At 46.8% G+C, this 144,179-nt stretch overlaps 2 protein-coding genes and 1 pseudogene across 3 annotated transcripts; 1 reads left to right on the top strand and 2 right to left on the bottom strand.

The window, feature by feature from the left end:
* Positions 1-29,692: 29,692 nt before the first annotated feature.
* On the bottom strand, positions 29,693-36,420 carry LOC142074899 (endothelial cell-specific molecule 1-like). Of its 2 annotated transcripts, XM_075135864.1 has the most exons (3): positions 36,117-36,420; positions 31,909-32,064; positions 29,693-29,793 (listed from the first exon to the last, which is right to left on the bottom strand). In XM_075135864.1, the coding sequence occupies exons 1-3, from the start codon at positions 36,415-36,417 to the stop codon at positions 29,693-29,695; spliced, it is 558 nt and encodes a 185-aa protein (XP_074991965.1). In that variant the 5' UTR covers positions 36,418-36,420. The 2 variants fall into 2 exon arrangements, with proteins under 2 accessions (XP_074991965.1, XP_074991964.1); XM_075135863.1 differs by lacking the exon at positions 31,909-32,064 and having other exon boundaries at positions 36,117-36,417.
* Positions 36,421-56,646: 20,226 nt separating this feature from the next.
* Positions 56,647-117,169, bottom strand: LOC142074947 (granzyme A-like; annotated as a pseudogene).
* A 4,690-nt stretch (positions 117,170-121,859) lies between these two features.
* On the top strand, positions 121,860-129,731 carry LOC142074754 (putative glutathione peroxidase 8-B). Its single transcript, XM_075135622.1, has 2 exons — positions 121,860-122,066; positions 129,663-129,731. Exons 1-2 carry the CDS (start codon positions 121,860-121,862, stop codon positions 129,729-129,731), a joined length of 276 nt encoding a protein of 91 aa, XP_074991723.1.
* Positions 129,732-144,179: the final 14,448 nt, after the last annotated feature.

The raw sequence follows: 144,179 nt of genomic DNA, 5'->3' as shown, positions 1-144,179 counted from the left end.
ACCACCCCAGCCACGACCGAGGCACCCAGCACATGCACAGGGGTCACTAGCAGCTGCTACTTAAGGAGACAGGAAGGAATGCTTCAGCATTCAGAGGTCTCGCTGTATTAACACCTATATAATTGCTTGTCCTGGTTTTGGCTGGGATAATTTCCTTCCTAGTAGCTGGTATAGTGCTGTGTTTTGGATTTAGTATGAGAAGAATGTTGATAACACACTGATGTTTTAGTTGTTGCTAAGTAGTGCTTACAGTAGTCAAGGACTTTTCAGCTTCCCATGCTCTGCCAGGTGCACAAGAAGCTGGGAGGGAGCAGAGCCAGAACAGCTGACCCAACTGGCCAACAGGGTTTTCCATACAATATGACATCATGCTCAGTATATAAGCTGGGGGGAGTTGGCCAGGGAGCAGTGACCGCTGCTCAGGGACTGCCTGGGCATCAGTCAGTGGGTGGTGAGCAATTGTATTGTGCATCACTTATTTTGTATATTTCATCATCATCATCATCATCATCATCATCATCATCATCATCATCATCATTATTATTATTATTATTTCCCCTTCCTTTTCTCTTCTATTAAACTGTTCTTATCTCAACCCACGAGTTTTCTCACTTTTACTCTCCCGATTCTCTCCCGCATCCCACCGGAGGTGGGAGGAGTGAGCGAGCGGCTGTGTGGTGTTTAGCTGCCGGCTGGGGCTAAACCATGACATTGCTATATTCACCCATTCTGCAAAGATTAAGCCGCGCAGCTGGGTTATGCACTGAATAGTGCTGGTGCCTATTTTGGGAGAGCAAGTAAGCCAGAACATGTCAGTTTGTCAGCCCAAGTTCCTTTGGACAGTCACAAACCCCAATGGAAACCACATTAAGACCTGTCAAACTGGAGATTGTGGTGCCTGTCAAATTATGAGTCCAACTTGTAAAATTCCTATTTTCAGCAGACACAAAAAAAACAGGAAATATTTACCAACTTTGCAGGTGTCAGGAAATATTTTCAAAGCACTGCTGTGACCTGACAGTCCATTTAAATATATATCAAGCATGTACAGAGGTGATAATAAATATTTTTTCATTTAAAATGTATACTTTGGTGTGTTTGCTCTAATATGTATGTCCCAGCAGATCAGAGAGGCAAATTTATACTGTTAATCACACTACGGTGATTAGGCAGTGATATGTCTCACAATATTTGTGTGAATGTATTTATACAAGGAAATTGTACATTAAAGTACATTAAAGATGTTTTGCACAGTTGAAGATGATAATGCTGTTTGTCATTAAAAGTTGGTCTACACTGGAAATGTCATGGTTTAACCCTAGCCAGCAAATAAACACCACACAGCCACTCGCTCACTCCCCCCACCTCCGGTGGGATGAGGGAGAGAATCGGGAGAGTAAAAGTGAGAAAACTCGTGGGTTGAGATAAGAAATAAAATAGTAGTAGTAATAATAATAAAAATAATAATAAAAATAATAAAAGAATATACAAAGCAAGTGATGTACGATGCAATTGCTCACCACCTGCTGACCGACACCCAGCCAGTCCCCAAGCAGTGATAGCTGCCCTCTGGCCAATTCCCTCCAGTTTATATACTGAGCATGACGTCATATGGTATGGAATACCCCGTTGGTCAGTTTGGGTCAGCTGTCCTGGCTCTGCTCCCTCCCAGCTTCTTGTGCACCTGTGTCCTGGTTTTGGCTGGGATAGGGTTAAATTTCTTCCTAGTGCTGTGTTTTGGATTTAGTATGAGGAGAATGTTGATAACACACTGATGTTTTCAGTTGTTGCTAAGTGCCCTCCTAGTCCAAGGACAGCTCCCGTGCCTACTGACTGAGCTAGGTACACAAGATGGGAGGGAACATAATCAGGACAGCCAGCCCAGCTGGCTAATGGGGTATTCCATACCATGTGACGTCATGCTCAGTATATGAAGGGTAGGCATGATCCAGGAAGTACCGATCGCTACTTGGTTATTGGTCAGCGCGGGTGGTGAGCAATTGCATTGTGCATCACTCATTTTGTATATTCTATCATTATCATTATTATTTTCCCTTTTTTTTCCCTGTTCTATTAAACTGTCTTTATCTCAACCCACGAGTTTTTCCTCACTCTTACCCTTCCGATTCTCTCCCCGTCCCGCTGGGGGTGGGGGGAGTGAGTGAGCGGCTGCGTGGTATTTGGCTGCTTGCCAGGTTAAACCACGACAGTCCTTTTTGGCGCCCAACGTGGGGCTCGAAGGGTTGAGATAACGACACATCTGACCCGAACGGGTTAAAACAAATTTGTTATAAGCATTCATTATATCAGTTTAGTACTCGATGTTCACAATGTTGATTTATTTGCTCTCAGAGTTTTTGGATCTGTTCTTGCAGTTGTGGTATATAGCACCTTACTGGCTGTCTATACTGCTGATTATCAGTTTGTATGTGGGGTTGGTCATCTCTGGGAAATGGATTAAGGTCATTGCTTTGCTATACTGTGTGACCTGGCTTTATGTTATGATAAAATTATTGGTCACGAGCCTGTACTCAGCACTGCCATCATTCCTGTTCTTTGGGAGCTATCTTTTGGAAACTATTAATAATTACACTTCTTACGTCTTCACCTCAGAGGATGAATTTAGGGGGGAGACAGGATGGGACACTTTCTCCCACTTGTTCACCTTCCCCTCCATATCTTCAGAAACTCCTTTTTCTTCTATCCTCTTCATGAAGACGTCCACAATATTCCCTGAGAATTTTGAATATCCTTGGGATGTTCAAACAAGCATGTTCATATTGCTATGTCTTCTGAATGTGGTTCAGGCCTTGTTTAGAGTTAAACAACTATTCAGGAATACTGTCCAGAGATCAACCCCAGCAACAGACACGGTGACTACTCAAACCCCCATGACAGGCACTGTAGCTACTTCAACCCCCACGACAACCACTGTGGCTACTCAAACCCCTGCGACAGGCACCGTGGCTACTTCAACCCCCACAACAACCACTATGGCTACTCAGACCCCGGCAACAGTCACTACAGTTACTCCAACCCCCGCAACAGGCACTGCAGCTACTCAAACTCCGCCAACAGTCACTGCAGTTACTCCAACCAGTGCGACAAGCACTGCAGCCACTCAAACCCCGGCAACAGTCACTACAAATACTCCAACCCCCGCGACAGGCACTGCAGCTACCCAAACCCTCGCGACGGGTAATACAGCTGAACCAGAGGACCAACCCTTGCTGGTATCCGTCGCCCCTGTACAGAAGAAGAAATCTTTGAAGCGGAAGTCAGGTCGTGTAGAAAAGGATGATGGAAAACCAGGGCCATCACGAGGAGGGGAGGAGGAAGAGGAAGAACTCATAAACGAGACGGAAACCACCCGATCCTTATCCCTGAATGAGTTGCGAGATATGCGGAAAGATTTCGGCCGTCGTCCAGGCGAGCATATTGTTACCTGGCTGCTCCGATGCTGGGATAATGGGGCCAGTAGCCTGGAATTAGAGGGGAAGGAGGCCAAACAGCTGGGATCCCTTGCTAGGGAAGCGGGTATTGACAAAGCAATCGGAAAAGGGACACAGGTCCTCAGCCTCTGGAGGCGACTGCTGTCAGGCATAAAGGAAAGGTATCCCTTCAAGGAAGATGTTATATATCGCCTAGGCAAATGGACCACTATGGAGAGAGGTATCCAGTACCTGAGAGAACTAGGCGTGCTGGAGGTGGTTTATAGTGACCTGGATGACCCCCGAACACCCAAAGATCCAGATGACGTCCAGTGCACGGGACCCATGTGGCGGAAGTTGGTACGGAGCGCACCAGCATCGTATGCCAGTTCGTTGGCAGTACTGTGCTGGAAAGAGGAAGAAGCACCAACGGTGGATGAGGTGGTTAGCAGACTTCGGGATTTTGAAGAAACTATCTCCTCCTCCCTTGTCTCGGCTGTGGAGAAACTGTCCCGGGAGGTCCAGCAACTCAAAGAGGATATGTCCTATTCTCCACCTGTACGGACCAGTATCTCAGCCATTAGGAGTCAGCGTTTTTCTCCTCAAGAGAGAGGATATAGAAAGTACACACCACGGGGCACCCTGTGGTTTTACCTGCGTGACCACGGAGAGGACATGAGGCAGTGGGATGGAAAACCTACCTTCATCCTAGAGGCACGTGTACGTGAGTTGCAAGGAAAAACAATGACACAAGGGGGTTCTCCCAGGGAAAATGCTGCTCCAGTTGTCAGGAAAAACCTGTCTCACGACGGTCCAGTTTCCAGTGAACAGTTCCCCAGACAGAGTAGAAGGGCTGATCTTACTTTGGATTGTAATTGCAATGAAGAAATTCTTGACTCACGTTTGCAAGAAGTGAGAGATGGATACTATGACCAGAACTAGAGGGGCCCTGCCTCCAGCCAGGTGGAGGAAAGGGACAACCGGGTTTACTGGACTGTGTGGATTCGATGGCCTGGCACATCAGACCCACAGGAGTATAAGGCTCTCGTAGACACCGGTGCACAGTGTACCCTGATGCCATCAAACTATAAAGGGGCAGAACCCATTTGTATTTCTGCAGTGACAGGGGGATCCCAAGAGTTAACTGTGTTGGAGGCCGAAGTGAGCCTAACCGGGAATGAGTGGCAGAAGCACCCCATTGTGACTGGCCCAGAGGCTCCGTGCATCCTTGGCATAGACTACCTCAGGAGAGGGTATTTCAAGGACCCAAAAGGGTACCGGTGGGCTTTTGGTATAGCTGCCCTGGAGACGGAGGAAATTAAACAGCTGTCCACCTTGCCCGGTCTCTCACAGGATCCTTTTGTTGTGGGGTTGCTGAGGGTTGAAGAACAGCAGGTACCAATCGCTACCACAACAGTGCACCGGCGGCAATACCGCACCAACCGAGACTCTCTGATCCCCATCCATGAGCTGATTCGTTGACTGGACAGCCAAGGAGTGATCAGCAAGACTCGCTCACCCTTTAACAGTCCCATATGCCCAGTGCAAAAGTCCAATGGAGAGTGGAGACTAACAGTAGACTAACGTGGCCTGAACGAAGTCACGCCGCCACTGAGTGCTGCCGTGCCGGACATGCTAGAACTTCAATACGAACTGGAGTCAAAGGCAGCCAAGTGGTACGCCACAATTGACATTGCTAATGCCTTCTTCTCCATCCCTTTGGCGGCAGAGTGCAGGCCACAGTTTGCTTTCACTTGGAGGGGCGTCCAGTACACCTGGAACCGACTGCCCCAGGGGTGGAAACACAGCCCTACCATTTGCCATGGACTGATCCACACTGCTCTGGAACAGGGTGAGGCTCCAGAACACCTGCAATACATTTTTGACATCATCGTATGAGGCAACACAGAAGAAGAAGTTTTTGAGAAAGGGAAGAAAATAATTCAAATCCTTCTGAAATCTGGTTTTGCCATAAAACAAAGTAAGGTCAAGGGACCTGCACAGGAGATCCAGTTTTTAGGAATAAAATGGCAAGATGGACGTCGTCAGATCCCAACAGATGTGATCAACAAAATAACAGCCATATCCCCACCAACTAGCAAAAAGGAAACACAAGCTTTCTTAGGCGTTGTGGGTTTTTGGAGAATGCATATTCCAAATTACAGTCAGATCGTAAGCCCTCTCTATCACGTGACCAGGAAGAAGAACGACTTCAAATGGGGCCCTGAGCAACGACCAGCCTTTGAACAAATTAAACAGGAGATAGTTCATGCAGTAGCCCTTGGGCCAGTCCGGGCAGGACAAGATGTAAAGAATGTGCTCTACACCGCAGCCGGGGAGAATGGTCCTACCTGGAGCCTCTGGCAGAAAGCACCAGGGGAGACTCGAGGTCGACCCTTAGGGTTCTGGAGTCGGGGATACAGAGGATCCGAGGCCTGCTACACTCCAACTGAGAAGGAGATATTGGCAGCATATGAAGGGATTCGAGCTCCTTCGGAAGTGGTTGGTACTGAAGCACAGCTCCTCCTGGCACCCCGACTGCCGGTGCTGGGCTGGATGTTCAAGGGGAGGGTCCCCTCTACACATCACGCAACTGATGCTACGTGGAGTAAGTGGGTTGCACTGATCACACAACGGGCCCGAATAGGAAACCCCAGTCGCCCAGGAATCTTGGAGGTGATCACGAACTGGCCAGAAGGCAAAGATTTTGGCATATCCCCAGAGGAGGAGGTGATACGTGCTGAAGAAGCCCCACTGTATAATAAACTACCAGAAAACGAGAAGCAATATGCCCTGTTCACTGATGGGTCCTGTCGCCTTGTGGGAAAGCATCGGAGATGGAAAGCTGCTGTATGGAGTCCTATACGCCAAGTTGCAGAAACTGCTGAAGGAGAAGGTGAATCGAGCCAGTTTGCAGAGGTAAAAGCCATCCAGCTGGCCTTGGACATTGCTGAATGAGAAAAATGGCCAGTACTTTATCTCTATACTGACTCATGGATGGTGGCAAATGCCCTGTGGGGGTGGTTGCAGCAGTGGAAGCAGAACAACTGGCAGCGCAGAGGGAAAACCATCTGGGCTGCTGCATTGTGGCAAGATATTGCTGCCTGGGTAGAGAACCTGACTGTAAAAGTACGTCACGTAGATGCTCACGTGCCCAAGAGTCGGGCCACTGAGGAACATCAAAACAACCAGCAGGTGGACCAGGCTGCTAAGATTTAAGTGTCTCAGGTGGATCTGGACTGGCAACATAAAGGTGAATTATTTATAGCTCAGTGGGCCCATGACGCGTCAGGCCATCAAGGAAGAGATGCAACATATAGATGGGCTCGTGATCGAGGGGTGGACTTGACCATGGACACTATTGCACAGGTTATCCACAAATGTGAAACGTGCGCTGCAATCAAGCAAGCCAAGCGAGTAAAGCCTCTTTGGTATGGAGAACGATGGTTGAAATATAAATATGGGGAGGCCTGGCAGATTGATTATATCACACTCCCACAAACCCGACACGGTAAGCGCTATGTGCTCACCATGGTGGAAGCAACCAGCGGATGGCTGGAAACATACCCTGTGCCCCATGCCACTGCCCGGAACACCATCCTGGGCCTTGAAAAGAAAGTCCTGCGGCGACATGGCACCCCAGAAAGAATTGAGTCAGACAACGGGACTCACTTCCGAAACACTCTCATAGACACCTGGGCCAAAGAGCACGGCATTGAGTGGGTCTATCACATCCCCTACCATGCACCAGCCTCCGGGAAAATCGAACGATACAATGGACTGCTAAAGACTACGCTGAGAGCAATGGGTGGTGGGACATTCAAACATTGGGACACACATTTAGCAAAGGCCACCTGGTTAGTCAATACCAGGGGATCTGCCAATCGAGCTGGCCCTGCCCAATCAAGACTCTTACGTACTGTAGATGGAGATAAAGTCCCTGTCGTGCATATGAGAAATATGCTGGGGAAGACAGTCTGGGTTACTCCTGCCTCTGGCAAGGGAAAAGCCATCCGTGGGATTGCTTTTGCTCAAGGACCTGAGTACACTTGGTGGGTGATGCGAAAGGATGGGGAGGTCCGGTGTGTACCTCAAGGGGATTTGATTTTGGGTGAAAATAGCCAATGAACTGAATTTTGATGTCAACTGTTACATGATATTGTATATCATTATTTCTATGGTTGCTATCAATGGTATAGCAGTGAAAATCACCCAGATTAGTGAAGAATGAACTAACTCCGATGAAACCGAGCGAAGTGCAACGATGATAGAACTGGACGAGCGCAGCAGTACCGAAATGAGAACTGGCTTCAGGATGCAACGGCCCAACACCGCACACCATCTCTTCGGCCCTGAAAGACTGTTATAACAGACGGAGCCCAAAGTCATGGACTAAATGAACTCAGTGGACATTTTAGAGGGATAGTCCATAGACCGAGGGAATGATATCTGTGCGTGCATATATATATATGTGTGTATATATAAAGGAAGATAGTGGTGGTTAATTGAAATGTATTAAAAAAGGATGTGAGACCTAAGCACGACGTAAATGGTATGGAATAAGGGGTGGATACTGTCCTGGTTTTGGCTGGGATAGGGTTAAATTTCTTCCTAGTGCTGTGTTTTGGATTTAGTATGAGGAGAATGTTGATAACACACTGATGTTTTCAGTTGTTGCTAAGTGCCCTCCTAGTCCAAGGACAGCTCCCGTGCCTACTGACTGAGCTAGGTACACAAGATGGGAGGGAACATAATCAGGACAGCCAGCCCAGCTGGCTAATGGGGTATTCCATACCATGTGACGTCAGGCTCAGTATATGAAGGGTAGGCGTGATCCAGGAAGTACCGATCGCTACTTGGTTATCGGTCAGCGCGGGTGGTGAGCAATTGCATTGTGCATCACTCATTTTGTATATTTTATCATTATCATTATTATTTTCCCTTCTTTTTCCCTGTTCTATTAAACTGTCTTTATCTCAACCCACGAGTTTTTCCTCACTCTTACCCTTCCGATTCTCTCCCCGTCCCGCTGGGGGTGGGGGGAGTGAGTGAGCGGCTGCGTGGTATTTGGCTGCTTGCCAGATTAAACCACGACAACCTGGCAGAGCATGAGAAGCTGAAAAGTCCTTGACTAAACACTACTTAGCAACAACGAAAACATCAGTGTGTTATCAACATTCTTCTCATGCTAAATCCAAAACACAGCACTATACCAGCTACTGTCACTTGTACAGGAGGGCAGCAGAGACGACGCCTGTGTGCGCTGTGACCAGGTGGATGATCTGCTCAGCCTGGTGGCAGAGCTGAAGGAGGAAGTGGAGAGGTTAAGGAGTATCAGGGAGTGTGAGAGGGAGATAGATTGGTGGAGCCGCACGCTACCATCCCTGAGGCAAAGGCAGCAGATGGAGGCTCCACAAGAAGCAGAGGATCCCCTGCCCTCTTGCCACCAGGCAGAAGGAGGGGACCCAGGAGACCGGGGGGAATGGACACAGGTCCCTGCTCGGGGCGCCAGGCAACCCCCACCTGGCCTCCCTCACCTCAAACTTGCCAGTTGCCCTTACAGAACAGATATGGGGCTCTGGATCTTGAGGGCCAGACAAACGAGGACGAAGATGAAGGCCCATCCAGGGGGTTGCCCGAGGCGAGTCAGTCAGCCCCACGCATTACGACTGCCTCTGCTAAGAAAAAAAGGAGGGTAATTGTCATAGGTGATTCCCTTCTGAGGGGGACGGAGGGCCCAATATGCCGACCAGACCCATCCCACAGGGAAGTCTGCTGCCTCCCTGGGGCCCGGGTGAAGGACATTACTAGGAAGCTCCCTAGTCTCGTGCAGGCCTCCGATTACTACCTGCTACTGGTTATACAGGCTGGCAGCGAGGAGGTTGCAGAGAGAAGTCCCGAAGCGATCAAAAGGGACTTCAGGGCACTGGGGCGACTGGTGGGAGGATCGGGAGCACAGGTAGTGTTTTCCTCGATCCCTTTAGTGGCGGGGACGAATACTGAAGGGAACAGGAAAACTCATCGGATCAACACGTGGCTTAGGGGCTGGTGCCATCGGCAGAATTTTGGCTTCTTTGACCACGGGGAGGTTTACAGGGCACCGGGCCTGCTGGCGACGGACGGAGTTCAGCTGTCTCACAGGGGGAAAAGGATTCTTGCGTATGAGTTGGCGGGGCTCATCGAGAGGGCTTTAAACTAGGTTCGAAGGGGATAAAACCAGGCTCGCTAGAGAAGAGCCTAGGGGCGGCACGCCAATGTCGGGGGAGAAATCGGCAGCCCAGCTCAAGTGTATCTACACCAATGCACGCAGCATGGGCGGCAAACAGGAGGAGCTGGAAGCCATTGTGCAGCGGGGTAGCTATGATTTAGTCGCCATCACGGAAACATGGTGGGATGAGTCTCACGATTGGAGTGCTGCAATGGATGGCTATAAGCTCTTCAGAAGGGACAGGCGAGGAAGGAGAGGCGGTGGGGTAGCCCTGTATGTTAGGGAGTGCTTTGACTGTCTAGAGCTCAATGGTAGTGATGATGAGGTCGAGTGCTTGTGGGTAAGGATGAGGGGGAAGGCCAACAAGGCAGATATCCTGCTGGGAGTCTGTAATAGACCACCCAACCAGGACGAGGAGGCAGACGAAATATTCTACCAGAGGCTGGCAGAAGTCTCCCAGTCGCTAGCCCTTGTTCTCGTGGGGGACTTCAACTTTCCGGACGTCTGCTGGAAATACCACACGGCAGAGAGGAAACAGTCGAGGAGGTTCCTGGAGTGTGTGGAAGATAACTTCCTGATGCAGCTGGTAAGCGAGCCCACTAGGGGAGATGCCTCGCTTGACCTGCTGTTCACAAAAAGAGAAGGACTGGTGGGAGATGTGGTGGTCGGAGGCCGGCTTGGGCTTAGCGACCGTGAAATGGTAGAATTCTCCATACTTGGTGAAGTAAGGAGGGGGGCCAGCAAAACCGCTACCATGGACTTCCGGAGGGCGGACTTTGGCCTGCTCAGGACACTGGTCGAGAGGGTCCCTTGGGAGACAGTCCTGAAGGGCAAAGGGGTCCAGGAAGGCTGGACGTTCTTCAAGAAGGAAGTCTTAAAGGCGCAGGAGCGGGCTGTCCCCATGTGCCGCAAGAAGGACGGGCGGGGAAGACGACCGGCCTGGCTGAATGGGGAGCTCTGGCTGGGACTCAGGAAAAAAAGGAGAGTTTATCACCTTTGGAAGAAGGGGCAGGCAACTCGAGAAGAGTACAGGGATCTCGTTAGGTCGTGCAGAGAGGAAATTAGAAAGGCAAAAGCCCAGCTAGAACTCAACCTGGCCACTGTCGTGAGAGACAACAAAAAATGCTTTTACAAGTATATTAATGACAAAAGGAGAGCCAAGAAGAATCTCCATGCTCTATTGGATGTGGGGGGGAAACGTTGCTACCAAGGACGAGGATAAGGCTGAGGTACTTAACGCCTTCTTTGCCTCAGTCTTTAATAGTCAGAGCAGTTATCCTCAGGGTACTCAGCCCCCTGAGCTGGAAGACAGGGACAGCGAGCAGGATAAACCCCCCATAATCCAAGAGGGAGCAGTTAACGACCTGCTATGCCACCTGGACTTTCACAAGTTGTCATGGTTTAACCCCAGCCAGCAAAAATAAACGCCACGCAGCCGCTCGATCACCCCCCCTCCGGTGGGATGGGGAAGAGAATTGGGAGGGCACAAGTAGGAAAGCTCCCGGGTTGAGATAAAAACAGTTTAATAATTGAAATAAAACTAAGTAGAACAGTAATAATAACAGTGAGAACAACAACAATAACAGAATACACAAAGCAGGCAATGCACAACAGAACCGCCCACCGACCGCCGACCGCGTGTCACGAACGGGGGGCGAGCCCCCCCACACACCTGGTTTTTATACTGAGCATGATGTCACATGGTATAGAATACCCCATTGGCCAGCTGGGTCCACCACCCCGGCTGTGCTCCCCCCTCCCGGTGCAAGCATCACCCAGCAACAGCCAAAGCATCAATGGGCCATCAACGCTCCTTTCACACCGAACCCAAAACACAGCGCACCCCCCAGGCTACTGGGAAGAAAGTTAACCCTGTCCCAGCTGGAACCAGGACAATATCCACCCCTTATTCTATACCATCTACATCATGCCCAGGTCTCACATTTTCCCATACATTCCAATTAGTCACCGCTACTTTTCCCTGCCTTTTGATATATATACGCACACAGAGATATCATTCCCTTAGTCCATGGGCCATCCCTCTAAAACGTCCGTTGAGTTCATTTAGTCCATGACTTCGGGTTCCACCTGTCATAACAGTCTTGCAGGGCAGGAGAGATGGTGTGTGGTGTGGGACCCTTGCATGCAGAGGCCAGTTCTGGGCGCTCGTCTGGTTCTATCATTGTTGCACCTTGCTCAGTTTCATCGGCGTTCATCCTAAATTAATCTGGGTGATTCTTACTGTAATACTGTTAATATGGCATATGGTAACCATAAAAGTGATGACATATAGTACTATGTAATAACTAACATCGTACAATTCAGTTCATTGGCTATTTTCACCCAAAATTAAATCCCCCTGAGGTACACACCGGACTTCCCCATCCTTTCTCGTCACCCACCAAGTGCACCCAGGTCCCTGAGCAAAAGCAATCCCACGGATGGGTTTTCCCTTGCCAGAGGCAGGAGCAACCCAGACCGTCTTCCCCAGCATATTTCTCATATGCACGACAGGGACTTTATCCCCCTCTACAGCACGTAAGGGTTTGGATTGGGCAGGGCCAGCTCAAGTGACAGATCCCCTAGTGTTCACTAACCAGGTGGCCTTTGCTAAATGTGTGTCCCAATGCTTGAATGTCCCACCACCCATTGCCCTCAGTGTTGTCTTTAACAGCCCGTTGTATCGTTCAATTTTTCCGGAGGCTGGTGCATGGTAGGGGATGTGATAGACCCACTCAATGCCATGCTCTTTGGCCCAGGTGTCTATGAGGGCGTTTCGGAAGTGAGTCCCGTTGTCTGACTCAATTCTTTCTGGGGTGCCATGTCGCCACAGGATTTGCTTTTCAAGGCCCAGGATGGTGTTCCGGGCGGTGGCATGGGGCACAGGATATGTTTCCAGCCATCCTGTGGTTACTTCCACCATGGTGAGCACATAGAGCTTGCCCTGTCGGGTTTGTGGGAGTGTGATATAATCAATCTGCCAAGCCTCCCCATATTTATACTTCAACCATCGTCCTCCATACCAAAGAGGCTTTACTCGTTTGGCTTGCTTGATTGCAGCGCATGTTTCACATTCGTGGATAACCTGTGCAATAGCGTCCATGGTTAAGTCCACCCCTCGATCACGAGCCCATCTATATGTTGCATCTCTCCCTTGGTGGCCTGAAGTGTCATGGGCCCACCGAGCTATAAATAATTCACCTTTATGTTGCCAGTCCAGATCTACCTGAGCTACTTCGATCTTGGCAGCCTGATCCAGCTGCTGGTTGTTTTGGTGCTCTTCACTGGCCCGACTCTTGGGTACGTGAGCATCTACGTGACGTACTTTTACAGTCAGGTTCTCTACCTGGGCAGCAATATCTTGCCACAACGCAGCAGCCCAGATGGGTTTACCTCTGCGCTGCCAGTTGTTTTGCTTCCACTGCTGCAACCACCCCCACAGGGCATTTGCCACCATCCATGAGTCAGTATAGAGATAAAGCACTGGCCATTTTTCTCGTTCGGCAATGCCCAAGGCCAGCTGGATGGCTTTCACCTCTGCAAACTGACTCGATTCACCTTCTCCTTCAGCAGTTTCTGCAACTTGGCGTATGGGACTCCATACCGCAGCCTTCCATCTCCGATGTTTTCCCACAAGGCGACAGGACCCATCCGTGAACAGGGCATATTGCTTCTCGTTTTCTGGTAGTTTGTTATATGGTGGGGCCTCTTCAGCACGCATCACCTCCTCCTCTGGGGATATTCCAAAATCTTTGCCTTCTGGCCAGTTCGTGATCACCTCCAAGATTCCTGGGCGACTGGGGTTTCCTATTCGGGCCCGTTGTGTGATCAGCGCGACCCACTTACTCCACGTAGCATCAGTTGCATGATGTGTAGAGGGGACGCTCCCTTTGAACATCCAGCCCAGCACCGGCAGTCGGGGTGCCAGGAGGAGCTGTGCTTCAGTGCCAACCACTTCCGAAGCAGCTTGAACCCCTTCATATGCTGCCAATATCTCCTTCTCAGTTGGAGTGTAGCGGGCCTCGGATCCTCTGTATCCCCGACTCCAGAACCCTAAGGGTCGACCTCGAGTCTCCCCTGGTGCTTTCTGCCAGAGGCTCCAGGTAGGACCATTCTCCCCGGCTGCGGTGTAGAGCACATTCTTCACATCTTGTCCTGCCCGGACTGGCCCAAGGGCTACTGCCTGAACTATCTCCTGTTTAATTTGCTCAAATGCTTGTCGTTGCTCAGGGCCCCATCTGAAGTCGTTCTTCTTCCTGGTCACGTGATAGAGAGGGCTTACGATCTGACTGTAATTTGGAACATGCATTCTCCAAAAGCCCACAACGCCTAAGAAAGCTTGCGTTTCCTTTTTGTTAGTTGGTGGAGACATGGCTGTTATTTTATTGATCACATCTGTTGGGATCTGACGACGTCCATCTTGCCATTTTATTCCTAAAAACTGGATCTCCTGTGCAGGTCCCTTGACCTTACTTTGTTTTAAGGCAAAACCAGCCTTCAGAAGGATTTTGACTATTCTCTCCCCTTTCTTGAAAACTTCCTCTGCTGTGTTGCCCCACACAATGATGTCATCAATGTACTGCAGGTGTTCTGGAGCCTCACCCTGTTCCAGTGCGGTGTGGATCAGTCCATGGCAAATGGTAGGGCTGTGTTTCCACCCCTGGGGCAGTCGGTTCCAGGTGTACTGGACACCCCTCCAAGTGAAAGCAAACTGTGGCCTGCACTCTGCCGCCAAAGGGATGGAGAAGAATGCATTAGCGATATCAATGGTGGCGTACCACTTGGCTGCCTTTGACTCCAGTTCGTATTGAAGTTCCAGCATGTCCGGCACAGAAGCACTCAGTGGTGGCGTCACTTCGTTCAGGCCACGGTAGTCTACTGTTAGCCTCCACTCTCCATTGGACTTTCGCACTGGCCATATGGGACTGTTAAAGGGTGAGCGAGTCTTACTGATCACTCCTTGGCTCTCCAGTCGACGAATCAGCTCATGGATGGGGATCAAGGAGTCTCGGTTGGTGCGGTATTGCCGCCGGTGCACTGTTGTGGTAGCGATCGGCACCTGTTGTTCTTGGACCTTCAACAACCCCACAACAGAAGGGTCCTCTGACAGACCGGGCAAGGTGGACAGCTGTTTAATTTCCTCCGTCTCCAGGGCAGCTATACCAAAAGCCCACCGGTACCCTTTTGGGTCCTTGAAATACCCTCTCCTGAGGTAGTCTATGCCAAGGATGCACGGAGCTTCTGGGCCAGTCACAATGGGGTGCTTCTGCCACTCATTCCCGGTTAGACTTACTTCCGCCTCCAACACAGTTAACTCTTGGGATCCCCCTGTCACTGCAGAAATACAAATGGGTTCTGCCCCTTTATAGCCTGATGGCATCAGGGTGCACTGTGCACCGGTGTCTACGAGAGCCTTATACTCCTGTGGGTCTGATGTGCCAGGCCATCGAATCCACACAGTCCAGTAAACCCGGTTGTCCCTTTCCTCCACCTGGCTGGAGGCAGGGCCCCTCTCGTCCTGGTCATCATATTCGCTATCTACTTCTTGTAAGTATGAGTCAGAAGTCCCTTTGTTAAGGTCGGAAGTGGAATCAGCCCTTCTACTCTGTCTGGGGAACTCACTGGAGACTGGAGCAGCGGTTTTCCTGGAAGAACCCCCTTTTGTGGTTGTTTTCCCTTGCAACTCATGTACCCGTGCCTGTAGGACTGAGGTAGGTTTTCCATCCCACTTCCTCATGTCCTCTCCGTGGTCACGCAGGTAAAACCACAGGGTGCCCCGGGGTGTGTACCCACGATGTCTCCTCTCTTGAGCAGAGGGACGTTTGCTCCTAATGGCTGAGACGCTGGCCCGTGCAGGTGGGGAGCAGGACATATCCTCTTTGAGTTGCTGGACCTCCTGAGACAGTTTCTCCACAGCAGAGACACAGGCCCATAGGGAGGAAGAGAGGCTTTTTTCATATTGCCGGAGTTGGCCAGCCAGTTCATCCACTGTTTGTTCCTCTCCATCTCTCCAGGTCATTACTGCCAATGAGTTTGCATGTGACGCTGGTGCGCTCCGTACAAACTTCCGCCACATGGGTCGGGTGCATTTGATCTCATCTGGGTCTTTGGATAACTGCTCGTTGTTCAGGTCATCATAAATCACTTCCAGCACAGCTAATTCTCTCAGGTACTGGATACCTCTCTCCATGGTGGTCCACTTGCCTGGGTGGCATATAACATCTTCCTTGAAGGGATACCTTTCCTTCGCACCTGACAGGAGTCGCCTCCAGAGGCTGAGGACTTGTGCCCCTTGTCCAATTGCTTTGTCAATGCCCCCTTCCCTAGAAAGGGATCCCAGCTGCTTGGCTTCCCTACCCTCTAATTCCAGGCTACTGGCCCCGTTATCCCAGCATCGGAGCAGCCAGGTGACAATGTGCTCCCCTGGGCGACGGCTGAAGTCTTTTCGCATATCTCGCAGCTCACCCAGAGATAGGGATTGGGTGGTCACCATCTCATTTACGGGTTCTGCCTCCTCCTCCTCCTGTTCTCGTGATGGCCCTGGTTCATCTTCATCCCTTACTAGACGAGCTGATTTTCTTGTGCATTTTCTTTTTTGTATAGGGGCGACTGATACCGGCATGGGTTGGTTCTCTATCGCAGGGGGCGGAGTAGCTGCCGTGCCTGCCCTGGGGGGTGAGGGAGCCGCTGTGCTTGCCGTGGGGGGTGGGGTAGCCGCAGGGCCTGTTGCTTTGTCATCAGCTGCAGAGACGTTTCCTTCCCCTTGGGGGTTCTGAGTGGTGTTAAGCAGGGCTCGGTAGGCGTGGGCCAGGCCCCAGCACATTGTAGTAATTTGCGTCTCCCTAGAATGGCCAGGGTGACAGCATACTTCTTCCAAATATTCTACTAATTTTTCAGGGTTCTGCACTTGTTCAGGGGTAAAGTTCCAGAACACTGGGGGTGCCCATCGCCCTAGGCATTTGCCCATGCTATCCCACTCGCCCTGCCACTCATAACTATCCAACCTTGGGGCAGATCTCTGGATGACATTCTTAAATTGCTTACTAACCTTGGATAAAACCGCAACAATATTCCCAAGGAGTACCAAGAGATGTATCTTAACTACCCAGGGATGTTCAAGGTACTGGCAAGTTATTTTAACAAAGGAGATGAAGGTAGCGAGGGTGCCATTCTCTATTTCCTCCATAAAAAATCTCTCGGAGGAAAAGGTATAATTGCTAATGGTCTCCATGAGGTGGTACCCGAAATGCAGAAACGGCTTCATTACGAATCCCAAATACCAAATAACCCCCAATGCCAGCGTTTTAGTAACAAATCTCCCAGGCAAAACATCATTAATCACGGCAGAGCACAACAGACTACAAAACCCAACTCCAATTTTTAACAGGTACAGTAAAAACAAGAGCATGGTGCAGAACAAACGAATATGTTACCAGATATAAATTCCTTAATATGTTCTAAATAATCTGTCGTTATCTCAACCCTTCGTGCCCCACGTTGGGCGCCAAAAAGGACTGTCGTGGTTTAACCCCAGCCAGCAAAAATAAACGCCACGCAGCCGCTCGATCACCCCCCCCTCCGGTGGGATGGGGGAGAGAATCGGGAGGGCACAAGTAGGAAAGCTCCCGGGTTGAGATAAAAACAGTTTAATAATTGAAATAAAACTAAGTAGAACAGTAATAATAACAGTGAGAACAACAACAATAACAGAATACACAAAGCAGGCAATGCACAACAGAACCGCTCACCGACCACCGACCGCGTGTCACGAACGGGGGGCGAGCCCCCCCACACACCTGGTTTTTATACTGAGCATGATGTCACATGGTATAGAATACCCCATTGGCCAGCTGGGTCCACCACCCCGGCTGTGCTCCCCCCTCCCGGTGCAAGCATCACCCAGCAACAGCCAAAGAATCAATGGGCCATCAACGCTCCTTTCACACCGAACCCAAAACACAGCGCACCCCCCAGGCTACTGGGAAGAAAGTTAACCCTGTCCCAGCTGGAACCAGGACTCAAGTGTATGGGGCTGGATGGGATCCACCCGAGGGTACTGAGGGAGCTGGCGGAGGAGCTTGCCGGGCCACTCTCCATCATTTACCAGCAGTCCTAGTTAACTGTGGAGGTCCCGGACAACTGGAGGCTTGCCAATGTGACGCCCATCTACAAGAAGGGCTGGAAGGAGGATCCGGGGAACTACAGGCCGGTCAGCCTGACCTCGGTGCCAGGGAAGATTATGGAGAGGTTTGTTTTGAGGGCGCTCACGAGCCATGTGCGGGACAACCAGGGGATCAGGCCCAGCCAGCACGGGTTCATGGAAGGCAGGTCCTGCTTGACCAACCTGATCTCCTTCTATGACCAGGTGACCCGCCTAGTGGATGAGGGAAAGGCTGTGGATGTGGTCTACCTGGACTTCAGTAAAGCCTTTGACACTGTCTCCCACAGCATTCTCCTAGAGAAGCTGGCGGCTCACGACCTAGACAGGTACACTCTTCGCTGGGTAAAAAACTGGCTGGACGGCCGAGCCCGGAGAGTTGTGGTGAATGGAGTTAAATCCAGTTGGCGGCCGGTCACGAGTGGTGTTCCCCAGGGCTCAGTTTTGGGGCCGGTCCTGTTCAATATCTTTATCAATGATCTGGACGAGGGGATCGAGTGCTCCCTCATTAAGTTTGCAGACGACACCAAGTTGGGCGGGAGTGTTGATCTGCTGGAGGGTAGGAAGGCTCTGCAGAGGGACCTGGACAGGCTGGATCGATGGGCTGAGGCCAACTGTATGAGGTTCAACAAGGCCAAGTGCCGGGTCCTGCACTTCGGCCACAACAACCCCAGGCAACGCTACAGGCTTGGGGTAGAGTGGCTGGAAAGCTGCCAGGAGGAAAAGGACCTGGGGGTGCTGGTTGACAGCCGGCTGAACATGAGCCGGCAGTGTGCCCAGGTGGCCAAGAAGGCCAACGGCATCCTGGCCTGTATTAGAAATAGTGTGGCCAGCAGGAGCAGAGAGGTGATCGTGCCCCTGTACTCGGCACTGGTGAGGCCGCACCTCGAATACTGTGTTCAGTTTTGGGCCCCTCACTACAAGAAGGACATGGAGGTGCTGGAGCGTGTCCAGAGAAGGGCAACGAAGCTGGTGAAGGGCCTGGAGCACAAGTCTTATGAGGAGTGGCTGAGGGAACTGGGGTTGTTTAGCCTGGAGAAGGGGAGGCTGAGGGGAGACCTCATCGCGTTCTACAACTACCTGAAGGGAGGTTGTAGCGAGGTGGGTGTTGGTCTCTTCTGCCAAGTAACTAGCGATAGGACGAGAGGAAATGGCCTCAAGTTGCACCAAGGGAGGTTTAGACTGGACATTAGGAGAAATTTCTTTACTGAAAGAGTGGTCAGGCCTTGGAACAGGCTGCCCAGGGAAGTGGTTGAGTCACCATCCCTGGAAGTATTTAAAAGACGTGTAGATGAGGCCCTTAGGGACATGGTGTAGTGGGTATGGTGGTGTTGGGTTGACGGTTGTACTCGATGATCTTAGAGGACTTTTCCAACCTTAATGATTCTATGATTCTATGATTCTACTAGGAAGAAAATTAACTCTATCCCAGCCAAAACCAGGACAGTTATATATTTTTTGAATCATGGATGGAATATATCTGAATATATTTCAGGCTTTTCTCTTCCTCTGTGTAGTTCAGACATCACTCTAAAACATATGATGATTTATTGTTGGTACTGTAATGGTGTCTGCAACATCCTATAATACAGGCTGTAATAGAAACTATAATATTGCGTTACAGCATACTTCTTATCAGTGTCTTTGTACATTAAATATAAAATGAGAGGTAATGCATATATTACTAGCTTACTGTTTAGTAGTTGAGAAAATAAAGTCTACCTACTAGAAATGAGGCCTATTTGCCAAACATATCAGACTGGAAATAATATATGACCCCACTATAAACAAATCTAGAAATTAGATGGCAGGAGCACTTTGTGTGACAAACCATCTCGTAACTTTTACCCCAGGAGAGAAGAGCATCTGTAGCTAACTTCAGGCTTGTGTGGGAAGGAAAGGTCGGCTGAAAATAGAATGCCTGGAACACGGATGTCCTGGTTTTGGCTGGGATAGAGTTAAATTTCTTCCTAGTGCTGTGTTTTGGATTTAGTATGAGGAGAATGTTGATAACACACTGATGTTTTCAGTTGTTGCTAAGTACCCTGCTAGTCAAGGACAGCTCCCATGCCCTACCAACCGAGCTAGGTGCACAAGATGGGAGGGAACACAGTCAGGACAGCCAACCCAGCTGGCCAATGGGGTATTCCATACCATGTGACGTCATGCTCAGTATATGAAGGGTAGGCGTGATCCAGGAAGTACCGATCGCTACTTGGTTATCGGTTAGCACGGGTGGTGAGCAATTGCATTGTGCATCACTCATTTTGTATATTCTATCATTATTATTATTATTTTCCCTTTTCTGTTCTATTAAACTGTCTTTATCTCAGCCCATGAGTTTTTCTCACTCTTACCCTTCCGATTCTCTCCCCGTCCCACTGTGGTGGGGGGGGAGTGAGTGAGCGGCTGCGTGGTATTTGGCTGCCTGCCAGGTTGGAAAATAAAGAGGCTGGTTAAGAGCCCTTGGTTCCATGAACATCACTTCATCATTTGCATTATTTCTTCTAGCAGTGTAGTCCCATTGCCACTAGTAGCAACAGGTAGACGTTTCAAAGGATAATGGATAAAATTTGCTTTTATTATAATTTCATGCTGGAACCTATTCTGTGTGGAGCAATCTGTTGCCAGAGCAGCTGAGGAAATGCAAAAGCATTTTATAAATTTGATGGAAAACAGAAGAAAACATCCCAAAAAAGATTGCAGATGTCCCACTCCTTCGCCTTTCTCCTTACTTGCCAGGTGTGGATCCACAGGTTACTCCTATATGGTAAATCAAACAGTGCCAAGGAGTTGCAGTCACTGCCCCAGGACTAAATGGTCCCTGGCATGGCAGCGGCCTGGCCAGCAAGAGGACTCCCAAACCCTTCCTGTGCTCTGCTCAGGGGTTAGCCAGGGAGGGGCTGTCCCCAGTAGGCAACCTGGATGCAGCCACCTTGTTTTGGAGGTGAAGATGTTTGAATGGTATAGACACAAGCCATTCTGGACACGGGCCACCACTCAGCTTCAGCAACGGAGAATGGTCCCCAGCAAATTCACTTAAATATATGCAGCCATTGTAAAACCATTTCTATGGATTTGGGAGCAAAATTGTGCCTAGTCTGCATGCACCATGGCTATGCCATCACCAGCAGTCTTACTCTGTCATTAATGGATAGACACATGTCCTGGTTTCGGCTGGGACAGGGTTAAATTTCTTCCTAGTGCTGTGTTTTGGATTTAGTATGAGGAGAATGTTGATAACACACTGATGTTTTCAGTTGTTGCTAAGTGCCCTCCTAGTCCAAGGACAGCTCCCGTGCCTACTGACTGAGCTAGGTACACAAGATGGGAGGGAACATAATCAGGACAGCCAGCCCAGCTGGCTAATGGGGTATTCCATACCATGTGACGTCAGGCTCAGTATATGAAGGGTAGGCGTGATCCAGGAAGTACCGATCGCTACTTGGTTATCGGTCAGCGCGGGTGGTGAGCAATTGCATTGTGCATCACTCATTTTGTATATTTTATCATTATCATTATCATTATTATTTTCCCTTCTTTTTCCCTGTTCTATTAAACTGTCTTTATCTCAACCCACGAGTTTTTCTCACTCTTGCCCTTCCGATTCTCTCCCCGTCCCATTGGGGGGTGGGGGGAGTGAGTGAGCGGCTGTGTGGTATTTGGCTGCTTGCCAGGTTAAACCACGACAGTCCTTTTTGGCGCCCAACGTGGGGCTCGAAGGGTTGAGATAACGACACATCTGACCCGAACGGGTTAAAACAAATTTGTTATAAGCATTCATTATATCAGTTTAGTACTCGATGTTCACAATGTTGATTTATTTGCTCTCAGAGTTTTTGGATCTGTTCTTGCAGTTGTGGTATGTAGCACCTTACTGGCTGTCTATACTGCTGATTATCAGTTTGTATGTGGGGTTGGTCATCTCTGGGAAATGGATTAAGGTCATTGCTTTGCTATACTGTGTGACCTGGCTTTATGTTATGATAAAATTATTGGTCACGAGCCTGTACTCAGCACTGCCATCATTCCTGTTCTTCGGGAGCTATCTTTTGGAAACTATTAATAATTACACTTCTTACGTCTTCACCTCAGAGGATGAATTTAGGGGGGAGACAGGATGGGACACTTTCTCCCACTTGTTCACCTTCCCCTCCATATCTTCAGAAACTCCTTTTTCTTCTATCCTCTTCATGAAGACGTCCACAATATTCCCTGAGAATTTTGAATATCCTTGGGATGTTCAAACAAGCATGATCATATTGCTATGTCTTCTGAATGTGGTTCAGGCCTTGTTTAGAGTTAAGCAACTATTCAGGAATACTGTCCAGAGATCAACCCCAGCAACAGATACAGTGACTACTCAAACCCCCACGACAGGCACTGTAGCTCCTTCAACCCGCACGACAACCACTGTGGCTACTCAAACCCCTGTGACAGGCACCGTGGCTACTTCAACCCCCACAACAACCACTATGGCTACTCAGACCCCGGCAACAGTCACTACAGTTACTCCAACCCCCGCAACAGGCACTGCAGCCACTCAAACCCCGGCAACAGTCACTACAAATACTCCAACCCCTGCGACAGGCACTGCAGCTACCCAAACCCTCGCGACGGGTACTACAGCTGAACCAGAGGACCAACCGTCGCTGGTATCCGTCGCCCCTGTACAGAAGAAGAAATCTTTGAAGCAGAAGTCAGGTCGTGTAGAAAAGGATGATGGAAAACCAGGGCCATCACGAGGAGGGGAGGAGGAAGAGGAAGAACTCATAAACGAGACGGAAACCACCCGATCCTTATCCCTGAATGAGTTGCGAGATATGCGGAAAGATTTCGGCCGTTGTCCAGGCGAGCATATTGTTACCCGGCTGCTCCGATGCTGGGATAATGGGGCCAGTAGCCTGGAATTAGAGGGGAAGGAGGCCAAACAACTGGGATCCCTTGCTAGGGAAGCAGGTATTGACAAAGCAATTGGAAAAGGGACACAGGTCCTCAGCCTCTGGAGGCGACTGCTGTCAGGCGTAAAGGAAAGGTATCCCTTCAAGGAAGATGTTATATATCGCCTAGGCAAATGGACCACTATGGAGAGAGGTATCCAGTACCTGAGAGAACTAGGCGTGCTGGAGGTGGTTTATAGTGACCTGGATGACCCCCGAACACCCAAAGATCCAGATGACGTCCAGTGCACGCGACCCATGTGGCGGAAGTTGGTACGGAGCGCACCAGCATCGTATGCCAGTTCGTTGGCAGTACTGTGCTGGAAAGAGGAAGAAGCACCAACGGTGGATGAGGTGGTTAGCAGACTTTGGGATTTTGAAGAAACTATCTCCTCCTCCCTTGTCTCGGCTGTGGAGAAACTGTCCCGGGAGGTCCAGCAACTCAAAGAGGATATGTCTTATTCTCCACCTGTACGGACCAGTATCTCAGCCATTAGGAGTCAGCGTTTTTCTCCTCAAGAGAGAGGATATAGAAAGTACACACCACGGGGCACCCTGTGGTTTTACCTGCGTGACCACGGAGAGGACATGAGGCAGTGGGATGGAAAACCTACCTTCATCCTAGAGGCACGGGTACGTGAGTTGCAAGGAAAAACAATGACACAAGGGGGTTCTCCCAGGAAAAATGCTGCTCCAGTTGTCAGGAAAAACCTGTCTCACGACGGTCCAGTTTCCAGTGAACAGTTCCCCAGACAGAGTAGAAGGGCTGATCTTACTTTGGATTGTAATTGCAATGAAGAAATTCTTGACTCACGTTTGCAAGAAGTGAGAGATGGATACTATGACCAGAACTAGAGGGGCCCTGCCTCCAGCCAGGTGGAGGAAAGGGACAACCGGGTTTACTGGACTGTGTGGATTCGATGTCCTGGCACATCAGACCCACAGGAGTATAAGGCTCTCGTAGACACCGGTGCACAGTGCACCCTGATGCCATCAGGCTATAAAGGGGCAGAACCCATTTGTATTTCTGGAGTGACAGGGGGATCCCAAGAGTTAACTGTATTGGAGGCCGAAGTGAGCCTGACCGGGAATGAGTGGCAGAAGCACCCCATTGTGACTGGCCCAGAGGCTCCGTGCATCCTTGGCATAGACTACCTCAGGAGAGGGTATTTCAAGGACCCAAAAGGGTACCGGTGGGCTTTTGGTATAGCTGCCCTGGAGACGGAGGAAATTAAACAGCTGTCCACCTTGCCTGGTCTCTCACAGGATCCTTCTGTTGTGGGGTTGCTGAGGGTTGAAGAACAACAGGTACCAATCGCTACCACAACAGTGCACCGGCGGCAATACCGCACCAACCGAGACTCCCTGATCCCCATCCATGAGCTGATTCGTCGACTGGAGAGCCAAGGAGTGATCAGCAAGACTCGCTCACCCTTTCACAGTCCCATATGGCCAGTGCGAAAGTCCAATGGAGAGTGGAGGCTAACAGTAGACTACCGTGGCCTGAACGAAGTCACGCCGCCACTGAGTGCTGCCGTGCCGGACATGCTAGAACTTCAATACGAACTGGAGTCAAAGGCAGCCAAGTGGTACGCCACAATTGACATTGCTAATGCCTTCTTCTCCATCCCTTTGGCGGCAGAGTGCAGGCCACAGTTTCCTTTCACTTGGAGGGGCGTCCAGTACACCTGGAACCGACTGCCCCAGGGGTGGAAACACAGCCCTACCATTTGCCATGGACTGATCCACACCGCACTGGAACAGGGTGAGGCTCCAGAGCACCTGCAATACATTGATGACATCATCGTGTGGGGCAACACAGCAGAAGAAGTTTTTGAGAAAGGGAAGAAAATAATTCAAATCCTTCTGAAATCTGGTTTTGCCATAAAACAAAGTAAGGTCAAGGGACCTGCACAGGAGATCCAGTTTTTAGGAATAAAATGGCAAGATGGACGTCGTCAGATCCCAACAGATGTGATCAATAAAATAACAGCCATGTCTCCACCAACTAACAAAAAGGAAACGCAAGCTTTCTTAGGCGTTGTGGGTTTTTGGAGAATGCATATTCCAAATTACAGTCAGATCGTAAGCCCTCTCTATCACGTGACCAGGAAGAAGAACGACTTCAGATGGGGTCCTGAGCAACGACCAGCCTTTGAACAAATTAAACAGGAGATAGTTCATGCAGTAGCCCTTGGGCCAGTCCGGGCAGGACAAGATGTAAAGAATGTGCTCTACACCGCAGCCGGGGAGAATGGTCCTACCTGGAGCCTCTGGCAGAAAGCACCAGGGGAGACTCGAGGTCGACCCTTAGGGTTCTGGAGTCGGGGATACAGAGGATCCGAAGCCTGCTACACTCCAACTGAGAAGGAGATATTGGCAGCATATGAAGGGGTTCGAGCTCCTTCGGAAGTGGTTGGTACTGAAGCACAGCTCCTCCTGGCACCCCGACTGCCGGTGCTGGGCTGGATGTTCAAAGGGAGGGTCCCCTCTACACATCATGCAACTGATGCTACGTGGAGTAAGTGGGTCGCACTGATCACACAACGGGCCCGAATAGGAAACCCCAGTCGCCCAGGAATCTTGGAGGTGATCACGAACTGGCCAGAAGGCAAAGATTTTGACATATCCCCAGAGGAGGAGGTGATACGTGCTGAAGAAGCCCCACTGTATAATAAACTACCAGAAAACGAGAAGCAATATGCCCTGTTCACTGATGGGTCCTGTCGCCTTGTGGGAAAACATCGGAGATGGAAAGCTGCTGTATGGAGTCCTATACGCCATGTTGCAGAAACTGCTGAAGGAGAAGGTGAATCGAGTCAGTTTGCAGAGGTGAAAGCCATCCAGCTGGCCTTGGACATTGCTGAACGAGAAAAATGGCCAGTACTTTATCTCTATACTGACTCATGGATGGTGGCAAATGCCCTGTGGGGGTGGTTGCAGCAGTGGAAGCAGAACAACTGGCAGCGCAGAGGTAAACCCATCCGGGCTGCCGCGTTGTGGCAAGATATTGCTGCCCGGGTAGAGAACCTGACTGTAAAAGTACGTCACGTAGATGCTCACGTACCCAAGAGTCGGGCTACTGAGGAACATCAAAATAACGAGCAGGTGGACCAGGCTGCTAAGATTGAAGTGGCCCAGGTGGATTTGGACTGGCAACATAAGGGTGAACTATTTATAGCTCAGTGGGCCCATGACACGTCAGGCCATCAGGGAAGAGATGCAACATATAGATGGGCTCGTGATCGAGGGGTGGACTTAACCATGGACGCTATTGCACAGGTTATCCACGAGTGTGAAACGTGCGCTGCAATCAAACAAGCCAAGCGAGTAAAGCCTCTCTGGTATGGAGGACGATGGTTGAAATATAAATATGGGGAGGCCTGGCAGATTGATTATATCACACTCCCACAAACCCGACACGGTAAGCGCTATGTGCTCACCATGGTGGAAGCAACCACCGGCTGGCTAGAAACATACCCTGTGCCCCATGCCACTGCCCGGAACACCATCCTGGGCCTTGAAAAGCAAGTCCTATGGCGACATGGCACCCCAGAAAGAATTGAGTCAGACAAGGGGACTCACTTCCGAAACGCCCTCATAGACACCTGGGCCAAAGAGCATGGCATTGAGTGGGTCTATCACATCCCCTACCATGCACCAGCCTCCGGGAAAATCGAACGATACAATGGACTGCTAAAAACTACGCTGAGAGCAATGGGTGGTGGGACATTCAAACATTGGGACACGCATTTAGCAAAGGCCACCTGGTTAGTCAATACCAGGGGATCTGCCAATCGAGCTGGCCCTGCCCAATCAAGACTCTTACGTACTGTAGATGGAGATAAAGTCCCTGTCGTGCATATGAGAAATATGCTGGGGAAGACGGTCTGGGTTACTCCTGCCTCTGGCAAGGGAAAACCCATCCGTGGGATTGCTTTTGCTCAAGGACCTGGGTGCACTTGGTGGGTGATGCGAAAGGATGGGGAGGTCCAGTGTGTACCTCAAGGGGATTTGATTTTGGGTGAAAATAGCCAATGAACTGAATTTTGATGTCAACTGTTACATGATATTGTATGTCATTATTTCTATGATATAGCAGTGGTATAGCAGTGAAAATCACCCAGATTTGTGAAGAATGAACTAACTCCAATGAAACCGAGCGAAGTGCAACGATGATAGAACTGGACGAGCGCAGCAGTACCAAAATGAGAACTGGCTTCAGGATGCAACGGCCCAACACCGCACACCATCTCTTCGGCCCTGAAAGACTGTTATAACAGATGGAGCCGAAAGTCATGGACTAAATGAACTCAGTGGACATTTTAGAGGGATAGTCCATAGACCGAGGGAATGATATCTGTGCGTGCATATATATATATGTGTGTATATATAAAGAAAGATAGTGGTGGTTAATTGAAATGTATTAAAAAAGATGTGAGACCTAAGCACGACGTAAATGGTATGGAATAAGGGGTGGATACTGTCCTGGTTTCGGCTGGGACAGGGTTAAATTTCTTCCTAGTGCTGTGTTTTGGATTTAGTATGAGGAGAATGTTGATAACACACTGATGTTTTCAGTTGTTGCTAAGTGCCCTCCTAGTCCAAGGACAGCTCCCGTGCCTACTGACTGAGCTAGGTACACAAGATGGGAGGGAACATAATCAGGACAGCCAGCCCAGCTGGCTAATGGGGTATTCCATACCATGTGACGTCAGGCTCAGTATATGAAGGGTAGGCGTGATCCAGGAAGTACCGATCGCTACTTGGTTATCGGTCAGCGCGGGTGGTGAGCAATTGCATTGTGCATCACTCATTTTGTATATTTTATCATTATCATTATTATTTTCCCTTCTTTTTCCCTGTTCTATTAAACTGTCTTTATCTCAACCCACGAGTTTTTCTCACTCTTACCCTTCTGATTCTCTCCCCGTCCCGCTGGGGGTGGGGGGAGTGAGTGAGCGGCTGCGTGGTATTTGGCTGCCTGCCAGGTTAAACCACAACAACACAACAGACAGTGATGCTTTCAGTTGATTTTTTATTGAACAATAATAATCATATACTTTTTAAAACCAACCAGCTTATTAGATTTACATTCAAGAACTCATGTCATTTATTACACTGTTGCAAAATAGTAATAATGTATGCAAATATTTGCTACATTCTTTAAATAATTCTCTTCAGTCTGCTGAAGGACCGTGGGTTTGATCCTGCTTTCACTGAAATCAAGAAAAAATTACTTTTTATATCAGTAGATGAGAATCAATATGCTTGCTTGTAAATAGCCCAAGATAATATTGCTCCCTCTCAGACCTAAACATTCAATACAGGTTAAAATGTGGTATATGCTAGTTTGAGATTTATGTTTATGTTTCTCCAGTTATTGTGGCAAGAGAGCCTGCACTGCCATACTGACGTTTGGATGTCTACTGCTGTCATAGTCTTTTTTTCTAGAACAACGTTGTTCAGTGCTGACTTCCCAGGTGAAAGCAGCCTGCTTTCATGGACATTGGCTTTGGATCAGGATTTGGACTCTTTAAAGGTTTGGTGTTTCTGTTGTTCATAGTTTTAAAGTATGTTTTCAGATCCTGCACCAAACTTTGGCTGCGGTACTGTGTGCTCCTTCTTTCACTGAAGTCACTGTCAAAGCTCACATTGATTTCAAAGGAAATATCATTTCAAACCACATTTCCAATGAGAGTGCTCTGCATTACGAGGCAGTTCCTAAACTCATGCAATCCAGGTTCACTCTGATACAGCTACATCAATTTCCATTATCTGAGGATCTGGTTGTTTCCAAACATAATTAGCAAACCCATCTCAGTGTGGATTTTTATGTTACAAATATATAGTCTAGTCTGGACTGAATGAGGGGCTGCCAGTTCCTACAACACTTTAATGTATATGAGTTATTCTCCTGGCTGAAATGGGGCCACTTGCTCATACAAGTAAGAAACAAAGGACTGGGCACCCAAGTACTGCACTACCACTTACTGAGGGTCCATGTCTTCCCTACATTGGATCAGATGAACTCCCTGTGAGTTGCAGCTGGGCCGCAGCCAGAGATGAAGATGGAAAGTATGAAGGTCTGTTTGCTGGCCTCTGGCCTTGGACCTGCTCTTCCCCAAGAAATGCAGACATCACCTTAATGGCACCAAAGTAGCTGCTTGTTGTGGTTTAACCCCTTTATAGAAACATATGCATTTAAATACTGCTAAGCAGCTTCTTTCGTTTCAGGTCCTCCTCTACAAATCTGTATAATTTACCAAGCAGGTGTTTCTCTGTACAGAATTTAACTTTAGAAATCCGCCTTAATACATGTCTGCAGTGTCTCAGCTAAGTTATTCACAATGTATAAACTGAAATGCTGGGTGTTTTCTCACTGAAGAAAAGTGTATTTATCTCCAAGGAATTGTTACAAAACTTCCAAAAACCAGAAAATTACTAACGACTAACGTTGGTTTATTTAATTCACATCCTTGTGCTCCTACATTATTATTATTATTGTGATTCAGGGGTGTTGCTTTCTGTCCTGGGATTTGTTGATGTGCGTTTCTTCCACGTTGGCTCCACACCAATAGTTTCACTCACCCAAATTGTCCACTGAATTCAGTGAGAGCTTTCCCACCCTCAGGCTACAAGAGTCGGCCTCTGGCATTATTTAAATGAGGAGGGTTGAATCGTGTTGGTTTTTTTAATACTACTATACATTCAGGAATCCACAATACATTTCTCTGTTCAAATACTTATCAAAACAAATATCAAAAATCATATACACTGTACAGTCTATTTTTTAAGTAAACATTTTTCTCACGAAAAACAGAATCACAATTGGCCTTCAGTGGTTACATTTTCATATGCTATAGATCTACTTTGTTCTTAAAGAGTGTTGTTGCATATTCAATAATCTGTGAGAAATGCATTCATTTGAAAGTCTTATTAGTGTAAGTAAATATCAGCGAGGATTTAGCCATTTCATTACTGGAGAGCGAATAGCTTTCTCCTTAACGAATTCCTCTTTTACAGAATTGCCATCCCCTGATTCCATGTCATTCTCTGAAAATATACAAAAATAAAGGTGGATTTCATGAAAATGAAAGAATTAAAATATTCTCCTGCAGCAATGTCCCTGGTTTGGGGTACACTTAAAAAAAACCTTAGTTGACAATTCTTGCAGGAATCTCCCTGAATGCCTCCAGTTATCTAGTTGCAAAATTCCTGCCAAAATATGGCATAAGCCAGATGTGTTTTCTAATAGTTTAAGCATAAGGCAGGTGATCTGAGTTCAGTTTCCAGTTCTCGCTGTAACACTCCAGTGTGACATGGGACCAAGCAGCACATCCTCAATAGCTACAGCAGTAAATTAAACATGCCTGGAGCTATTTATTCTCTTACTGAGGCCAGCTGGTGTGCAATAGGCTGGTGCATGCTATTAAACTCTCTTACTCTCCAAAAAAAGGTAAAAGATATCCAGTTTTTCTATTGGAAATGGTCCCTGGCTGACACTAGTTCCTGAGCTGTGGCTGAGGTTGCTTGGCACGGCTAGCTGGCCTGGCACAAAGCACACCAGCTGCTGCCCTACTGTTTGACTGTAAAAGTGGTCAAATTGCAATACACAGGAACATGCTCTGGCACCATTAAATTTACTAGGATATATCTAGCCATAATGTCTTTATAAAATATACAGGCCAGAAACTCACCTGATTAAAATACAGAAGCATTCACAGCTGTTTTAATTCACTGAGGATCTGTCCTAGATTCTATAGCTACTTCTGAAGGCCACTATTAAAAGAAATCCTGTGTGACCATCCCATGCAGTACTACCCACAGTGTCCCTGGTCTACATCCAGTGATGAACCTCTGAGGACAGAAATCAGTGTGAAATCTTTGCATGGGTAAGAAATTCCATTTGTTTCTATGGGGTCAGGATCTCATCCTGGCTGGGATCAGACAAGCTGCTAAACATTGAGGTTGCAGAAGATTTGGGACTAAAGGCAGGGAGGAAGAGGAAAGGGGAGGAGGAACTGATGAAAATAGGCTACCTGGGAAGATTTGGAATATAGGCTAGATACAGAAAAAAGTAAAACAGGAATATTTTTTCATGTTATTTCAGCACTCTTGGTAATAAACAAAACCTGGAAAGGCAAAAGAGCACAATCACAGAGAAAAATCCCAAAGGATCAGGACTGATCCATCTTGCAAAGTTTTTTTTAAAGATCATTTTAAATGTGGTATGAGCATAAGCTGAAAAAGTTTGTTTCTGTCTAACTTTCTCTAAATGGAGAGTGGGAGAAAGATAACGCATGTATTAAGGCAACAAACTCTAGATAGCTTAGTATAACAGGAGAAAATCAAAATAAGGCAAACAAACTGCATCTGGAGGAGAAATAAAATTCAAAGACTTCTGGGTGAAACCCTAGAAAAGATCCCAGTAGGTCTAGGATTAAATCTCTGGTATTTATTTAAAATGTTTACATTTGTATTGATTTTCATTGGTGTTTAAATTTAGAGTAAACATTGTTCAGCCAAATATACCTCAGTATCATCAGGTGGAGAATCAAAAGGGGATGAAATTTTAATCCCAGCTTTAAAAACTTCAGTGATCTCTCCTTCCTGCCTCAAAACACTCCAGTTTCTCACACACTTTTTTTTTTTTAATTCTGGAAAGGTGTTACAGGCTTCAGACATAATCTTAAAGATAAGAACTTATTCCAGAGATACTGTGATAAATAACTAAAATAAAACATTTCATAAAACAGTTCACTGACATCTGAAGATGTATAAAGCTCTGTCTTCATGGAAAAAAGATGTTATTTTTACCATATATTAGCTAACAGTAGTAAATGCGACCTAGTGAAATACTATTCTACATGAAATAGTTAAATGCAAATCCTCCCATTGCACAGGTGACGTTGTACTGCTAGTCCATGCAACAGCTGCAAAGTATTTTGCCCATGTTAGGATTTCAAAATGTTTTTACCATGTGTCACAGCTCACCTAATTCCTTGCCTTAAGAGAGCTGCCAATGAGAAAAATAAATGTACCTTGCGCTGTTAGCTGTTTGCACAGCTCCACCAAAGTACACATCACTCATGCATAGCATACACAGCATACTAGTAGATCACTTACAAGGTGATTTCTGCTAAAATCAACTGCCCCACAAAGTCTTACCTGTGTATGAAATTATTTTTCGTCGATTTGGAGGCTTTGAAGCAGTCAGTTGAAAAAATGGGAACTTCAAACACTTGCCGGTTACTCTGTCACAGATGCCAGAGGGACAGTTGCAGGTTTTCCTGCATTCCATTCCATAGGTACCATAGGGACACTCTGAAAAAAAGTAATATAGCAAAGCAGTCCTCAGTGATCCAAGTCAGCTGCCAGCACTCTTAACAGCTGGTCTGCATATACCCTTAAAAGCGGAAAACCTTTGAGTGGAGGTCAGCTAAACCTTAACTACAGGATTTCAGGATGCTGACTGTTTGTTACAAGTATTTTCCAGTTTTAATAATCATAGGTTTTCCTTACCACACATCATATACATCTTTTCTTTTCCTATAGCTTATCTACAATGTGCTATCGGTAATCCTTCTCTGAAACATTCATAGTATTAAAATGCAAATTAAAGGCAATATGAATATGTAAAAATGTATTCATAGAGGATGTAGTTAAAGAATTAGCATTGGATTTAGAAAAGAAGATGACTTCAGAAAGTTTCTGAATTCACTATTTGGGCATGATATTATCCAACTTACATGACACTCATGATTTAGAGCTGCAATCTATTGCCGGCGCTGGGCTGCTTGCAGCCAGGGCCACTGCGCGTAGGCTCCGTGGAAGCTGCCGCCCCAACCCTGAGGAGCTATCCAGCATGGCAAACGCATCCTCTGCCTGTGAGACGCTCCCCTGCTCCTGGGGGAAACCCTACCCCTATGCAACAACTTCTCAGACAGCAAAGGTCTGCCTTCCCATGGCAGACAGCAAAGAGCTCACCTACATCTCCAGCCTAAAGAGTGAGTATGCTCAAAAGGGATCACTGGCACTAAGGTGGCTGCCTGGCTATACTGCATCTGGTCACATACTGCCCTGATTCAAAACTCCTATCCCTGAGCAAGCTCATAGAGGAGCACCAAAAGGCAGCTGTCAGGATGGGACCAAATGTTTTTTGAAAAAGATTAAATCAGGTGCAGAGGATTTGCCCCATCCCATAGCTGACACGGATCACATGATAGGGGATGCTATGCTTTTGCTAGATCGCATAACTTCCCAGAGGGTTTAGACCTGGAGTCACAGCCCTTGTCTTCCTCTGCCTTGCTGTTGAACAGGGTACCTTTCCAGGACCATAGCTTAAGAGATGGAGACAAGGAAAATACAGCTCCAACATCCCCTTTCCAAACCCCCAAATAAGAGATCATCCCAAGATAAGTTTGGGGTGTCCCAGGAGAAAGGTCTTTATGCTCAGGCTGTTCTTGCCACCCCAGGATACATGGTCACCTTAAATGGAGAGTCCTGGAGAGTTTCTAATTCAAGTCCTAAGAGCAGATGAATGGCCATTCAGGGTTGAACCAAGAATCCATTTAGCCCAGGCTCCCACAAAACACTCCAGAAAGAAGATGACCATGGTAAGCACAAATGATACCTCCTCCTCATGTTCTCCTGATCGCCCCCATTTTCAGCTCTGGGACCTCCTCAGCCAGACGTGGTTTCTGTGCATTTAACACCCCACAATAGGGTTATCCTTCTGTTTGTCCAGTCTCTTCTTGAACCAATACAAATATTTAGTTTTGCCATACAGCCTAGGCTATCTGAAAATCAGGCTAATGCCCCAAAATGAAGCCAACATTTTACAATTCTCTGCATGCCCAATGGGTATGCTTTTGTAAAGGAAAAGCACTGGAAAACCAACCAGTTCCCTCCTAGGGACTGCACAGTGAATCCCTCCAGCCTGGAGGACCTCACTGAGCTTCACCATACTCCCCTTCTCAAGCAAGGACACTCTTTTATCTGCTGTTTGTCCACATAAAAACAAAATCCTGCCAAAGCAAAGCAGTTTGTGAGTGCACAGTCCTCCTTGAGGGACAAGCAGGGCTGAGAGCACACACCATATGGAGCATCAATCTTCCCGCTGCAGGTACTCAGCCACTCAGGTTGTGGGATGCAAAGCTGTGCACAACAGCATGGAAACAAGTCTGAGCCCAAAGCACTTGGCTCCATATGGAATAATCCTGGCATTGATGATGCTCTTCAGGTTTGATGAAACTGAGAGAACTGAGTCAATTTTGCTGTTAGAAGGTTTTGTTTGGCAGGAGCCTGCTCCTACATAAATTAGCAAATAGCTCCCAGTGATTTAAGGGAAGCAAGAGCAGGTTCTTAACTGTGACAGTAATACCTCAAGTTTAGAGGGTATTTACTAATAAAAGTGCAGAGCACCAGTCTTCCCTAGTCTGTTTTGGACAATAACAACATTGCTATTGATAATAATATGATGCACTCTTATAATACTTTTTAGACAAGAACCACCAAGAACATTAATTTATACTAAAAAAACTGCTCTGAAACATATACTGTGCATGTTTTACCCATTTCAGAATTAAGAAATTGAAGAACAGAGAGGAGTTCAGGTAATTTTTCCACAACTTCAAAGTAAATCAGTTACATGCAATTAGAGAGAATCTAGCCATCCTGACTCCGTGAATTATTACAATCATGAAAGTTACTAAAATGAGTGAGTGATCTGGTATCATAGCTATAAATGGATATATAAAATAACAATACTTGGCCCCATACTTTGCCTAATAAAATTCACATACGTACAGAAAGAGATTGTACTATCTCAGAGCTGAGATGAAAAAAGAAAAAGAATTAGAAATTAGATCTATAATATTTAGTGCAAATAAATATATGGGGAACATAAGCCTTAAATATCAATTTACAACTCTAAGTCAAGATATGGCTTTATTGAAATTAATGAGAGTTTTTCCACTGACTCACTGGGAAAAAAGATTTTACTTTACATTTTCTACAGAGCTTCCAAGATTCAGCTACAGAATTCAGATCTCATGTCCCTCAGTGTTTCTTTTTTCCCATTTTAAGTGTGCTATTGCAAAGAAATTCCTGTGAGGACAGTGAAAAGTATATAATCATTCAAAAGAACTGTTAAAAGAATTATAGGTGGTACCTTGTACTGCAGTATTTTTAATAAACTGAAGATCAGTCAACTAGCTCAGTAAAATACTTTTCTGGTAGGTGCACCAAAGATGATATCTTTATGCGTAAATTCTGGTCTTTAGAAATAAAAACAATATTTTGGGTTTCACCCTTAAACATGCACATGAATTTGGTTTTAAATACCAATGTAAATAAGTGTGTGCTCTATGTGAGTCAGCCTGTATGACTTTTGCAGCATCTGGTCCTAAGTCATTCCTTTAACTAAGGCTATTAATACTCCTAATATTTAACTGCCAAGACATCTCCATTTTTAAGGAAGTTATTCAAAGGCATATCTGTATCTACTTACTGAAGTGGTACACGAACACAGGAAAACTCACTGCATTCATACTTTGCAAAGCTTTTTTTTTAATTATTTCTTTTAAAAACTTTCATCCTACCTCTCAGTAATTTAATACCTCCTCTCCTTTAAAAGATTCTCCTTTTTGTATGGAGTGAGAATAGCTTTTAAATTAAAAATGCCATTATAGTCTACGACTAAAGAAATCAGCATGCAGCATACCTGGAATAAGCTGAAAGCAGTGGCTGGCTGCTCATCTCACAGTCAGCTCCTGTTCTGTTATTCCCATCCTTCATGCAAGAGGGTCTCTGTTTGCCTCCCCTGACCACATCCCTAGGGTAGCTGAGCACCTCAAAGGCAGGAATGAATTAAACACGACAACGTCCCCAGGCGCTTGGGCAGTGCTGTTATCTCCAGATCCCAGAGAGAGCACCTGGTCCCTGGGCAGGCAGCTGGCAGTGCCCGAGGGAACCTCACCCCAGGAAGAGTGCGGCAGGGGCAGGGACCCTGTGACAAGGTTGGACTTGCAGGATTAAAGTCTTTGCAATTTATAGAAAGCCACCCACCAAATCAGTGGAAGGATCAGGACTAGTGCCTGGGTCTCCCAAGTCCCAATCAAAAATCTTATCTCCAAGCACACCCCATCCGTATTTCCTCACACATGTTCCCAAGTCTAATCAATATTCTCACATTAATAACCCTGTCCTGCCTACATGTAACACCTTTTAATACCAGCAGGTATTTTTCACTTTCTTCTTCTCTAAGGGCTGAGCTGGAAAAATCCCATTTTAGACCTTTCAAGCAAGAGGCAAGCTCTATATGTAGGTTGCTGTCAAATTGCCACAGTGGGTGCATGCAAAGTGAATGTTGTTACCTTTGCAGATACCAAATTCATCACCAAAGTCATCCTCCTCAGTGTAAAACTGGCACTTCAGCCCAGGACCACACTTGACACCATCCATACCCGAGACCGTACGATAGCAAGTCTCCCCCAGAGCAGCTGCACACACTCTGCAACAGCCACAGTCATCCAGCACCATTCGCTTACAGTGCAAGGTACTTTTGCATGCGTTACTGTCACAGGGCTCGGGACAATCTACTGCGTATTTCGCACTCCAAGCAGTTCCAGCGTGCACGGGCATCAGGAGGAGTGTGAGAATCAGGAAGCCCTTCATGTCTTGCAGGGTAAATGCTCTGTTCCAAAGAGCAGGCTTTAATGCTCAGCCTGCTGGTGCCTTGTGCCGAGGGAAGCAGCGGTACAGAATCCAAAGTGGTAGCTGCACACATCAGCCTACAAGTTTATGAGCTTTATACAGCGTGTTGCCCACATGCTGCACCGTCATCAGCTTCCTCAATCCAGCAGCACTGCTCCTGCCAGCCTCCCTTGTTTCAGTTTATGAAATCCAGGATGAAGGTTGGATTAGCACTCTGCTGCCATCCAGGAATTGAAAAGCCTGAGCTGATGTAATCTGTTATGTTTAGTTGGTTGTTTTGCATGAGGACTAAAAACTCTCTCACATCTGTCTCAAATGCTCAAGGACGTCTGCCAAAAGGAAAAAACCACAACCCATACACAACCAAAAAAAAAAACCCAAACCCCTGAGCAGGTTGCATACCTTCCTGCAGGACAGGGATCGCTCTGACACTGGGCACACTGCTGACAGGACAGCTCTGCCTCACTGACACAGCTCGTGCAGCCAGAAGAAAATCACACTGAATTGTCTCACTGCTGAAAGAATAATTTTTAAAAGAATAAATCTTTGCCTTTCCCTTCAAGGGGATGTGGACAGTTACTTTAAGGAACAAAGTGAGATCATGCCATTTAACAGCCGAGCTCAGATGTTTCAGAAGTGTTTTTCCTGCCTGCATTGAAAATGGTACTTTTTAATCAGTATTTAGGTGGAGATGAATTAAACATTTCACTCAAAGATTATTGCTAGAACTAGAAACGGGTCAGACAGAAACCAGCATTTTGTGGGATCTTCTGCAGGAAGTTCAGGAGAATGATCAATGAGCTGCCCCTGACCTCATAACCAAAGGGGGAAATCCTCATCCATCACCAGCACCGTCTGCACAGCCTTAACGTGGATCTGGGGGGGGGCGATTCTCCTCCCCTTTACACCACTTCTATCCTGATCAAACTCTATGGGATGCCCTGATGTTGCTCTTGAATGAAATCAATGTAAATAAACAGAAAATAAGTCTCAATTTCCCCTGTCCCCCTCTTAGACTTTATTCATGCTGCCAGAACCTTGACAAGAAACAGCAAACCACCAAAGAGTTCAGTGAAACAGATGAGCCACCAGAGAGATGGAAATTTCTGCTCTAAAGAAAGATCTACAGGAAAGGAAAAAAGGAATAAAGCTAGCCATAAATAAATCTCTAAATACCATAAGTTGCTGCCACTGAGGTTAGTGGGAACCGAATCAATCTAAACTTGTACGTGACCAGCTTGCCATTTGGGAATCCTGTGTCTTGAGTGGGCTGAGGACACTGCCAGTAGGCTGCCAAATAAAATGAAGGGCTATGCTGGAAATACAGAAGAGCAGGAAAGCCTTTTCTTAATGATGCAAATGTGAATGGATAGATCCAAACCAAAATGTTTAACTCCTCTCTTGTGAAGAGGATGAGAAAACCAACATATTGTATGTGGCATTTGAGTAGGTTGTTCATATACTTCTGGTATATGTGGGTATAAGAACCTGGATAGGATAGGATAGGATAGGATAGGATACCATAGCATAGCATAGCATAGCATAGCATAGCATAGCATAGCATAGGAGAGAAAGAGAAGAGAAGAGAAGAGAAGAGAAGAGAAGAGAAGAGAAGAGAAGAGAAGAGAAGAGAGAAGACCTAATATGTTTAACACGTCAAAGGGAGAGTACACTCAGGCAAATATTTGCAGGCACTGCATCCATCTTAAGCAGTATATAATTACACAAAATACAGTTCTTCTAATCACAGTTGCCAGCTGGCAGATGTTTACATGCACTAGCTCATGCCTGTTTTCACATGTAATCTTGGACCAATCAGTGAACTTAAAGTGTAAAAAATAAAGCATTAGGTTGAAGTCTTGTATAAACTGACAAAGTTCTATTGGTAGCCGTGAGGTGACAGCAATTAGCAGTAGTAGACAACTTCATCTTCAAAATCCAATGCAACTATCCTCTGGGAAGCAAAAGGAATACTTCAAACATGGAAGTGAAGATCACAGCTAAAAAGCTGAGGAGGAACAAAAGTGCAAGGTTATAATGAGCAGATAAATTTGAAATGGATGTGCTATCCCTGACCCCATCACAACTACAACATGGCAAAAGCCTGTTTTCCAAAAAAACCGCAACCCAATATCTGTGAAGACTTCCCCATAGTTCACAGCTCAGCAGAGTAATGTAAACCACTGCCCATTTCTGCTGGCATTAACATCAACTAAAATTGACATTGGTTTATATTAATAGGTCAGGCTGTAACCTGTGAGGCTGAGGAGCCTATGTAAATCCCACTGGGCAGTCCTTCAGTGGGAGAGAGAGGCTAAGTTCGATCAGAGGGCCAGGAAGCACAGCTAAGGGCAGTAACCTTTTCAGTCCCCTGGCCAAATCTGCTTGCAAGGGTGAAATAGCCCAAAGACACGGGTTGCATACTTAGTGCATGAGACTTCACAGGTCTGGAGCAATGAGGAGCAGGAAGGCTCTCCCTTAAGTTCCTCTCTTAAGTCTCCCTTAAGTTAATTCACACCTGCCCTTAAATTCATACCTGCTTGCTCACTCAGAGGAGATAACAGGAGAGTGTGCAGACCCATCCACACATGCATTTAGGCATTTATGCCTGGTAGTAAACACCAGCTGTTAAAATCCTGTTCTGTAAATATATTTAGGAAATGCTCCTTGTATAAAACACCAAACAAGATCTGAAAGGGCTGCATTTCACGTTTGGGTTTCTCACAGGGAAAATGTCCTGGGGAGATGATAAATAAAAAAATTACACATAGATGTGGTGAGGAAAAGAAATCATAAAAGAAATCAGCACACTCCCCTAGCAACTAGCCAATATTCTTTGGAATAAACTGGAAACTGTATTCTGTGCTTGGAGCTAGAAGCCAAAGTAAATTATTACAATGGATCAAAAAATACATGTCATGGAAGAAAACAATATGAACAGATAGAGGTCTGGCTTATACATGAGTATCATAGAGGAAATAATGATACTATAATCTTCCACACTGTCCACTGATTAAGTAGTGAAATAAATCCAATGTTCGCTCCCTCTGGTTTTAATGTTTCTTTGTTGTTTTACCTGTTGAATCCATTAAGCTTTTATTTCCAATGAACAGCTTGATCCTGTAAAGCCCTGAACTAAGCTCTCCCTTGAAAACTGGTGCAACGGGAATTAATGAAGCTTCCCCAGCTATCAACAGCAGAAAATTTGGCACTATTATTTAACTTGCAGTATAAATATACTTTTAAATGCAGAAGATTTTCTGGATCAGATCAGAACAGTGCTAATTTTTTTTTTTAAATTTACAGTATAAATTGTCTTGGTGTCAGTTTACATCATAATTACATCATCATATATAATGTTTGGCATTCCTTCTGGAAGCAGAAAAGGTTTCAGCCCTTAGGTTCAACGCTTTACAGGGAACTGAGCAATCACTGCTTTAGTCTCAGTGAGCTGTGAATTGTGTTTCCAGCTGAATACTTCAGAGCACAATTTTTCTAGTGCTTTTGCAAATAATCCATTTCTCAAGCAAAAGCAGCTTGTGTGGGGGTCTTGAGGTTGTATTTATGCCCTCTGAAAAGTTTGACCCCACCTGTTAAAGATCACCATGAAATTACATACCTCACGATACATGATTAATCTGTGCTGATACACAGGAGCAGTCTATTCATCAGGCCAATACTCCAAAGCTTTGCTCGTTTTACTCTTTAGATAGAGAGAGTATCATTCACTTCAATGCTTCTGAACTTAAGCATTCTGACCACTGAAGTTATCCAGTCTTTTGAACATGTAAAGTCGGGATAAGCAGGAAGCATTAATATCTTTTTAAACATAGGAAAAGGTTTAATGCGTGACCCTTGTTGCTCATTTCCAAGAGGCAGTCCCTAAACTAAAAATATGTTGCCGTACATTCCTGAACAATCCAACCTTTTCCCAGGCTTCCTTTACAAAAAGCAAAGATTCAAAGGGAAACACCAAAAGGAAGCTGAGCTGCAAAGTCCAAAATAAAAAGCCAGAAATAGGAAGTAAGAGATAAGAATCAGGAAAGTAAGATAGCGGCAAGGACTCTCCTTTGTATGATTTCTTTTCTTGTATCTTTTCAATGAATTGCTAATTACTCTTTGTTTCGACTGTAACATGGCAACTTGACTTCACCCCGGTAAAAATAGATGCTTTAGGACATTTCCTACTTGCTGAAGGCAAGAGGTGTTCACATCCTTTCTCCAGGCAGACCAGGTGCTACGCAGAGAACTGGGTAGGCTGGCTACCTATGCACAGACCTCAGGAGCTACTATAGAAATGACTGCATATGGTGGGGTTATCTGCAGAGAGCCTCAGGAACTAGAGCCATAGCTTGTTTGAAGCATATTAAAAATATATTTGCCCATAACACCCCATAGGAATATGTGGCATGTCCAGTCTGGGAGCTGGAAGCCAAACTGGCTGCAGAAGCAATGTAGCTGCACACAACTTTTGCTCTGAGTTTCTTCCCTCAAACCTATGGCCATACAAATGGAGCTGGGCACCTGTCAGGTCTGTGCTGCTGAGTCTGTATGGCACAGTCCTGTTCTTTGATGGGTTATGGTCATGGCCTGGCTCTGATTAAAGGATCTCTGCACTGTGTCATCCCTGCATAGTGTGGCTATTCCCAGTGATTTTACAACTGCGATGATCTGCGTAGCAGAAATCATTGGCTTTCCCTCAATTAATTCATGAATCGAGTCAATAATTCTGCTCTGCTTGGAGAACATGCTCAAGAGACAAAAGACATCACACAGAGGTGGAAAAGCTCTACTACGTGGTAACAGGGGTCAATTTTCTTCAAGGCAGACAAGTCTGGGTTTGTCACACGCAATAAATAGGTAGTTGATATAAGTGGGAAAAAACAATGAAAAAATAGGTTGTGATTCTGTTATGCTGAAGTCTTTTTTTTACTACTTTCAAATCATCTACATTTCTAGAGGAAGAAAGGAGTTTCAGTGCCCAAGACCTCTAAGATCTATACTAGAGAGTTTCTTAAAAGTACGAGAAAGTCACATACCTTCTCTCTACTTCAAAAAATTTACTTCTCTGAATACAATGCTAAACTTGACTGATCACTCACAGCCCAAACCAATGCTCTGCCTTCATACACCCCCACCTTATCAATAGTTTTGTCAGTAGCTGTTTCTTTTGTGAGACCTCTTGCTCCTAGGAATCTAAATCACCCTGATTAAGCCATATGTCCACCTAGGAAAAAGCCTTTCCACGTAGAAAAATATCTCCACTATTTTTCACAGTTATTGATTTTCAAGCATTTGCAAAAAAAAAAGACTCTTTTGGGAATGATCTTCAAACGTTCAGTTCAATAAAAGAAAACAAGATGTGAATGATGGTTCTTCGCATGTTCTACTTAGGTGCTCAGATGCATATATTCTGCCCATATGGTACTCAGCTTTAATGCTGAGATAATGTGAAAGATTTTGTCTCTCGCTATTTGATATAATTAACTGATGTAGGAATACACACTCATTTCTCTATTGCCATGCAGCCTATGCTCTCGGTAGTTCACTGCAGAACTAGAATAAAACATATTAGACTGGAATAAGCATTTTCATTAGTTTTGTCATGACATAAATGATAACACAACAGTCAATAAAACGATAACACAACAGTCAATATTGTGAATTTTATCCTTTCCCTACTCAATGTGAATGGTAATTGCATTCTGAATCTATCAGTCCCTGATAACTAAGCCAAATTCCCATTTGAGAAATGTTTGTTCTTGGTACCTGTGCAGAATCTCAACGTGCACCATTTGGTTTTCAAATCCTAGGTATAAATTTTAGAATCAAACATTTTAGGATTGGTGAGAAGTATCCTTTTACTTGCAACTCAAGCTGATTTTAATCTGTGCTCTTTAAGAAAAAAAAAGGTGATGTCTCTATAGACACTTATGGGAATAGAACCGCACCTTAAATATTAATGTGATTTCTACTTTTCTGTACTAAAACATGTTTTTGAAAACCTTGTTGCAATTAAGCAGTGCTATTGCCTTACAACAATTCTGCAAAAGTTTTAGCTATGCTTTATACATAGTTTAGACTTGACTAAGTAGCTATTTCCTGTAATGAATGGCAAAGCTATTAAAAGCTCAGCTCTTCTTGTACTCCATAGGATGCTAACAAGAAAATCTGTGGTCATATGTGTGAAATGTTGAGTTGTTTGAGTTTGGGATAGGTGTCCTCATGAGGTAATATTTCCATGTATTCTTTGCAATTGTGGTTTAACCCGGCAGGCAGCCAAACACCACACAGCCACTCACTCACTCCCCCGCCCCCACAATGGGATGGGGGAGAGAATCGGGGAAAAAAGTAAAATTTGTGGATTGAGATAAAGACAGTTTAATAGAACAGAAAAGGAAGGGAAAACAATAATAATAATAATAATAATAATAATGGTAGAATATACAAAATGAGTGATGCACAATGCAATTGCTCACCACCCACCAACCAATACCCAAGCAGCGATCGCTACTTCCTGGACCACGCCTCCTAGTTTATATACTGAGCATGACATCATATGGTATGGAATACCCCTTTGGCCAGTTGGGTTAGCTGTCCTGGCTATGCTCCCTCCCAGCTTCTTGTGCACCTGGCAGAGCATGGGAAGCTGAAAAGTCCTTGACTAGAGTAAGCACTACTTAGCAACAACGAAAACATCAGTGTGTTATCAACATTCTTCTCATCCTAAATCCAAGACACAGCACTATACCAGCTACTAGGAAGAAAATTAACTCTATCCCAGCCGAAACCAGGACAGCAATATCGCCAGGATAATAACCTTTCCATTGGCAGAGAAAAAACAATTTGAACTAATTCATTTAGATATGCAAAATGATCAAATTTTTATCAATCATCATTTTTCTTTAGGAAGAAATCTCCTTTTCATAAGTACCCATCTTTGAAGCATAAACACTTTCCAGAATAATTAGATGATCACAGAAAGGCCATAAGAGGACTTCAGCATCTCCTAGGTAATAAAACTTCAGGGAAGAGCCAGCCAAAGGCTGAAAGCAGTAAGGACACCGATGGGAGCTATTAAAGAATTTTCTTTCCTTAGGATGAGTGGCTGTTTTATTCTGGCTTCTCTCTGCCACACAATCTCTTCATCTCACCCTTAGTCCTCATTATGCTGTTTTTCTTCACTGATGACATTTTCATCTCTTTATTTAAATGTGTTCTCTCTCTGATTTATATGCAGCTTTATTCTTCACAAGTCTACTTATGCCACACACAAAACACACCCTAAAAATAAGAGTGGAACAAGAATGTATCCCTTCAGCCCATTTTTATTGCTTTCTCTTGTTCACAGTCCTCACACTATCCACCTTGTCTATCCAGACTGAAGCCTCTTTGAGACTTTGGGCTATCTGGTGCAGAGTCTTCTTCAAGGAGGAGACTTTTGACAGTTGGTCTTCAGGCATTTCCATGCTATATGCAATTGGTATGAACTTCAGTGAACAGGTTTGGACAGGAGCTGAATTAATATCTTGACTTCCATGAAAAGAGACACCAGTCAAGGTCTCCCAGAACAATGCACTTGGCAGGATCTAGGACAGGTCCATTTGTTTCCCCGGGGAGTTAACAGGATTTTCATGTGTGCACATGTGTCCTGGTTTTGGCTGGGATAGAGTTAATTTTCTTCCTAGTAGCTGGTATAGTGCTGTGTTTTGGATTTAGCATGAGAAGAATGTTGATAACACACTGATGTTTTAGTTGTTGCTAAGTAGTGCTTACTCTAGTCAAGGACTTTTCAGCTTCCCATGCTCTGCCAGGTGCACAAGAAGCTGGGAGGGAGCATAGCCAGGACAGCTGACCCAAACTGGCCAATGGGGTATTCCATACCATATGACATCATGCTCAGTATATAAAGCTGGGGGGAGTTGGCTGGGGGGCAGCAATCGCTGCTCGGGGACTGGCTGGGCGTCGGTTGGCAGGTGGTGAGCAATTGCATTGTGCATCGCTTGCTTTGTATATTCTATTATTATTATTACTACTACTACTACTATTTTACTTTATTTTATTTCAATTATTAAACTGTTCTTATCTCAACCCACGAGTTTTCTCACTTTTACTCTTCTGATTCTCTCCCCCATCCCACCGGAGGTGGGGGGAGTGAGCGAGTGGCTATGTGGTGTTTACTTGCTGGCTAGGGTTAAACCTCAACAACATGCTTCCTACATCCTTTGTCCTTTGCCTCATCAATCACATGGCTGTATTTTCAAATATTTTGATACATTTTTGTGGGTTTTTTCTGGGGTACATATATTGTGGGTGATCACAGACACCCAAGACATAAATGTTTTGCCACTCATTTCAGTGGGGCCACGATTGCACACAATACTTTCAGCGTGGTATGATCTCCTCTGCTGCAAAGAAACCAAAGGCAGTTCAAAGCTTTTTTTTTGTGTTTTTTACTCAAAGTAAGGAAAGGAATGTTTGCAAACAAGCTCTAATTAGAAAGCAATGAGGGGTAACAGCTGCACATTGCCTGTGATAAGTTTGTGTTTCATTAAACAACAAAACTTCTACATTCTTAATATATTGCTAAAAGAAAAGAGGTCTTATAACTAAGCAGTTACATGTGCAGAAGACAACCTTGCGTTCTTACTCAGACAAACCTGTCTTCTGCTTCGCCTCACAGAGACCTGCATTAGTAAGTGTGTGCCTAGCTCAAATCTGTTACACTAGTGCATAAAGTTGGGATTGACCTAAAGATGCTTTTTTTTTTAACATGGTTAATTATATGAAACAAATTTTGAATCCAAAGCTGCAAATCTCCTTGAAATGGATTTGTTTTCTTACGTCACTAAAAGAATGGAATAAAAACTTCAGCATTGGCCTATTTTAACAGCCCAGAAGGGCAACCGTATCCTGGGCTGCATCAAAAGAAGCGTGGCCAGCAGGTCGAGGGAGGTGATTCTGCCCCTCTACTCCACTCTCGTGAGACCCCACCTGGAGTACTGCGTCCAGCTCTGGAACCCTCAGCACAGGAAAGACATGGACCTGTTGGAGCTGGTCCAGAGGAGGGCCACAAAAGTGATCAGGGGGATGGAACGCCTCTCCTATGAAGAAAGGCTGAGAGAGTTGGGGTTGTTTAGCCTGGAGAAGAGAAGGCTCCAGGGAGACCTTATTGCAGCCTTCCAGTACTTAAAGGGGGCTTCTAAGAAAGATGGGGACAGACTTTTTAGCAGGGCCTGTTGCGACAGGACAAGGGGGAATGGTTTTAAACTAAAAGAGGGTAGATTCAGACTAGATATCAGGAAGAAATTTTTTCCAGTGAGGGTGGTGAAACGCTGGCACAGGTTGCCCAGAGAGGTGGTAGATGCCCCATCCCTGGAAACATTCAAGGTCAGGTTGGACGGGGCTCTGAGCAACCTGATCTAGTTGAAGATGTCCCTGCCCATGGCAGGGGGGCTGGACTAGATGACCTTTAAAGGTCCCTTCCAATCCAGACTATTCTATGATTCTATGAACTAACATTCAACAGCAGGTAAAATATGTGCAAATGGATGAAATCCACTTTAAGTGGGACTTACCAGAAATTTGATAATTTATACAGATTTATATCCATTCAACATATATGAGAGAATGAAATAAAATATGGTGAGTTGTATTGCTTTTTTATTTTATTCATAGATCAACATTAATTATTTGATCAAAAAATCAGTGTTAATTTTCAGTCATTTAATCAAATGCCCAGAACCTTAATCCTTTAAGACAAATGCCTGAAAAAAAATTGACTAAATTATTCAAAGCTGCAGCTGTTTTTCCAAATTATTAATCTGACAGACTGAATAAGTGATTTCTCCATACTGACATAGTCGTCTTCTCTTTTACTTTATCCTCTGAATTGTCATAGACTGACCATGGGTTATTTTAGAATCATAGAATCATAGAATCATTAAGGTTGGAAAAGACCTCTAAGATCATCAAGTCCAACCATCAACCCAACACCACCATGCCCACTAAACCATGTCCCTAAGCGCCTCGTCTACACATCTTTTAAATACTTCCAGGGATGGTGACTCAACCACTTCCCTGGGCAGCCTGTTCCAAGGCCTGACCACTCTTTCAGTAAAGAAATTTCTCCTAATGTCCAGTCTAAACCTCCCTTGGCGCAACTTGAGGCCATTTCCTCTCGTCCTATCGCTAGTTACTTGGGAGAAGAGACCAACACCCACCTCGCTACAACCTCCTTTCAGGTAGTTGTAGAGCACGATGAGGTCTCCCCTCAGCCTCCTCTTCTCCAGACTAAACAGTCCCAGTTCCCTCAGCTGCTCCTCATAAGACTTGTTCTCCGGACCCTTCACCAGCTTCGTTGCTCTTCTCTGGACACGCTCCAGCACCTCCATGTCCTTCTTGTAGAGAGGGGCCCAAAACTGAACACAGTATTCGAGGTGTGGCCTCACCAGTGCCGAGTACAGGGGCACGATTTAGATGCTTCCTGTCCCTGATTGATAGAATAAATTATTTAAGCAAGCAGAATTTCTGAAATAGTTCACAATCAGATATACTTTCTTGATTTAATTAAAATCAGATAGTTACTGCTCAGCCCCCAATCCTATGTTCTAATTGCCCCTTGTGCTGTATCATGGATCCTCTTCACTGTGCCAGGGGTTGGCCTATAATGTAATATACTATGAATGCTGGGTAAGTATCTCATCCTGCCTGTCAAGTAGCTGTAAAGGGGACTGAGAGGAAGGTCAGCTACAGATGGTTGTTTACAGTAGGAAGCAGCCCCCAAAGCTGTGGCACATTAGATATTCCCTCATGTGGATTCCATGAGGCCAGTTGGGCCAGAACTGGACAATAGTATCTTCAGTTCTGGCTTTAGTGGCTTTTTCTGTTTTATAAAATGAAAAATGTTTTTTCATTTTATAAAGCATTGGTAGTAAACAAATAAGTCTGTTTTCTACAACCAACATAGAGGGAAAGGATTTTTTTGTTTGTTTATTGCCTAAGATAAATGCCTGAAACAGGACTTACAAATCACTGACTGTGCCCATTGAAACCCACCCAGAATCACCAGCAGTGTTTGACTAGGCAAATGATGGCTAAGATGGAACCAAGTATCATGAGATGGGCAAAACCCAACCCAACACAGCTGATTGATAGAATAACAAACCCTTCTGAAAACCACTGTCCCAAATCAGCATATCAAAACTGGTAACCATTACCGTGACCCTGACTTCAGTAACTGGGTACAGGACAAACAAGGGGAGGGAAAGAGGTCTGGAAGAGAAACACTTTAAATATCCCATTAGAACTGAGTCTATTTCTTGCATTGTCTTATCACCAGCTGTGCTCTTACCTAGTGCAGATACTGTCAATATTTCTGCATAATAAGGCCAAGACCACCCAATAAGATCAACACCATTGTTCTTAAGACAGAATACACAAATTGACTTTGTTTAATAATTCAGGGCTCTGATGTGCAATTCTTGTCAAATCTCACTGTGGCACTGCCTTGCTGATTGCTGCTGCATCAGAGTCTCATTTCACAGCTCCACAGACTAATTCACAGGGCAGCAAGTTAACTCAAACCACCTGTTTCCACTCCTGGAGGAGCACAAACACCACTCCCTCTCCAGCTGCAGAGGTGATAACTTCTGAAGTTGGTGTATCATAGAATCATAGAATGGTTGGGGTTGGAAGGGACCTTAAAAGATCATCATAGCCCTCTGTATCATGCTTTTCAGCTCACTCATGTTCTCATGTACTCGTGTTTTAGTGTAGAGACATCCCCAAGAAAACTTGCTGTTAGAACCCATCCCTTTGAAATATTGCAGCAAGAAAATGAACTACGCAGCAGTAGCAGCCAGTTTATCTTCTGTCTCTGTGTGTGAGATCTTTACTGCTGCAAGTATAGCTGTTGCCTCCAGATTATTCTTTTCATTATGATGTGTATTGTACATAGTAGGAATTCATTGACAAGATCTGGCTGGACCACCTTGGAAGATGGGACCTCTTACTATCCCCAGGGGAAGGAAGCAGTGCAAGTTTCTCCATAGTGTTCCATCAGCATGCCTGAAGCCTCAGTTCAGAGAATAATTGTGTGCTTTGTTTGACCATTTGTTACTTGAACTCTGCTAAGACCAGTGTTAGGACATGACTGTGGCTTTTGGCATGGGGTGCATGCCCCAGAGTTTAATCAGTGAAAGCCACATCATTGTCAGCATGGTCCATTGCCATTTGAAAATGTCAGGGGGTTTGCAAATGAGCTAGTCCACAGCTCCCCCTTCTTTTCATGCAGCTGCTTTTATCTGGTACCAAGGGGGCTGAAAGGATGTGTTATGTGCCTTTGGTTATGACAGCTTGAGATATGGATGTTCTGAGAAACCTGGACACATCCTGATAGGTCATGTCCTCTACACGGTTTCAAGATATCTAAACCAACAACCATGTGCTATTTATTCATTTAAATGGAAATGGTTAATTAAATACTCATTACCAGTATTTTTTTATGACGGTAGTGATTCAGAGTGGTTAAAGTAACATTTTTTTTCATTTACTGATCTTGTCACTGTTTTAATTATTGCTTATCTTAATTTTCTATGTGGTTGCAAAGAGGTTTGATATTTTATCGAAATAAAGGTTTTGTGAGAGTGTGTTAATAGGGCAAAGTTTCTTGCTTTTTACAAACTAATGTACGTAAGAATGAACCCTGTGAAACTCCACTGTTTATACATTGAATCTAATCTGTGCCTTTGGAAGTAGCTAAGATCTGTAAGTTTCTGTTCTAATTTTCATTAAAATAAGGGCTTTTGTGCTTGTCTTTCTAATGTGGTTTCCTCTTTGTCATGACAAGGATGTGAGTCTTGGTACAGCTTTTAGACTCAATCACATTTTGTGAAATTAGTGGCTGACTTTCAATGCACATTTCACAGCTGATTTCAAAGGCTTTGAAGCAACCTGTGCCACGTTGAATTGAATTACAGCTAAATTTAACCTACTTGCAATCTGCTAGATATTGATTATTACATATTATTAGTAAATCCAAAAAGAACTTCATCAGACCAATGAAGGCTAACCGGGGAGGTCCCAGTTGACTGGAGGTTAGCAAATGTGACGCCCATCTACAAGAAGGGCCAGAAGGAGGATCCGGGGAACTACAGGCCGGTCAGCCTGACGTTGGTGCCGGGGAAGGTTATGGAGCAGATCATCTTCAGTGCCATCACACAGCACGTAAAGGACAACCAGGTGATCGGGCCCAGTCAGCACGGGTTTATGAAAGGCAGGCCCCGCTTGACTAACCTGATCTCCTTCTATGACAAGGTGACCCGCTTAGTGGATGAGGGAAAGGCTGTGGATATTGTTTACCTGGACTTTAGTAAAGCCTTTGACACCATTTCCCACAGCATTCTACTAGAGAAACTGGCTGCTCATGGCTTGGACGGGTACACTCTTCGCTAGGTAAAAAACTGGCTGGATGGCCGAGCCCAGAGAGTTGTGGTGAATGGAGTTAAATCCAGTTGGCGGCCGGTCACGAGCGGTGTTCCCCAGGGCTCAGTACTGGGGCCGGTCCTGTTCAATATCTTTATCAATGATCTGGACGAGGGGATCGAGTGCTCCCTCATTAAGTTTGCAGATGACACCAAGCTGGGCGGGAGTGTTGATCTGCTGGAGGGTAGGAAGGCTCTGCAGAGGGACCTGGACAGGCTGGATCGATAGGCCGAGGCCAACTGTATGAGGTTCAACAAGGCCAAGTGCCGGGTCCTGCACTTCGGCCACAACAACCCCAGGCAACGCTACAGGCTTGGGGAGGAGTGGCTGGAAAGCTGCCCAGAGGAAAAGGACCTGGGGATGTTGGTCGACAGCCGGCTGAACATGAGCCGGCAGTGTGCCTAGGTGGCCAAGAAGGCCAACGGCATCCTGGCCTGTATTAGAAATAGTGTGGCCAGCAGGAGCAGGGAGGTGATCGTGCCCCTGTACTCGGCACTGGTGAGGCCGCACCTCGAATACTGTGTTCAGTTTTGGGCCCCTCACTACAAGAAGGACACTGAGTTGCTGGAGCGTGTCCGGAGAAGAGCCACGAAGCTGGTGAAGGGTCTGGAGCACAAGTCTTATGAGGAGCGGCTGAGGGAACTGGGACTGTTTAGCCTGGAGAAAAGGAGGCTGAGGGGAGACCTTATCACGCTCTACAACTACCTGAAAGGAGGTTGTAGCGAGGTGGGTGTTGGTCTCTTCTGCCAAGTAACTAGCGATAGGACGAGAGGAAATGGCCTCAAGTTGCGCCAGGGGAGGTTTAGATTGGATATTAGGAAAAATGTCTTCACTGAAAGGGTTATCAAGCATTGGAACAGGCTGCCCAGGGAAGTGGTTGAGTTACCATCCCTGGAGGTATTTAAAAGACGTGTAGATGTGGCGCTTAGGGACATGGTTTAGTGGTGGACTTGGCAGTGTTAACGGTTGGACTCGATGATCTTAAAGGTCTTTTCCAACCTAAATGATTCTATGATTCTATTATTCTGAGATGATTGTGGGGTTATAAACATACTGGAAAGGAGGTGTCTGAACCACCTGCCAGATCTTTAATGAGATGGAGATAAATTTTGGAAACTAGTAAATCACGATTAAAAGATATAACAGACATATTAAAATGACTTGCTGTAATTTGTCTGCCTATGGTGAACTGACCTATTCAGACTTCAAAAGAGTCCTTTGAGTTTATTTCTCTTTGGTAAGTATCCAAGAAAATTATCTTGAAAATCTGATGGCTTTGTTTGTTTTAATTTTTTTCTCTAAATGTTTCTTCCTGATGCCAGACTGAGTTGCCCAAAAGGAAGGTTACTTTTATAGCTTGCTAGACGGGTGGGCGGTTCTGTAGTCAGAAGATAAAACAAAGACTTTGACTAGGAGCTGTGGAGGCAATCCATGCTCCAAACATATCACCACACTTTCAGGAAACAACATTTGTTGACAATAGATAATGCCACCCTCTGTCCTGAGAACTAGAATTTTGTTTTTTTAAAAAAAAAAGATTCCCACATTGAACATACAGTGCATTAGATGTACAGACAAAACAAGTACAAAACATCAGTCACTACTGCCCAGTACAAAGGCGAGGTGGCAGAACGAACGTAAGGACTAAAGCTAACTGGCATCTGCGTCCCTGTGCGATGTGTGAACGCGAGTTGTCAGCCCCTTCTATTGGATAGAGAACTGTCAGCCGTACGTCAGCACTGTATGCTCCATATCAGCACCATACATCGCATGTCAGTGCCATATGTCTTGTCAGTGCATGGCCTGGTCAACCTTAGGGGCTGCTCTCTATGCCTGAATATGACTATGTGACAGGCAACGAGCAAAAAGTCAGACTCCTCAGCGCATACTCCTTAAGAAATATTGCTTAACTGGAAGACCTCAGTAAAACCAGAAATAGTTGCAAATGTCTGACAAAGAAGTCAACACAGCAGAGACCAAGCTGCAAAGTGCAAGCGTAGATAGGAGCCCAGCCCTGGCCAAGGGCAGAAGGATTTCTGGGGCAGCATTCCTTTAATCCACTCAGAAATTTCCAGTAAAGATAAAAACAGATAGTATGGGGGAGCTGGTCTGGTACAAGAAGCCAGTATTTGGAAATTGTGAGGTAGTGTGAAAGGGGACACCTCACAGACACCTAGAGATTAGTGTTGAGGAAGGACAGGTTAAAACAGACAAGACTAGATTTCTCCTACTGAAGGAAAGTGGAATCACAAATGCTGTGCTGGAAACAACTGAAATCTATAGTAAACTCTGCCACAAGCTGCTGAATACGAGCTCCTCTCAGTCTTGTAAGAATACATTTCTAGCTTAATTTTGTCAGAGCTTTGTGGGTGTCTGTTATTGTAAAACTGTAACGTACCTGGAGCTACTTTCTGTGGCTTTCCTGTTTTCAGCTAAGTTCTGAGAACCAGCCCAGCAGTGGTTTCAGCAGTGAGTGACACTAGTGGTCACCTTGTTTAGCCAACACTCACCCTTTCCTTGACCTTCGCCTACCCCCGGCTGCAGAACCGGTCATCCTTCCACCGTGTGTTTTCATGGTTGCTAATAAAATGCAGAATTGCAGGACATTTTGCAGCCTTGCTGCAAAACTCTTACCATGCTCCCTGGCCCAGACTGCCCGTCACCCAGAGGGGCTGATGGGCAGGCACTCTCTCAAGACACAGGGATTTCAGCTACTATCACGAAGGAGAGGTTTATCACCTTGGATTTTCTTGGGTGGGTTGACTGCCCACAAAGCTTTTATACAATTACATTCAGTTTCAAGAACCAGATTGATGGATGTTTGTGAATATGCAGCTTTTTTTGCGAATACTGGATGCGAGTACTGCTGGATGTGAACATTCAACCGTGTGCCTGTTATACAAAAAGTCAAGGCACTGATCTATCCACGTACATGCAATCATGAGCACGCAGGCATTTCTCTGTGTTACAAAAGCAACCTGCTTACTGCAAGCAAGACAAGGTCTGATAGTATGTATGTGTGGCCATGTGTGTGTATGCATCTAAAACCCAGGTGTACATGTACTGCCAGCCCCCAATCCTCATACAGCAACCCACAGGGAATGTACGTTGATACAGATACCAGCTAGGGAGTTTCACCCCGAGAGCAGGCAGTAACCTCCAAATTGCAACTGTCAACATGTACTGTAGACTGCATGTGCTGATTTTGGCTGGGATAGAGTTAATTTTCTTCATACTAGCTAGTATGGGGCTATGTTTTGGATTTGTGCTGGAAACAGTGGTGATAACACAGGGATATTTTCATTACTGCTGAGCAGTGCTTACACAGAGTCAAGGCCTTTTCTGCTTCTCACATCACCCCACCAGCGAGTAGGCTGGGGGTACACAAGAAGTTGGGAGAGGGACACAGCTGGGACAGCTGACCCCAACTGACCAAAGGGGTATTCCATACCATATGACGTCATGCTCAGCATATAAAGCTGGGGGAAGAAGAAGGAAGGGGGGACGTTCGGAGTGATGGCGTTTTGTCTTCCCAAGTAACCGTTACGTGTGATGGAGCCCTGCTTTCCTGGAGATGGCTGAACACCTGCCTGCTTATGGGAAGTAGTGAATTAATTCCTTGTTTTGCTTTGCTTGCGTGCGCGGCTTTTGCTTTACCTATTAAACTGTCTTTATCTCAACCCACGAGTTTTCTCACTCTTACTCTTCTGATTCTCTCCCCCATCCCACTGGAGGGGGATTGAGCGAGCAGCTGTGTGGTGCTCAGTTGCTGGCTGGGGTTAAACCATGACACTGCAGTATAACAATATCCCTTTAGTGCAGATATCCCTCTCACTAGGTTATATTGGCTTATCCTGTGCATCCCCACAGCAGACATTTAAGGAGTGTCATGTCAAATGAAAAACTCCACTGGTCTGAGAGCAATCCCTTAATGTAAAATGGAGAATAGTTGTAGAGACATCAGGATTTCTTAAATCATTATAGTCCTTATAGTGCACCCTGTAAGCATAGCCAAAGAGAAATAGTGTATAAAATTCTCTCTGAGACTATTACCATTTTCAGTGTCTTTTTAGGTGTGCAATTTTTGCTTGTTTCCCTCTACTGCCCAAGAGTTTAGTAGTTTTCCACATATAATTAGTTTAACGACCTAAGTAGTAAGTACGGGAGGACCAAAATCCTAGCCAGAAATGACTGAATTTTTACCATTTCTGCCTGTGCAGAGTTCTAGCATTTGCCAGATAGTGGGATTAAGCCAGCTGTGGCTTGCCGTGAGCTCCCTGTTGGGGTGGCTCATGACTGCAGGGAGTTTGCTGGTCACAGTGTGTAGACCACAAACATCTCCACTGGTGATGCACAGTGACACATTAGTGAAGGGAATAAAGACTCTACTTGCCTCAGGGTGGCCAGAAAATGAGTCAAGGTTACTGCTTGGCTTACTGTTCCTGCCGTGTGCCCACGGTCGACCCTACTTGCCTCAGGGTGGCCAGAAAATGAGTCAAGGTTACTGCTTGGCTCACTGTTCCTGCCGTGTGCCCACGGCCGACCCTACTTGCCTCAGGGTGGCCAGAAAATGAGTCAAGGTTACTGCTTGGCTCACTGTTCCTGCCGTGTGCCCACGGCCGACCCTGAATTCAGCAGCACAGCTAGCTGGGACAGAAAACCCTCAGGGCACTGCAAGGGCCAGGGGCTCCCTGGGGGCCCTGAGGGCCCCCTGGTCAGCCAAGGCCCATCCCACCACCCCAGCCTGGAGCAGGGCAGCTGGGGGGCAGCCAGGGCAGCCCCAGCCCCAGGCATCAGGCACCTCCCTGGGGACAGGCCAAGGCAAGGCTGAGATGTAGGCCTGTGGGTAGGCCCAGCTCGGCAGGGCCCATGGCTGGGCAGGGCCAGGCTGTGGGGAGCTGGAGACTGGCCCTGCTGTGGCGTCGCTGGGGCAGGGGCTGATGCCCCCAGGTGCTGACATGGAGTCCTGGGCTATGGGTGGGTGGGTGAGCCCTGGGGGGCTGGGCAGGGACAGTCAGGCCTGGTGGTGTCCTGGGGGCCTAGCAGTAATGCCCTTCCACCTGCTACATCGCCCATAAAAGAAAAAAAATGCTGTAAATGAAGTAATGACATTACAGGAGATCACACACACAAAGCCCAATATCTAAACTGGAATTAACCTGCTGGGTTATGGTTTCCAGACTATATCACTCTTTATAACCCATCAGTGACTGAGATACAGCTACTGCTCAGCATGAACAGAATGAGTGAAATCTTTGCCTTTGAGAGGTTAAACACCAACGTCATTGGGCTGCGGGGTGTGAAAAGTCTCTTGTGGGATAGGAAGAAGGATATCCTTGCTGTCATTTACCTTACAAAGGTAAAAGGGACTAATTTCTGTTTACAACATTCTCTGAAACCCCCAGCTGAAAAGTGTTAACAGCAGTATATTATTCTTTCCACTTTTATATTGTTTCCCCTTTTTTTCCCAGTTTTTCCCAATTTCTGTCTGTGTTCCAGGCCTGAGCCAATTCTCACTGGCATCTTTTAAGATATTTCCATGACCTTCAGTGAGAATTGGATCAAGCCCCCATAAACCATATAGGCAAGTTTTATTGCACCATGACAGATTACCAACCCAGCTTTGTGGCGTCTGTTTGCTCCTTTATCTGCATAGCCTTTATGAGACAGGGCTTTGCTCTGCTCAGCGCAGTGATACGGCTGCTGGTCAATAATCAAGGCCAGTATGTTGATGTGTTGGAATTATTTATTCATGCCTCTGCAACATCCCAAAGTTTACAGTATTCAGTACATATTAATGCAATAACCAAAGAAGCAGAGAAACCCTGCAGATGGTCACTTCCAAACTGTTGGCAAAAAAAGACCTGATAAATATTTGGAAGATAATGGGAATACAACAAGCTAACCACAGGCTTCTTCAGAAACACAACAGGTACTTCTGTTAGTAGAAGTCTGTTGAAATCCATAGCAAAATTCCTGTTTGTTTTGATAGATGTTAGATAGGCAGTGTATTAGAGAAGTATAATTACTCCCATTACAATCAATATTTATACTTTTTTCAACAGACCATTCATTGAAAGGGTGATATCATGAACCAAGCTGTGAGAAGAGATGATTTTGTTGATTTGATCACACAAAAAAAATTAGGGAACAAAATCTAGGGGAAAAAAAAAAGAGAAATTATTTTTTTCTCTCTAGTAATGGAAGATAATTGGAAAAATGTTTATCTGTTTAATACTTTAACTTTCTGAAAATGAATTTAGTTAAATAAATATTTAGCAATGGAAATTTGAAGTATTTGGTTTTGAAAAATGTAAAAATGAACATTTAAAGCTTTTTTCCTGGTTTTTCTCATTCAGCAGACATCTCATTCACTATCAGTCTGAAACTGAATTTTTCTGTGAGTACACATTCAAAAATGTTGCCTCATCCCAGGCATAATGAATGTGAGCAGTACTTTCCCATCACACTAAAAAGTAGGGTGAAGTCCAATACAAATTGTGTTATCTAAGAGGCAGTTTCCTACTAAAAATGAGTAAACATGTTATCTGTACAAAGGGGAATATTTTGAACTGTTCTCATAAAGGTGTGGTGGTGTTAGTAAAGCTGTAAAGCTGGGAGATACTTTCTAAAGGTGGCACACTAAAGCAGCAGCATCTAGTTCTAATGCACAGCACAGTATTTATTAAAATTGTCTTGCCTGTCTCATGGATCTCTGTGAAGGAATTTTTTTTTTATCCAGTCAATATATTTTTCAGTCAGTCATGTATAAACTCCAGGCATGTCTCTTCTTACACATCTTTTTCCAAAAGAAACAATCCCACTGTATCGACTGGCACAGATTAACGGCCCACCTGAGTCTCCCTAAAACACAAAATAGAAATAACTATCAATGTATGTTCATTGCTCTCCAGAGGAGCATGCAGTGCAACCTGCAGTGCATAAGCATGTTTGGAAATGTTGCTTCTAACCTGTTCAAACCGATGAAATGGATCAGTTGGCATACATCATTTCATGGGAGTTGGGTGAGGTATAAGGAGAGGTTGCTTGTAAAACCTGAGGGAGCCTCTGATGTAAATGTTGTAGACCAGCACAGTGCTATCATAATTCTATTTCCAAAGGTATGTTTTTATTGTTGGTATAAATTGATTCTCACTTCTTTAAGCAATTGGCCCTTCTAGACTCAGCACAGAAGACATCAAAAACAAGATCCAAACAGCAGCACTTTTGAGTGTACAGTTAATTCTGTACTATTCAGATGTTGACATCTGGAAAGGATCAGATGATTTAGACCCTGAAAGTTCTCTTGTCTCCGATAACTAAAAGTGGTGCCTAAGGAGAGCACTTTAGCTGAAGAAATGCACCTGAAGTTAACTGAGATAATCCCAGACTCAAACTCCCATACTCTAGATCTTGTTGTGTACATTGACCTAAACTACTCAAAGTTTTAACATTTCTTTTTCACAACAATAAAGTTTCTTACAAATGTGGTTAAAATCGCTGTGAATCTGGTCAGCCTCATTAAGTTTGTTCCCAGTGAAAAGGGATCCATTGTTAAAAGCACGTCCCCTCCTCTTTGTAACTTTGCTTCTTACCTGGCAAGCATCTCTCTTATTTTGCCCTCCAGCACACAACATGTTGCTGGTTATTTTTGTGTATTTTCTATATTTGCTCTTGCAGCTTTTTCTATCAACAATTTTAAGAATTGTTTCCTGAAGATATGTTGATGGCTTTCCTGAAGATGTGACTCCCCAGCTGGCCACCTTGCACTTTGTGCCAGGTTTGATATCTTCACAAGAGTCAGGCAGAGGCAAAAGTTGCACATATTTATTCAGCTTTGCAATACCGTTCAGCTGGAAAAAAAGAAGAAAAAAATGCTTTCTCATGCAGAAAGGAAGGAAAGTATAATCACTAGTTTCAATTGGCATTTAGTCTCTTTTTACCAATATTTTATCTCCTAATAAATCACTTTTCGATATTTAGGAACTGATTCTGAGCTTAATTGCACTTTTGCAAATCCAAAAGAATTTCCCTGGTGTCTGTATAGCAATTCCCTATCTACGGCAGCAGTAGTGAGTTCAAGCCCAGCTTCCCATTGATTACAGCAGGAAATTAAAAACCTACACAGGAGTTAGGCTGTTGGATCCACATCCTATTCGAGAACCTAACTTGCCACTGGACTTCTGTGTTGAAATCAGACTCTGGTGCTTGACTGACACACAGAAGAGTGATCCATTTTGGTATTGTGTTCATACTCACCAAATAACCTGGTGCTCCTGATAAGCTGGTGGTGGCCACCAGGAGAAGCCAGTGAAATGAACCTGTCTGCCTTTGCAATGAAGCAGATGGAGAATGCTTATTAACATCTGGGGGAAGGAGCTTCTCACACTTGGACGGTGATAAGTTGCTGGGGGCACAGATGTCTGTAAATGCTCCAGCTAGTTCCAGAAAGGGGCATTGCTAGTTTCCCCCCTGTTTCATTGTCATACCAAACTGGTGATAACATCTAAATATTAGAAATCAGGTTCAAGTCATCACTTCCTTTTCCATATAATTCCACCAATTATTTCAAAGTGTGGTAATATTCATAATATACCGTACCTAGTCAGTTATTTTAAATATACATCTTGATCTTTCACATAAAACAATTTCTTGATTATCACAGGCGTAACATTAAAGCATAGCCTGAACAAAGATCCAAGATTTCTTAGACATTGTACTGAAGTCATGATATTTCTAAAGATATAGGCAAGATGATATACAAGTCTTATCTTTCTCAGGGACTTTAGATTGGCACTGAAACTGCTGGTACCAGGAAGCCAGTCCTCCAGAACCATTTTGACCATCTACGGGTTTCCTGCATAGAGACTGCCTTCTCCCTATTCAAAACACCCATGACTGCCTCCATGTCAATCTGAGTGCTGGATTAACAGAGTTCTCAGTGCAGGGACATGTGAAGCATGAGCCAGGCTGAGCAGGAGCTGGTACACAGGAAATTCTTACAGCCCTGCCCCACTTTGGCATCCAGGATGATGGTGTTGGCAAGGACATCTTTCCATGCCTCATTCTGCAGTGTCCTGAGCCTTCACTCTGTGCTCCTAGAGCTGAATTCATCTATGATGTCCTGTATTATCCATACTTTTATTTTATGTGGCTACCCCAAATAATTAACAATAGGTTTCATCCCCATTTTTGCTCAGTCCAGCACAAGGCATCCCTTTGGGATACAGCTGTGGCCCAGATTCCATTGCATACATCACTTCAGTACTGCCTTTGAAAAATGACTAAAGAACGTGGTTTGGGTTTTTGGAGGGGTTGCTACAGTGAGTGGGTTAAAGGGAGTTTCAGAGCACAGAACGGGCTTGAAATGTCATCCCTGCTCAGAGTGCCAGTGATCCTGTAACCTTATCTAGATTAGTACAACCAAAAGCAGGGTGTTCTGTGATATTGTTAAGCTATCTGTGGGAAAATAACAGAAGATTGTAAAGGAGGATTGTAAACACGCCCAAGTGACTTGCAGCTGGGGTGTTGAAAAACACATATATCATATTAATTGTTGTTTAGCCTTGTGTGTTGGACAAGTAGCACATCTGTGTTTAGATAACATAGGCCTGTGATAGACTTAGAGGCACCCTATCGAACATGCTTGAGATTCCTGCCCTGCTGTGGGAAAGATCAAAGCACAGTGGTAAACTACGCCTGCACGAATCCCTGATATACAGGCGAAAACAGCAGGTTCGGTGATCCTCTAGCATGGACTGAGCTCTGTGGTGCCTGCATCCCTGCTTGTGTGCCTCTGCCTGGGTGCTGCTTCAGGGATCCCCCAGTTGGCGAGGTAACGAAAATAAATTTACTCTTTGCATTTCATCTGTGGTTTTGTGGTTGTTCCTGCATCCTGTCTGTGCCGGCTCACACACTATCTAAACAATGTACTCTTCGATATCAAAGAATAGCCAAAATGATCATCAGCAAAATTCCTTTTATAATAATACAACAGCAATTAACACAATACCTTGAGGAGCATTATATCATTTTCCTTGGAAGACCTGCCAAACCGGGGATTAGGAAAGTAGTACATAACCTTAAATATCTGCTGTTCTTTTTCAGCTATGGATGCTTGATGGGCTCTAAGAACAACTCTAACTTCTGATTTGTTTAATCTGTAATTTAAAGAAAGTACAGGGAGAGAAGAGGTCACTACTGGAACTGAGCAACATCTCTCAAGATAATCAAAAGCCATGTAACATAATACTCACAATTTCATTTTACAACAACATGATTAAAACATAGGGAAGGATATTGTTCATTTTGATGTTTTGACATGAGCTTGTATTTTCCTCTACAAAGTAACATTTCTTTACTGTAAATCTAGTCTGGTGAAATAACAGTGCGATAGCTGACCTTCAGGGGATTCCAGAGTTTGGAATTAATTTCATGAAAAAGCCTATTGTTTTTTTTAGGGGGAGTCCCTTGCACAAGGACTGCTGGTACTGATGCCTTTCATTAATCTTTTAATGGTCTCCTTTGGACTTATGACCTAATCCTGCAAAGGACTGAAACATGCCTGACTAATAGCATGTAGGTTGTCTTGCTGACGTCAGTGGGATGTCAGTACACACATCGATACTCAATACTCATTCTGAGCATTATGCATACAGGTAAGTGCTCTGATAAAGTGGAAATCTTTAATATTAATAAGAGTTTTGTCCTTAACTTCACTAAATACAGGATTCAGCCCATCAAGGGAGAAGGATGGATGTTGCCTAACTCAAGACACCCTTATAGTGAATATTAAAAAGAGAGACTGCCAAAACCCAAAGAGAGTTATATGTCCAGTTCCTGCTAATAAACAGCAAGAGTTAAGCAACTCATAAATCTCCCTCTCCCCCAAACTCTCTGAGTATCATCAGAAATGTATTTATTAGAGTTTGTCTTTCTTCATTTTGCCCTGATAAACTTAATGCAGCCCAGTAAGACGACATTGCCAGAAGACATACTGATGGTTTCCTGTGCTTCATCTTCAGAACACAAGCTCACTACACACAGGACAACTTATTCAAGCCAGAATGAAGACTTTATCAATCCAAACAAAAAAAGAGTTATTTTCTTCATTCCAGCTGCATGTCTCACTGAAAGATACAATCCATTTATTTGTATGTGAATTTTTGCTTGTGAAAATAGCTGCAAAGGCAGTGCTGGAGCCTAAAAATTTCTCTTTTTATCTACAAAGCATACTTACACAGTGAGAATGATATAAGAGTCACAAAACTCCATCCCTGGGACTCCTTCATGTATCATCCCCAACAGAGGTGTAACTGCTGGACTTGCAGAAAGCCCAGGCAATAGGCTATTGTGCATACAGAGAAGCGCGAGAAAAAAACCCAAAAAAATCCCACTGTCACCTCATCCAGGTTGTTTGCAGGCCACAAAGAAATTAATGTTGCTGGATTCATGCTATTTGGTCTAAGACAAAAATGGTTTCAGAAGTGATTATCACATAATATTCATTAGTTAGGAAAGCTTACATGCACTGCAATTGCACCTGCTAAGAAAAGTCTAGACGTAGCATAGAGTTGGGTGGGTTTTGCATGGGCATCATCATACGGCTCAGGAGAAGGAGACAAGACAGATGTTGTTTCAGTTTGCCCCAGTGACAAAGACTCAAAGTCAGCCCAAACTTATGTGTTTGTTAGAAAACCAAACCAGTGACCAGAGCTGTCCTCTCCACAGGACCAGAGACACCAGTGCCCTTTCCACTGAATAGCTCCCAAATCTGAATTTTTATAACTGTAACTAACTGGATATCTCTAACCCTTTGACTGAAGAGTAGGAATCATAGAATCATACAGGTTGGAAAAGACCTCTAAGATCATCGAGTCCAACCATCAACACAACACACCATGTCCACTACACCATGTCCCTAAGGGCCTCATCTACACGTCTTTTAAATACCTCCAGGGATGGTGACTCCACCACTTCCCTGGGCAGCCTGTTCCAAGGCCTGACCACTCTTTCAGTAAAGAAATTTCTCCTAATGTCCAGTCTAAACCTCCCTTGGCGCAACTTGAGGCCATTTCCTCCCATCCTATCACTAGTTACTTGGCAGAAGAGACCAACACCCACCTCGCTACAACCTCCTTTCAGGTAGTTGTAGAGCGCGATGAGGTCTCCCCTCAGCCTCCTCTTCTCCAGACTAAACAACCCCAGTTCCCTCAGCCGCTCCTCATAAGGCTTGTGCTCCAGGCCCTTCACCAGCTTTGTTGCCCTCCTCTGGACACGCTCCAGCACCTCCATGTCCTTCTTGTAGTGAGGGGCCCAAAACTGAACACAGTATTCATGGTGCGGCCTCACCAGTGCCGAGTACAGGGGCACGATCACCTCCCTGCTCCTGCTGGCCACGCTATTCCTAATACAGGCCAGGATGCCGTTGGCCTTCTTGGCCACCTGGGCACACTGCCGGCTCATTGTCGCGGTTTAACCTGGCAGGCAGCCAAATACCACGCAGCCGCTCGCTCACTCCCCCCGCCCCCAGCGGGACGGGGAGAGAATCGGAAGGGTAAGAGTGAGAAAAAACTCGTGGGTTGAGATAAAGACAGTTTAATAGAACAGGGAAAGAAAAGGAAAATAATAATGATAATGATAAAATATACAAAATTAGTGATGCACAATGCAATTGCTCACCACCTGCGCTGACCGATAACCAAGTAGCGATCGGTACTTCCTGGATCACGCCTACCCTTCATATACTGAGCATGACGTCACATGGTATGGAATACCCCATTGGCCAGCTGGGCTGGCTGTCCTGATTATGTTCCCTCCCATCTTGTGTACCTAGCTCAGTCAGTAGGCACGGGAGCTGTCCTTGGACTAGGAGGGCACTTAGCAACAACTGAAAACATCAGTGTGTTATCAACATTCTCCTCGTACTAAATCCAAAACACAGCACTAGGAAGAAATTTAACCCTATCCCAGCCGAAACCAGGACAGTATCCACCCCTTATTCCATACCATTTACGTCGTGCTTAGGTCTCACATCTTTTTTAATACATTTCAATTAACCACCACTATCTTTCTTAATATATACACACATATATATATATGCACGCACAGATATCATTCCCTCGGTCTATGGACTATCCCTCTAAAATGTCCACTGAGTTCATTTAGTCCATGACTTTGGGCTCCATCTGTTATAACAGTCTTTCAGGGCCGAAGAGATGGTGTGCGGTGTTGGGCCGTTGCATCCTGAAGCCAGTTCTCATTTCGGTACTGCTGCGCTCGTCCAGTTCTATCATCGTTGCACTTCGCTCGGTTTCATTGGAGTTAGTTCATTCTTCACTAATCTGGGTGATTTTCACTGCTATACCACTGCTATATCATAGAAATAATGACATACAATATCATGTAACAGTTGACATCAAAATTCAGTTCACTGGCTATTTTCACCCAAAATCAAATCCCCTTGAGGTACACACCGGACCTCCCCATCCTTTCGCATCACCCACCAAGTGTACCCAGGTCCTTGAGCAAAAGCAATCCCACGGATGGGTTTTCCCTTGCCAGAGGCAGGAGTAACCCAGACTGTCTTCCCCAGCATATTTCTCATATGCACGACAGGGACTTTATCTCCATCTACAGTACGTAAGAGTCTTGATTGGGCAGGGCCAGCTCGATTGGCAGATCCCCTGGTATTGACTAACCAGGTGGCCTTTGCTAAATGTGTGTCCCAATGTTTGAATGTCCCACCACCCATTGCTCTCAGCGTAGTTTTTAGCAGTCCATTGTATCGTTCGATTTTCCCGGAGGCTGGTGCATGGTAGGGGATGTGATAGACCCACTCAATGCCGTGCTCTTTGGCCCAGGTGTCTATGAGGGCGTTTCGGAAGTGAGTCCCGTTGTCTGACTCAATTCTTTCTGGGGTGCCATGTCGCCACAGGACTTGCTTTTCAAGGCCCAGGATGGTGTTCCGGGCAGTGGCATGGGGCACAGGGTATGTTTCCAGCCATCCGGTGGTTGCTTCCACCATGGTGAGCACATAGCGCTTACCGTGTCGGGTTTGTGGGAGCGTGATATAATCAATCTGCCAGGCCTCCCCATATTTATATTTCAACCATCGTCCCCCATACCAAAGAGGCTTTACTCGCTTGGCTTGTTTGATTGCAGCGCACGTTTCTCATTCGTGGATAACCTGTGCAATAGCGTCCATGGTCAAGTCCACCCCTCGATCACGAGCCCATCTATATGTTGCATCCCTTCCTTGATGGCCTGACGCGTCATGGGCCCACCGAGCTATAAATAGTTCACCCTTATGTTGCCAGTCCAGATCCACCTGAGCCACTTCAATCTTTGCAGCCTGGTCCACCTGCTCGTTATTTTGATGTTCCTCAGTAGCCCGACTCTTGGGTACGTGAGCATCTACGTGACGTACTTTTACAGTCAGGTTCTCTACCCGGGCTGCAATATCTTGCCACAACGCGGCAGCCCAGATGGGTTTACCTCTGCGCTGCCAGTTGTTCTGCTTCCACTGCTGCAACCACCCCCACAGGGCATTTGCCACCATCCATGAGTCAGTATAGAGATAGAGTACTGGCCATTTTTCTCGTTCAGCAATGTCCAAGGCCAGCTGGATGGCTTTCACCTCTGCAAACTGGCTCGATTCACCTTCTCCTTCAGCAGTTTCTGCAACTTGGCGTATAGGACTCCATACAGCAGCTTTCCATCTCCGATGCTTTCCCGCAAGGCGACAGGACCCATCAGTGAACAGGGCATATTGCTTCTCGTTTTCTGGTAGTTTATTATACAGTGGGGCTTCTTCAGCACGTATCACCTCCTCCTCTGTGGATATGTCAAAATCTTTGCCTTCTGGCCAGTTCGTGATCACCTCCAAGATTCCTGGGCGACTGGGGTTTCCTATTCGGGCCCGTTGTGTGATCAGTGCGACCCACTTACTCCACGTAGCATCGGTTGCATGATGTGTAGAGGGGAAGCTCCCTTTGAACATCCAGCCCAGCACCGGCAGTCGGGGTGCCAGGAGGAGCTGTGCTTCAGTACCAACCACTTCCGAAGCAGCTTGAACCCCTTCATATGCTGCCAATATCTCCTTCTCAGTTGGAGTGTAGCGGGCCTCGGATCCTCTGTATCCCCGACTCCAGAACCCCAGGGGTCGACCTCGAGTCTCCCCTGGTGCTTTCTGCCAGAGGCTCCAGGTGGGACCATTCTCCCCGGCTGCGGTGTAGAGCACATTCTTTACATCTTGTCCTGCCTGGACTGGCCCAAGGGCTACTGCATGAACTATCTCCTGTTTAATTTGCTCAAAGGCTTGTCGTTGCTCAGGGCCCCATTTGAAGTCGTTCTTCTTCCTGGTCACTTGATAGAGAGGGCTTACGATCTGACTGTAATTTGGAATATGCATTCTCCAAAAACCCACAACGCCTAAGAAAGCTTGCGTTTCCTTTTTGTTAGTCGGTGGAGACATGGCTGTTATTTTATTGATCACATCTGTTGGGATCTGACGACGTCCATCTTGCCATTTTATTCCTAAAAACTGGATCTCCTGTGCAGGTCCCTTGACCTTACTTTGTTTTATGGCAAAACCAGATTTCAGAAGGATTTGAATTATTTTCTTCCCTTTCTCAAAAACTTCTTCTGCTGTGTTGCCCCATACGATGATGTCGTCAATGTACTGCAGGTGTTCTGGAGCCTCACCCTGTTCCAGTGTGGTGTGGATTAGTCCATGGCAAATGGTAGGGCTGTGTTTCCACCCCTGGGGCAGTCGGTTCCAGGTGTACTGGACGCCCCTCCAAGTGAAAGCAAACTGTGGCCTGCACTCTGCCGCCAAAGGGATGGAGAAGAAGGCATTAGCAATGTCAATTGTGGCGTACCACTTGGCTGCCTTTGACTCCAGTTCGTATTGAAGTTCTAGCATGTCCGGCACGGCAGCACTCAGTGGCGGCGTGACTTCGTTCAGGCCACGGTAGTCTACTGTTAGTCTCCACTCTCCATTAGACTTTCGCACTGGCCATATGGGACTGTTGAAGGGTGAGCGAGTCTTGCTGATCACTCCTTGGCTCTCCAGTCGACGAATCAGCTCATGGATGGGGATCAGAGAGTCTCGGTTGGTGCGGTATTGCCGCCGGTGCACTGTTGTGGTAGCGATTGGTACCTGTTGTTCTTCAACCCTCAGCAACCCCACAACAGAAGGATCCTGTGAGAGACCGGGCAAGGTGGACAGCTGTTTAATTTCCTCCGTCTCCAGGGCAGCTATACCAAAAGCCCACCGGTACCCTTTTGGGTCCTTGAAATACCCTCTCCTGAGGTAGTCTATGCCAAGGATGCACGGAGCCTCTGGGCCAGTCACAATGGGGTGCTTCTGCCACTCATTCCCGGTTAGGCTCACTTCGGCCTCCAACACAGTTAACTCTTGGGATCCCCCTGTCACTCCAGAAATACAAATGGGTTCTGCCCCTTTATAGCCTGATGGCATCAGGGTGCACTGTGCACCGGTGTCTACGAGAGCCTTATACTCCTGTGGGTCTGATGTGCCAGGCCATCGAATCCACACAGTCCAGTAAACCCGGTTGTCCCTTTCCTCCACCTGGCCGGAGGCAGGGCCCCTCTAGTTCTGGTCATAGTATCCATCTCTCACTTCTTGCAAACGTGAGTCAAGAATTTCTTCATTGCAATTACAATCCAAAGTAAGATCAGCCCTTCTACTCTGTCTGGGGAACTGTTCACTGGAAACTGGACCGTCGTGAGACAGGTTTTTCCTGACAACTGGAGCAGCATTTTTCCTGGGAGAACCCCCTTGTGTCATTGTTTTTCCTTGCAACTCACGTACACGTGCCTCTAGGATGAAGGTAGGTTTTCCATCCCACTGCCTCATGTCCTCTCCGTGGTCACGCAGGTAAAACCACAGGGTGCCCCGTGGTGTGTACTTTCGATATCCTCTCTCTTGAGGAGAAAAACGCTGACTCCTAATGGCTGAGATACTGGTCCGTACAGGTGGAGAATAAGACATATCCTCTTTGAGTTGCTGGACCTCCCGGGACAGTTTCTCCACAGCCGAGACAAGGGAGGAGGAGATAGTTTCTTCAAAATCCCGAAGTCTGCTAACCACCTCATCCACCGTTGGTGCTTCTTCCTCTTTCCAGCACAGTACTGCCAACGAACTGGCATACGATGCTGGTGCGCTCCGTACCAACTTCCGCCACATGGGTCGCGTGCACTGGACGTCATCTGGATCTTTGGGTGTTAGGGGGTCATCCAGGTCACTATAAACCACCTCCAGCACGCCTAGTTCTCTCAGGTACTGGATACCTCTCTCCATAGTGGTCCATTTGCCTAGGCGATATATAACATCTTCCTTGAAGGGATACCTTTCCTTTACGCCTGACAGCAGTCGCCTCCAGAGGCTGAGGACCTGTGTCCCTTTTCCAATTGCTTTGTCAATACCTGCTTCCCTAGCAAGGGATCCCAGTTGTTTGGCCTCCTTCCCCTCTAATTCCAGGCTACTGGCCCCATTATCCCAGCATCGGAGCAGCCAGGTAACAATATGCTCGCCTGGACGACGGCCGAAATCTTTCCGCATATCTCGCAACTCATTCAGGGATAAGGATCGGGTGGTTTCCGTCTCGTTTATGAGTTCTTCCTCTTCCTCCTCCCCTCCTCGTGATGGCCCTGGTTTTCCATCATCCTTTTCTACACGACCTGACTTCCGCTTCAAAGATTTCTTCTTCTGTACAGGGGCGACGGATACCAGCGACGGTTGGTCCTCTGGTTCAGCTGTAGTACCTGTCGCGAGGGTTTGGGTAGCTGCAGTGCCTGTTGCGGGGGTTGGGGTAACTGTAGTGACTGTTGCCGGGGTCTGAGTAGCCATAGTGGTTGTTGTGGGGGTTGAAGTAGCCACGGTGCCTGTCGCAGGGGTTTGAGTAGCCACAGTGGTTGCCGTGCGGGTTGAAGGAGCTACAGTGCCTGTCGTGGGAGTTTGAGTAGTCACTGTATCTGTTGCTGGGGTTGATCTCTGGACAGTATTCCTGAATAGTTGTTTAACTCTAAACAAGGCCTGAACCACATTCAGAAGACATAGCAATATGAACATGCTCGTTTGAACATCCCAAGGATATTCAAAATTCTCAGGGAATATTGTAGACGTCTTCATGAAGAGGATAGAAGAAAAAGGAGTTTCTGAAGATATGGAGGGGAAGGTGAACAAGTGGGAGAAAGTGTCCCATCTTGTCTCCCCCCTAAATTCATCCTCTGAGGTGAAGACGTAAAAAGTGTAATTATTAATAGTTTCCAAAAGATAGCTCCCAAAGAACAGGAATGATGGCAGTGCTGAGTACAGGCTCGTGACCAATAATTTTATCATAACATAAAGCCAGGTCACACAGTATAGCAAAGCAATGACCTTAATCCATTTCCCAGAGATGACCAACCCCACATAAAAACTGATAATCAGCAGTATAGACAGCCAGTAAGGTGCTATATACCACAACTGCAAGAACAGATCCAAAAACTCTGAGAGCAAATAAATCAACATTGTGAACATCGAGTACTAAATTGATATAATGAATGCTTATAACAAATTTGTTTTAACCCGTTCGGGTCAGATGTGTCGTTATCTCAACCCTTCGAGCCCCACGTTGGGCGCCAAAAAGGACTGTCGCGGTTTAACCTGGCAGGCAGCCAAATACCACGCAGCCGCTCACTCACTCCCCCCACCCCCAGCGGGACGGGGAGAGAATCGGAAGGGTAAGAGTGAGAAAAAACTCGTGGGTTGAGATAAAGACAGTTTAATAGAACAGGGAAAGAAAAGGAAAATAATAATGATAATGATAAAATATACAAAATTAGTGATGCACAATGCAATTGCTCACCACCCGCGCTGACCGATAACCAAGTAGCGATCGGTACTTCCTGGATCACGCCTACCCTTCATATACTGAGCATGACGTCACATGGTATGGAATACCCCATTGGCCAGCTGGGCTGGCTGTCCTGATTATGTTCCCTCCCATCTTGTGTACCTAGCTCAGTCAGTAGGCACGGGAGCTGTCCTTGGACTAGGAGGGCACTTAGCAACAACTGAAAACATCAGTGTGTTATCAACATTCTCCTCGTACTAAATCCAAAACACAGCACTAGGAAGAAATTTAACCCTATCCCAGCCGAAACCAGGACACTCATGTTCAGCCGGCTGTCAATCAGCACCCCCAAGTCCTTTTCCTCTGGGCAGCTTTCCAGCCACTCTTCCCCAAGCCTGTAGCGTTGCCTGGGGTTGTTGTGGCCGAAGTGCAGGACCCGGCACTTGGCCTTGTTGAACCTCATACAGTTGGCCTCGGCCCATCGATCCAGCCTGTCCAGGTCCCTCTGCAGAGCCTTCCTACCCTCCAGCAGATCAACACTCCCGCCCAACTTGGTGTCGTCTGCAAATTTACTGAGGGAGCACTCGATCCCCTCGTCCAGATCATTGATAAAGATATTGAACAGGACCGGCCCCAGTACTGAGCCCTGGGGAACACCACTCGTGACCGGACGCCAACTGGATTTAACTCCATTGACCACAACTCTCTGGGCTCGGCCATCCAGCCAGTTTTTTACCCAGCGAAGAGTGTACCTGTCTAGGTCGTGAGCCGCCAGCTTCTCTAGGAGAATGCTGTGGGAGACAGTGTCAAAGGCCTTACTGAAGTCCAGGTAGACCACAACCACAGCCTTTCCCTCATCCACTAGGTGGGTCACCTGGTCATAGAAGGAGATCAGGTTGGTCAAGCAGGACCTGCCTTCCATGAACCCGTGCTGGCTGGGACTGATCCCCTGGTTGTCCCGGACATGGCTCGTGAGCACCCTCAAAACCAACCGCTCCATGATCTTCCCCGGCACCGAGGTCAGGCTGACCAGCCTGTAGTTCCCCGGATCCTCCCTCCGGCCCTTCTTATAGATGGGCGTCACATCGGCGAGCCTCCAGTCGTCCGGGACTTCCCCAGTTAACCAGGACTGCTGGTAAATGATGGAGAGCGGCTCGGCAAGCTCCTCCGCCAGCTCCCTCAGTACCCTCGGGTGGATCCCATCCAGCCCCATAGACTTGTGAGCGTCCCGGTGGCGTAGCAGGTCATTAACTTCATCCTCTTGAATTATGGGGGGTTTATCCTGCTCGTCGTCCTTGTCTTCCAGCTCAGGGGGCTGAGTACCCTGAGGATAACCACTCTGACTACTAAAGACTGAGGCTAAGAAGGCGTTGAGTACCTCAGCCTTTTCCTCATCCTTGGTGGCAACGTTCCCCCCCACATCCAATAGAGGATGGAGATTCTCCTTGGCTCTCCTTTTGTCATTAACATACTTATAAAAGCATTTTTTGTTGTCTCTCACGACAGTGGCCAGGTTGAGTTCTAGCCGGGCTTTTGCCTTTCTAATTTCCTCTCTGCACGACCTAACGCGATCCCTGTACTCTTCCTGAGTTGCCTGCCCCTTCTTCCAAAGGTGATAAACTCTCCTTTTTTTCCTGAGTCCCAGCCAGAGCTCCCCATTCAGCCAGGCCGGTCGCCTTCCCCGCCCGTCCTTCTTGCGGCACATGGGGACAGCCCGCTCCTGCGCCTTTAAGACTTCCTTCTTGAAGAACATCCAACCTTCCTGGACCCCTTTGCCCTTCAGGACTGTCCCCCAAGGGACCCTCTCGACCAGTGTCCTGAGCAGGCCAAAGTCCGCCCTCCGGAAGTCCATGGTAGCGGTTTTGCTGGCCCCCCTCCTTACTTCACCAAGTATGGAGAATTCTACCATTTCACGGTCGCTAAGCCCAAGCCGGCCTCCGACCACCACATCTCCCACCAGTCCTTCTCTGTTTGTGAACAGCAGGTCAAGCGAGGCATCTCCCCTAGTGGGCTCGCTTACCAGCTGCGTCAGGAAGTTATCTTCCACACACTCCAGGAACCTCCTCGACTGTTTCCTCTCTGCCGTGTGGTATTTCCAGCAGACGTCCGGAAAGTTGAAGTCCCCCACGAGAACAAGGGCTAGCAACTGGGAGACTTCTGCCAGCCTCTGGTAGAATATTTCGTCTGCCTCCTCGTCCTGGTTGGGTGGTCTATTACAGACTCCCAGCAGGATATCTGCCTTGTTGGCCTTCCCCCTCATCCTTACTCACAAGCACTCGACCTCGTCATCACTACCATTGAGCTCTAGACAGTCGAAGCACTCCCTAACATACAGGGCTACCCCACCGCCTCTCCTTCCTCGCCTGTCCCTTCTGAAGAGCTTATAGCCATCCATTGCAGCACTCCAGTCGTGAGACTCATCCCACCACGTTTCCGTGATGGCGACTAAGTCATAGCTACCCCGCTGCACAATGGCTTCCAGCTCCTCCTGTTTGCCGCCCATGCTGCGTGCATTGGTATAGAGGCACTTGAGCTGGGCTGCCGATTTCTCCCCCGACATTGGCGTGCGGTCCCTAGGCTCTTCTCTAGTGAGCCTGGTTTTATCCCCTTCGAACCTAGTTTAAAGCCCTCTCGATGAGCCCCGCCAACTCATACGCAAGAATCCTTTTCCCCCTGTGATACAGCTGAACTCCGTCCGTCGCCAGCAGGCCCGGTGCCCTGTAAACCTCCCCGTGGTCAAAGAAGCCAAAATTCCGCCAGTGGCACCAGCCCCTAAGCCACGTGTTGATCCGATGAGTTTTCCTGTTCCTTTCAGTGTTCTGCCCTGCCACTAAAGGGATCGAGGAAAACACTACCTGTGCTCCCGATCCTTCCACCAGTCGCCCCAGTGCCCTGAAGTCCCTTTTGATCCCTTCGGGACTTCTCTCTGCAACCTCCTCACTGCCAGCCTGTATAACCAGTAGCGGGTAGTAATCGGAGGCCTGCACGAGACTAGGGAGCTTCCTAGTAATGTCCTTCACCCGGGCCCCAGGGAGGCAGCAGACTTCCCTGTGGGATGGGTCTGGCCGACAAATTGGGCCCTCCGTCCCCCTCAGAAGGGAATCACCTATGACAATTACCCTCCTTTTTTTCTTAGCGGAGGCAATCGTAATTTGTGGGGCTGGCTGCCTCGCCTCAGGCAACCCCCTGGATGGGCCTTTATCTGCGTCCTCTTTTGTCTGGCCCTCAAGTTCCAGAGCCCCATATCTGTTGTGTAGGGGCAACTGGGAAGGTTGAGGTGAGGGAGGCTGGGCGGGGGTTCGCCTGGCACCCCGAGCAGGGACCTGTTTCCATTCCCCTCCGTCGCCTGGGTCCCCTCCTTCTGCCTGGTGGCAAGAGGGCAGGGGATCCTCCGCTTCTTGCGGAGCCTCCGTGTGCTGCCCTTGCCTCAGGGACGGCAGGGTGCGGCTCCACCAATCTATCTCCCTCTCACACTCCCTGATACTCCTTAACCTCTCCACTTCCTCTTTCAGCTCTGCCACCAGGCTGAGCAGATCATCCACCTGGTCGCAGCGCACACAGGCGTCATCTCTGCTGCCCTCCTGTACAAGGGACAGCCTCAGGCACACCCTGCAGCCGGAGGTCTGGACAGATGTATGTTTGCGTACGGGCTCGGTCTGGGTCGCCACGTTTCTCCTGGCGATGGCTTTCGGCCGAGTGGAAACCATGGCCAGGTCCTCTTCTGGGAGGGCGACGACCACGAGTTGAGCTAGCCTCTGGAGCCTGGAGGGGGGCTGCGCCCTGCTCGCACGCCCTGCCGGCGCGAACTGCCGCGCCGCGCCGCGCCGCGCTCCGGGTCGCTCGCGCTCCCTGGGGGCTGCTTTTGTATCTGAGGGGGTTTGGCCGCCGTCCCTCCTGTCCCCGCCCACGCTGAGTCAGAGCTGCCGCTCGTCAGGACTCACTCCTCCGGCTCGGGGGAGGGGGGCTGGGGCACCCTCTCGCTCCCTGCGCTTTTGCCTTCGCGGTTTTTGCCGCGGTTTTGCCGCTTCAGGAAGGGTCCCCCGGCGCGATCCTCCGCTCCGGAGCCCTTCGTCTCGGTGGCTTCGAATGAAATGGCGGGTGCCCTGGGTTTTAAACTGCCGCCGTCCCTCCTGTCCCCGCCCACGCTGAGTCAGAGCTGCCGCTTGTCAGGAGCTCGCTCCTCCGGCTCGGGGGAGCGGGGCTGGGGCACCCTCTCGCTCCCTGCGCTTTTGCCTTCGCGGTTTTTGCGGCGGTTTTGCCGCTTCAGGAAGGGTCCCCCGGCGCGATCCTCCGCTCCGGAGCCCTTCGCCTCGGTGGCTTCGGCGGTTGTTCCTCTGGTTCAGCTGTAGTACCCGTCGGCATTAGAGAAATGGCTTTTTACCACATCGCACCCCGAGGAGACTTTCTACATTCCAGCTCCCTTTCCAGGACTTCCCCTGAGCAATTTCCAGATGAGGGGAGGAAAGGATTCACCCCTCCAGGTGCATCCAGCTGAGATTAGCCTCAGGGAGCTACAGGCAGGACGGGCAGGTGAGACACGGCTGGGTGGGAATGGTGCACTGCCTACCTCCATCTTCTCTGCATTGTGATATTGCTGTCTCCACTGCAGCCCCAAGCCCGCCCCAGCATATGTCCTGTCCCTTCCCCAGCGAGTGACTGGGAGTGTGTTCCCCAACCACTGAGGGATGTGGCCAGGGAAACACACTGGAGTGGGGGTGGGGATGGAGCAGCACAGGGAGGACACTGAGAAGGCACCCCAGCTCTGCCTCGCTGTGCTCCCGGTGGCTGCCAGTTCTGCACCACTCTCCTGCCCTCCCTTCCCCAGCCCCGGGTGCCAGCCCTGCAGCTGAGCTAAGATGCTGCCTGAAATCGGGCACCCAGCAACTCTGGAAGGTTTAGAGCTGAGGTCTAAATTGGTCTCCTGAAATGATATCCTAAAATCACACCTGATGTTCACCTTTAGCACCACAGAAAGCAGCATAAAGGAAGAAGGAGCATAGTCACTGGGGAAGCAAAATGATCAAAATGACTGAGTATGAGATAAGGGACAGAAGTGCTCTACACAGTACAGAATAGAGCTGAAAGTGATCCACTGACCCACGCTTAATGCCGGTGAGAAATTTCCACAAAGGCAAAGGCTAGAAATAGAAGCTGGATAGACTTGTTCTTTTACTCAGGCAGTGGTTTCTGCTGAGGGAGTGGCTATGCCTCGTGGGCACTGCAGAGGGGAAAGAATGGAACATTTTGCTTACATATGTCAGCCCTCCTGAAGACCAATTGCTTCTGCAGCAGAAGAGCTAATAAAAAAATTTGACAATGCACTCAAATGGAAAAGAAAGTTTTGCTTTCAGGTTTCCTCCCTGTCGTGGGGGTTGAAGTAGCCGCAGAGACTGTCGTGGGGTTTTGAGTAGCCACCGTGTCTGTAGCCGCTCCCGGGACCCGCCGCTCCGCCCGCCCCGACGAGGCACCGCCATTTGCCCTCCTTCTTCTCTTGTTCCTGAGGGTTGATCTCTGGACAGTATTCCTGAATAGTTGTTTAACCCTAAACAAGGCCTGAACCACATTCAGGAGACATAGTAGAAATATGAACACGCTTGTTTGAACATCCCAAGGATATTCAAAATTCTCAGGGAATATTGTGGATGTCTTCATGAAGAGGATAGAAGAAAAAGGAGTTTCTGAAGATATGGAAGGGAAGATGAACAAGTGGGAGAAAGTGTCCCATTCTGTCTCCCCCTTAAATTCATTCTCCGAGGAGAAAAAAGTGCAATTACTAATAGTTTCTAAGAGGTGGTTCCCGAGGTACAGAAATGACGGCAGTGCCGATTACAGATACCAGATTAGACTTACGACCAATGATTTTATCACCTCATAAAACAGCAGCAAAATGATAATCTTGGCCCAGTTCCAAATAATGATAAACAGCACAAAAGGGAACATATACTGCAAGCAAGGTATTACATGACCCAACATTGAGAGCCAGCCCCACAACTTTGACAGCCAATACATCAACATTGTGACCAAACAATATAATGAATGCTTATAACAATTTTGCCTTAACACACTTTGGTCAGATCTATTGTTATCTCAACCCTTTGTGCCCCACGTTGGGTGCCAAAAAGGACTGTCGTGGTTTAATCTGGCAGGCAGCCAAATACCACGCAGCCACTCGCTCACTCCCCCCCACCCCCCAGTGGGACAGGGAGAGAATCAGAAGGGTAGGAGTGAGAAAAACTTGTGGGTTGAGATAAAGACAGTTTAATAGAACAGAAAAGGGAAAATAATAATGATAATAATGATAGAATATACAAAATGAGTGATGCACAATGCAATTGCTCACCACCCGCGCTGACCAATAACCAAGTAGCGATCGGTACTTCCTGGATCACACCTACCCTTCATATACTGAGCATGACATCACATGGTATGGAATACCCCATTAGCCAGCTGGGCTGGCTGTCCTGATTATGTTCCCTCCCATCTTGTGTACCTAGCTCAGTCAGTAGGCATGGGAGCTGTCCTTGGACTAGGAGGGCACTTAGCAACAACTGAAAACATCAGTGTGTTATCAACATTCTCCTCATACTAAATCCAAAACACAGCACTAGGAAGAAATTTAACCCTATCCCAGCTGAAACCAGGACACTCCTTTACATACAAAAGACCAATATAAATTAACTTATTGCCATAACCAAAGGAGCCCAGCCAACTTGTTGCACACCCTAAAAATTGAAGTCCTGGTTTCAGCTGGGATAGAGTTAATTTTCTTGCTAGTAGCTGGTATAGGGCTGTGTTTTGGACTTAGTATGAGAAGAACGTTGATAACACACTGATGTTTTAGTTGTTGCTAAGTAGTGCTTACGCTAGTCAAGGACTTTTCAGCTTCCCATACTCTGCCAGGTGCACAAGAAGCTGGGAGGGAGCATAGCCAGGACAGCTGACCCAAACTGGCCAATGGGGTATTCCATACCATATGACGTCATGCTCAGTATATAAACTAGGAGGCATGGCCCGGGAAGCAGGGATCGCGGCTCAGGGACTGGCTGGGCATCGGTTGACGGGTGGTGAGTGGTTGCATCCTGCATCACTTGCTTTGCATATTCTATTATTATTATTATTATTATTATTACTACTACTACTATTTTACTTTATTTTGTTTCAATTGTTAAACTGTCTTTATCTCAACCCACGAGTTTTCTCACTTTTACCCTCCCGATTCTCTCCCCTGTCCCACTGTGTGGGGGGGGAGTGAGCGATTGGCTGTGTGGTGTTTACTTGCTGGCTAGGGTTAAACCACGACAGTCAGTTTTTCAGCCTCATCTAAATAAGTTATAAGCTGAAGAGGTCACTTTGACAAAAGCATTTGGGTACAAAACTAGAGGCTGAGGGAACTGGTGGATGAAGTTGCTAAGCCACTATCCATCATATTTGAGAAGTCGTGGCAGTCCGGTGAAGTTCCCACTGACTGGAAACTGAAAGGTGCTGCGGCTACCCCAACCCCCATGGCAGGCACTGCGGCTACTCCACCCCCTGCGACAGAGAACCAACCCATGCCAGTATCAGTTGCCCCTATACAAAAGAAGAAATACACAAGAAAATCAGCTCGTTTAGTAAGGGATGAAGATGAACCAGGGCCATCACGAGAACAGGAGGAGGAAGAGGCAGAAGCCATAAATGAGATGGCAACCACCTGATCCCTATCCCTGAGTGAGCTGCAAGATATGCGGAAAGACTTCAGTTGTCATCCAGGCGAGCACATTGTCACCTGGCTGCTCCGATGCTGGGATAACGGGGCCAGTAGCCTGGAATTATAGGGTAGGGAAGCCAAACAGCTGGGATCCCTTTCTAGGGAAGGGGGCATTGACAAAGAGATTGGACAAGGGGCACAAGTCCTCAGCCTCTGGAGGCGACTGCTGTCAGGTGTGAAGGAAAGGTATCCCTTCAAGGAAGATGTTATATGCCACCCAGGCAAGTGGACCACCATGGAGAGAGGTATCCAGTACCTGAGGGAATTAGCTGTGCTGGAAGTGATTTATGATGACCTGAACAACGAGCAGTTATCCAAAGACCCAGATGAAGTCAAATGCACCCAACCCATGTGGCGGAAGTTTGTACGGAGTGCACCAGCATCACATGCAAACTCATTGGCAGTAATGACCTGGAGAGACGGAGAGGAACAAACGGTGGTTGAATTGGCTGGCCAACTCCGGCAATATGAAGAAAGTCTCTCTTCCTCCCTACGGGCCTGTGTCTCAGCTGTGGAGAAACTGTCTCGGGAGGTCCAGCAACTCAAAGAGGATATGTCCTACTCCCCACCTGTACGGGCCAGTGTCTCAGCCATTAGGAGTAAGCGTCCCTCTGCTCAAGAGAGGAGACATCGTGGGTACACACCCCAGGGCACCCTGTGGTTTTACCTGCGTGACCACGGAGAGGACATGAGGAAGTGGGATGGAAAATCTACCTCGACCCTAGAGGCACAGGTACGTGAGTTGCAAGGAAAAACAACCACAACAAGGGGTTCTCTCAGGAAAAATGCTGCTCCAATTTCCAGTGAGCAGTTCCCAGACAGAGTAGAAGGGCTGATTCCGCTTCTGACCTTAATAAAGGGATTTCTGACTCGTACTTACAAGAAGTCGGTAGCGAATACGATGACCAGGACTAGAAGGGGCCCTGCCTCCAGCCAGGTGGATGAAAGGGACAACCGGATTTACTGGACTGTGTGGATTTGATGGCCTGGCACATCAGACCCACAGGAGTATAAGGCTCTCGTAGACACCGGTGCACAGTGTACCCTGATGCCATCAGGCTATAAAGGGGCAGAACCCATTTGTATTTCTGGAGTGACAGGGGGATCCCAAGAGTTAACTGTGTTGGAGGCCGAAGTGAGCCTAACCGGGAATGAGTGGCAGAAGCACCCCATTGTGACTGGCCCAGAGGCTCCGTGCATCCTTGGCATAGACTACCTCAGGAGAGGGTATTTCAAGGACCCAAAAGGGTACCGGTGGGCTTTTGGTATAGCTGCCCTGGAGACGGAGGAAATTAAACAGCTGTCCACCTTGCCCGGTCTCTCAAAGGACCCTTCTGTTGTGGGGTTGCTAAGGGTCGAGGAACAACAGGTGCCGATCGCTACCACAACGGTGCACCAGCAGCAATATCGCACCAACCGAGACTCCCTGCTTCCCATCCATAAGCTGATTCGTCAACTGGAGTGCCAAGGAGTGATCAGCAAGACTCGCTCACCCTTCAACAGTCCCATATGGCCAGTGTGAAAGTCTAATGGAGAGTGGAGACTAACAGTAGACTACCGTGGCCTGAACGAAGTCACGCCGCCACTGAGTGCTGCCGTGCCGGACATGCTAGAACTTCAATACGAACTGGAGTCAAAGGCAGCCAAGTGGTACGCCACAATGATATCGCCAATGCGTTCTTCTCCATCCCTTTGGCAGCAGAGTGCAGGCCACAGTTTGCTTTCACTTGGAGGGGCGTCCAGTACAGCTGGAAGCGACTGCCCCAGGGGTGGAAACACAGCCCTACCATTTGCCATGGACTGATCCACACCGCACTGGAACAGGGTGAGGCTCCAGAACACCTGCAATACATTGATGACATCATCGTGTGAGGCAACACAGCAGAAGAAGTTTTTGAGAAAGGGAAGAAAATAATTCAAATCCTTCTGAAATCTGGTTTTGCCATAAAACAAAGTAAGGTCAAGGGACCTGCACAGGAGATCCAGTTTTTAGGAATAAAATGGCAAGATGGACGTCGTCAGATCCCAATGGATGTGATCGACAAAATAACAGCCATGTCCCCACCAACTAGCAAAATGGAAACACAAGCCGCCTTACGCGTTGTGGGCTTTTGGAGAATGCATATTCCAGATTATAGCCTGATTGTAAGCCCTCTCTATCAAGTGACCAGGAAGAAGAACGATTTCAAATGGGGCCCTGAGCAACGACAAGCCTTTGAACAAATTAAACGGGAGATAGTTCAGGCAGTAGCCCTTGGGCCAGTCTGGGCAGGACAAGATGTGAAGAATGTGCTCTACACCGCAGCCGGGGAGAATGGCCCTACCTGGAGCCTCTGGCAGAAAGCACCAGGGGAGACTCGAGGTCGACCCTTAGGGTTCTGGAGTCGGGGATACAGAGGATCCGAGGCCCGCTACACTCCAACTGAGAAGGAGATATTGGCAGCATATGAAGGGGTTCGAGCTGCTTCGGAAGTGGTTGGTACTGAAGCACAGCTCCTCCTGGCACCCCGACTGCCGGTGCTGGGCTGGATGTTCAAGGGGAGGGTCCCCTCTACACATCATGCAACCGATGCTATGTGGAGTAAGTGGGTCGCACTGATCACACAACGGGCCCGAATAGGAAACCCCAGTCGCCCAGGAATCTTGGAAGTGATCACGAACTGGCCAGAAGGCAAAGATTTTGGAATATCCCCAGAGGAGGAGGTGACGCGTGCTGAAGAGGCCGCACTGTATAAGAAACTACCAGAAAATGAGAAGCAATATGCCCTGTTCACTGATGGGTCCTGTCGCCTTGTGGGAAAGCATCGGAGATGGAAGGCTGCTGTATGGAGTCCTATATGAAAAGATGCAGAAACTGCTGAAGGAGAAGGTGAATCGAGTCAGTTTGCAGAGGTGAAAGCCATCCAGCTGGCTTTGGATATTGCTGAACGAGAAAAATGGCCAGTACTTTATCTCTATACTGATTCATGGATGGTGGCAAATGCCCTGTGGGGGTGGTTGCAGCAATTGAAGCAGAACAACTGGCAGCGCAGAGGTAAACCCATCTGGGCTGCCGCATTGTGGCAAGATATTGCTGCCCGGGTAGAGAACCTGGTTGTAAAAATGCGTCACGTAGATGCTCACGTACCCAACAGTCGGGCCACTGAAGAACACCAAAACAACCAGCAGGTGGACCAGGCTGCTAAGATTCAAGTGTCTCAGGTGGATCTGGACTGGCAACATAAGGGTGAATTATTTATAGCTTGGTGGGCCCATGATACCTCAGGCCATCAAGGAAGAGACGCAACACATAGATGGGCTCATGATCGAGGGGTGGACTTGACCATGGACGCTATTGCACAGGTTATCCATGAATGTGAAACATGCGCTGCAATCAAGCAAGCCAAGCGAGTAAGGCCTCTTTGGTATGGAGGACGAAGGCTGAAATATAAATATGGGGAAGACTGGCAGATGGATTATATCATACTCCCACAAACCCACCAAGGCAAACGCTATGTGCTCACCATGGTGGAAGCAACCACCGCATGGCTGGAAACATATCCCGTGCCCCATGCCACCACCTGGAACACTATCCTGGGCCTTGAAAAGCAAGTCTTATGGTGACATGGCACCCCAGAAAGAATTGAGTCAGACAACGGGACTCATTTCCGAAACACCCTCATAGACACCTGGGCCAAAGGGCATGGCATTGAGTGGGTCTATCACATCCCCTACCATGCACCAGCCTCTGGAAAAATTGCACGATACAATGGGCTGCTAAAGACTACGCTGAGGGCAATGGGTGGTGGGACATTCAAGCATTGGGACACACATCTAGCAAAAGCCACCTGGCCAGTCAACACTAGGGGATCTGTCACTCGAGCTGGCCCTGCCCAGTCAAAACTTTTGCATACTGTAGAAGGGGATAAAGTCCCTGTAGTGCGCATAAAAAATATCCTGGGGAAGACAGTCTGGGTTACTCCTGCCTCTGGCAAGGGAAAACCCATTCGTGGGATTGCTTTGGCTCAAGGACCTGGGTGCCCTTGGTGGGTAATGTGGAAGGCTGGGGAAGTCCAATGTGTACCTCAAGGGGATTTGATTTTGGGTGAAAATAGCCAATGAACTGAACTGTATGATGCTAATTGCTATGTACTACTGTATGTCATTACTTCTATGGTTACTTGTCCTCATTTCGGCTGGGATGGAGTTGATTTTCTTCCTATTAACTGGTATAGTGCTGTGTTTTGGATGTAGTATGAGAATAATGTTGATAACACACTGATGGTTTAGTTGTTGCTAAGTAATGTTTACGCTAGTCAAGGACTTTTCATCTTCCCATGCCCTGCCAGGTGTGCGGGGGGCTGGGAGGGAGCATGGCCAGGATGGCTGGCCCAGCTGGCCAATGGGCTATTCCATACCATATGACGTCATGCTCAGCATATAAGGCTGGGCGAAGAAGAAGAGGGGGATGTTCGGAGTGATGGCGTTTGTCTACCCAAGTAACCACTATGCATGATGGAGCCCGGCTTTCCTGGAGGTGGCTGAACACCTGCCTGCCGATGGGAAGTAGTGAATGAATTCCTTGTTTTGCTTTGCTTGCGCGTGCGGCTTTTGCTTTCCCTATTAAACTGTCTTTATCTCAACCCACGAGTTTTCTCACTTTTACCCTTCTGATTCTCTCCCCCATCCCACCTGGGGGAGTGAGCGAGCAGCTGTGTGGTGCTCAGTTGCCGGCTGGGGTTAAACCACGACAGTCTTTTTTGGCACCCAATGTGGGGCTCGAAGGGTTGAGATAACAACACATCTGACCTGAACGGGTTAAAACAAATTTGTTATAAGCATTCATTGTATCAGTTTAGTACTTGCTGTTCACAATGTTGGTTTATTTGCTCTCAGAGTTGTTCGATCTGTTCTTGGAGTTTTGGTATATAAGCACCTTACTGGCTGTCTATACTGCTGATTATCAGTTTTTATGTGGGGTTGGTCATCTCTGGGAAATGGATTAAGGTCATTGCTTTGCTATACTGTGTGACACTGGTTTATGTTATGATAAAATTATTGGTCACGAGCCTGTATTCAGCACTGCCGTCATTCCTGTTCTTCGGGAGCTATCTTTTGGAAACTATTAATTATTACACTTTTTACCTCTTACCCTTCCGATTTTCTCCCCATCCCACTGCGGGGGGTGGGGGGGAGTGAGTGAGCAGCTGCGTGGTATTTGGCTGCCTGCCAGGTTAAACCACGACATTACTGTATGTCATATCAACGGTATTGCAGTAAGAATCACCCAGATTAATGAAGAATGAACTTTGATGAAACCGAGCAAAATGCAACAATGATAGAACCGGACGAGTGCAGCGATAATGGAACCAGAACTGGCCTCAGCATGCAACAATCCAACACCACACACCATCTCTCCTGCCCTGAAAGACTGTTATGACAGATGGAGCCCAAAGTCATGGACTAAATGAACTCAATGGACATTTTAGAGGGATGGCCCATAGACTAAGGGAATGATATCTCTGTGTGTGTATATATCAAAAGACAGGAAAAGTGGTGATGATTGTTTGGAATGTATTGGAAAATGTGAGACCTAGGCATGATGTAGATGGTATAGAATAAGGGGTGGATACTGTCCTGGTTTTGGCTGGGATAGAGTTAATTTTCTTTCTAGTAGCTGGGGGGTGCTGTGTTTTGGGTTTGGTATGAGAGGAGCATTGATGGCCCATTGATGCTTTGGTTGTTGCTGGGTGGTGCTTGCACCGGGGACTTTTCGGCCCCCCCATGCTCTGCCAGATGCATGGGAAGCTGGCAGTGGGGAGCATAGCCAGGGTGGTTGATCCAGCTGGCCAGTGGGGTATTCCCTACCATGTGACGTCATGCTCAGTATATAAACTAGGAGGGGTGGTCCAGGAAGGGGGGGCTCTCGCGGCTCGGGACGGGCTGGGCATCGGTCAGCGGGTGGTGAGCAGTTGCATTGTGCATCGCCTGCTTTGTATATTCTGTTATTGTTCTTGTTATCATTGTTATTATTACTGTTCTACTTTGGTTTATTTCAATTATTAAACTGTTTTTATCTCAACGCGCGAGTTTTCCTACTTGTGCCCTCCCGATTCTCTCTCCCATCCTACAGGAGGCGGGGGTGAGCGAGTGGCTGCGTGGTGTTTAGTTGCTGGCTAGGGTTAAACCACGACAATTGGATACTTCCATATTTTAATCGGATTTCCAGGAAGGCCTTGTCCAGTCATCAGTTTGCTGGTTTTGGGTAACAAATCTATTGCAATTTAAAATTTTGCTTTAGTTTTCAGAAAGGGTCAACATACACCATTCACTAGATTTGAAATGTTATCTACAATGTTTAAACAAGCTACTGAGAAATAGCCCCAGCAGAATATTTACTTATTTAGAAAGATCATTTAATTCCTTACAATGCTTCGAAGTACAGTTGCCTTATTGTCCCGTCTGAACATGATAACAGCCTATCAGTATAAAACCAAAGCCCTTCAAACACATCCTCAGCTAAGTTGTCATAGCTCCAGGAAAATCAACAGCTATGCTGCTTTACTCCAGCTGAAAATCTATTCCTCTATCTCCTAATATTCAAACTCCAGAGACTGATGTTTGCCCTCTGACTCTTACACCTCTCCTCACCCCAGCACTCTGGGAATTTTCCCTCTCCCTCAACTTTCTCTCCACATCAAGAGTTTTGGCCAAAACTATCATTGCCAATAAGGAAAAGATGATGAGAAGCATCTGGCTGCGAGACCACCTCCTCTTCAATCACTTCTGTGTGGAGACAGAAGTGGTGAATGAAAAACAACAAACTGCTGAGTCCAATCACACACTGCAGTGCCAAATGTAGCACAATCGCATATTCAGGGAAAATCCTGCTGTTCCTCTACCCGCAGAACCACCCTTAAAGTCAGTGGGAGTTTGCCAAATTAGCACAGCTATACAAGAGCATAGCCTAAGTATACAGACATTTCATCATTTCACCTGATAATCTGAAGTTGCACTTTGGATGATTTTCTCACAATTTATGTCCCAAACATGCAACATCCCATCTTTCATTCCACCCCCTGTAGCAAGGACTTTGGAAAGAAAACAGATGCCAGAACAGACTAGGAGGTTAGCTGGAAAAACAGAGTAGATTTTGCTTAAAAGCCTAGTTGGAAAAAAAGAACTGCAACAAGCACCCAGAATTTCTCTTTTCCTTTTTTCCACCCTACACCATGCTCTTCCTCCATACACATACAGAAATGTAGGATCCCAAAACTCCAAATGCTGCTTCCTTTGCCATTACTTCACAGTAGCCTACACTGTCCCACATATGCTTGTAAAACTCCAGCTTCTCTGCTTACCCTTCACAGGCCACAGATTCACACCTCAGTACCAGAAAAACCCAGCAGAATACAGTCTGTCTTACTGCCTAAGCCAAGCCATCACAGAAGCCTGAGAAATGTGACTTACAGGGCTTACAAGAGACCTGGTATCTTCAGAGATATTTCCAGGATATGCCTAAGGCCCAGACTCTACCTGAAGAAAAGCTACTAAGAACTGAATTCCACCTATTTCAATAACCTCCTCTGACATTTAACATCAGTGCTTCAGGCCAGCCTCAGACTTTTCTGGGAGGATAAACAGCTTATAAATGCTGGACTCCCCCTGCCTCTTATTGCTGATATCTGTCCTCTCTCCCATGCAGACTGGGACTTCATAAAGATGAAGAATCTAAGTTGTCTCATTTCCAATTTCTTACTTCAGATTCTTTGCTACAAGCAATGACATGAAAATATGGGCAGGAGGGCAAAAGAAACCTCATATTTAAAATAATTTCAGCAGAGAGAATTTTCCAAAACTCCAAAAATTGAAAGATCTTGTATGTTAACTTTTAAGTATTGTGCCACCAAAGTTTTCTGTGCAAGACAGAGAAGACTGCAAATTTTATTTCTATTTGGCATTATATTTACTACTAATCCAGTAAAATTTCGTAATCAATCAAAGCTCTAGCAAACTTATCTGTGACTTGGAATACTGCATGAGAACTGGTCTTAAAATTAACTGCATCACAGTCAGGGGAGAAGAAACTAATAGATATCAGTGAGATAATTTGAAAAATTCCATGACTGTCCACAGCAACAACATGATTTCACAAGAGCAAATATTCTTGGGACAAGTTGCCTTGCAGAAGGATCTGGATAGATTGGAGCATTGGGCTATGATTAATGGGATGAAATTTAACAAGTCCAAATGCCAGATTCTGCACCTGGGATGGAGTAACACCGGGCACAAGTATAAATTGGGAGAGGAGTGGCTGGGGAGCAGCGCTGCAGAAAGGGATCTGGGAATGGTGGTTGACAGCAGGCTCAACATGAGTCAGCAGCGTGCCCTGGCAGCCAAGAGGGCAAACTGCATCCTGGGGTGCATCAAACACAGCATAACCAGCTGGTCAAAAGAGGTGACTATCCCTCTGTATTTAGCATTGGTGCGGCCTCACCTTGAGTACTGTGTGCAGTTCTGGGCCCCACAATTTAAGAAGGATGTGAAGGTCCTTGAATGCATCCAGAGGAGGGCAACAAAGCTGGTGAAAGGGCTGGAAGGCATGTCCTATGAGGAGCGGCTAAGGACTTTGGGCTTGTCTAGTTTGGAGGAAAGGAGGCTGAGGGGCAACCTCATTGCTCTCTACAGCTTCCTGAGGAGGGGAAGTGGAGAGGGAGGTGCTGATCTCTTCTCCCTGGTATCCAGTGACAGGATGCATGGGAATGGTTCAAAGCTGCATCAGGGGAGGTTTAGACTGGACGTTAGGAAGCATTTCTTTACCGAGAGGGTGGTCAAACACTGGAACAGGCTTCCTAGAGAGGTGGTCGATGCCCCAAGCCTGTCAGTGTTTAAGAGGCATTTGGACAATGCCCTTAACAACGTGCTTTAACTTTTGGTCAGCCCTGAAGTGGTCAGGCAGTTGGACTAGATGATCGTTGTAGGTCCCTTACAAATGAAATAGTCTAGTCTATTCTATTCTAATATGCAAAGGCATCATCATTTGCCTCCTGAAGATGTATATAGATTTTTCCTACTAAATAATAAGCAGAAAATCCAACCAACAAAAACAGAATTGAATTGCCAGTGTTGGCCATATTAAGGTTTTCAGTAATTCTAGTGGTATGAGTGGGAAGGAACTGGGCTCCTGAGAAACCTGGTTGAAAGGAAAATTTTTTGCTTGGCATAAGAAGAAATCAGAATTATTTGCTTTTGAAACAGAAGATGTTTTGCTGTTCTGTTTTGCTAAAGACAAAGAGAAGCCAATAAAAATTTGTGATGAGTTAATTTATGGTACTGAAATTTATTTACAGGTTCATGATGATGTGTTGTTGGACCATTTTTAACCACAGGAATTAGTATGTAATCCCAAACTATCAATTGTCCATAGTGAAGCTTACTGTAAAAATGCTGCTCTTATTTTAGTAACAATGTATATTAACTCCACATCTTTTTTTCTGCTTATACAGTTATTATAACGTTAGGGCAGAGTTAAAATTAACTGGTTAGTTTCAAACCTAGCAAGAGAAATAAATGTTATCTCAACCTAATCTGTCAACAATAACTGCAGTTCACAGGTTCATGCTGAATTTTATAATCAATTTCTACTCAGAGAGATCTGTAATTTAAGTTTCTGTTGTTTTTACTCCTTTGGCCAAGCTGAAATGCAAACTGAAACTAATGCTTACTGTAATAAGGTTATGCCTCTTGGCATTGGCAGGATGTTCTAGCTGCATCCTTGTAACTTCATCCACACAGCGTACCTACTCCAGTAACAGCATTTTATTAACTGGTTGTTCACCTGGTATCCTTGTACCTCACTCCACCTAGCAGACCTAATACAACCAAAAGCCACAGCATCTTGTGAAATCAAAATAAAACTACCTCTAGTGTTCTTTTCCAGAGATACTAGTTTCATTTTGAGTTTAACAATAAAGTCAGTCCACCCTTGCTATTATTTCTGTGTTTAAGTAAAACAGAAGTTGGTATACAACATTTAATACCAACCCAGGACACTCCCAATGTCAAGAGAAATCCTCAGCTGTCCATTTAGAGCAGCTTAAAAGTCATTTTGCACGACCTCTGAAGCACAGAAGATTGTTACCATAGGCCAAGGTCTGACATCATATTTTGGTAACTAAAATTACTCTGAAGAACAGCTGAATCTGTCAATCAGTTTGACTATAGCCCTGGTTGTTGCAGCCAGAAATAAGTATTAAGAAATCACTTCCAAAGACTTCTGCTAATGCTGTTATTCTTGGGACACACCTTGTGCACAACCAGTGTAAATCATCCAGGTAGAAATATAGCCTCAACCTGCGTACAAAGAAACCTTTGTCCTGTTCATAGATTGTCCTGGTTCCAGCTGGGACAGGGTTAACTTTCTTCCCAGTAGCCTGGGGGGTGTGCTGTGTTTTGGGTTCGGTGTGAAAGGAGCGTTGATGGCCCATTGATGCTTTGGCTGTTGCTGGGTGATGCTTGCACCGGGAGGGGGGAGCACAGCCGGGGTGGTGGACCCAGCTGGCCAATGGGGTATTCTATACCATGTGACATCATGCTCAGTATAAAAACCAGGTGTGTGGGGGGGCTCGCCCCCCGTTCGTGACACGCGGTCGGCAGTCGGTGAGCGGCTCTGTTGTGCATTGCCTGCTTTGTGTATTCTGTTATTGTTGTTGTTCTCACTGTTATTATTACTGTTCTACTTAGTTTTATTTCAATTATTAAACTGTTTTTATCTCAACCCGGGAGCTTTCCTACTTGTGCCCTCCCGATTCTCTCCCCCATCCCACCGGGGGTGGGGGTGATCGAGCGGCTGCGTGGCGTTTATTTTTGCTGGCTGGGGTTAAACCACGACAGTCCTTTTTGGCGCCCAACGTGGGGCACGAAGGGTTGAGATAACGACAGATTATTTAGAACATATTAAGGAATTTATATCTGGTAACATATTCGTTTGTTCTGCACCATGCTCTTGTTTTTACTGTACCTGTTAAAAATTGGAGTTGGGTTTTGTAGTCTGTTGTGCTCTGCCGTGATTAATGATGTTTTGCCTGGGAGATTTGTTACTAAAACGCTGGCGTTGGGGGTTATTTGGTATTTGGGATTCGTAATGAAGCCGTTTCTGCATTTCGGGTACCACCTCATGGAGACCATTAGCAATTATACCTTTTCCTCCGAGAGATTTTTTATGGAGGAAATAGAGAATGGCACCCTCACTACCTTCATCTCCTTTGTTAAAATAACTTGCCAGTACCTTGAACATCCCTGGGTAGTTAAGATACATCTCTTGGTACTCCTTGGGAATATTGTTGCGGTTTTATCCAAGGTTAGTAAGCAATTTAAGAATGTCATCCAGAGATCTGCCCCAAGGTTGGATAGTTATGAGTGGCAGGGCGAGTGGGATAGCATGGGCAAATGCCTAGGGCGATGGGCACCCCCAGTGTTCTGGAACTTTACCCCTGAACAAGTGCAGAACCCTGAAAAATTAGTAGAATATTTGGAAGAAGTATGCTGTCACCCTGGCCATTCCAGGGAGACGCAAATTACTACAATGTGCTGGGGCCTGGCCCACGCCTACCGAGCCCTGTTCAACACCACTCAGAACCCCCAAGGGGAAGGAAACGTCTCTGCAGCTGATGACAAAGCAACAGGCCCTGCGGCTACCCCACCCCCCACGGCAAGCACAGCGGCTCCCTCACCCCCCAGGGCAAGCACAGCAGCTACTCCGCCCCCTGCGATAGAGAACCAACCCATGCCGGTATCAGTCGCCCCTATACAAAAAAGAAAATGCACAAGAAAATCAGCTCGTCTAGTAAGGGATGAAGATGAACCAGGGCCATCACGAGAACAGGAGGAGGAGGAGGCAGAACCCGTAAATGAGATGGTGACCACCCGATCCCTATCCCTGGGTGAGCTGCGAGATATGCGAAAAGACTTCAGCCTTCGTCCAGGGGAGCACATTGTCACCTGGCTGCTCCGATGCTGGGATAACGGGGCCAGTAGCCTGGAATTATAGGGTAGGGAAGCCAAGCAGCTGGGATCCCTTTCTAGGGAAGGGGGCATTGACAAAGCAATTGGACAAGGGGCACAAGTCCTCAGCCTCTGGAGGCGACTCCTGTCAGGTGTGAAGGAAAGGTATCCCTTCAAGGAAGATGTTATATGCCACCCAGGCAAGTGGACCACCATGGAGAGAGGTATCCAGTACCTGAGAGAATTAGCCGTGCTGGAAGTGATTTATGATGACCTGAACAACGAGCAGTTATCCAAAGACCCAGATGAGGTCAAATGCACCCGACCCATGTGGCGGAAGTTTGTACGGAGCGCACCAGCATCACATGCAAACTCATTGGCAGTAATGACCTGGAGAGATGGAGAGGAACAAACAGTGGATGAACTGGCTGGCCAACTCCGGCAATATGAAGAAAGTCTCTCTTCCTCCCTACGGGCCTGTGTCTCTGCTGTGGAGAAACTGTCTCAGGAGGTCCAGCAACTCAAAGAGGATATGTCCTGCTCCCCCCCTGCACGGGCCAGCGTCTCAGCCATTAGGAGCAAACGTCCCTCTGCTCAAGAGAGGAGACATCGTGGGTACACAGCCCGGGGCACCCTGTGGTTTTACCTGCGTGACCACGGAGAGGACATGAGGAAGTGGGATGGAAAACCTACCTCAGTCCTACAGGCACGGGTACATGAGTTGCAAGGGAAAACAACCACAAAAGGGGGTTCTTCCAGGAAAACCGCTGCTCCAGTCTCCAGTGAGTTCCCCAGACAGAGTAGAAGGGCTGATTCCACTTCCGACCTTAACAAAGGGACTTCTGACTCATACTTACAAGAAGTAGATAGCGAATATGATGACCAGGACGAGAGGGGCCCTGCCTCCAGCCAGGTGGAGGAAAGGGACAACCGGGTTTACTGGACTGTGTGGATTCGATGGCCTGGCACATCAGATCCACAAGAATATAAGGCTCTCGTAGACACCGGTGCACAGTGTACCCTGATGCCATCAGGCTATAAAGGGGCAGAACCCATTTGTATTTCTGGAGTGACAGGGGGATCCCAAGAGTTAACTGTGTTGGAGGCGGAAGTAAGTCTAACCGGGAATGAGTGGCAGAAGCACCCCATTGTGACTGGCCCAGAAGCTCCGTGCATCCTTGGCATGGACTACCTCAGGAGAGGGTATTTCAAGGACCCAAAAGGGTACCGGTGGGCTTTTGGTATAGCTGCCCTGGAGACGGAGGAAATCAAACAGCTGTCCACCTTGCCCGGTCTCTCAGAGGATCCTTCTGTTGTGGGGTTGTTAAAGGTCCAAGAACAACAGGTGCCGATCGCTACCACAACAGTGCACCGGCGGCAATACCGCACCAACCGAGACTCCTTGATCCCCATCCATGAGCTGATTCGTCGACTGGAGAGCCAAGGAGTGATCAGTAAGACTCGCTCACCCTTTAACAGTCCCATATGGCCAATGCGAAAGTCCAATGGAGAGTGGAGGCTAACAGTAGACTACCGTGGCCTGAACTAAGTGACGCCACCACTGAGTGCTGCTGTGCCGGACATGCTGGAACTTCAATACGAACTGGAGTCAAAGGCAGCCAAGTGGTACGCCACCACTGACATCGCTAATGCATTCTTCTCCATCCCTTTGGCGGCAGAGTGCAGGCCACAGTTTGCTTTCACTTGGAGGGGTGTCCAGTACACCTGGAACCGACTGCCCCAGGGGTGGAAACACAGCCCTACCATTTGCCATGGACTGATCCACACCGCACTGGAACAGGGTGAGGCTCCGGAACACCTGCAATACATTGATGACATCATCGTGTGGGGCAACACAGCAGAGGAAGTTTTCAAGAAAGGGGAGAGGATAGTCCAAATCCTTCTGAAGGCTGGTTTTGCCATAAAACAAAGTAAGGTCAAGGGACCTGCACAGGAGATCCAGTTTTTAGGAATAAAATGGCAAGATGGACGTCGTCAGATCCCAACAGATGTGATCAATAAAATAGCAGCCATGTCTCCACCAACTAACAAAAAGGAAACGCAAGCTTTCTTAGGCGTTGTGGGCTTTTGGAGAATGCATATTCCAAATTACAGTCAGATCGTAAGCCCTCTCTATCACGTGACCAGGAAGAAGAACGACTTCAGATGGGGCCCTGAGCAACGACAAGCATTTGAACAAATTAAACAGGAGATAGTTCAGGCAGTAGCCCTTGGGCCAGTCCGGGCAGGACAAGATGTGAAGAATGTGCTCTACACCGCAGCCGGGGAGAATGGCCCTACCTGGAGCCTCTGGCAGAAAGCACCAGGGGAGACTCGAGGTCGACCCTTAGGGTTCTGGAGTCGGGGATACAGAGGATCCGAGGCCCGCTACACTCCAACTGAGAAGGAGATATTGGCAGCATATGAAGGGGTTCAAGCTGCTTCGGAAGTGGTTGGCACTGAAGCACAGCTCCTCCTGGCACCCCGACTGCCGGTGCTGGGCTGGATGTTCAAAGGGAGCGTCCCCTCTACACATCATGCAACTGATGCTACGTGGAGTAAGTGGGTCGCGCTGATCACACAGCGGGCCCGAATAGGAAACCCCAGTCGCCCAGGAATCTTGGAGGTGATCACGAACTGGCCAGAAGGCAAAGATTTTTGAATATCCCCAGAGGAGGAGGTGATGCGTGCTGAAGAGGCCCCACTGTATAACAAACTACCAGAAAACGAGAAGCAATATGCCCTGTTCACGGATGGGTCCTGTCGCCTTGTGGGAAAACATCGGAGATGGAAGGCTGCGGTATGGAGTCCCATACGCCAAGTTTCAGAAACTGCTGAAGGAGAAGGTGAGTCGAGCCAGTTTGCAGAGGTGAAAGCCATCCAGCTGGCCTTGGGCATCGCCGAACGAGAAAAATGGCCAGTGCTTTATCTCTATACTGACTCATGGATGGTGGCAAATGCCCTGTGGGGGTGGTTGCAGCAGTGGAAGCAGAACAACTGGCAGCGCAGAGGGAAAACCATCTGGGCTGCTGCATTGTGGCAAGATATTGCTGCCCGGGTAGAGAACCTGACTGTAAAAGTACGTCACGTAGATGCTCACGTACCCAAGAGTCGGGCCAGTGAAGAGCACCAAAACAACCAGCAGGTGGATCAGGCTGCCAAGATCGAAGTAGCTCAGGTAGATCTGGACTGGCAACATAAAGGTGAATTATTTATAGCTCGGTGGGCCCATGACACTTCAGGCCACCAAGGGAGAGATGCAACATATAGATGGGCTCGTGATCGAGGGGTGGACTTAACCATGGACACTATTGCACAAGTTATCCACGAATGTGAAACATGCGCTGTAATCAAGCAAGCCAAGCGAGTAAAGCCTCTTTGGTATGGAGGACGATGGTTGAAGTATAAATATGGGGAGGCCTGGCAGATTGATTATATCACGCTCCCACAAACCCGACAGGGCAAGCGCTATGTGCTCACCATGGTGGAAGTAACCACAGGATGGCTGGAAACATATCCTGTGCCCCATGCCACCGCCCGGAACACCATCCTGGGCCTTGAAAAGCAAGTCCTATGGCGACATGGCACCCCAGAAAGAATTGAGTCAGACAACGGGACTCACTTCCGAAACACCCTCATAGACACCTGGGCCAAAGAGCACGGCATTGAGTGGGTCTATCACATCCCCTACCATGCACCAGCCTCTGGAAAAATTGAACGATACAACGGGCTGTTAAAGACAACACTGAGGGCAATGGGTGGTGGGACATTCAAGCATTGGGACACACATCTAGCAAAAGCCACCTGGTTAGTCAACACTAGGGGATCTGTCACTCGAGCTGGCCCTGCCCAATCCAAACCCTTACGTACTGTAGAGGGGGATAAAGTCCCTGTCGTGCATATGAGAAATATGCTGGGGAAGACGGTCTGGGTTGCTCCTGCTTCTGGCAAGGGAAAACCCATCCGTGGAATTGCTTTTGCTCAGGGACCTGGGTGCACTTGGTGGGTGATGAGAAAGGATGGGGAAGTCCGGTGTGTACCTCAGGGGGATTTAATTTTGGGTGAAAATAGCCAATGAACTGAATTGTACGATGTTAGTTATTACATAGTACTGTATGTCATTACTTTTATGGTTACCATATGCCATATTAACAGTATTACAGTAAGAATCACCCAGATTAATTTAGGATGAACGCCGATGAAACTGAGCAAGGTGCAACAATGATAGAACCAGACGAGCGCCCAGAACTGGCCTCCGCATGCAAGAGCCCAACACCACACACCATCTCTCCTGCCCTGCAAGACTGTTACGACAGGTGGAACCCGAAGTCATGGACTACATGAACTCAACGGACGTTTTAGAGGGATGGCCCATGGACTAAGGGAATGATATCTCTGTGTGGGTATATATCAAAAGGCAGGGAAAAGTAGCGGTGACTAATTGGAATGTATGGGAAAATGTGAGACCTGGGTATGATGTAGATGGTATAGAATAAGGGGTGGATATTGTCCTGGTTCCAGCTGGGACAGGGTTAACTTTCTTCCCAGTAGCTTGGGGGGTGTGCTGTGTTTTGGGTTCGGTGTGAAAGGAGCGTTGATGGCCCATTGATGCTTTGGCTGTTGCTGGGTGATGCTTGCACCGGGAGGGGGGAGCACAGCCGGGGTGGTGGACCCAGCTGGCCAATGGGGTATTCTATACCATGTGACATCATGCTCAGTATAAAAACCAGGTGTGTGGGGGGGCTCGCCCCCCGTTCGTGACACGCGGTCGGCGGTCGGTGAGCGGCTCTGTTGTGCATTGCCTGCTTTGTGTATTCTGTTATTGTTGTTGTTCTCACTGTTATTATTACTGTTCTACTTAGTTTTATTTCAATTATTAAACTGTTTTTATCTCAACCCGGGAGCTTTCCTACTTGTGCCCTCCCAATTCTCTCCCCCATCCCACCGGGGGTGGGGGTGATCGATCGGCTGCGTGGCGTTTATTTTTGCTGGCTGGGGTTAAACCACGACATAGATATACATCTAATGAATGCTTGCAAGGACATGTTGAAAAAATCTCTGCAGGGACAATTTCTAACACTTGCACATACAGAATTGTTAGATCTTATCAAGTGTTAAAACATATTTACTGCTATAAACCAGAGATCCATGTGTGTTCATGTGTAAGTTGTGCATGCTTAATTTTTGCCTGTACATCACCAAAAATGTAGGTGAGAATTTAGTTCAGAAGGTATCTATCATCTAAACCATAAACAAAGTCACTGATGTCTCCCAAAACAAGAGATCTCAAAGTCTGTTCAAAAAAGTTGCTGCTGTGTTGACTGGCTGCTAGATATCCAAAGCTAATACCTGAAAATTCCTTAACTTAATTAAGCAGGGGTAAGTATATTAGTTTGATATGAAAGTTTTATTGAAACAACTGCATGAGAGTTAGGTAGTATTGATTCTAGGATTTGATCAGTCATCTCTACATCCTGGGACAGGCAGTTTTCAAAGATGCATCCTTATAAGAAAAATGACATCACGCATAAGTCTTGCAGAGTTTCAATTTGAACTGAAGGGGACACACCTTCACCATCTTTCTTGAAACATATTCCCAACCTCTGCAAAAACCTACACACGGAAGAAATTAACTTACAGTAATCATTGCACAAGCCAGTAATATGAAGCCTCACTTCTGGCTCCAATGGTATGGAAGGCTTCATGGAGGTAAGAGCTATAAACTCATTCTGGGTCTCTTCTCGGCAACCCATATTGAAGATTCAGTGGACGTGGGAAGAGCTACAGATGTTGTCTATCTGGACCTCTGTAAGGCCTTTGACACAGTCCCCCACAACATCCTTCTCACTAAATTGGAGAGATATGGATTTGATGGGTGGACTGTCCGGTGGGTGAGGAATTGGTTGGATGGTTGCATCCAGAGGATAGTGGTCAATGGCTCAATGTCCAGATGGAGATCAGTGACAAGTGGAAGAGGAATCTTGGAAGTGATCATGGACTGGACAGAAGGCAAAGATTTTGGAATATCCCCAGAGGAGGAGGTGACGTGTGCTGAAGAGGCCCCACTGTATAATAAACTACCAGAAAATGAGAAGCAATATGCCCTGTTCACTGATGGGTCCTGTCGCCTTGTGGGAAAGCATCGGAGGTGGAAGGCTGCTGTATGGAGTCCTATATGAAAAGATGCAGAAACTGCTGAAGGAGAAGGTGAATCGAGCCAGTTTGCAGAGGTGAAAGCCCTCCAGCTGGCCTTGGACATTGCTGAATGAGAAAAATGGCCAGTATTTTATCTCTATACTGACTCATGGATGGTGGCAAATGCCCTGTGGGGGTGGTTGCAGCAGTGGAAGCAGAACAACTGGCAGCGCAGAGGGAAAACCATCTGGGCTGCCGCATTGTGGCAAGATATTGCTGCCCGGGTAGAGAACCTGACTGTAAAAGTACGTCACGTAGATGCTCACGTACCCAAGAGTCAGGCTACTGAAGAACATCAAAACAACGAACAGGTGGACCAGGCTGCTAAGATTGAAGTGGCTCAGGTGGATCTGGACTGGCAACATAAGGGTGAATTATTTATAGCTTGGTGGGCCCATGACGCATCAGGCCATCAAGGAAGAGATGCAACATATAGAGGGGCTCGTGATCGAGGGGTGGACTTGACCATGGACGCTATTGCCCAGGTTATCCATGAATGTGAAACATGCGCTGCAATCAAGCAAGCCAAGCGAGTAAGGCCTCTCTGGTATGGAGGACGATGGTTGAAATATAAATATGGGGAGGCCTGGCAGATGGATTATATCACACTCCCACAAACCCACCAAGGCAAGCGCTATGTGCTCACCATGGTGGAAGCAACCACCGCATGGCTGGAAACATATCCCGTGCCCCATGCCACCACCTGGAACACTATCCTGGGCCTTGAAAAGCAAGTCTTATGGCAACAGGGCACCCCAGAAAGAATTGAATCAGACAACGGGACTCATTTCCGAAACACCCTCATAGACACCTGGGCCAAAGGGCATGGCATTGAGTGGGTCTATCACATCCCCTACCATGCACCAGCCTCCGGGAAAACTGAATGATACAACGGACTGCTAAAGACAACACTGAGGGCAATGGGTGGTGGGACATTGAAGCCTTGGGACACACATTTAGCAAGGGCCACCTGGTTAGTCAACACTAGGGGATCTGTTAATCGAGCTGGCCCTGCCCAATCAATACTTATGCGTACTGTAGAAGGGGATAAAGTCCCTGTCGTGCACATAAAAAATATGCTGGGGAAGACAGTCTAGTTTACTCCTGCCTCGGGCAAAGGAAAACCCATCCGTGGGATTTCTTTGGCTCAGGGACCTGGGTGCCCTTGGTGGGTAATGTGGAAGGATGGGGAAGTCCGGTGTGTACCTCAAGGGGATTTGATTTTGGGTGAAAATAGAATCAGAGAATAATAGAATAGTTTGGATTGGAAGGGACCTTTAAAGGTCATCTAGTCCAACCCCCCTGCCATGGGCAGGGACATCTTCAACTAGATCAGGTTGCTCAGAGCCCCGTCCAACCTGACCTTGAATGTTTCCAGGGATGGGGAATCTACCACCTCTCTGGGCAACCTGTGCCAGTGTTTCACCACCCTCATCGTAAAAAATTTCTTCCTGATATCTAGTCTAAAACTACCCTATTTTAGTTTAAAACCATTCCCCCTTGTCCTGTCGCAACAGACCCTGCTAAAAAGTCTGTCCCCATCTTTCTTAGAAGCCCCCTTTAAGTACTGAAAGGCTGCAATAAGGTCTCCCCAGAGCCTTCTCTTCTCCAGGCTAAACAACCCCAACTCTCTCAGCCTTTCCTCATAGGAGAGGCGTTCCATCCCCCTGATCATTTTTGTGGCCCTCCTCTGGACCCGCTCCAACAGGTCCATGTCTTTCCTGTGCTGAGGGCTCCAGAGCTGGACGCAGTACTCCAGGTGGGGTCTCACCAGAGCAGAACAGAGGGGCAGAATCACCTCCCTCGACCTGCTGGCCACGCTTCTTTTGATGCAGCCCAGGATACGGTTGGCCTTCTGGGCTGCGAGCGCACATTGCTGGCTCATGTCCAGTTTTCCATCCACCAGTACCCCCAAGTCCTTCTCGGCAGGGCTGCTCTCAATCCCTTCATCCCTGTTGTGGTTTAATCTGGCAGGCAGCCAAATACCACGCAGCCGCTCACTCACTCCCCCCCACCACAGTGGGACGGGGAGAAAATCAGAAGGGTAAGAGTGAGAAAAACTCATGGGTTGAGTTAAAGACAGTTTAATAGAACAGAAAAAGGGAAAATAATAATGATAATGATAGAATATACAAAATGAGTGATGCACAATGCAATTGCTCACCACCTGCGCTGACCGATAACCAAGTGGCGATCGGTACTTCCTGGATCACGCCTACCATTCATATACTGAGCATGACGTCACATGGTATGGAATACCCCGTTGGCCAGCTGGGCTGGCTGTCCTGATTATGTTCCCTCCCATCTCGTGTACCTAGCTCAGTCAGTAGGCATGGGAACTGTCCTTGGACTAGGAGGGCACTTAGCAACAACTGAAAACATCAGTGTGTTATCAACATTCTCCTCATACTAAATCCAAAACACAGCACTAGGAAGAAATTTAACCGTATCCCAGCCGAAACCAGGACAGTATCCACCCCTTATTCCATACCATTTACGTCGTGCTTAGGTCTCACATTTTTTTTTTAATACATTTCAATTAACCACCACTATCTTTCCTTTTATATATACACATATATATATATGCACACACTGATATCATTCCCTTGGTCTATGGACTATCCCTCTAAAATGTCCACTGAGTTCATTTAGTCCATGACTTTGGGCTCCATCTCTCATAACAGTCTTTCAGGGCAGGAGAGATGGTGTGTGGTGTTGGCCTGTTGCATCCTGAAGCCAGTTCTCATTTCGGTACTGCTGCGCTCGTCCAGTTCTATCATCGTTGCACTTTGCTCGGTTTCATCGGAGTTAGTTCATTCCTCATTAATCTGGGTGATTTTCACTGCTATACCATTGATAGCAACCATAGAAATAATGATATACAATATCATGTAACAGTTGACATCAAAATTCAGTTCATTGGCTATTTTCACCCAAAATCAAATCCCCTTGAGGTACACACTGGACCTCCCCATCCTTTCAAATCACCTATCAAGTGTACCCAGGTCCTTGAGCAAAAGGAATCCCACGGATGGGTAACCCAGACTGTCTTCCCCAGCATATTTCTTATGTGCACGACAGGGACTTGATCTCCATCTACAGTATGCAAAAGTTTTGATTGGGCAGGGCCAGCTCGATTGGCAGATCCCCTAGTGTTGACTAACCAGGTGGCCTTTGCTAAATGTGTATCCCAATGCTTGAATGTCCCACCACCCATTGCTCTCAGCGTAGTCTTTAGCAGCCCGTTGTATCGTTCGATTTTCCCGGAGGCTGGTGCATGGTAGGGGATGTGATATACCCACTCAATGCCATGCTCTTTGGCCCAGGTGTCTATGAGGGTGTTTCGGAAATGAGTCCCCTTGTCTGACTCAATTCTTTCTGGGGTGCCGTGTCGCCATAGGACTTGCTTTTCAAGGCCCAGGATGGTGTTCCTGGCGGTGGCATGCGACACAGGATATGTTTCCAGCCATCCAGTGAGTTGCTTCCACCATGGTGAGCACATAGTGCTTGCTGTGCCGGGTTTGTGGGAGTGTGATATAATCCATCTGCCATGCTTCCCCATATACAGTGGGGCCTCTTCAGCACACATCACCTCCTCCTCTGGGGATATTCCAAAATCTTTGCCTTCTGGCCAGTTCGTGATCACTTCCAAGATGCCTGGGCGACTGGGGTTTCCTATTCGGGCCCGTTGTGTGATCAGCGCGACCCACTTACTCCACGTAGCATTGGTTGCATGATGTGTAGAGGGGACCCTCCCTTTGAACATCCAGCCCAGCACCGGCAGTCGGGGTGCCAGGAGGAGCTGTGCTTCAGTACCAACCACTTCCGAAGCAGCTTGAACCCCTTCATATGCTGCCAATATCTCCTTCTCAGTTGGAGTGTAGCGGGCCTCGGATCCTCTGTATCCCCGACTCCAGAACCCTAAGGGTCGACCTCGAGTCTCCCCTGGTGCTTTCTGCCAGAGGCTCCAGGTAGGACCATTCTCCCCGGCTGCGGTGTAGAGCACATTCTTTACATCTTGTCCTGCCCGGACTGGCCCAAGGGCTACTGCATGAACTGTCTCCTGTTTAATTTGTTCAAATGCTTGTTGTTGCTCAGGGCCCCATTTGAAGTTGTTCTTCTTCCTGGTCACTTCATAGAGGGGGCTTACATTCAGACTGTAATCTGGAATATGCATTCTCCAAAAACCCACAACACCTAAGAAAGCTTGTGTTTCTTTTTTGCTAGTTGGTGGGGACATGGCTGTTATTTTATTGATCACATCCATTGGGATCTGATGACGTCCATCTTGCCATTTTATTCCTAAAAACTGGATCTCCTTTGCAGGTCCCTTGACCTTACTTTGTTTTATGGCAAAACCGGCCTTCAGAAGGATTTGGACTATTCTCTCCCCTTTCTCAAAAACTTCTTCTGCTGTGTTGTCCCATACAATGATGTCATCAATGTATTGCAGGTGTTCTGGAGCCTCACCCTGTTGCAGTGCGGTGTGGATCAGTCCATGGCAAATGGTAGGGCTGTGTTTCCACCCCTGGGGAAGTCGGTTCCAGGTGTACTGGATGCCCCTCCAAGTGAAACCAAACTGTGGCCTGCACTCTGCCGCCAAAGGGATTGAGAAGAATGCATTAGCGATATCATCTGTGGCGTACCACTTGGCTGCCTTTGACTCCAGTTCGTATTGGAGTTTTAGCATGTCCGGCACGGCAGCACTCAGTGGTGGCGTGACTTCTTTCAGGCCACGATAGTCTACTGTTAGTCTCCACTCTCCATTGGACTTTCGCATTGGCCATATGGGACTGTTAAAGGGTGAGTGAGTCTTGCTGATCACTCCTTGGCTGTCCAGTCGACGAATGAAGCTCATGGATGGGGATCAGGGAGTCTCAGTTGGTGCGATATTGCCGCCGGTGCACTGTTGTGGTAGCGATTTGTAACTGCTGTTCTTCAACCCTCAGCAACCCCACAACAGAAGGGTCCTCCGAGAGACCGGGCAAGGTGGACAGCTGTTTGATTTCCTCCGTCTCCAGGGCAGCTATACCAAAAGCCCACCGGTACCCTTTTGGGTCCTTGAAATACCCTCTCCTGAGGTAGTCTATGCCAAGGATGCACGGAGCCTCTGGGCCAGTCACAATGGGGTGCTTCTGCCACTCATTCCCGGTGAGGCTCACTTCGGCCTCCAATACAGGTAACTCTTGGGATCCCCCTGTCACTCCAGAAATACAAATGGGTTCTGCCCCTTCATAGCTTGATGGCATCAGGGTACACTGTGCACCGGTGTCCACTAGAGCCTTATACTCCTGTGGGTCTGATGTGCCAGGCCATCGAATCCACACAGTCCAGTAAACCCGGTTGTCCCTTTCCTCCACCTGGCCGGAGGCAGGGCCCCTCTAGTTCTGGTCATAGTATCCATCTCTCACTTCTTGCAAACATGAGTCCAGAATTTCTTCATCGCAATTAGAATCTAAAGTAAGATCAGCCCTTCTACTCTGTCTGGGGAACTGTTCACTGGAAACTGGACCGTCGTGAGACAGGTTTTTCCTGAAAACTGGAGCAGCATTTTTCCTGGGAGAACCCCCTTGTGTCATTGTTTTTCCTTGCAACTCACGTACACGTGCCTCTAGGATGAAGGTAGGTTTTCCATCCCACTGCCTCATGTCCTCTCCGTGGTCACGCAGGTAAAAACACAGGGTGACCCGGGGTGTGTACCTTCTATATCCTCTCTCTTCGGCAGAAAAACGCTGACTCCTAATGGCTGAGATACTGGTCCGTACAGGTGGAGAATAGGACATACCCTCTTTGAGTTGCTGGACCTCCCGGGACAGCTTCTCCACAGCCGAGACAAGGGAGGAGGAGACAGTTTCTTCAAAATCCCAGAGTCTGCCAACCACATCATCCACCGTTGGTTCTTCTTCCTCTTTCCAGCCCAGTACTGCCAATGAACTGGCATACGACGCTGGTACGCTCCGTACCAACTTCTGCCACATGGGTCGGGTGCACTGGACGTCATCTGGATCTTTGGGCATTTGGTCGTTGTCCAGGTCACTATAAACCACCTCCAGCACGCCTAATTCTCTCAGGTACTGGATACCTCTCTCCATGGTGGTCCATTTGCCTGGGCAATATATAACATCTTCCTTGAAGTGATACCTTTCCTTCACGCCTGACAGCAGTCGCCTCCAGAGGCTGAGGGCCTGTGTCCCTTTTCCAATTGCTTTGTCAATGCCGCCTTCCCTAGCAAGGGATCCCAGCTGTTTGGCCTCCTTCCCCTCTAATTCCAGGCTACTGGCCCCGTTATCCCAGCATCGGAGCAGCCAGGTAACAATATGCTCGCCTGGACGACGGCTGAAATCTTTCTGCATATCTCGCAACTCCTTCAGGGATAAGGATCGGGTGGCTTCCGTCTCATTTATGAGTTCTTCCTCTTCCTCCTCCCCTCCTCGTGATGGCCCTGCTTTTCCATCATCCTTTTCTAAACGACCTGACTTCCGCTTCAAAGATTTCTTCTTCTGCACAGGGGCGACGGATACCATAGAATCATAGAATCATTAAGGTTGGAAAAGACCTCTGAGATCATCATGTCCAACCGTCAACCCAACACCACCATGCCCACTAAACCATGTCCCTAAGCGCCTCATCTACACGTCTTTTAAATACTCCCAGGGATGGTGACTCAACCACTTCCCTGGGCAGCCTGTTCCAAGGCCTGATCACTCTTTCAGTAAAGAAATTTCTCCTAATGTCCAATCTAAACCTCCCTTGGCGCAACTTGAGGCCATTTCCTCTCGTCCTATCGCTAGTTACTTGGCAGAAGAGACCAACACCCACCTCACTACAACCTCCTTTCAGGTAGTTGTAGAGCGCGATGAGGTCTCCCCTCAGCCTCCTCTTCTCCAGGCTAAACAGTCCCAGTTCCCTCAGCCGCTCCTCATAAGACTTGTGCTCCAGGCCCTTCACCAGCTTCGTTGCCCTCCTCTGGACACGCTCCAGCACCTCCATGTCCTTCTTGTAGTGAGGGGCCCAAAACTGAACACAGTATTCAAGGTGCGGCCTCACCAGTGCCGAGTACAGGGGCACGATCACCTCCCTGCTCCTGCTGGCCGCACTATTTCTGATACAGGCCAGGAAGCTGTTGGCCTTCTTGGCCACCTGGGCACACTGCCGGCTCATGTTCAGCCGGCTGTCAACCAGCACCCCCAGGTCCTTTTCCTCTGGGCAGCTTTCCAGCCACTCTTCCCCAAGCCTGTAGCGTTGCCTGGGGTTGTTGTGACCCAAGTGCAGGACCCGGCACTTGGCCTTGTTGAACCTCATACAGTTGGCCTCGGCCCATCGATCCAGCCTGTCCAGGTCCCTCTGCAGAGCCTTCCTACCCTCCAGCAGATCAACACTCCCGCCCAGCTTGGTGTCGTCTGCAAACTTACTGAGGGAGCACTCGATCCCCTCGTCCAGATCATTGATGAAGATATTGAACAATACCGGCCCCAAAACTGAGCCCTGGGGAACACCACTCGTGACCGGCCGCCAACTGGATTTAACTCCGTTGACCACAACTCTCTGGGCTCGGCCGTCCAGCCAGTTTTTTACCCAGCGAAGAGTGTACCTGTCTAGGTCGTGAGCCACCAGCTTCTCTAGGAGAATGCTGTGGGAGACAGTGTCAAAGGCTTTACTGAAGTCCAGGTAGACCACATCCACAGCCTTTCCCTCATCCACTAGGCGGGTCACCTGGTCATAGAAGGAGATCAGGTTGGTCAAGCAGGACCTGCCTTCCATGAACCCATGCTGGCTGGGACTGATCCCCTGGTTGTCCCGGACATGGCTCGTGAGCGCCCTCAAAACAAACCGCTCCATAATTTTCCCTGGCACCGAGGTCAGGCTGACCGGCCTGTAGTTCCCCAGATCCTCCTTCCGGCCCTTCTTGTAGATGGGCGTCACATTGGCAAGCCTCCAGTCGTCCGGGACCTCCCCAGTTAACCAGGACTGCTGGTAAATGATGGAGAGTGGCTTGGCAAGCTCCTCCGCCAGCTCCCTCAGTACCCTCGGGTGGATCCCATCCAGCCCCATACACTTGTGAAAGTCCAGGTGGCTTAGCAGGTCGTTAACTTCTTCCTCTTGGATTATGAGGGGTTTATCCTGCTCGCTGTCCCTGTCTTCCAGCTCAGGGTCTGAGTGCCCTGAGGATAACTGCTCTGACTATTAAAGACTGAGGCAAAGAAGGCATTAAGTACCTCAGCCTTATCCTCGTCCTTGGTGGCAATGTTCCCCCCCCGCATCCAATAGAGGATGGAGATTCTCCTTGGCTCTCCTTTTGTCATTAATATACCTGTAAAAGCATTTTTTGTTGTCTCTCACGACAGTGGCCAGGTTGAGTTCTAGCTGGGCTTTTGCCTTTCTAATTTCCTCTCTGCACGACCTAACGAGATCCCTGTACTCTTCTCGAGTTGCCTGCCCCTTCTTCCAAAGGTGATAAACTCTCCTTTTTTTCCTGAGTCCCAGCCAGAGCTCCCCATTCAGCCAGGCCGGTCATCTTCCCCGCCCGTCCTTCTTGCGGCACATGGGGACAGCCCGCTCCTGCGCCTTTAAGACTTCCTTCTTGAAGAACGTCCAGCCTTCCTGGACCCCTTTGCCCTTCAGGACTGTCTCCCAAGGGACCCTCTCGACCAGTGTCCTGAGCAGGCCAAAGTCCGCCCTCCGGAAGTCCATGGTAGCGGTTTTGCTGGCCTCCATCCTTACTTCACCAAGTATGGAGAATTCTATCATTTCATGGCCGCTAAGCCCAAGCCGGCCTCCGACCACCACATCTCCCACCAGTCCTTCTCTTTTTGTGAACAGCAGGTCAAGCGAGGCACCTCCCCTAGTGGGCTCGCTTACCAGCTGCGTCAGGAAGTTATCCTCCACACACTCCAGGAACCTCCTCGACTGTTTCCTCTCTGCCGTGTGGTATTTCCAGCAGACGTCCGGAAAGTTGAAGTCCCCCACGAGAACAAGGGCTAGCGACTGGGAGACTTCTGCCAGCCTCTGGTAGAATATTTCGTCTGCCTCCTCGTCCTGGTTGGGTGGTCTATTACAGACTCCCAGCAGGATATCTGCCTTGTTGGCCTTCCCCCTCATCCTTACTCACAAGCACTCGACCTCGTCATCACTACCATTGAGCTCTAGACAGTCGAAGCGCTCCCTAACATACAGGGCTACCCCACCGCCTCTCCTTCCTCGCCTGTCCCTTCTGAAGAGCTTATAGCCATCCATTGCAGCACTCCAATCGTGAGACTCATCCCACCATGTTTCCGTGATGGCGACTAAATCATAGCTACCCCGCTGCACAATGGCTTCCAGCTCCTCCTGTTTGCCGCCCATGCTGCGTGCATTGGTGTAGATGCACTTGAGCTGGGCTGCCGATTTCTCCCCCAACATTGGCGTGCCGCCCCTAGGCTCTTCTCTAGCGAGCCTGGTTTTATCCCCTTCGAACCTAGTTTAAAGCCCTCTCGATGAGCCCCGCCAACTCATACGCGAGAATCCTTTTCCCCCTGTGAGACAGCTGAACTCTGTCCATCACCAGCAGGCCTGGTGCCCTGTAAACCTCCCCGTGGTCAAAGAAGCCAAAATTCCGCCAGTGGCACCAGCCCCTAAGCCACGTGTTGATCCGATGAGTTTTCCTGTTCCCTTCGGTATTCCTCCCCGCCACTAAAGGGATCGAGGTAAACACTACCTGTGCTCCCGATCCTTCCACCAGTCGCCCCAGTGCCCTGAAGTCCCTTTTGATCGCTTCGGGACTTCTCTCTGCATCCTCCTCGCTGCCAGCCTGTATAACCAATAGCGGGTAGTAATCGCACGAGACTAGGGAGCTTCCTAGTAATGTCCTTCACCCGGGCCCCAGGGAGGCAGCAGACTTCCCTGTGGGATGGGTCTGGCCGGCATATTGGGCCCTCCGTCCCCCTCAGAAGGGAATCACCTATGACAATTACCCTCCTTTTTTTCTTAGCAGAGGCAGTCGTAATGCGTGGGGCTGACTGACTCGCCTCGGGCAACCCCCTGGATGGGCCTTCATCTGCGTCCTCTTTTGTCTGGCCCTCAAGATCCAGAGGCCCATATCTGTTGTGTAGGGGCAACTGGGAAGGTTGAGGTGAGGGAGGCCGGGCGGGGGTTCGCCTGGCACCCCGAGCAGGGACCTGTTTCCATTCCCCTCCGTCGCCTGGGTCTCCTCCTTCTGCCTGGTGGCAAGAGGGCAGGGGATCCTCCGCTTCTTGCGGAGCCTCCGTGTGCTGCCCTTGCCTCAGGGACGGCAGGGTGCGGCTCCACCAATCTATCTCCCTCTCACACTCCCTGATACTCCTTAACCTCTCCACTTCCTCCTTCAGCTCTGCCACCAGGCTGAGCAGATCATCCACCTGGTCACAAGGCACACAGGCGTCATCTCTGCTGCCCTCCTGTACAAGGGACAGCCTCAGGCACTCCCTGCAGCCGGAGACCTGGACAGATGTATGTTTGCGTACGGGCTCGGTCTGGGTCGCCACGTTTCTTCTGGCGATGGCTTTCGGCCGAGTGGATACCATGGCTAGGTTCTTTTCTGGGAGGGCAACGACCACGAGTTGAGCTAGCCTCTGGAGCCTGGAGGGGGGGGCCTGCGCCCTGCTCGCACGCCCTGCCGGCGCGAACTGCCGCGCCACGCCCCGGGTCGCTCGCGCTCCCTGGGGGCTGCTCTTGTATCTGAGGGGGTTTGGCCGCCGTCCCTCCTGTCCCCGCCCACGCTGAGTCAGAGCTGCCGCTCGTCAGGAGCTCGCTCCTCCGGCTCGGGGGAGGGGGGCTGGGGCACCCTCTCGCTCCCTGCGCTTTTACCTTCGCGGTTTTTGCGGCGGTTTTGCCGCTTCAGGAAGGGTCCCCCGGCGCGATCCTCCGCTCCGGAGCCCTTCGCCTCGGTGGCTTCGGCGGTTGTTCTTCTGGTTCAGCTGTAGTACCCGTCGCGAGGGTTTGGGTAGCTGCAGTGCCTGTCGCGGGGGCTGGAGTAATTGTAGTGACCGTTGCCGGGGTTTGAGTGGTTGCAGTGCTTGTCGCATTGGTTGGAGTAACTGCAGTGACTGTTGGCGGAGTTTGAGTAGCTGCAGTGCCTGTTGTGGGGGTTGGAGTAACTGTAGTGACTGTTGCCGGGGTTTGAGTAGCCACAGTGGTTGTCGTGGGGGTTGAAGTAGCTACAGTGCCTGTCGTGGGGGTTTGAGTAGTCACCGTGTCTGTTGCCAGGGTTAATCTCTGGACAGTATTCCTGAATAGTTGTTTAACTCTAAACACGGCCTGAACCACATTCAGGAGACATAGCAATATGAACATGCTTGTTTGAACATCCCAAGGATATTCAAAATTCTCAGGGAATATTGTGGACGTCTTCATGAAGAGGATAGAAGAAAAAGGAGTTTCTGAAGATATGGAAGGGAAGGTGAACAAGTGGGAGAAAGTGTCCCATCCTGTCTCCCCCCTAAATTCATCCTCTGAGGTGAAGAGGTAAAAAGTGTAATTATTAATAGTTTCCAAAAGATAGCTCCCGAAGAACAGGAATGATGGCAGTGCTGAGTACAGGCTCGTGACCAATAATTTTATCATAAAATAAAGCCAGGTCACACAGTATAGCAAAGCAATGACCTTAATCCATTTCCCAGAGATGACCAATCCCACATAAAAACTGATAATCAGCAGTATAGACAGCCAGTAAGGTGCTATATACCACAACTCCAAAAACAGATCCAAAAACTCTGAGAGCAAATAAATCAACATTGTGAACATCGAGTACTAAACTGATATAATGAATGCTTATAACAAATTTGTTTTACCCCATTTGGGTCAGATGTGTCGTTATCTCAACCCTTCAAGCCCCACGTTGGGTGCCAAAAAGACTGTCGTGGTTTAACCTGGCAGGCAGCCAAATACCACGCAGCCACTCACTCACTCCCCCCACCCCCCAGCGGGACGGGGAGAGAATCGGAAGGGTAAGAGTGAGAAAAACACGTGGGTTGAGATAAAGACAGTTTAATAGAACAGAAAAAGGGAAAATAATAATGATAATGATAAAATATACAAAATGAGTGATGCACAATGCAATTGCTCACCACCCGCGCTGACCAATAACCAAGTAGCGATCGCTACTTCCTGGATCACGCCTACCATTCATATACTGAGCATGATGTCACATGGTATGGAATACCCTGTTGGCCAGCTGGGCTGGCTGTCCTGATTATGTTCCCTCTCATCTTGTGTACCTAGCTCAGTCAGTAGGCATGGGAGCTGTCCTTGGACTAGGAGGGCACTTAGCAACAACTGAAAACATCAGTGTGTTATCAACATTCTCCTCATACTAAATCCAAAACACAGCACTAGGAAGAAATTTAACCCTATCCCAGCCGAAACCAGGACAATCCCTCAGCCTATATTAATACCGGGGGTTGCCCCGACCCAGGTGCAGGACCTTGCACTTGGCCTTGTTGAACCTCATGAGGTTCACACGGGCCCACTTCTCGAGCTTGTCCAGGTCCCTCTGGATGGCATCCCGTCCTTCAGGTGTGTCGACCGCACCACTCAGCTTGGTGTCATCTGCAAACTTGCTGAGGGTGCACTCGATCCCACTGTCTATGTCATTGACGAAGATATTAAACAGTACCGGTCCCAATACGGACCCCTGCGGGACACCACTCATCACCAATCTCCATCCGGACATTGAGCCGTTGACCACTACTCTCTGGATGCGACCATCCAACCAATTCCTCATCCACCAGACAGTCCACCCATCAAATCCATACCTCTCCAGTTTAGAGGGAAGGATGTTGTGGGGGACCATGTCAAAGGCCTTACAGAGGTTCAGGTAGATGACATCGGTAGCCCTTCCCTTGTCCACTGATGTAGCCACTCCATCATAGAAGGCCACTAGGTTGGTCAGGCAGGACTTGCCCTTGGTGAAGCCATGCTGGCTGTCTCGAATCACCTCCCTGTCCTCCATGTGCCTTAGCATAGCTTCCAGGAGGATCTGTTCCATGATCTTCCCAGGCACAGAGGTGAGACTGACAGGTCGATAGTTCCCCGGGTCTTCCTTTTTTCCCTTTTTAAAAATGGGGGTTATGTTTCCCCTTTTCCAGTCAGCAGAAGCTTCACCGGACTGCCACGACTTCTCAAATATGATGGATAGTGGCTTAGCAACTTCATCCGCCAGTTCCTTCGGGACCCGCGGATGGATCTCATCAGGTCCCATGGACTTGTGCACCTTCAGGTTCCTTAGATGGTCTCAAACCTGATCGTCTCCTACAGTGGGCGGCTCTTCATTCTCCCAGTCCCTGCCTTTGCCTTCTGTGGCTTGGGCAGTGAGGCTCAAGCACTTGCCGGTGAAGACCGAGGTAAAAAAGTCGTTGAGTACCTCCGCCTTCTCCATATCCCAGGTAACCAGGTCTCCCGTTTCGTTCCGGAGAGGGCCCACATTTTCCCTAGTCTTCCTTTTATCACCAACGTACCTGTAGAAGCTTTTCTTGCTTCTACAAATAGCCAATTAACTGAATTTTATGATGTTAATTGCTATAGAATACTCTGTGTCATCACTTTTATGGTTGCTATATGTCATATCAACGGTATTGCAGTAAGAATCACCCAGATTAATGAAGAATGAATTTTGATGAAACTGAGGAAAGTGCAACGATGATAGAACGGGACGAGCGCAGCGATAATGGAATCAGAACTGGCTTCAGGATGCAACAGTCCAACAGCACACACCATCTCTCCTGCCCTGAAAGATTGTTATGACAGATAAGAAGAAGGTTGATAACACGCTGATGTTTTTAGTTGTTGCTAAGTACCCTGCTAGTCAAGGACTTTTCAGCTTCCCATGCTCTGCCAGGTGCACAAGAAGCTGGGAGGGGGCACAGCCAAGACAGCTGACCCAAACTGGCCAAAGGGATATTCCATACCATATGATGTCATGCTCAGTATATAAACTGGGGGGAATTGGCCGGGGGGCAGCGATCGCTGCTCGGGGACTGGCTGGGCATCGGTCGGCAGGTGGTGAGCGGTTGCATCACTTGTTTTTTTCCCTGGGTTCCTCTCTCTCTCTCTCGTTGTTTTACTTTTTATTACAATTTGTTATTATTATTTTTATTATTTTATTTCAAGTATTAAACTGTTCTTATCTCAACCCATGAGTTTTCTTACTTTTGCTCTTCCGATTCTCTCCTCCATCCCACCTGTGGGGAGGGTAAGCAAGCGGCTGTGTGGTGCTTAGTTGCCAACTGGGGTTAAACCACAGTAGCAGAATGTTTCATATGTGCTCTCCCATCTCAAAACCCCCTCATACAGCAATTAACTTTTTTGCTTTCTAGTGTTGATTTCCCACCAAAAGGTCTTCCCCATCAATACCTAACCACAGGAAAATGTTTTTAAAGCTCACAGCATACTAAACTTGTGACAACACACAAGCAAGAAACAAAAGCAACAGTAAAATACAAGTATGAGCAAGCAGAAGAGTCAGCCTTTGTGGTCATTTTCTACATTATGCTGCAAAAACTCCTCAACATCATAGAAAAAAAGCAAGATCATTAGCACTATGAATCATTTAATGCTAGATTTTTATGTGTAAGAGATTATCTTGCTGTAATGTGCAGAGCAGAAAGCTGGAGATTCACATTTCTGCACTTTTCTCTGGTTTGACTTTCTTTTTGAATTATTCTCCAGAGATGAGTATTTAGAATGAAGATCAAAAGCTTCAGGTGCAGAAGAATCTCTTATCTCTACAACCAACCTTCTCTGTTCAAAAAAATTCAACACTGACAAAGTTTTTGTATTCTGTAACTTAAATACACACATAAACATCCTATACAGAAGTCACATCTATGACAAATTGTAGAGAACTTCTTTCACACAGTCCTTCCCTACTTTGTCCTCAATCTTCTCCCCTAATCCAAAATGAATTTCTGCCAGACAACGAATGTTTCCCCTCTCAGCTGTGGTGCCCCCTCTCTTTCCAAATAAAGACTGAAGATGAGCAAGAAGCAGGGCACAGTGATTTTCTTCTGTATCTAAAATTTTGTGGAGTTAAACAATCAAGTAAGCTTGCAGGAACGACGTTCTCAGACCTGCCCAATGGGTTATGTAACACTGCATTCTAACCCTGAAAAGGTCTAATATCACTGAAATGAGATTTGTCTGTACAGAAAAATCTGTATTTCTAATATCTAGATTTTTGGGTTTTTTTTTTAAAACTTTACCAAACGTTTCTGAACCCAGTCAAATAAGATAATTCAGGAAAACTAATGCACTTAATTATAATAGTTGTATGAATGGCAACACTTCTGAAACACTCTGAAAATGGTTTTCTTCTTTAACATTGGTAGCTGGTATTGAGCCGTGAGATATAAAGGATGAAATAATCTCTAACTCATTTCAGGTTTCTCTTCTATCATGAGTAATTCATTTACCCCAAATTCATACTGATCACACTTTCAGCTCTATTCACGTACTTCATAGACACATGAATGTGCATAACCGGCTTTTTAATTAGTGGAAATTAAGCTTCATTACACCATTTTGTGTTATTTTGCCTGGATACTAGCAGATTATCACTGACTTTTGATAGGATTTCGGCTCTCACATGCCTGTGTCACTTCTCAAAATGAGACTCAGGAAGTGGTAAGTAGTTAGTACACAAGACCACTTGATCAACAAGTAGGTGGGTGGAATAAAACCCAGTATTCCTGATAGCTGTATTCATTTGCCATCAAGAAAAAAACCACTGTGACTAATCCCTATACTGTTGCTATTGACTGCTCTGAAATGAGTCTTATTTGCATGGAGAAGAGCAACAAAGGAATATATAAGTCTATCACATAGTCCTGTGACAGATACATTTGACTCCTAGCCGTACTTTGGTTCCTTGGGGTGAACTTGCGAGCTGGAAAGCCCCTGGCTCATGTACAAGGGAGTGAAGGTGTTTCGAAAAATATTTCAAAAGGTGGTTTCAAAACCCAAAGGTACAAGATAACCAAAAGTACAGAACAAGGTATCAGAACTAAAACAAGACATCTGTCTTGTCTGTACTATTGACTAGCAGCCAACTGCTTCACTCTATAAACATGGACAGCCCGTGGAAAGCTTTGAGCTCTCCTTGCTGAAGCAGCAGGCTGCACAGCGGTGATCTCCCCTTGAGCAGGGACACCTCTCAAGGTTACTCCTCAAGGTTGAGAGATTCTTTACCTGAGGCTGAGAGATCTCTTACCCACAACAGATCCTTGGTAAGTGACTGATAGCATGCTGAATTAATACTATGAAGCATTACTAATCTATGTAGCTACTCAAATATTATAAACATTGTATGGATAATTCCATTAGACATGAACCGTTGACCAAGTCTGAGACTAAGATTGGATCCAGCCTCACCTAGGCTCCAAAAGGAGTTTAGAAAGCAAGGGGGTCCACTCTGAACCTCGTGACTCAACAGGAGGGTCCTCTTTACTCTTCGCACCTCCGGTCACTGTATGAGCTGTTCTAGCTCAATTTTTCTTTGTATGTTTCCTCCATGCAGTAATTAATAAGGTGAACCTTGCCGCTGAACTTTGTCAAATTCCATCGAACTTTGTCAAAACATTGTTTTACCTCAATAAAACACATTGCTGCTTCTCTCTTTTGAGTGAGGTGCATTCTACTCTTCCGTGACAAGTCCCCAACTTCTTCTACAGGAACTGAACTCCAGATTCATAAAGAGGCTGTTTCTCACTGTTTTTACATGACAATGAATCAGGCCCTGACTGGCAAGAACCCGTCATACACAGAAATAGCCAGATCACCAAAACAAATCATCTGTCCAAGACAGAACACAACAAAATATTGGTCTGATATTTAATGAACTGCCTCATACCCAAATAACTCTGGGAATATATGTATTATTTCACAGGTTAGCTCCTCACATCGCACCTGGCTTCCAATCCCCTGATCATTCACATTCCCTTATGCTCATTCATTCCTAGGATATCTTTTGGAGTGAACCAACCAACTCCCCCGCAGATGAAACCAGAGGCAGTGCTAGGGACAGTTTGCTCCAGCTATGTTTCCCTACAGGTAGGAGCAACAAGACCCCACCATCTCTGCATGTCTTGCACTCTCATGTACCCAACAGTCCATATGATACATATCCTGTAACCATTCTGCAGCACAACCCTACATTATTTGTAGGGTTCTGAAACTGAAAAGCCAAAAGGAAATTAATGTTTTAGGGCCACCAGTGTGTCTGATGAGGCTCAAAGGAGAGCCAGGTAAAATACTAGGAGTTAGCCACACTGGAAGAGGTGGAATACTATCTCTTCACAGGTGGTGGGAACTCTAGAAGTAGCCCTGAGCAGCGTAGATCTTAGCCACTTTGTATTATTCTGTAACACTTGCTGGAACAGGTGTCTTTTCCAGTGTAGATGCAGCCTGCTGTATCTTACTGTTCAGTGTGCGTGAGGATATTTGCTATATTGGAACATACCTTTCCAGATCCAATTGGTATTTTCACTGACCTTCATGTCACCACTTTCTGCAATGCTATATCCAACCTCTTGGACCACTGGAAGCCAAGAAGGACATTTCTGCTAATACATTGAAGTTAAAACATGAGTGAATTAAGAAATCTGTTGAAAAACATATTTAAGCATCATGGATAACAACTCCCATCAAAGGGCTCAACACTTTTTACATAAAAGCTTCAAAACAGCTTGTCTCTTGGATAGGAGCTCAGTAACAAATACAGAATACCAGGTCCAAATCATGTGCTCTAACTAGAGCCACCATCTTTCCTTCCATAAAACACCAATTCACTACTAATGATCACACAAACTTTAACAAAGCTGTTTGAATAAGGCCATCTTACCAGTGGAAGAGGTCCTAGACCCTGTATGTCTGTAAGTACTACCACAGGTCACCTGCCAAACCTTAGTGCCCTCTTGTCCTGTTTTGAATTGGCATTTGGGCTAGTTTTACCAGCATAAAATGCCATGTTTTCTGCATGCAGAAAATAACTCTGATGCCTCAGGCTTGCTCTACAAGAGAAGATCAGGTTTGTGGTGCATACACTGCAGGGCCATTGATTTCAGCATGAGACCTACTGGATGTCAGAGTCCTCTCTCAAACCAGGGTCCCAGAGCCTGGACTCCATGAATCCCATTCCTTAAACCAGTATTACAATATGAAACTAAAAATATATACAGGGTGTCTCAGAGGAATAAGTGTGCTGGTTTTGGCTGGGATAGAGTTAATTTTCTTCATAGCAGCTAGTATGGGGCTATGTTTGGATTTGTGCTGGAAACAGTGGTGATAACACAGGGATGTTTTCAGTACTGCTGAGCAGTGCTTACACAGAGTTGTCCTGGTTCCAGCTGGGACAGGGTAAACTTTCTTCCCAGTAGCCTGGGGGGTGTGCTGTGTTTTGGGTTCGGTGTGAAAGGAGCGTTGATGGCCCATTGATGCTTTGGCTGTTGCTGGGTGATGCTTGCACCGGGAGGGGGGAGCACAGCCGGGGTGGTGGACCCAGCTGGCCAATGGGGTATTCTATACCATGTGACATCATGCTCAGTATAAAAACCAGGCGTGTGGGGGGGCTCGCCCCCCGTTCGTGACACGCGGTCGGCGGTCAGTGAGTGGTTGCGTTGTGCATCGCCTGCTTTGTGTATTCTGTTATTGTTGTTGTTCTCATTGTTATTATTACTGTTCTACTTAGTTTTATTTCCATTATTAAACTGTTTTTATCTCAACCCGGGAGCTTTCCTACTTGTGCCCTCCCGATTCTCTCCCCCATCCCACCGGGGGGGGGTGATCGAGCGGCTGCATGGAGTTTATTTTTGCTGGCTGGGGTTAAACCACGACAAGAGTCAAGGCCTTCTCAGCTTCTCACACCACACCACCAGCGAGTAGGCTGGGGGTGCACAAGAAGGTGGGAGGGGACACAGCTGGGACAGCTGACCCCAACTGACCAAAGGCATATTCCATACCATATGACGTCATGCTCAGCATATAAAGCTGGGGGAAGAAGAAGGAAGGGGGGGGGGGGGGGGAGGGGGGCGGCGTTTAGTCTTCCCAAGTAACCGTTACACGTGATAGAGCCCTGCTTTCCTGGAGGTGGCTGAACACCTGCCTGACAATGGGAAGTAGTGAATTAATTCCTTGTTTTGCTTTGCTTGCGTGCGCGGCTTTTGCTTTACCTATTAAACTGTCTTTATCTCAACCCACGAGTTTTCTCACTCTTACCTTTCTGATTCTCTCCCCCATCCCACTGGAGGGGGAGTGAGCGAGCGGCTGTGTGGGGCTTAGTTGCTGGCTGGGGTTAAACCACGACAATAAGATTTTTTTTTTAATTAGATTATAATTTCTTTGGGTGTCAAAGAAACAGATGATGCAGCAGACAAAGATAAGAAAAGGGAGATCTGAATTGTTATTAGAACTTTTTCTTTCTTAAAAAAAAAAAAAAAATTAGCTTAGGCCTTTGGCCAAGATACAGGCAAAGGCTCAGATCAGCTCACACAGGATATGAATCTCTTCACCAATGCCTAATAATATGCATTTCTTCACAATGTTCACCGAGTTGAATGCTCTGATGCCAGTTGTCTGTTTGGTCTGTAATTCTTTATTTACAGTCAGGTGGAAATGCAGCTGATGTTCTTACCAGCCACTCAAGATTAGTACGTTCTTCCTCCCATGTCTGTGAAATCTATCCTTCCAAGCACACCCAGTGTTACTCTTCTTCAAAACCCTGTTGCAATCATGATAAGAAATGTCTTACAAAAACATAACTGGAAAAAAGTGTTCCTCCTTTACATATCCCAGCTGTTCTACAGCAGGCCTTCAGCTTTGAGAGGCACTTTCTGCATGATTTATATAGACAACTTGGCAGAAAGCTAATTAGATTGCTTGGATCTGTGTCCCTCTAAAATAAGTGCAGACATTTCTATGGAAAACCAAACGTGTATACAGGGAAGTAATCTTTTGGCCCACAAGAGACTACGCACATTCACTGGAACATGAGAAGATTTTATTCTCAATGCATCCTATCCCTTTATGCTACCAGGCAGCGCAAATTAAATAGTCGTCAATTACTATATCTAAGAAGATTACTAGATTTTCATATGGTCTTAGCCAGGACTGACCATTCCAAATGGTTTTTAGGAATGACTTGGGTTTTGGTCATCCCACAATGTTATCTTAAATACCTCCACATCACACTTATGGGAAGTGGTTTTGGTCCTTGATGTAGAACTCTGAATATCTTAGTTCTAACTCAACTCCTGCTTGTAAATTACAGTGTAATTCTAGGTAAGAGACTTCACTGTAGAGATGAAAGACTGACACATGAAAGAGTGAAGACAATAACATGTACTCATCATACGTTGCATTTTAAGGAAGGAAGAATGTTTTACATATATTACTTCATAGAATCATAGAATCATTAAGGTTGGAAAAGACCTCTAAGATCATCGAGTCCAACCGTCAACCCAACACCACCATGCCCACTAAACCATGTCCCTAAGCGCCACATCTACACGTCTTTTAAATACTTCCAGGGATGGTGACTCAACCACTTCCCTGGGCAGCCTGTTCCAAGGCCTGATAACCCTTTCAGTGAAGACATTTTTCCTAATGTCCAGTCTAAACCTCCCCTGGCGCAACTTGAGGCCATTTCCTCTAGTCCTATCGCTAGTTACTTGGCAGAAGAGACCAACACCCACCTCGCTACAACCTCCCTTCAGGTAGTTGTAGAGCGCGATGAGGTCTCCCCTCAGCCTCCTCTTCTCCAGGCTAAACAACCCCAGTTCCCTCAGCCGCTCCTCATAAGACTTGTGCTCCAGGCCCTTCACCAGCTTCGTTGCCCTTCTCTGGACACGCTTCAGCACCTCAATGTCCTTCTTGTAGTGAGGGGCCCAAAACTGAACACAGTATTCGAGGTGCAGCCTCACCAGTGCCGAGTACAGGGGGACAATCACTTCCCTACTCCTGCTGGCCACACTATTTCTGAATCTTATCTGAAGTTCTTATCACCTCACAAAAAGGTTTTATTAAGTTTCTCTGTGGGGTAGATTCAACTAAGATTACTAAACCCATTGAGCTGTATATTTTAACAATCCTAAAATTCACAGACTCTCCAATGAGACCACGGGATGGGGAAGAAAGCACTGTTGTTGAAAGGAGGATTTTCCAGACTATTTTACTTATTTAGAAAGGATAGTGATTGCCCCAAGGACCAGGTTTCCCAGAATGATGTAAAAGCATGGTCTTTTTGCAACATCCAATGACCTTCAAGAGTACAAATATTAAAAGATATCAACCAACAAGCCTGGTAGCCCAGCTGTCCTGATACTACCTCCTTTTATTAGAAGTTGAGCTTGGTACCCTCACAGAAACTTCTCAGTAATATTAAGGATTATAAACCAGTATAGGCAAGGACATTGAGTATGCATCTGTGAAGCATCCTTACTCAATAGTTATGGTCAAAAAAGTAATCACGTGAAAACAGTTATCAGCATCTTCAGTACTGACCTTGCAACTGGTGCAATCAAGGAAAGGAGAGCACAAGAAAAAGTGTAGTCACTGACTAAAAGTTTACAACTTAATATATGAACAGTCACAATGAGATAGCACTAAAATAGAGAGGTGTTTTTGAGTGCCATGTTATAGTAATAACTTTTACTAATACAGACAAGTATCACCGTGCTTCACATGAGAAGTCAATTTTCAATAAGTTAGTGAACAGAAACAGGTGGGTGGCTGGTGCCTAGGTTTATTTAAGATGACCAAAAAGCAATGGATAAAGCCAAAAAAAGAAAAAATCTGGTGTGTCAGTGTCCACTAGCAAAAATGAAGGGATAAAGCATACAGCGATAAAAAATAGCACCTAAATGGGAAGTGATCTGAAGTCTTTGTTTCACATGTTAGACAGATTCCACGTGTTCTTTCATCCTTGGCCAAGAATCTGACCTTCTATTGTCATGACAAAAAATTTTATTCTCAGAAAGCTACATCCTGCACAACTGGAGAAATTATCTTCTTCACACATAGTGGTTATTAAAGCAAGTGGAAAACTGAGTCCTTCATGCTTTTCATATGTATTTTTTATAATATACGTTTTCCCTCAGAGATAACAAATGCATCTTGAGGGCTTCGTTAGCTTGGTTTTGATTTTAGTTTGCAGGATGATAGCTTGAAGGAAGGGGAGAGAAGCTGAATCAAGTAAATGACAAAGCAATTGCTCCTGACATTTCTCTAGCAGAGATTTCCTAAATGGACCTCTTCTTGTTACTGTTCTCCATGTCGATAAGGTAGTATCCGCATAACAGATTCCAGGCCAAAGATAAGGTAACAGAATACATCAGGAAAGCAAATATCCTACCTGTGCATTTGAATGTTGCATTACTCACCTGTTTCTTTCCCATTTCAGCTCTCCTGTTATTCCTCCCTTCCAAGCCTGCTGCAGCATGACTACTAGGTAGAGTCACAACAGTTTTCATGATAGAGAGTTTCTTAGGCACCTGAAGTGTCACTGAAAAAAACAATTTTAATGGAAACGATTCCTTTAAAAAACATACACAGGGATATTTGTCAAGTACTTTTCAGAATAGCACTGATTTTGTAGTAGCAGTACTCCAAAAGCAGATCTGACACACTAAGCGGTACAATACAAATACTGACATTTGAGCTAGTTACCCTGCTTTCCTTTTATTATCAGTGGAGAGAAAGAGACATTTCTACAGCACTATTAATCTCATCCTAAAAAGAGATGTTTAAAAAAGGTCAGACTGATCAATCCCTTTATAAAGAGTCCGTATTTACTACCACAGCTCAGATCCAGCCTTATTGACTGGTTACACAGGATCCTACCCCATAGGAAATCAATATCTGATTTCCCAGAACCATACAGGCTTTTATCACTGCTGGTGGAGACAGCATGCAGGACTTTCTGTTCTAGAAACTGAAGTAGGGAAGACTTCACCTTGTTTTAGAACCTGAATTTCCTAGAGCTGAGCATGCAGCTGTGGTATTCTGCTTAGCAGAAGATAGAATTGCACTTGTGCCCAACAGCCATGGCATCGTAGGAACACATCCTGAACACTAAACAGCATCTTTTATTTGCTGTCTAAAGATTTCAATTATTAATCAAGAAATGAGCCTTGTTTAGTTCCCTAGATCTTCCAGGAAGCTCTTCTTGTACATGCAGCATGTAAACCCTTCCCCACTGTCCCCTAGCACTGATGGAAGTAGGAGTCAGTGAGTTCAAAGGCTCATTTAGCCTTTCCTCAGCTCCCTCTGTTGTTGATGGAGAGAAACAGCCTCCTCTACAGTCAGTTCTCCAGACCAAGTCAGAGTACTGAAAGTTTGATCTGTGCTCTGAACAGCCCTCAGATAAGTCTCTCCCTAAGGTGAGTTGAAGGTGAGTGTCCCTTGGCCACTGTCCCTTTGTCAATACCTGAAACCTTACGCATTGGAGGGGAGACAATAACACAGGGCAAGCTTCTCCTTCAGTGAGTCATCTCTGAGTGTACACTACACCACATTCAGGCATGCAGACTGGTCCGAGTTCTGCAGTTATGGCCAGGTCCGTGGTAGCTGTGTGTAAGGCAAAGGAGAAGCAGAAGGAAGGGGAGAGGTCTGCATGAATTCTCCTACTGTCCTGTCAGTTATTGTTAACTATTCCAGATATGAAGGTGCAGCAATAAACCCTGTGCACTGTTACCAGCCCAGTGCAACTTAAACCCAGTCCAATACAGCCCCCATCATAGAGGCAAAAAGGTTGGTCTGCAACAGGCATTACTTGGTTGGAGATGAGTCTTTCACCCCCCCCTTGATGTCAGCTGTCTGCACACTGGTAACAGGAACCTTGGGCTCAGCTTTCCTCTCACGACAGCAGTGTAATCCTGCTGAGAGGAAGCTGGCCCTGCACTTGCTCTGCCTGTGAAGGTCTACACAAACTGCTGTTGCTGCTGCACGCTGCCATAGCCAGAGCCCTTGTCCACTGGGACATGGGGGAACACCAACTCACACCTTACACTAATTCCCTGCTCCGGGTTATTTCAGAAGTCCCTGCATGAGGTCATCCTCTATATGAAAGTGTTCCTTCGCATCCCATCTGACCTGGAGTCTTCTCAGGTGTGCTGATGAGCTGGAGCCCCCCGAAGGCACAAAGATCAGTCATGCAGCAGGCCCTGTGCGGCTCCTCTGCGCCGCCTCCCACGTGCAGCTGCTGCCATCTTGTGACAATAGGGCAGCTCGCCACCGGAACCCTGGCTGCCAGCTTCTTTTTAATGGAGCTCTTAAACCTGTAGTACGTGGTCCTTCCTGAGTCTGGGACCTGCACAAGTGAAGGGAGACAAAACACCAAAATTAGTCATAACTTAATATCGTTTTGTCCCTTCACGCTGTTTCAAGTTTTCCTCTGCCACGCCACGTGGGCTCAGTCCACCTCAGAGCAGTAGGCCATGGAAATGGATGTTGGGCTAAGGATGGCTCCAGCAGTCAGTACCTGGGTGGAGAAGGGGGGGGGGGGAAGAAAAGGAAAAAAAAAAAACACCACACAACAAAAGAAAAAAAAAACAGAAAGAAACAAATGTTCTTGGTCAGGTAAGTACCCCTGAATCAACTGGCAATGACATCAGGTGAAGGCAATAGACAGAAAAATAAATTAAGGCAGGCAAAATTTCAGGTAAAACTTGGGAAGCCTGAAGATCAACTAATACAAGGACATAACAAGCGGCATCACTGGTCCCTATCACTGTAACAATCAAAAATGAAAATGTATTTCTTGCCAAGGTCACACAGAAAGACTGTGGCAGAGAAGAAAACTAGATTTGTGTAACTCATGCACTAGGCTATGGCACTGGCCTTTGAAAGACCCAAGGCGTTTTCAAACATTTGGTGTAGGATCCTGGGTTTGGTCTTTCCTAAGAGATGGTCATTCAGGCAAACCCACATGCTGGCTGTTTAGAACCAGGCTGGTTTTCCAATCTTTACCCAAAGAAGGACTTAGCTCACTTCTGATTTCTAAATCTTCTCACCACCATTGTGGTTTGCTCATATTATTATTTTTAACGTTATATTATACTTTTTAATATATTAAGGCATACTAAATAAAGATTAAATGACAGATTTACATTTCTTACTTTCAAATTAATTCATAGAGCAATTTGTCAGAAAAACACAAAACATAAGAATGTATCAAAATTTGAAATGTAAGATCCTAGATAATACTGAACACAAGATTTTGCTTTTCTAACAGTTTTAAAGCAATGTTTTAGGGAAAACAGTGAAAGTAACAACAGTAAGGAAGCACAGCAAGTATAATAGGCTTCTGGATCATTATTAGGTACTCCAGTAAATGTTTATAATATAATGTCTTGTAATTTTTTTTAATTTCTGAAATAATATTAGATGCAAATTACAAGCTGTTGAGATATAACTTAGACACCAGGATATTGCATGGATTTTCTGAAATCAAACACATTCAAACTTGCTTTTAAAGTCAGCATTAGCCACCTGTGTTTGCTTTTTGAGTACAGCTTTGTTCATTTCAGCACAGAAGTCTCTGCCTTTTCTGTCCCCACCACTGAAACACCACATTCATAGGCCTCATTGCCAGGCAGAGATCAAGCCTCACATGTCCTAAGATGACAGGAAACACCCACACAAATACTGAATTTTCATAGTATTTCCCAAACATCTCTCTTATGTAGAGCTGTGTGAAACTCTCTATATAGTCTTGTTAAACAAAATGAACATGGACTTTATCTATTCAGAGAACATTATAGAAATGGTTGAACATACCACTATGATGTACAAATCAAGGGTAGTTGAGGTGATATTGAATTCACTGAAAAGCAACAGACCCCCAGATTCCAGGTTTCACCTTCAGAAAGTCCTGTTCTATTTTCATCCTTTAAAAATGTAGCCTCTAAGCGCAGAAAAAAGCAAAGAGAAGAGAAAAATGACTGAGACAGAAATCACTCTTAAACAGTGGTTTGGACTGGAAGGAAAAGAATGTTAGCAGAGACTGACAAGCAACGTGGTCTGAAAGACAAGTGATAGCTTAGAAAAGCCCAAGAACAGAAATGTAAGGAGGAGAAAACAAAACCCTGAAAGCTGAGAGGAAGAGAGGGAATAGCAAATGGACAGAAAGAAAGAAGAAGAGCTGAACAAGGGAAGACATGAAGAAAGAGAGAAAAATTTGATTTTCCATAACTGAGTTGTCACCACTACATGTTGATGTGCCTTCAGAAACCAAGAGGAACAGGCAAACATCTTTAAAATAGAAAACAATTAAAATTAAGACAGAGAAGACACCAGATTCGTGTGGCTCAAGTTCAGTTTCTTTCACAATTGCCTCAGCAAAACATCACTGGAGCTGCCTGGCTTAGATCTGAGATTCTCAGCTAACTCATTCTTCTCTTGTGCACACCTTCCATCTTCTCATCTCAGCATAGCTAGCTGCCAATTAGCCAGTAGTAATAAAAAAAAGCAACCCATTTTCCACCATCAGTCCTGTCCCCCATCCCCCCCCACCAATTACAAAAAATATTTTATTTTCTTCTCTTATGCCAGCCTATAAACAAGGAGTTTTTCTCTGCCCCATGTGCTGTAAAAGAGTTTTTACAAGTAAAGCTGCCTGTGATCCCACAGTAGCTTATGAGAGGCAGGACAGAGGCTGTAAACAGGGCAGTTAAGCCATACTGCGCTCCTTCTACCTGAACAGCTGGCCCCCAAACTGCTTCTCCAGGTCTGTCTGATAGCACAGGTGCCTGCTGCTGAACAACTTTGTCAGGGACACCTCAGGGGCCCAGGGGATGTGCTAGAGCTGCACTACAGACCCACAAAAGAGGCCCCAGCAGCTCTCAAGACAGCGTGCAGACAAACACTGGAGTATCCCATGTAGGTCAGTTAAACAGAGCAATCAGCATCCTTAGGTGATGGGAACACACTTTTCATTTGTTTCTTTTTTTTTCCCAGCCAGAGAGATTTCTGTACTTTACCAAGCACTCTGAAGCCCAGCAGAGTCACTGTGAAATGAAACAGGGACAAAACGAGCAGCTTGTTCTTTTCAGTCCGAGCTGCAAGTTTCATATTTCAGCTCCTCCTTTACATTCCAGGCCTGCCCAAGCTCCTCTCCAAAGTTTTCGAAAATGGAGCCTCTCACAACTACTTATCCTCCGAAATACTCAGTGCCCAAAGCCAGAGTCTTTGTTGTCTTTCTGTCGATGGTTTTGTGTACTGCCATTCTCTGCCTGCTGCAATTCAGATTTTTTAAATGTAAAATCAAAGATTTTTATCCTTTCAAAGACAAGGATTCACGAGGAAGGATCTTTGCCTTGGAGAAGTACAGAGGGAAAGTAAGTTACAACTTCATTATATCTTTGTCTTGAATCTTTACTGAAAAACAGATGTTCATTTATAGGTAAACAAGAAGTTTGGTTATGGGAATTTACAAGTAGAGATTTGTGCTAAATTCCCATTCTTCAAACAGTAAGCTGGAGAGAAAATTATTTTATCTAGGCCTGCTCCAGGAATTAGTTATTTGAGCTAATAAATCAAGAAAAATGTTCTTTCATATTCTTTATTATAAATCAATATAGTCTAAAAATGGAATTTGTGCATTTTAAGCTTAGTTAAGAATGGTAGCATCTTGTGTTGAATTCTGGAAATTGATCTAATAAATATGATTTTAGTGCCTGCCCTAAATATCTGCTTTTTTACATGCTTATATTTAAACAAAGCTGTAAGTTTAAAGTTTATCCATTTATTGGATTTTTAAAACAGGATGTCTGAAAGTAAATATCTTCACCTGCTATCATTCTTATCTGTTTAATGAAATTATGATCAGATAGATTAAATTTAGCCTTCAGGCAGGCACGATTGTGGTAGTGGGATATGCCATTTTAAGACTTAATTGTAATCTCTATGCCATCTCTAGTTCTTCGAATCATAGAATCATAGAATCATTAAGGTTGGAAAAGACCTCTAAGATCATCGAGTCCAACCGTCAACCCAACACCACCATGCCCACTAAACCATGTCCCTAAGCGCCTCATCTACACGTCTTTTAAATACCTCCAGGGATGGTAACTCAACCACTTCCCTGGGCAGCCTGTTCCAATGCTTGATAACCCTTTCAGTGAAGACATTTTTCCTAATATCCAATCTAAACCTCCCCTGGCACAACTTGAGGCCATTTCCTCTAGTCCTATCGCTAGTTACTTGGGAGAAGAGACCAACACCCACCTCGCTACAACCTCCCTTCAGGTAGTTGTAGAGCGCGATGAGGTCTCCCCTCAGCCTCCTCTTCTCCAGGCTAAACAACCCCAGTTCCCTCAGCCGCTCCTCATAAGACTTGTGCTCCAGGCCCTTCACCAGCTTCATTGCCCTCCTCTGGACACGCTCCAGCACCTCCATGTCCTTCTTGTAGTGAGGGGCCCAAAACTGAACACAGTATTCGAGGTGCAGCCTCACCAGTGCCGAGTACAGGGGCACGATCACCTCCCTACTCCTGCTGGCCACACTATTTCTGATACAGGCCAGGATGCCGTTGGCCTTCTTGGCCACCTGGGCACACTGCCGGCTCATGTTCAGCCGGCTGTCAACCAGCACCCCCAGGTCCTTTTCCTCTGGGCAGCTTTCCAGCCACTCTTCCCCAAGCCTGTAGCGTTGCCTGGGGTTGTTGTGGCCGAAGTGCAGGACCCGGCACTTGGCCTTGTTGAACCTCATACAGTTGGCCTCAGCCCATCGATCCAGCCTGTCCAGGTCCCTCTGCAGAGCCTTCCTACCCTCCAGCAGATCAACACTCCCGCCCAACTTGGTGTCATCTGCAAACTTACTGAGGGAGCACTCGATCCCCTCGTCCAGATCATTGATAAAGATATTGAACAGGACCGGCCCCAAAACTGAGCCCTGGGGAACACCACTCGTGACCGGCCGCCAACTGGATTTAACTCCGTTGACCACAACTCTCTGGGCTCGGCCATCCAGCCAGTTTTTTACCCAGCGAAGAGTGTACCTGTCTAGGTCGTGAGCCACCAGCTTCTCTAGGAGAATGCTGTGGGAGACAGTGTCAAAGGCTTTACTGAAGTCCAGGTAGACCACATCCACAGCCTTTCCCTCATCCACTAGGCGGGTCACCTGGTCATAGAAGGAGATCAGGTTGGTCAAGCAGGACCTGCCTTCCATGAACCCGTGCTGGCTGGGCCTGGGCCCCCGGTTGTCTCAGACATGGCTCGTGAGCGCCCTCAAGACGAACCGCTCCATGATCTTCCCCGGCACCGAGGTCAGGCTGACCGGCCTGTAGTTCCCCGGATCCTCCTTCCGGCCCTTCTTGTAGATGGGCGTCACATTGGCGAGCCTCCAGTCGTCCGGGACCTCCCCAGTTAACCAGGACTGCTGGTAAATGATGGAGAGTGGCTTGGCAAGCTCCTCCGCCAGCTCCCTCAGTACCCTCGGGTGGATCCCATCCAGCCCCATAGACTTGTGAACGTCCAGGTGGCGTAGCAGGTCGTTAACTGCTCCCTCTTGGATTATGGGGGGTTTATCCTGGTCGCTGTCCCTGTCTTCCAGCTCAGGGGGCTGAGTGCCCTGAGGATAACTGCTCTGACTATTAAAGACTGAGGCAAAGAAGGCGTTGAGTACCTCAGCCTTATCCTCGTCCTTGGTGGCAATGTTCCCCCCCCGCATCCAATAAAGGATGGAGATTCTCCTTGGCTCTCCTTTTGTCATTAATATACCTGTAAAAGCATTTTTTGTTGTCTCTCACGACAGTGGCCAGGTTGAGTTCTAGCTGGGCTTTTGCCTTTCTAATTTCCTCTCTGCACGACCTAACGAGAACCCTGTACTCTTCTCGAGTTGCCTGCCCCTTCTTCCAAAGGTGATAAACTCTCCTTTTTTTCCTGAGTCCCAGCCAGAGCTCCCCATTCAGCCAGGCCGGTCGCCTTCCCCGCCCGTCCTTCTTGCGGCACATGGGGACAGCCCGCTCCTGCGCCTTTAAGACTTCCTTCTTGAAGAACGTCCAGCCTTCCTGGACCCCTTTGCCCTTCAGGACTGTCCCCCAAGGGACCCTCTCGACCAGTGTCCTGAGCAGGCCAAAGTCCGCCCTCCGGAAGTCCATGGTAGCGGTTTTGCTGGCCTCCCTCCTTACTTCACCAAGTATCGAGAATTCTATCATTTCATGGCCGCTAAGCCCAAGCCGGCCTCCGACCACCACATCTCCCACCAGTCCTTCTCTTTTTGTGAACAGCAGGTCAAGCGAGGCATCTCCCCTAGTGGGCTCGCTTACCAGCTGCATCAGGAAGTTATCCTCCACACACTCCAGGAACCTCCTCGACTGTTTCCTCTCTGCCGTGTGGTATTTCCAGCAGACGTCCGGAAAGTTGAAGTCCCCCACGAGAACAAGGGCTAGCGACTGGGAGACTTCTGCCAGCCTCTGGTAGAATATTTTGTCTGCCTCCTCGTCCTGGTTGGGTGGTCTATTACAGACTCCCAGCAGGATATCTGCCTTGTTGGCCTTCCCCCTCATCCTTACCCACAAGCACTCGACCTCGTCATCACTACCATTGAGCTCTAGACAGTCGAAGCACTCCCTAACATACAGGGCTACCCCACCGCCTCTCCTTCCTCGCCTGTCCCTTCTGAAGAGCTTATAGCCATCCATTGCAGCACTCCAATCGTGAGACTCATCCCACCATGTTTCCGTGATGGCGACTAAGTCATAGCTACCCCGCTGCACAATGGCTTCCAGCTCCTCCTGTTTGCCGCCCATGCTGCGTGCATTGGTGTAGATGCACTTGAGCTGGGCTGCCGATTTCTCCCCCAACATTGGCGTGCCGCCCCTAGGCTCTTCTCTAGCGAGCCTGGTTTTATCCCCTTCGAACCTAGTTTAAAGCCCTCTCGATGAGCCCCGCCAACTCATACGCGAGAATCCTTTTCCCCCTGTGAGACAGCTGAACTCTGTCCATCACCAGCAGGCCTGGTGCCCTGTAAACCTCCCCGTGGTCAAAGAAGCCAAAATTCCGCCAGTGGCACCAGCCCCTAAGCCACGTGTTGATCCGATGAGTTTTCCTGTTCCCTTCAGTATTCCTCCCCGCCACTAAAGGGATCGAGGTAAACACTACCTGTGCTCCCGATCCTTCCACCAGTCGCCCCAGTGCCCTGAAGTCCCTTTTGATCGCTTCGGGACTTCTCTCTGCATCCTCCTCGCTGCCAGCCTGTATAACCAATAGCGGGTAGTAATCGCACGAGACTAGGGAGCTTCCTAGTAATGTCCTTCACCCGGGCCCCAGGGAGGCAGCAGACTTCCCTGTGGGATGGGTCTGGCCGGCATATTGGGCCCTCCGTCCCCCTCAGAAGGGAATCACCTATGACAATTACCCTCCTTTTTTTCTTAGCAGAGGCAGTCGTAATGCGTGGGGCTGACTGACTCGCCTCGGGCAACCCCCTGGATGGGCCTTCATCTGCGTCCTCTTTTGTCTGGCCCTCAAGATCCAGAGGCCCATATCTGTTGTGTAGGGGCAACTGGGAAGGTTGAGGTGAGGGAGGCCGGGCGGGGGTTCGCCTGGCACCCCGAGCAGGGACCTGTTTCCATTCCCCTCCGTCGCCTGGGTCTCCTCCTTCTGCCTGGTGGCAAGAGGGCAGGGGATCCTCCGCTTCTTGCGGAGCCTCCGTGTGCTGCCCTTGCCTCAGGGACGGCAGGGTGCGGCTCCACCAATCTATCTCCCTCTCACACTCCCTGATACTCCTTAACCTCTCCACTTCCTCCTTCAGCTCTGCCACCAGGCTGAGCAGATCATCCACCTGGTCACAAGGCACACAGGCGTCATCTCTGCTGCCCTCCTGTACAAGGGACAGCCTCAGGCACTCCCTGCAGCCGGAGACCTGGACAGATGTATGTTTGCGTACGGGCTCGGTCTGGGTCGCCACGTTTCTTCTGGCGATGGCTTTCGGCCGAGTGGATACCATGGCTAGGTTCTTTTCTGGGAGGGCAACGACCACGAGTTGAGCTAGCCTCTGGAGCCTGGAGGGGGGGGCCTGCGCCCTGCTCGCACGCCCTGCCGGCGCGAACTGCCGCGCCACGCCCCGGGTCGCTCGCGCTCCCTGGGGGCTGCTCTTGTATCTGAGGGGGTTTGGCCGCCGTCCCTCCTGTCCCCGCCCACGCTGAGTCAGAGCTGCCGCTCGTCAGGAGCTCGCTCCTCCGGCTCGGGGGAGGGGGGCTGGGGCACCCTCTCGCTCCCTGCGCTTTTACCTTCGCGGTTTTTGCGGCGGTTTTGCCGCTTCAGGAAGGGTCCCCCGGCGCGATCCTCCGCTCCGGAGCCCTTCGCCTCGGTGGCTTCGACTGACTTGCGGAAAACGGACTCCACAATCTAGAAGACTGTAAAGTAGGTATGTTTATTCAGCGCTGGGCAGCACGGGGGGTAGTCCCATCAAAGTCGTGCGCGCCCCAACGGGGCACTCACCATAAATATATACAGCAAAGTGTTGCATTAACATAAAGTTTCACAATACGCCTATACATATGCATGACCTGTCCCCGCTTCGTATTAAAATGAGTTCCAAGACGTTATTTCCATGAACCCCTCCCATCTGCGCTTGCGCACTGCCTCCTAGTGGTGGTCGTCGGGGGTCGTGGGGATGAAGGTTTGTGGTTCCTCTTCGTCACCGCTAGTAACCTTTTGTTCTTGCGCAGGCTCAGTTGTTCCTTGGCTCTTGCTCAAACTGCAGGGTCGGTTTTAGCTGGTTTCTTAAGGCAAGTTCTTAGTTCTTATCAGGAGCTGTCCTTGTGAGGCGCCTCAGTTAATTTACACAACAAAGTATCAGACTTTGCCTACTAATTCAATCCTTTAACTACTAAAATTCCTTTAACCCCCTTCTCTCAGGACTATAGAGGAGTCATGGGCATGTAGGTACCAGCTGGGTGGTATGAATCCAGATTCTAACTCCCAGTGCAATCAGTATCAGACATTAATATCTATACAGAAACAGAACTGCCTTATTCACTCACTCGGTTCTTATTTGACATGCTGTTCACCCACAAGAAGGAGAAAGATCATCTGGTACTTAAATATATCCTCTGGATATATTTAATAATATCCTCTAATATATTAATATCCTCTTAATATATTAAATATACCTTGGATATATTTAATAATATCCTCTTAATAATATCCTCTGGACCTTAAATAAGATCTGTCTTTTCCTGCATTCCTGTGCTTCACATGAAATTACTGTGCATCTTCAATTAAAGAAGCACCTGTTTTCTTCACATCTTGACTATCAGAAGGTTGAACATCTTCATGCTATGTCCCCTCCTGCCTGCGACTGCTAGCTACCATTTGTCCAGCACTGTCAGATAGTCTAGTGCAAAAAGAATCCACTGGCAGCATAAACATGGTGCCAGTGCCTTTACACAACTGCTTCTTGTTGCTTTTATAGCAGTAAGGCATTTTGCTGGGTTTGTAGCCTCACCTTTCCTAAAATAATGTCCAGCTTCCTATGTGTACTTTGTATGAGTTATTCATATGCATTAATGAACACTGGAAAAATATTCAGAGACGGGTTACGTTACTTCAAGACTGTTATAAATGATTTAGTCCCAAACAGGATTCCAATTTAAGTTAACAATTTATTAAACGAATAGAGGCAAGCAAACAGCGTTGGGTGCGCCGGGAGTCTCTGCTCCACCAAGACGCGCACACCATACAGTTCCCGCCTTCGGTTTATACCCCATCTGCTAATACATATTCATAACTATTCCACGAATGGTGTATCTTCTTCGGCGCATGTCCTCTTGCTTATCACTATGCAGTTAGCAACAAAACCGGTTTGGTGGCTTTTGCAAGAGGCAAGAACTATACATGCCCTCTTGCTTAGCAACAAAACCTGATTGGTTGCTTTTGCAAGAGGCAGGAACAGAAGTTGAAACTTAGTTTCAAAGATAGGGCTCCTCCACCCAAACAACCAGGACACAGAGGCGCCACAGACACAACCCCCAAGACAGTTCGTCGGGAACAGACCCGATGAACTATACATGCCCTCTTGCTTAGCCATCACTAGCCTGCGGCTATACAAGAACCATCAGACATATACAGAGTGGGTCACATTTCACCATGCGGCCTTGCATTGTTCTATATTGACACGAATCAAGTGAACATATTTCACAAAGACTGATCCTAGATACAACTCAGCAAAGATATAATTACCAGCTGGGCCAGAGCCTCCATGACATGAGCTTTACCATACCCATTTGCTTGCCATGGTGTCCTCTTACAGTCATGACATTACAAATGTAGTCCAATGGCAAAATTCAACCCATTGCTTCCAAGAATCAGTGTAGGGCTGAGCACTGTTCCCCACTAGGCACCTGTTCCCCAGTCAAAATCTCCTAGAGTTTTCTTCTAGTTCTTCTCTCAAAAAGAGATTTCCCTCGAAACCTGTGGGACTCTCCAAGGACAAAGCCAGAGTCAAGAAACTGCTTCTGCCTCCTCTAGGAGCTACATAGTTTCCTGATAGCCCCTTGATCCCAGAAATTATCTCTGCCAGGTATTCATGACAGCAAAGGTACCAGTAGGGTTTTGCCTCATGGGATGAAAGGAGCTGAATTAAGCCACTACCACCAGTATGACTGGTGCTGTGGCCTGCTCCCATTTCACTCCCCCTAAACCAACATAAAACTGGGGATTCCCCAATGAGTGTGCAGCCCCCATATCCTCCTCCCTAAGAAGCAGAGCATAGTAAAAGTAGGAACTCTTAAATAGTTTCACAAGAAGGGGAGAGCATCATTCACTTCCCACTTTTCAGATCATTAACACCAACCAGTAAGTCCATGCCCAGACTTCTAGCAAAGAACAAGGTGGGATTATTTCAACATAAATAGTTGAAGAATCACTGCAGGGTAATGAACCAATTACAAGTGTAAGTCACACTAAAATGATCTGATGTCATTCTTACAGATTCTTCAAAGAAAGAGCCTCGATGGAATTTCTGGAAGTACCTTGTCAGCCCTGAGGGTAAAGTTGTGAAATTCTGAAGACCTGAAGAGCCTATAGAAAGTATCAAGCCAGAAGTAGCATCATTAATCAGGCAGATTATAATGAAAAAAAGAGAAGACCTTTGAAAAAGCCATTCACGCTGTGAATCCGTTCAACAGCATGGGTGCACAACCTTACTACATTCCTGGGAAATGCTGCTAGAAGCTAAACCATCAGATGATTTTACTTCTCTTTGGTGTTAGTATTTTCAGCTACACTATGTCAATTAATGTTGGATTGGCTCCTGAAACAACCTTGAGAACCACTGAGGTTACTGAGAATGGCAAGGCACTCAGTACTTTGCAGGAATGGACCTTCAATTTGCATAAAGTTTCTGAATGTTTCTTTAAATTGCTGACAATAGCTAATTACAATTGTCACCAGCAGGAAGATAGCTAAAAAGAAGAGGATTGGTTGATAAATTACTCAGTATTTGCACAGAAGAGTTTTGTTTCCCATCTACCAGTAACAAATAGATTTTGATATTCCATTAACACATAATTGCCCTGACTGAAAGACATGGGGCCCAGAGGCATCATACCAGGGTTTTTAGAGACAAATGCAACTGAAGGTACCAGCTTTGCAATATCTTCTTGAGGAAGATTACTGAATTGCGAAGCTGTCAACTTAGTTGTAAAAAACTGTATATAGAAAATAAGATTATTATTAAAAGAAAAAAATTGCAAAAATGTTTCCTTACCTGCTTTGTGTGTATTTTGATTCATTTTACATTTCACCTTTACAGCAACACCTTTAACCTCTTTAGCCTTCTCCATACATTTGCACCACAGTACAGTACTGTTAATGTTAATCATAATCAACATTAATTCTCAAAGTGTTCTTGTCCTGTGTATAGCCCTCGCCCAGAACTGGGTTAAAAGACCAGTTAATAAGAAACCAGAATGATGAAGCTAGTGAGTGGGTGTTTGATTGGAGGAGATCAAGATGTATATGTTTTAATTTAAGAACACTATGGTGATAGATAGTTTAGTTTGTTGTGGATTCTATATTGCTCGCTTCTGTAATTTTAAACAATGAAGATTTGTTGCTTAGAAGTTAGGTAACTAACAGGTGTGTGTTTGTAATTGTGTGGAGTAGTAATTAATTATAAACTGTGTGTTTTAGAGGTAGTGATAATTAATTTTAGCTATGGAAACTATAAACAAACGTGGTCCAAGCATGGCTCAGGGACAAATCGCGACCCTATAAGGTAAAGAGGAAATAAGTTTATGAAGAGTTCACTACCCTGACGACCACCAGAGACCACCCGAGACCCTCAAGAAGACCCTAAAGGCTTTAGTGCGCATGTGTTTAAGATGATGTAATATTATAATTAGTTCTCGGAAATGTAATGAATATGTAACAAGGAAATTTAAAATACATATGAGAAGCATGGATATAAACAGAAAGGTGACTAGACCAGGTGTGCTTGATTTGTGGCAAGTCCACCGAGCACCCAGGCCTGAATAAAACAATATCTCTCCTGAGCGTGTGGAATTGGTTACTTGCACGCCGGGCACGAATCCGCTTTTCGGACAACAGTACCTCGTCTGTGAGCTCATCTCCTGCTGGATTGCCAGTCTTCTGACCTGGATGAAGGCAGGGCCTGTGTGAATATACATGGTTGCTTACAGTAGGATTCAAGGGGAAACAAAAATCAACAGCCTGGCACTCTAACAAACATCATCTCGCACATCTTTCTGAGACAGTCCAAGATAATGTTCCCCAGCCATCTACCTCACATCTCTGTAATAAATCAACAGTCTTCAAGTAGAGGTAGAAGAAGGGGATGAAGGTTCATGCCTCAAGCCCCACTCTTCTTACCTTGCAATCTCCCTAGTCCAGCATGTAACTGCAAACCCATTTCCGGTTCTCTTCCACTGTTCTATTTCAAACTGCCAAGTGTTTTGATTTATCTGTTTGATGAAGGGAGACAGTAAATTGGAATAAGGAACCTCATTCCAGCTGTCCAAGTCTTAAAGGAGAGCTGACAAAACAGAAAGGAGAGAAACCAGTGTCTCAGAAGAGTTTTCTATATGAAAAAGGACTGGTAGCATTAGTGCTGTTCTCCTGTAAGACTAACAGTGACTGAAAAGAACTGAAGTGCTTCAAAGCATTTTCAAAGAAAGATGGCCGCTTAACTGTCTTAAAAAGGTGAGAAATTAAAAAGCAATTAAAAAAATAAGCATTTTTCATTAACCTACGGAATTCATTGAGAATTTCACAGAAAACCCCTGAGGAATAAGGACATAAAAAGATTTTAAAAGAAAAGATTGAGTAATGATATTGATGTGGAAGATTAAACAGTCACCCTCATTAATGACAACCATCATTTTAGAAGGGAAGTCAAATCTTATGTATAACAATTTTAGTCACACTCTAACTTTTAGAGATCAGTTAAGCCCTATGTAAGGATCCAGTTGGTCCAAATGTGCCTACTGCCGAGGTTTTAGACCAACCTCTGAGTTGTTTGCCATTAGCCAGGAAGAATCCACATCTGATCCATTAAGACAGTTCCCGTTCTTATGTTGAGGTCCTGTGGTTTACTCCAGTCTCCTCGTGCATGTACAGTTCCAGCCTTGGGAACATTTTAGTATAATCTTGGCAGTGAGGGATTCTGAACATGTACTAACAACTGCCGCTGGATAAAAGCCAGAACACACCAGGTGATTTTTGTCACATATCCCTGCTGCTTTGATGGAGCAGGAAGGGAATTGAGATATAGATCCTCTCCCCTTGCTGGGAGCAGTCTAGATTCCACAGAACTAAGTCGCAGGACACAATGTTTTTCCCATAAATGGTGGATGATATCTTTACTTGAAAATGTACATGGCTAAAACATGCATATTCATTCATGTGCACTGCTATACCTCCCTGCTTTTTGTATCACTGAATAAAAAAGAGTAGGTATAAAGAAGTGTCGGGTGCAGTTAGTGGAACACCTGGGAAAAAAAATCTATTTTAGTCCTGGTATTGCCTGATAGTTACTCAGCATATGGGAAATTTCACTCAAGTTCTTTAAATACCCTATGAAAGATAACAGTGCAATATCATTTTCTAGTTTGGAAGGGATCAGGAAGGAAGGGAGTGTGCACACCTTGCTTGTGATTCACTCACTAAAGCTCATATTCTGCTTTTCACAGGATATGCTGTAATCTTAAATAACTCAATGCCAGCATTAAGATCAAATATCTTTCCTGGTATTCAGAAATAGCATGGGATATTAGCAAATGAGTGGACAGAATTATTTAACTCACTGCTTCCTGAATTACTTTTATTTCAGATTCCTAGAAAAAGAAGGTTTTGCCTGAGAAAACAGGCATTGAATTTCTTATTTCACTGTTTGGTCACAATCTGCTATAGCCATCTTCTGTAGAAACATGAATATAGGTACCATTCAGTCCTGAATCTAAACAGAGTTTAAGTTTTTCAAAGTTTACTGTTTAATTAACATTCTTCAAAAAACTCACTATATTTGTATTACTTATTCTTCATGAGACATACCAGCTCTTCCAATGTAATATTTAGGGCAGATCATTGATAAACTAATCACTTCTTTCCTAAAACCAAGTTACCAGTTATCCAGGGTAAAAATAAAGCATCTTTAACTGTCAAATTTACACAGACTTGGAAAGGCGAATAAATAAAATGAAAATTAGAACACTGTTATATAAGCACACACTTAAGCCTTTCCAGCTTCTAATTACTCAGTTAAAAAACAAAAAACAAACAAACAAAAAAAGACAACCCCCCCAAAAAAAAAAAACACAAAAAAAAGACAACCCCATTTGCCAAATATCATTCTACAAAATTTAAAAATCAAACTTTAAAACTCACGTGAAGTTTTTAACTGTGCTTCTTTTGCTTTAAGAAAACTTCCAGAGAGCTTAAAATTGTTTGAAATGTTTGAATTATTTACCTGTTTCAAGTATTTATAAACTTTCTGTTACCTTGGTATCTAAAAGCAGATGAAACCCAGAGTCTAAATCAACCAGAAATTCTCACAATTCTTTGGATAATGGTGAATAACAGGAATACAAGATGCCGCTATAATACCAAAAGTGAGCCTGACAGTCAAAGAAAGTAATAATCAAGTGCACCCAAAAGATTCTTTATACAAAAGTAGTAGCTCTCCAGTTTGATGATCAAGGTATGTGGAAAAGGATAGCAACTGCACGTTAGCTGATGTCAGAATTTCAACCAGCTAATATACACTGCCATCCCATCACACACAGATGCACCACCTGCATTCCTGGAAATTAGAACCCTAGCGCTTTCCAAAGTAACCGCCTTTAAACAGCGATGAGCTGGCCCTGCAGCAGGTGACAGTGCAGTAGCGACTGCTACATTCAGATACAGCAGCCAGCTAGCAGTACACTGCCTACCAGACACAGAGTCCATGCAGACTGAGATGTCTCATGAAATAATATGTGCCTGGAGACATCTCTTATTTTCTACCTAATTCAGCATTGCTCACCTCTTCTGAGGTTCATGTTTCATATATGTGTATATATACATATATATATATGTTCAAGCAGTAATTACTGTCATGAAATAAATGGTACAGGTAAGTTTCTGAATCAGTAAGACCCAAATTAAAGTCATAGTATAAAACCTATGTGGAGTATGACTAGAATCGGATACCAGACTGTCAAAAAGGAACTGGATAGTGTTGCAAACAGTTTCTTGCCTTAGTTGTATGAGCACCAGTATAATATGTTATTTCCACAAGTTAATTAGTATCATACACACTTATTTCAGTCCTTTTCTTCCTTGGGCATCCATTTATGGTTATTGTTGGAGCCCAGACCTCGGTCTAAATGAGCCCAGAGTCTAACTCAGTATAGTCAATTTTAGGTTATTTTGAAATTAGAATTATCATTGGTTACTCCATAGTGCAACTTAACTTTAGGTGATGAGCCATGCTGTACCTCCGTTTACAGCCATGCAATGGCGGATGCATAAAGATCCCGAGATTCAAGCTCATGGATGGAGCTAAAATTTTACCTACAACATCCATTTTGATGGAAAGCAGCCACTGAGTTAGATGCTTTGTATAAAAGTGAATGAATACCAAATTTGAAGCCTTCCCTTTGCTTCTTAAAAACAGGTCTTAAATCACTCAAAATAAATCTCAACTCAATACAAAACAAAACACTAAAACATTTACTTGCCTGAGTGCTGCTGTTAGCAGCCACAGAAAAGCGTTGCCTGACTTCTGCTTGTTCCACAGCAAGAGGAGGCCACCTCTGAGTTTTCCACGATGCTTTTGAATGAAACAATATGGAGTGCAGCTAGCAGCTGTTCACACATCAGAGACAACAGCCAGCTAACGCGCACTGCCAGACTGTTACATTCTCTTGAGTTTTGGCCATTATCTCCCCCTCACCCCCCAACAGAATTTTCTTCTAGAGCCCAGTCATTGCTCACTTTAACAACATGGCTTTTCCCATGGGGTCACTTACATAAAATATTTTATGTTGGAGCAACATTCTCAGCATACTGGTGGCTACATTTCTGTACTGTCGTTGTATCTAAGGGCACACTGCTTATCTCCTGCTTTAGTATTTTCAGTATGATCACTTCCTTTTACACCTTCACCTCCCACTCCATCAGTTTGCATATTTCAGTCTCACCAGGTTTTGTGATCTTTGTCAACTCCTTAAGGCACAAGCTGCCTGTATTTTGCCTCTTGCTTACTGTCAAGCATATTGTTGGTGATTAATAGGTTTTTCACCTGTGTTCCTACTGTATACGCAAGTTCTTCATTGTCCCTTTTATCTTTACCACCCTCTAAATACGGACAAGTCAGCTTGCAGTGCCAATAAAAAGACGACTCTGTAAATCCATACAATCCCTTCAATCGGGTCAAGTAACTTTTGCTCTTAAACAGCAAGCAGTCCCTCTAGTGCCAAAAGGAGAGAAGCCCACAGGTGTTTTTGATTCCTCTCAACAGATGTCACTTTACCATAACTTGTGTTTTTCTGACATTTCAGATCCTACAGTTAAGAAAGTGTAATAAGGATTAATAGGAAAGGAAAAAAATAATATAATTTGTTTTTTCAACAGTTTCCTCCTCTCCCTCCCCCAAAAATATAAAAAGGGGAACTCTTTAGTGCAACACATACAGAGGAGCGTGAATGTCTGTGCCTGCCCTTACCTTAGCCACTTTCTGTAGGCTTTGCTCTCTGCTCCGCTTAAGGTCTTTTCCAAGCGTTCTCATCACTTTCTTCTTGAAAGAAATAGAAGCACAACACTTAATAACCACCTGGCTCCCACAGGAGCAGCAGTTCCTTCACCCTAAATCACCTGCCACCAAGCCTAGCTGCTTGCAAGGCTTCACTGCAAGCCACAGCCCTCGGGCCAAGGCAGAGCAGCTGAGCCAGGCCAGGAAGGTGTCTGCCAGGCCGGCTCCTAAGCCATGACCATCCCCATAGCACAAACAGCCCCCCACAGCCCCGGGCTGAGAGCAAACCCGAATGCAATTACCCATAGCAAATCTTCATCCATCCTGCTCTTCCTCCGGGAAGATTTTTCTAGTTTCCACTCCATCTCCACCAGGGCTGACTGAACCCACTACCTGAGGCAAGGCGACCTGACCTCTAGGTAGGTCCCTGCAGGTGAAACGGCCCATAAAGAGGTAAACTGATAGGGCAGGTATGGGAAAGACAGCCTGCACGCATGGCAACCTATAGGAAAGGCAACTTAAACACCAGCCAGCCCTCGAGAATGCTGGCTGCTGGGGAGGTGGTGCCAGCCCCGCCGCCACACACTCCCATGCCACTCCTCGGCAGCCGTTGGTGCTCTTTAAGCAGCCCGCAGGCGCGGCCGGTGAAGGTGGGAATTCACGGGCGGCGCTGTGGTCCAGTCCGGTCCGGTCTGGCCCGCTGGCGGGACACAGCGCACCCGGGCTGCGCGGCGGCGGCGCCAAGGAGCGGCAGCGGCTGGTGGCAAAGGAGCGCGGCGCGGCGGGTCCCACTGCCCCTGCGGGGAAGGGGGAGAGGTGGGGGAGGGCTGCGGCCGGTGCCAAACGGCCCTGGTTTGTCCCCGGGGACGGGCAGGCCGCGAGGACATCACCCCATTCGGCTGCCATCCTGCCCCCGCCAGGGCCGCTGGGTCGTCTCCACAGGACTGTGCAGCGTGGGGCTGCCTGCATGGCTGTGCCACACTCAGGGTACCACCGCCTCATCCCCTTCCCGGGCCAAGGAGCGAGGGAGGCTTCGTCCCACTCCATATGTAAAAAAACCCTTGTTAATGTTAATCTTAATCAACATTAATCTTCAAAGTGTTATCATCCTGTGTATAGCCCTCACCCAGAACTGGTTTAAAAGACCAGTTAATAAGAAACCAGAATGATGAAACTAGTGAGTGGGGTTTTGATTGGAGGAGATCAAGATGTATGTGTTTTAATTTAAGAGTACTATGGTGATGGATGGTTTGGTTTGTTGTGGATTCTATGTTGCTCGCTTCTGTAATTTTAAACAATGAAGACTTGTTGCTTAGAAGTTAGGTAACTAACAGGGGTGTGTTTTAGAAGTAGTGATAATTAATTTTAGCTATGGAAACTATAAACAGACGTGGTCCAAGCATGGCTCAGGGACAAATCGCGACCCTATAAGGTAAAGAGGAAGTAAGTTCATGAAGAGTTCACTACCCTGCCGACCACCAGAGACCACCCGAGACCCTCAAGAAGACCCTAAAAGCTTTAGTGCGCATGTGTTTAAGATGATATAATATTATAATTAGTTCTCGGAAATGTAATGAATATGTAACAAGGAAATTTAAAATATGTATGAGAAGCATGGATATAAACAGAAAGGTGACTAGACCAGGTGTGCTTGATTTGTGGCAAGTCCACCGAGCACCCAGGCCTGAATAAAACAATATCTCTCCTGAGCGTGTGGAATTGGTTACTTGCATGCCGGGCACGAATCCGCTTTTCGGACAACAGTTTTTGGCGACCCAGGTGGGACTGCTGTGAAGCCTTGCCCGGATCGACTTGCCGGCTCTCGGTGGGGAGACTCTGCTCTCCGGACTCCAGTGCGCACTGACCTTTTGATCGGGGACTCCGTGAGTATCCTCCCCGACCAGAGCAGGTGAGCGACTCAACGGTGCAACGCTAAGGTAAATGAGATATTGTTCTGGGGTATAAAACTGTGAAGGAATTGTGGCCACAGGTAAAGAGGTATATTCATATGCGTTTGACAGTGACGACTGGAGTATATGAAGTTGTAGGCGCCAGGGGTAAACCGGTATATTCATATGCGTTTGACAGTGATGACTGGAGTATATGAAGTTGTGGTAAAGAACGTTCTTTTTTGGTAAAGATATGGAAGCTCAACCATCAAAAGTAACACCTTGTTCCCCCTTAGGATGCATCATTAAACATTGGGGAAGGGTAATCCTTTGAGAAAGGATAAATTAATTGAATATTGTACTAAATGGTGGCCAATGTATAAATTAGAAGATGAGGAAAAATGGCCAGAATTGGGAACCTTGCAATATAATACTATTTTACAATTAATGTTATGAGGTACCTTATGTAATTTGTTTTTTTTTTCTTTGAGAAATGATCATGAAATTCGGAAAAAATGTAAGCTTTTAAATTCAGATTCTAATATGATGATGATGATGATGGAAAATAAGGAACCAAAAGCGCATTGTTGTTCTGCATGTAGCATAGGAAAACGGTGTTTAAAACTAGGAGAAGAAGAGGAGGATACACAAATGTTAGTACCACCAAGTAAAAATGAAACTTCTGAAACCGAAGCAAGAGGAAGCAATACTTTTAGTCCGATAGCTGGCAGGACTAGAACCCAGCAAGGGTCTGTATTGTTAGCACCCCTTCGCCAGGCAGTGGGCCCAAGGGGGGAGCCAGTATTTGTGAAAGTACCATTTACAACTTCTGATTTAATGAATTGGAAAGAATTAGCAGGATCATATAGAGAGAATCCAGAAAAGGTGTATAGATCCTTTCGAACAATTATTGAAAATCATAATCCAGATTGGCAAGATATTCAAATTCTTTTGAATAATTTGTTTACTCCTGAAGAAAAGAGAGTAGTATTAAAAAAAGCAAATATGGAAAATGAAAGAATAAATGCAAGAGAAGGTCCTGCTCATTTTATGCCAACTCAAGACCCAAATTGGAATCCTAATAGTAATGATGGGAAATTGATGATTAAACAGTATCAACAATTAATTTTGTATGGAGTAAAGAATGGAATATCCCGCCCAAAGAATTTGGCGAAATTGACTCAAATAATTCAGGGAAAAACAGAGGACCCATCCACCTTTTATGAACGATTATGTGAGGCAGCTAGGAAATGGACAGACTTAGATCCTGAGAGTGATGAGAATAGAGCAATATTTACTACTTTCTTTGTAAAGCAAGCTGCTCCAGATATTCGAAAGAAATTGCAGAAAGTGGATGGGATTACAGGAATGACTATATCACAGTTAATTGAAATTGCTTATAAGGTGTATAACAATAGGGAAGAGGAGGAAAAGAAAAATCAGGAAAAAGAAAAAATAAAAGACAGGAAACAAAAAGCTGCTATTTTAGCAGCTGCTTTTGTGAATGCCCAAGGATCAGCTGGAGGAAGAGGTAGAAGATATTTGAGAGGTAGAGGTAGAGGGTATTTGAGAGGAAAAGGTAGAGGAGGTAGAGATATGTTTAAACAATATACCCCATTAGGATTTAATCAATGTGCTGTATGCAAGAAACAGGGACACTGGAAGAGTGAGTGTCCGGAAAACAAAGGAGCAGTCGTGACTCAGTCACAGCAGATACCACCTGAAGCTGATTTACTTATGATGGGAGGAGATTCTGAATGATGGGGACCGGGGGTAGAAAATAATATTTTCCCAGCTGAGCCCCTGGTTCCAGTAAAGCTGGGAGATGAAGTAGTCGATTTTTTAGTAGATACTGGAGCAAAATATTCTGTTATAAATACATGTAAAGGACCAATGAGTAAATGTCGTGGTTTAACCCCAGCCAGCAAAAATAAACGCCACGCAGCCGCTCGATCACCCCCCCCTCCGGTGGGATGGGGAAGAGAATTGGGAGGGCACAAGTAGGAAAGCTCCCGGGTTGAGATAAAAACAGTTTAATAATTGAAATAAAACTAAGTAGAACAGTAATAATAACAGTGAGAACAACAACAGAACAATAACAGAACACACAAAGCAGGCAATGCACAACAGAGCCGCTCACCGACCGCCGACCGCGTGTCACGAACGGGGGGGAGCCCCCCCCCCACCTGGTTTTTATACTGAGCATGATGTCACATGGTATAGAATACCCCATTGGCCAGCTGGGTCCACCACCCCGGCTGTGCTCCCCCCTCCCGGTGCAAGCATCACCCAGCAACAGCCAAAGCATCAATGGGCCATCAACGCTCCTTTCACACCGAACCCAAAACACAGCACACCCCCCAGGCTACTGGGAAGAAAGTTTACCCTGTCCCAGCTGGAACCAGGACAATATCCACCCCTTATTCTATACCATCTACATCATGCCCAGGTCTCACATTTTCCCATACATTCCAATTAGTCACCGCTACTTTTCCCTGCCTTTTGATATATACGCACACAGAGATATCATTCCCTTAGTCCATGGGCCATCCCTCTAAAACGTCCGTTGAGTTCATGTAGTCCATGACTTCGGGTTCCACCTGTCGTAACAGTCTTGCAGGGCAGGAGAGATGGTGTGTGGTGTTGGGCTCTTGCATGCGGAGGCCAGTTCTGGGCGCTCGTCTGGTTCTATCATTGTTGCACCTTGCTCAGTTCCATCGGCGTTCATCCTAAATTAATCTGGGTGATTCTTACTGTAATACTGTTAATATGGCATATGGTAACCATAAAAGTGATGACATACAGTACTATGTAATAACTAACATCGTACAATTCAGTTCATTGGCTATTTTCACCCAAAATTAAATCCCCCTGAGGTACACACCGGACTTCCCCATCCTTTCTCATCACCCACCAAGTGCACCCAGGTCCCTGAGCAAAAGCAATCCCACGGATGGGTTTTCCCTTGCCAGAGGCAGGAGCAACCCAGACCGTCTTCCCCAGCATATTTCTCATATGCACGACAGGGACTTTATCCCCCTCTACAGCACGTAAGGGTTTGGATTGGGCAGGGCCAGCTCGAGTGACAGATCCCCTAGTGTTCACTAACCAGGTGGCCTTTGCTAAATGTGTGTCCCAATGCTTGAATGTCCCACCACCCATTGCCCTCAGTGTTGTCTTTAACAGCCCGTTGTATCGTTCCATTTTCCCGGAGGCTGGTGCATGGTAGGGGATGTGATATACCCACTCAATGCCATGCTCTTTGGCCCAGGTGTCTATGAGGGCGTTTCGGAAGTGAGTCCCGTTGTCTGACTCAATTCTTTCTGGGGTGCCATGTCGCCACAGGATTTGCTTTTCAAGGCCCAGGATGGTGTTCCGGGCGGTGGCATGGGGCACAGGATATGTTTCCAGCCATCCTGTGGTTACTTCCACCATGGTGAGCACATAGCGCTTGCCGTGGCGGGTTTGTGGGAGCGTGATATAATCAATCTGCCAGGTCTCCCCATATTTATACTTCAACCATCGTCCTCCATACCAAAGAGGCTTTACTCGCTTGGCTTGCTTGATTGCAGCGCATGTTTCACATTCGTGGATAACCTGTGCAATAGTGTCCATGGTTAAGTCCACCCCTCGATCACGAGCCCATCTATATGTTGCATCTCTCCCTTGGTGGCCTGAAGTGTCATGGGCCCACCGAGCTATAAATAATTCACCTTTATATTGCCAGTCCAGATCTACCTGAGCTACTTCGATCTTGGCAGCCTGATCCACCTGCTGGTTGTTTTGGTGCTCTTCACTGGCCCGACTCTTGGGTACGTGAGCATCTACGTGACGTACTTTTACAGTCAGGTTCTCTACCCGGGCAGCAATATCTTGCCACAATGCAGCAGCCCAGATGGTTTTCCCTCTGCGCTGCCAGTTGTTCTGCTTCCACTGCTGCAACCACCCCCACAGGGCATTTGCCACCATCCATGAGTCAGTATAGAGATAAAATACTGGCCATTTTTCTCATTCGGCAATGCCCAAGGCCAGCTGGATGGCTTTCACCTCTGCAAACTGACTCGATTCACCTTCTCCTTCAGCAGTTTCTGCAACTTGGCGTATGGGACTCCATACCGCAGCCTTCCATCTCCGATGTTTTCCCACAAGGCGACAGGACCCATCCGTGAACAGGGCATATTGCTTCTCGTTTTCTGGTAGTTTGTTATACAGTGGGGCCTCTTCAGCACGCATCACCTCCTCCTCTGGGGATATTCCAAAATCTTTGCCTTCTGGCCAGTTCGTGATCACCTCCAAGATTCCTGGGCGACTGGGGTTTCCTATTCGGGCCCGTTGTGTGATCAGCACGACCCACTTACTCCACGTAGCATCAGTTGCATGATGTGTAGAGGGGACGCTCCCTTTGAACACCCAGCCCAGCACCGGCAGTCGGGGTGCCAGGAGGAGCTGTGCTTCAGTGCCAACCACTTCCAAAGCAGCTCGAACCCCTTCATATGCTGCCAATATCTCCTTCTCAGTTGGAGTGTAGCGGGCCTCGGATCCTCTGTATCCCCGACTCCAGAACCCTAAGGGTCGACCTCGAGTCTCCCCTGGTGCTTTCTGCCAGAGGCTCCAGGTAGGGCCATTCTCCCTGGCTGCGGTGTAGAGCACATTCTTCACATCTTGTCCTGCCCGGACTGGCCCAAGGGCTACTGCCTGAACTATCTCCTGTTTAATTTGCTCAAATGCTTGTCGTTGCTCAGGGCCCCATCTGAAGTCGTTCTTCTTCCTGGTCACGTCATAGAGAGGGCTTACGATCTGACTGTAATTTGGAATATGCATTCTCCAAAAGCCCACAACGCCTAAGAAAGCTTGCGTTTCCTTTTTGTTAGTTGGTGGAGACATGGCTGTTATTTTATTGATCACATCTGTTGGGATCTGACGATGTCCATCTTGCCATTTTATTCCTAAAAACTGGATCTCCTGTGCAGGTCCCTTGACCTTACTTCGTTTTATTGCAAAGCCGGCCTTCAGAAGGATTTGGACTATTCTCTCCCCTTTCTTGAAAACTTCCTCTGCTGTGTTGCCCCACACGATGATGTCATCAATGTATTGCAGGTGTTCTGGAGCCTCGCCCTGTTCCAGTGCGGTGTGGATCAGTCCATGGCAAATGGTAGGGCTGTGTTTCCACCCCTGGGGCAGTCGGTTCCAGGTGTACTGGACACCCCTCCAAGTGAAAGCAAACTGTGGCCTGCACTCTGCCGCCAAAGGGATGGAGAAGAATGCATTAGCGATATCAATGGTGGCGTACCACTTGGCTGCCTTTGACTCCAGTTCGTATTGAAGTTCCAGCATGTCCGGCACGGCAGCACTCAGTGGTGGCGTCACTTCATTCAGGCCACGGTAGTCTACTGTTAGCCTCCACTCTCCATTGGACTTTCGCACTGGCCATATGGGACTGTTAAAGGGTGAGCGAGTCTTACTGATCACTCCTTGGCTCTCCAGTCGACGAATCAGCACATCGATGGGGATCAGGGAGTCTCGGTTGGTGCGGTATTGCCGCCGGTGCACTGTTGTGGTAGCGATCGGCACCTGTTGTTCTTGGACCTTTAACAACCCCACAACAGAAGGATCCTCTGAGAGACCGGGCAAGGTGGACAGCTGTTTAATTTCCTCCGTCTCCAGGGCAGCTATACCAAAAGCCCACCGGTACCCTTTTGGGTCCTTGAAATACCCTCTCCTGAGGTAGTCTATGCCAAGGATGCACGGAGCTTCTGGGCCAGTCACAATGGGGTGCTTCTGCCACTCATTCTCGGTTAGGCTCACTTCGGCCTCCAACACAGTTAACTCTTGGGATCCCCCTGTCGCTCCAGAAATACAAATGGGTTCTGCCCCTTTATAGCCTGATGGCATCAGGGTACACTGTGCACCGGTGTCTACGAGAGCCTTATATTCTTGTGGATCTGATGTGCCAGGCCATCGAATCCACACAGTCCAGTAAACCCGGTTGTCCCTTTCCTCCACCTGGCTGGAGGCAGGGCCCCTCTAGTCCTGGTCATCGTATTCGCTATCTACTTCTTGTAAGTATGAGTCAGAAGTCCCTTTGTTAAGGTCGGAAGTGGAATCAGCCCTTCTACTCTGTCTGGGGAACTCACTGGAGACTGGAGCAGCGGTTTTCCTGGAAGAACCCCCTTGTGTTATTGTTTTCCCTTGCAACTCATGTACCCGTGCCTGTAGGACTGAGGTAGGTTTTCCATCCCACTTCCTCATGTCCTCTCCGTGGTCACGCAGGTAAAACCACAGGGTGCCCCGGGCTGTGTACCCACGATGTCTCCTCTCTTGAGCAGAGGGACGTTTGCTCCTAATGGCTGAGACGCTGGCTCC

This window comes from Calonectris borealis, chromosome W (genome assembly GCF_964195595.1).
Source record: "Calonectris borealis chromosome W, bCalBor7.hap1.2, whole genome shotgun sequence".
In the NCBI taxonomy this organism is placed as follows: Eukaryota; Metazoa; Chordata; class Aves; order Procellariiformes; family Procellariidae; genus Calonectris; species Calonectris borealis.
This window is presented reverse-complemented; position numbering and strand designations above follow the sequence as displayed.

Bases quoted from the DNA above. Each gene is read 5' to 3' on its own strand.
- LOC142074754 (XM_075135622.1), top strand. From the start codon at position 121,860: ATGGAGCCTCTCACAACTACTTATCCTCCGAAATACTCAGTGCCCAAA. The intron at 122,067-129,662 runs GTAAGTTACAAC...TCATTCTTACAG, and splicing joins TGGAGAAGTACAGAGGGAAA to ATTCTTCAAAGAAAGAGCCT.
- LOC142074899 (XM_075135864.1), bottom strand. From the start codon at position 36,417: ATGAAGGGCTTCCTGATTCTCACACTCCTCCTGATGCCCGTGCACGCT. The intron at 32,065-36,116 runs GTAACAACATTC...ACTTTTTTTCAG, and splicing joins TGAATTTGGTATCTGCAAAG to AGTGTCCCTATGGTACCTAT. The intron at 29,794-31,908 runs GTAAGACTTTGT...GTATATTTTCAG, and splicing joins AAAAATAATTTCATACACAG to AGAATGACATGGAATCAGGG.